The sequence below is a fragment of the Nelumbo nucifera genome, chromosome 3 (assembly GCF_055504915.1).
Source record: "Nelumbo nucifera cultivar China Antique chromosome 3, China Antique-T2T, whole genome shotgun sequence".
NCBI classification, from domain to species: Eukaryota; Viridiplantae; Streptophyta; class Magnoliopsida; order Proteales; family Nelumbonaceae; genus Nelumbo; species Nelumbo nucifera.
This window is the reverse complement of record NC_142651.1, coordinates 56,260,411-56,404,589: the sequence shown is the minus strand read 5'-3', so window position 1 is coordinate 56,404,589 and position 144,179 is coordinate 56,260,411. Positions and strand designations below refer to the sequence as shown.

Genomic DNA, 144,179 nt, shown 5'->3' with positions numbered 1-144,179 from the left:
AAAACAAAACACAAAGGCAAAAGGTTTGGAACAGTACTCCCGCCAATCTCTCTATTAAAGAGTCTTGCACGTGGGAATGACCTGAATGTGTTAGAGCTGACGTATTTTGTTATAATTGGCCCTACAGCCTGCTAAACAGCCAGAGGCGTTCAGCTAAATAAAACAAAAACAAACTGTTATGTTAGCACAAAATAAAGAAGGTAAATTGCTGAAATACCCTCTTAATTCTGACCATTGCTAAAACCTCCCTAGTAATTGTAATGACTTCTATCCAACTATACAATTGCAAGTAAACTCTAATTTATTAGAATCCTCTGGCACAAAAATATCCAAAATACTCGTGGAATTAAATACTAGAGGTGGATTATTACTTGCAGGATGTTGCGTGAGCCGAATTGTTTCTGGCAGAGATCGGGGCTCAGTTGCATAGTCATATGGATGAGTGGAGTCACACTTGATGAATTCCCTCCTCTATGGTGTTCCAAATTTTTGCGCCACTTGGGGAGGTTTTCCCTCCTGATGCCCATAAATAGTAACTAACTGAGTGGTGGCCAATTGGTACGGTAATTGGATAGTCGCAGCAGATATGTGGATTCGAGCCCCGCTATCACCACGGCTTTTCTTGCTATCTATGCTTACTCAATTATAATATGGGCATTTAATGAATGAATTTTGCCTATGGGGCTTAAAAACAAAAGAAGAATGAATGGATGAAAATGGGTAGTTGAGGGTGGGTTGGGTAGAGATTGAATGATAGCATTGATAAAGTAGGTGTCCGGCGGTAAATGGAAAGGGGAAAGCTATGAGAGTGATAAGCCTTGCATTGATTGTATGAGAGCTGTGGGAAGAGGTAGGTAAATGCCCTTTCGTGACTGGAATGGGTTGGGTCTAGTTCGGGATAGGTTGATTAGTTTCAATCATGGTTTAAAGTATCGGGCGTATTGTATCGTATCTTTTGAAAATGATACAGTTTGAAATGTCTGTTTCCAGGTGTTTCGGATCTCTAATTTTTTTTAATAATAAAAACAGGTAATAAGTTTTCCAAAAAAACCAAACTTTGAAAAAAAAAACAAAAAAAATAGAGTTTCGTCCATTTCTAAGTGCCGATACGATACGGCTGAAACTCGTATCGTATCGATACTTTAAACCTTGGTTCCAATTTGATTCGATAAAAGTATAAAACAGACCCAAAACCAAATCAATTATTAATCAGAATAATCTGGTCTGACCCAATTAAACCGGAACATGCTTGGCATATAATTCTTTATGATAATTATAACTAGGAACAATCATTTTTGATAATATAACCTTAATAATTGATAAAACAAGTGCTTTTAACCAAAATTATCTATGAAATATTAAAATTTTACCTTTTAGATATAACAAAAATTACAAGAAAATTAGGAGAACTTTATATATTATTAAGTTATTAACTACAACAGCAAGAACCGATATAACCAATTCAGTTATGTTGGACCGACCCGACCCATTAACATCTTTATTAATTAGATTCAATAACCCTAATTTTATAAATTTACAGTTACTATTAGAATACTGTAGACTTATTATTGAACAGTGTGAACATGACTTTATTTGCCATTGTCAACAATCCACACCAAAGACCATAAATAATTTTTGTTATTTCTTGACTTCTTGTGTGAAAATGATTTGTTGATGAATTGATGAAATGGGTGAAAAAATTTTCCTCAATGGAAACTGAAACTTCAGCAAGCAATTTATTGATCTTAGCACGCAACAACAAGAAAACTGATTATTATGTGGTATTAATTTTTCTGTTCAACGAGAAGCTGACTCAATGTGTTGAATACTTGTTTAGAATGTGATTTTAATGAATAGATGGATGGATAAGACATTTATTCAGAGATCATCAATGAATAAGATTGATCATGAAGTCAATAGTTTAAGAGGGAGTGCATATAATGACTGGGAAAATTCTACCTTGGGCATAGTGACATTTTGGTCTTTAAACTTTAAAATGCGACAATTTAGTACCCCAATTTTTGAAACATGACAATTTAGTACCTATTGCTAACTAATTGTTAACCAGCGGTTAAGTGGCATTTGAAAAAGACACAAGTGCCCTTCAAGTGTCATTTAATTTTCTTTATCAACTATTCAAACATTGATAAAAAATTAACAGTCCCAAATCTTTGCCTCTTCTATTCAAGAAAGTTGGGGTCACTAGAATGTCCATTCAAATGTGACCCTAACTTTCTTGAATAGAAGAGGCAAGGATTTGGGACTGTTAATTTTTTGTCAATATTTGGATGGTTGATAAAGAAAATTAGATGACACTCAAAAGGCATTTGTGTCTTTTTCAAATGTTACTTAACAGTTGGTTAACAGCTAGTTAATAATAAGTATTAAATTGTCACGTTTCGAAAATTCGGGTACTAAATTGTTGCATTTTAAACTTTGGAGACCAAAATGGCAATAGCCCAAAGTACAGGGTACTAATTGGAAATTTTCCCATAAATCAAGACAAATGGCACCCATAATTAGACTGTTATTGTAGCAATCAAACATCTACAAAATGATTCCTGAAAAAAAAGCCATAAAAACATGCTTTTAGAAAAGACACGTTTTTTGGCAAATGAAATGGATTCTATTGCAATATACAATCCCATGAAAAAGAAATGTTTTTGTTTTATTTGTTGAGTGAATTTACAAAGAGTTAAGAAAATACAAGAAGCCCTAAATCCATAAAAGAGAGTAGTAGAATCAACCAAAAAATTATCACGTATACACATTTGTCCCCATTTATCATTATTTTCTATAAAGCCTCATAGGTTTGGTTCAGGGTTTGTGTTGATCAGATTGGCTAGAATTGGAAATACCTCTTATCATGTTCCTTCTCAAAACATTCACCAAGATCTCATAGTAGATGGATTAATCTTAATTTGGCTGATAGCTTAAGCTAAACCTAACTAACCTATTTTATCTTGAGCTGTTTGCAACATTAATCCCTTTTCTTTACAATTAAAAATAGCTTCAGATTTCATATACTCAGTTTCCATTCATGTACAACATACATCTCTCTCTGAGACTGGATTCAGTCAAAGTAAAGTCCATTCGAACAGCCATCACTGTCTTGTATTGGGAATATCTCCCCATGAATAAAGCACAGAAGAAAAAATTTGAAAAAGTGAATCTTTCAATCTTTCGTGAAAAGAAAAAGGATAAAGTGTTCTAGAATTCTAAATTCTACTGAAGACCTACAACAATTGAAAATGTCAAGCATCCCCACTCTATACACTAATACCCGCCCATGTATTGGCATCAATTCTGAGCTGACACCTATCCCAACTGTACAGTGGGGCTAGGAATTCTGACACTGGACTGAACCGTCATTCTCCGAAAGAAAAAACTCTGAAAAGAAAAGGTTTGACCAAATCATAAAAGAGAAAGGCTGAAGACTTGTTACCAGATCTTTTTAATAGGCTTTGCCTTCACATCTTCTATCAAATTCCGCTCTACTACCCTCTCATCCTAAGAATCTAAGACCTGCTTTTTCCTGGTGAAGGAATATTAATCAGATTAAAAAAGAATCTTAACATTATCATCATTAGAATAGTTTTATTTAGTTCTTTGGTGCTAACTGTGTTATACTTTCTATTTTCACCCTTTATAAGGGTCATGGTTCATATTCTGATATACTAATTTGATCGTTTTGAAGAATTAAAGACTTCTATCTATTCCTCATATTACATTTAATTTAAACTTTTTGTTCTAACTTTGGGAAATATAAATGGAGAATTCATCAAATCAATGTGGTTTAATAATTATCCTTTAGACCTACTATCTTAATGTGAATGAAAACCCATGTCATTCAAAGAACATCTATCTATTTAGTCCTGTCACAGCGAAGAAGACCGTAGCTATCTGAGGTCTTGGGAGGGTTGAATTGGATTGGATTCTTCTAATCTTTCACATTGTTCACACGAAGTAATTACTGCTCTCATACTCAAATCCACATTAATTATATCACACTTGACAGCCCTGAGATTTTATCATTACACCAACTAATGGTCCTTAATCGCAATAAAAAAGACACATGAAAACAACATGAGATAAAACGTGTATTAATTATATTCTTAACTCTTCGCCAAAGCCAAATAAATATTGCTTCCTGTCAATGTTGTAGTTGATTAGTCACCATCATCTACCTCATCATCGTGGTCCTCATCTCAGCAGTAACAGTGGAAGATATTGTAGCTATTAGAGTACTGTTATGAGATTACAAGCTTAAAGATGTTATTAAACATGAGCAGGAACGGTAAGACTAAATACTTTCACTGAAACTTACCACCATTAAAGGATGATAGTGGAAACACAGTCGAGCTCTTTTGGTTCATCACCTCAGCTGATAATGCCATATGCCTCATTTCTAAGATGGTATTTGCCATTGCAGCGATTTTTGACAATTATGTTTCACCATATCATCAACTAAGGCCATGTTTGATTCATTACTCTGGACCTCATTCTTTTACTTATTGCTCATTATAGGTAAGAATGGGCAAAAATGAATAACATTAAAGTGTTTTGTGATAAAATTCTTGTCATGGGCCACATTCGTTTTAGAATTAAAAATCAAAACCATAGCACAAAAATTGAATAACCTGCAACATGAAAAATAATCATTCCCCATCTTGCTCATTTTCATTCTTTGAGGGAACTTTGTTTATAAAACTGCTGCCATAAATGTTTACTAGTAGGGGTGTCAATAGATGGGTTTTGGATGGATCCAATCCAATCCAAACCTTATAAAATCGGATTTGGATGGTCTGTTATAATTATTGGATTGGGCCAATTTAAAATAAATCGGTCCATATTCTTATCGGTTTGAACCAGAAAAGCACTTTTACGATAGCACTTTAACGAAAACAATTTTATAAAAGTAATTTTATGAAAAGTACTTTTATAAAAGTAATTTTACAAAAACACTTTTATGAAAGCACTTTTACAAAAGTACTTTTATGAAAGCACTTTGATAAAATTACTTTTACACGAACACAGTTTATAAAAGTAAAGTACTTTTGTGAAAGCACTTCTAGACAAAAGCACTTTTACGAAAGCACTTACTTTTACTAAGGTACTTTTACGAAAGTACTTTTACAAAAGCACTTTTATCAATGTATTTTTATGAAATCACTTTTACAAAAGTACTTTTATTCATTCACTTTGGAATGGATTGGACCTAATCTGATCCTTTTGCATTTTAATTGGACTAGAATGGATTATAGCAGGTGTGGTAGCTTTTTATATATTTTTTGGATTTCTCATGTTATTTTGGTGTTTAATTAAATTTGGATTGGATTGGACCCAATCCGGTCCATTTGCATTTTATTTGGATTGGATTGAACTTGGTTTGTATGGATATGGACTGGATTTGGTCCAGTCCATTTATAAATGGATCAATATTGGATTGGACCGGATTAGACCAAATATAATCCAATTGATAGTCCTATTTACTAGTGGACTATTGTGGAAACTCACCTCGATAGACATTGACTGACATCCATCTACTAGTAAACATCTAAGACAACAGTTTTGGAGACCTAGGCTAGCGGTTTATGAATTCCGTCACAATTTTTTTCTAAAGAATAAAAATGGGCAACATAGGACACTTGTCAGTCTAAAAAGAATTCAATTTATGGAAAAAAAGAGTTTGATTCATAGCAATATTTTCTCATTTTGCCTATTTTTACCCATTCTTGTCCATTTTATAATTTTATCTTGGGTAAGAATGAGAAAGAATGAGAATTGAACCAAGCATGGCCTAAACACCCTATGATGACATTATATTCCAAATTTGGAAGAGATAATGTTGCTCTTGTGTTTAAACTTTTATAGCATTTGTGTTGAAAGAAAATTTGGTACAATTAGGATGTGATAACTTAAAAGAGTTTTTCTTTTTCACCTTTCTGTGCGCCACATCAAAGGGGAGTCTAGATCTACTTACCATAACACATTGTTGGCCACGTTTACCTAGGTGCACATCTAGAATATCAGTGTTATAAAGTACATGAGATGTTTCCAATGTGTGGCAAGGTGAACATCACCACTTTGCCAGCAATGTTTGTAGTCAGTAGATCCAAACTTGTAGGGCATCGCTACATTGCCCCTTGATTATTGGAAATGTCAAAATAGTTTTTTTTTTCTCATTATTATCCCTTTGTAAAGCATGGGTAATGTGTTGGGCAAGGTTTAAAATTTCGATACGATACGCTTGATATGGGGTGTATCATATCGTATCTTTTAAATTTCAATACAAGATATGGTGGAAAATCGGTGGTATTGTCTTTTTCCTACCATATTGGACCTGTATCAAACCATATAGGGCTGTATCAGAGGTGTATTAGAGAGTGTATCGGGTGTATCGGTAGCATATCAATCGTCTTTCCCCTAAAATATGCCTTCTTTCACCTTTCCAAATGACTTTAAAACTCCAAACCTCACTCATAGAGTGCTACATATGCAAAAATATGCAAGAAACATGTGTAAATCATAATTTTTTTGAAGTTTTTTCATGTTTTGAAAAATATTACAAAAATAGGTACATTTTTTCAAATTTTCATAATGTCTTTTTTTTTTTCTTGAGTGCTTAAAAATATTTAAATCTATGTTGATCTACATTTCTTATGTTCATAATCGCTTTTTTATGTATTATGAGTAGATTTATGGAAATTTTATGAAGAGATTTGGGAAAAATATAAAATAACAAAAAAAATGAAAAACATATTTTATATCTACCTATAAAGACTTAGTATGTTTTAGATCTATGGATTATCTATCATATCCAGAGAGATATGCAATTTCTTTTTCAATATTTTTTTTTTATATTTTTAGAATTAAAATATAAATAATAATTAATTATATTTTATGATCTAATCACAAGGAATGAATATATTACAGATCTATGGATGATTTATCATATCCATGGAGCAATTGAAAATTTTTCTTTAATAATTATTTTTTTGAATATATTATAAAACATTTATTTATTTTTATTTTTTATAATTATTCAAAATAAAAAATAAATAGTAATTATTTAAATAAGAAATAATTATTAATTATATTTGCACTTAGAAGTTGTGTAAATGCATGTTTTATGGTTGGATAGGATAGTTGGGTTTTCCCATCCCTTAATAACTTAAGAATTATAATTTATAAATTATAATTAAGTATAGGGTTTTTAATGAAATTATAATTGATTACGATGTATTTCTTTATAAAACCATTAAAGTATATTAATTGAATGTATGTACACCTCATTGAGGTCTTATATTTAGTTTTATTGATGTATTTTTATGATTTATTGAAGTATTTATAGTGTTTCAATGTGTATCTATGAGTGTCTTAATTTTTCCCTGATACACGTATCCCGATACATCTCTTAAAAATTGCGTTCTTCATACACTTGGCATTTCTGATATTTTGAACCTTGGTGTTGGGTTATCATTTTTGCATAAATGGGCATCAATGCTTTCTAGGAAGTTACTTAACCAAGTAACTGTTTTTTGGGAAATACTTACCTAGGTAAGTGCATTTACCCATCTTCTTTATTTCCTAGGTAAATATAACAATAACCATTTTAGCCTTAAAAAGCCATTATTAAAAGGGGCAATTTTGTCCCATCCAAGTGTTGACAACTTTTCCCCAAGTGGAATTGTTACTTATCCACCTAGGAGATTGGGGTAAGTGATACCCAAGGAAAATAAATTTTCCATGAACACCACATAAATCTGAAAAAAGAACATGGGTATCTTGGTTAATGGGAACCAAAATCCCATTGACCAACTTCCCCCCTTCCCAAAATTGAAAAAGTCAATGGGCCCTAAGGGTAAAATAGGAAAAAAAAAGTTATGTTGAACTTGAGATTAAGTGCATTACAACATCCGTAGCAAACATCAAAGCATTATTGTTTCCAAATAAAGGATGCATCACTACAACGCAACATTTACGACTCTTATACCTCTACAATGGTGCACAAATACTACAAAGTTGTTCTATACAATAGAATTTTTCATATAATAAAGTTATCCACTATAGTTAGCTTCAAAATAAAATTTTAAAATGTTGAAATACCACACAATTTGAAGATCAAAATGGAAAAAGATCACCCAAAAAATCATAATATTATATGTTTTTTTAATTAGGGGCAAATTTTTTATGCAAAATTGGACAATAAATTACAATACCATTAAATGAGATGGAAAATACTAGAAGATGATATGGGCAAAGCTATCATCGAGAAATTAGGATTACTTGCAAGGTTTAAAGTATCAACATGGGCATGTAGCATGGGTGGTATAGCCCAATTTTGGTGCCTCTGCCTCATTGTATCAATAGAAAAGTTCAAGTGTCAATACATCCAACACACACATTTCAAAGGGCATGCTTCACTTTCTTCTTTTTTAAGTTTCTTGATCCAAAGATATGGTACGATATGGGGCATATTGTATTAGTACTTTGAACTAAGGCTCGGTTTGGAAGGAGTGAAAATAGAAATATGTTGAGCGCAAAACCTTATATTTTGTATTATTTTGTATGTATTTGTATTGTACATATTTGCATTTGCACTTTTCCCAAGGCTTATGTTGGGAAAATACAAATACAAATATATACACTATAAATACAAAGTTTTGCACTGTACATGTTTGTATTTGTACTCTTACAATTAATACAAAATACAAGGTTTTGCATTGTATATATTTGTTATATTTGTACTCTTCCCAAACTGAGCCTAATAAAATTAAGTCCAAAGCAATATTTTTGGATCAAATCTGACCTTATAAGTGGGATATTACAAAATATAAACACAGGTAAGCAATAAAATATCTTGTAAAACATTTGCTTGGAAGACTAGTACAAATTGGAAACTTGAATACAACTAGTAGGAATAGAAATTAATGAACCACCATAGTTTCAAAAATTTATTTTGAATTCAACTCTAATTTCCTCTTTACAAGAGGTTAGTGAAATCAAATATTTCACTACACTTTCAATTTGCTAGGATCTAAATCAATCCAATGTATAGTATGCACCCACGTGTTTCATCCAAAGGAAATGGAGAGCGACGATATCAAGATAAGATCGAATCATTAATGGAAAAGCATAAAGAAGAAGGCAACTTGGCAGTCAAGTCAGGTTCATCAGATAGGCGGACGAATTATCACTCTTGGCTGGACTCCTCGAGTAGGGTATTCCAAGACATGATGGATTGGGCTAGATTTGGTAGGTTGAGGGGGCTAGACTTGCTAAAATTGCTAATCCGTTGCCCCGGTCTTGTGTTTAAGGGAAGACCTCATCAGACTCACCACTTCTATAGGAACTGGCTCAAGCCACTAAACCCTATCCTGATTTGAATCGACCTCTCAGATCCTAACACGTATACAATTCAGGACAAAACCTTGACATTTTGGCGACTCCACTGGATAGGCCGGCTATAGTAGTGGAAATCATGCTCGAATTCAAGATAGAATGAGAAGTAGGTGACAAGGAGAGTATGCTTGATTAGATGGACTCTAATCTCTAGCAACATCCACAAGTGATCTATTCACTAACCTCAACAATAGCAAGAGCTGAGGCTTTTAATGACCCTTTTAGGTTGGTGTCATACCTTCTCCTTTAGTTTCTTATTAGTAAAGGTGAACCACCCATCTTCCATCTCATCTTCTGGGATAGATGACTCTTCCTAATAATCTAAATCATTAGTCATTAGTCATCAACTTATAAATAGTCGAGATGTTGAGACTCTTAGATCTTAGCATTTAGCATGTTAGGGTATGCATACACTATGGTCACTTCCTAATCAACACAAAATTGGATAGGAATTGCCCATCTAGGAGGGTCATTGTTGAAGAAGACATCATTAGGGATCGAATTGTCTTGCCCCAATCTCCATAACTTGAGGAGAAACCAAGAGTTTTGTTACAATTCTAACTTGCCCTTCAGAGGTGCAAAGTTTCTTGAGGTCAAGATATCCATTGTACTAGGAAAATGATGGAAAACCTATGAATGATTATAATGGAACTAGACCAAAAGACCTGAAAGTTACCATGGTGACATTAGTAATAGTGGAATTATCACCAAGGTCTAACTCAATCTTTTCTTATTCTATAAGATGAGGTATGTTGTCTTTCAAGACAAAACACTTTTCAATTGGATGACTAATCATCCAATGGTATTGATACTACTTGTGGCCGGTCAGATGTCCTTACTCTTCAAGTCACTTAGATGGTAGAAGATCAATCAACTTTGCTTAAAGTAGCTAGCTAAGCATATTTGGAACATCGGAGTTGGGGAATGGATACTCCTCTTCTAGTTCCTTCAGAGTTGGCCTAGATTTCTCTTGGCCCTAGTTTGCAAAAGATTTAACTTTAATCTTCATCTTCTTCTTCTTTTCATTAAAGATCTTAATTGATGCATAGTATTGTCATGACTTCCTTTCCCTTAGAGGAGGAGGAGGATGTCTTATAATTCTTCTTGGGTTTCTTCTTAGTAGGGATGGCGACAGAGCACGTTCGGGGAGGGTTTTGTAAATTCTAGACCCTACCCACCTCCGTAAACCTCCCAACCCATACCTGCCCCAATACCCATAGCAAGTTGGATTTTGAGAATCCGAACCCTCCCTGCATTCAAGGGTAGGGAGAGTTGGATTTAGAACCCGCATATAATTTCTTGTTATTTATAAGCAATAAATAAGTAAAATATTACAAACAAAACAAAAAAAATTCCAATTATTTGATCAAAACATTTAATAAACATATAAACCATCAATTATCCTTGAAATAAAATTCAAAACATTACTAAATTTAACACTTGATACATAAAGTTTATATGCTTTCCATCAATATGTAGGTTATGGAGGGTTGGGTTTAGCTTAATACCATACTCTACCCATACATATACAGGTTGTAGAATCCCAAAACCCGCCCCAACTGGGTAGTGTAGAAATTTCCATCCTTACTTCTTAGTTTCCTTCTTCTCGCGAGGATCACTTAGTTAAGGATTTTCATGATTGGCTATATGGATCTCCTAGTCATGAGCTTGAGTAGCTAGAGATTCAAAGGTGGTAGGCATGCTTCCTTTAAGGTTGTAGGGTAGCCCCTAGTGCATCTCATGGACGCACATGTCTATGGCAGAAGCTTGGCCAATTCATTCTTTGATTGAAGGATGAAGTTCCTCCACTACTTAATGTAATCGATGATGGGTCCATTACTTTGTAGTAGAGAGTTTCAGAAGTTCGACCATTTAACGTGTGTAGTAGAAGCTAATAAGGAATTCTCTCTCAAGTTGATCCTAACTATCAACGGAGCTCAACTGGACGTTGGTATACTAATTAAATGTTGTAGACTTGAGAGAGTGAACAAACTACACCATTTAGTCGTTGTAGGTTCCCATGTTGTTACAAGACTTGATTAAGTGGTCTATGTGCTGCTTCGGGTTGCCATTCTCGTCAAACTGCTAGAATTTGAGAGGTTGGTATCCAACTGGCATGTGCATCTCATCAATGCAATGAGTGTATGGTTTAGCATACAGTAGAGAAGTCTTTGAGATTCCTCTGTAATGAGCCCTTATGGTGTTGGCAATCATGTATTAGAGTTGTTGCACAGTTAGATAGGTGACAAAAACTTAAGTGGTGTCCTGCATCATGTTTTGTATGGTAGTATGACCCTACTCCTCTTGGTGCTGCATTCACTGCTCTTGGAGGTTGAGAGTCACTGGTGGAATGAATCTAGGAGGATGAAAAGGTCCTACTTGGCAGCTATGTATCTCCAGCTTGTTCATCAAGAAGGCAATCTAGATATCATTCTCAACATTGGAGTACTTGAGGTTGTTAATGGCTTTAACCATCTTCTGGGGTCATTCTTCCGTCATTGTGGCTTTTATAATCATAATTGGTGCAACACCACTAGAGGCTGAGTACAGTAGGAGTGGATATATGACAAAGAGGAGTGAGATTCCGTCCTTGACCCAGTGTTGGACTGATCATCTGATACAAAGTGCTCCTCTTCCCTCAAATAAAAGTGTGAAGGGTTGAAATAAAGCCTTGCTTTTGAAAAACAATCACCTTAGTCCTTTTCATGATTAGAAACTCCATTAGAGATGATAGTTGAACCTTTTTGGATTTTGCCATGGTGCATGTGATGGGTCGATTGTAGGTTGAACCAAAAACACCAGAGGATTTTTTGGAAGAAGTTGTAGTCTTTTTGATAGCCATTGAAAAAGTGCTACAGTTATTGACTCCAAAGATGAGAGGAAGCAAGGGTCCAATTAGGTGTGTCAGAAATTTGTCAACACAAATTTTGTGTATTTAATAACAAAAATATGGAGATAAATTATAAAAATGAAGAAAAATACAATGGGAAGAAACTCTCTTTATTTTTAATCGATGACATGAGCAACCTCTCATTAACAATAAAAAATGATGAAGATGAATGTCATTGGCATGTTTCTTGTGTTTTCAAGGTGTTAATGTAGATTTTCTTGATTTTGGTGCTTTTTAAGAATTGGTGTAGATTTTTTCACTCAAGGATTCACACTTGATTGATCAACTATGAAGAATGCTTCTCTAAAAAGGGCTTTCTCACAATGGTCTGATTTTCTTGTAAAATCTTGAATCCTATTGTGAAACACAGAACTAAAAAAATTGCTTTTTCTTCTTTCTTCTTTTGATCTTAAAGTAGAGTTGGAGTTTACAAGAGCTTATGGTTGCTTGCAATTCTTAAGTATTGGTATGAGATTGTGAGAATTCTCAAGTCTGTAAGTATGATTGCCCAAGAGTCTCTTTCTCCATAGGCAAGGCTATTTATAGCCTAGAGTTAGTTCTACCACCTTAGCCCACATTATTAACCAATCGCATGTAAGTGAGGTGTTGGGTTAAGATTAACTCCCATACATGCTACATTATGTAGGAGTTAGTGGTTTTGCCATAGGGACTATCCTATTACAATAGGACATGGACCTAATTGGATTTGATATATTATTACAATAGAACATGAACCTAATTGGACTTGGTACACTTCAATCATTGGGCCATGATCATGTTCATGTAAACTTGAGCCCTAGGTCCATGGAGGACCATATTTATTTGGAGGTTTCCATGTAAATTAAACCCATAACTTTGGCCAAGGCAATTTACATATTTACAAGGCTTAAACAATTCAAAAGGCAATGGAAAAATCCCCAATTATAATTTTGAATGTATGAACTAGCTCCTTTTATTCTTGAACTTCAAACACATCATTACCTCTTATCTCTCCCAATGGTACAAAGCTGCTTAGAACAAGGGAATATCAGTTCGTTGAATCTTCAAGAACAACATTTAAGGAGATTACCATGAAATTCATCCCATTTCCTAGTAGAATATCAGATGTGAAGTCCCTATCATTGAACTAATAGCAACTGTTATAATGCAAGGCACCGGGTTTGTTGCATAGGCTTGAGTGTTGCCATGACTTCCATCGCTAGTAGAATGACCCCCACATAGTGTGAATAAAGTAATCACCTTGGAAACCACATCTCCGCCTCACAATATCCTGCCCCACATTTCCCATAGCACATTCTGGTCATGTATTGGAAATATCTCCCGATGATAATATTAGAACCAATGATGTCATCCTCGGGAGATGCTCTTAATACACGGCGGGGATGTGCTGTGGGGCGGGACATTGTGGGGCGGAGATGTGAACTCAATCACCCTGAGATTAGCGCCCAGACACCATGAAACCAGTTCAGCTCCCCTTTTCCTTGGACCTCATAAATGTTGAAACAAATTATTACCTTCTAAACAATCAATTTATTTCTTTCAGCAAACCAATTCCATGGCTCTTAATTAATGAACAATGACAAATTCTCTTACTAGAAACCCCAAAAAAATCTAACTTGGGATTTGATTTAAAGAATAGGAAAATGGGTAGCTCAAATCTAAACATATAAAAAACAACAAAGTAGAAATAATGTATTATATATGATTGCTACTTATGAGTTAAATACTAAGGACCTGTGGAAAAACCATTCCACAAAGGCATGAACTCAGTTTTCTAGTTAGTCATTATTTCATGAAACCAGTTCAGCTCCCCTAGGAGAATCTGGATTTGCTCCTCACACAGCATGCCTCACACCAACTTCATAGCATTTACAGCCCTACTTTGGGAATATCTCTCATACTTGTATGTTGGCATTCATGGGGAGATATTCCCAATGCATGGCTGCAACATGCTGTGAGGCTGGTGTGAAGAGCGCTCTCGGAGGAACAAATCCAAATTCAGTCTAGGGATGCAAATGGAGAGAAAGGATTCCGCTAAGAATCAAACAAATGACATAGACGTACTGCATCCACATGTTTGTTGCAGAAAACCAAGTGATAAAGATATGATTGAATATTTATTTAAAAAAACAAAAAAAAATGATTAAATAACGAAATTAAGTAATGAATTTAAAAATTTATCAAAAACACAAAATTAATTATCATAGATTTAATAAGATTAGATAATAAGAATACAAATATAAATAATTGAAAAAACTTTAAATATTATTTAAATAATGAAAATTAGATTAAATAATTTAGAGGTATTGAAGCTTCCAAATAACAAATTTATCTAATAAGTTTTAAAAAAATATTTTTAATAGATATTATAAATAGAACAATAATTGTGATTATTAATGTACTAATAATAAAATCACTATTTCACTTATATCAATTAATAATTCTAGATACTAGCTTTCAGAAAAAATAACATTTATTAACAATAATTTTAAAATCCCTATCTATATTTATTATATATTTATATATACTAAAATTAATATTAATTCTATTTTTGTGATAAAAATATTTTCAATAATTGTTTATAAATCTATTTTTGTTTTGTTATTTAATAGAAAATTTTCAACAATTTTTGGAGATTAAACTATCATTGTTTAACTTGTTAAATTTAATTTATTGTATTTTTATTTTAAATTTATATTTAGTAATTATGTATTTCGTTATAATTTATAGATTAATATTTGTTAGAGGTCAAACTATTATTGGAGATTACTCTATTTATTGCCTAATTTAATATATTTTCAGTATTTTTTGTATCCTCGTAATTATTGTATTTATTATATTTTTGTTATAAATTTCTTTTCATCAATTGTGTATTTTCACTATAAATTTTCAATAATTATTGGGGATTAAACTATTGTTGTTTGTTAGAGATTAGACTACTTAACTAAAATTAGGAGAGTTCATGGGTCAGTTCGATTCGGATGCAGTTGTAGTTTGTTTGGCCAACCAATAGGGTTGTTCATAAGAAGGCACAACTTGACCAAACCGACTAACCCAAGTCGGCCGGGTTTTCATTAGCACGGGTCGGTTTCGCGTTGTTCAAATTCCTAAACCGATTATTCGGGTCGGTTTCGGTTTTCACACAAGAAAACCGAAACCGACCCAAACCGAACCGACTTAGTTCCTAGTTCAAACATGAAGTTCCAAAGCCCATTAGGCCACCTAGTTTTTGAATGGTTGCAAGAAACTTTGGATTAGTGAATAGTGATTAATGAACAACTTTTGTGATTAACTTTTCATTTAAATTTTATCATAGGAGATGGCTGAAATGATGTTCAATTTATGATTGTTTTTAAAATTAGCAAGATTTTATCACAGGGATGAACTTAGAACCAAAACCGACCCAACCCGACTCAAATCGACCAGGTCAGTTTTGCTTAACACTAGTCGGGTTGGTTGTAAAAACCGTAGTAAACCGACCCAACCTGACCTGTGAACAGCCCTACCAACTAAACTGACATGGTCGGGTTAGAGAGTTGGTCACTCAAAATTAACTAACCATTAGTGAAACCAGCCAACTCGAGTTGTATCGGTTTGGATTGGCTTTCGATTTGGTAGGTTAATTCAAAAGGTTTAAACTTAAAAAAATTAAATTTAAATTTACAATATAAAATATTTTGGACTAAGAAATATGAGAAATTGACCCAACTTGGTCAGGTTAGAAAATTGATAAACCTAAACCGACCGAAAATACAAAAAACCAACTAACTCGAGTTAAGTTGGATTGGTTTGGTTGGTTTCATCAAATTGATGAACAGCCGCCCTAACTGAAATTAATTATTGTAATTTTTGTATTTCAAAAAATTATTAAAAATAATATATAAAATATAAATAACTATTAATTATTTAAAAAGTTAAAGTATAAAACAATTGTCTAGTCTTATTTAGCTTTTCTTAACAAAACCTATACGTCAACCGGGTCCCCGCCAGTCATCACTTATTTTTAAGCACTTATTCAATAATCACTTTTTTTTAAAGAACAAATTTCTTAAACTACCCTTTATCTTTTAGCTAATTGACTAACTCTACTCTTACTCTTAGAGTAACCATAGTGGCATCGTCGTTAAGTGATAATAAAAAAAGAGAAGATATCTAAATAACCCTCCATTATTCTTAAAATTTTCAAAATAAAACCCAACCAAATCCACCACGTCACACACACTAACTACAACGTTCAATTCCTCACCTATCCTCTCCAACAGGCGGTGGCCATGACCATGAAGAGAATTACAGTCAACAATATACAAAGAGGATCACCAAAACCAGCAACGAAGCAAACATTGGTATCGGACATGAATCGGTATATGGCGTGCTTATGAGGAAGTACTGTGTGTACTTCTTTCTCTCGTTTTCAACCTGCCCTGCCTCCGTTCTCCCCTGTTCCACCGTCCACCAGCGACGGTTTGGACTGTCCTGTGTGTGTGGAGGAGATTCCGAAATTTCTACCTAGCGGTGGAAGATGATGTTTGGTGGCTCTCAAACATCACCAAAGGACATGAATCGTTTGTTTCCTTCGAGCTTCAAACATCCGGAAGAACTGCAGTCAAAGAGCAGGGAGGCCATGAACTCAGATCTCCATCTTCAACAGCAGCAGCAGCTGAGCTCAGGTCTGATGCGGTATCACTATGCTCCAAGCTCATTCTTTCCGAATTTCATCGACGGTAGTGGCGGTGGAATTGACGAATGATGCGAAGGTTTCCTCCATCATCGACCTTCAAGCCCGGAGGCAGAAAGCATGTTTGCGAGGTTCATGTCTTTAGAGGAGGAGGTGGAGGCGGTGCAACGGTGGTGAACCTGCTCTTCCTGATCCTCGGGAGATCGGAGAGAGACCTCCAGCGGTAGCCCCTTCTAGCGCAACTGTTAATCAGAGGAATTCTCAGTTCATGGCGCCAATGGAACGTGAGGGCGAGGTTGTTTGACAGCAGAATCGGTATTTCTCTGCTACTCAGATGATGTACCAGTCTCAGACTCTCAGATCCCGCTGCCTGTGCAATTACAGTTCAGCCCTCATATACTCATAGACAAACACCTTACCACCTGTGGTCAGGTGGTGTTATATATATACGGATTTTAACGGAATATTAACAGACATTAACGATAAAGATGGAGTTAATTAATTGTGGCTTAAGATAATAACTAATCGGTAAATACAAATTGTCCGTTAAATATAAGTGAGAATAGTTTAAAAAATTTTCCCTTTTCTAAAATAAGCAATCTCAAACTAAGCCGTAGTGTTAGGCATCTAAACCGGCGGTTCACATAGAAAATGGACCTGGTCGACCGCCCCAGCGTCCCTCTCGCCTCTTCCACAGACCACAGTCCAAGTGGACCATCCATTTTAGAGAGGAGAAGATAACAGAAACGAGATAATGGAGTTGGCGTTGCAATCATGGAGACTCGTCTCCTCGCTTTCCCCTGCTCTGTCTCTGCTCCACCGTGGCCACTGAGAAACCATAATCTCTCTCCACCCCGAAACCCTAATTTCTCGGTTCATCTTCCCTGCCGCTCTGCCAGGTATCGTCCTCGTCGAAGTAGTGACGGTAGTAAGTCGTACTGGGATTCAAACGCTGAGACGTTAAGAGAAGGATTCAGGTTCGAATTAGGAGGAGATTCGATCAGCGAAGACGACGCAGAAGATGAAGACGATGGTATTGGTTTCAGAAGGGGGGACAGACAACAACGCAAATGGTGGTCCGATGAGCAGTCATCATGGGATTCCGACGAGGGATCCGGGGTTTTCGAGGAAGCCATTGATAATGTCTGGATTCTAAAGGTAATTGGTGTAAAACCAGCTTAAAACTCAAAAGTTGTTTACTTTCTTTGTTATTGAGTTTTTGTATTTGTTTGGTAATCGCTTAATTAGTCTTGTCCTGCTCTAATACATGTTAAATCGAGCGTACTTGGTTTGCGTTTAGGTCGATGGAATGGACACCTAGCTCCATTTCTATTGGATGTAATTTATAGAAAATTAGCTTAATTCAATAACTATAGTTGCTTATTTGAGTGGTAAAGATATGGGGGCATTAGTAAACATGGTAACCATGACTTGAATGGGCAAACCCAGTTGAGAGGGATGCAATTAAAAAAGAAAAGAACTGAAGTGTTAATTGAAGACAAGAAAGCTGAGAGCAGAAAACTCTTGGCCATCCAACTGAAAAACATGAAGAGTATTATGACTGTATTTTTGAGATTCGAGGATGAGAATTCATCCAAATTTACTTTGTTTTGTTTAACTCTTTTGTTAATGAGTCTTAGCATTACAGGCGTGTCTGCAGTATTGGTTTGTATATATTGGAAAGTAATGAGAAAAATGGCAGCAATGGTAAACTAACAAGGTTCTAATGGCACAACATATCCACAACTGTAGGAATAAATATCAAATGATAATTAATGGGAAGATAGATAAACTTATCGATAATAACTGACTTACTGAGTTGCAGTAAGTGTTCGCACTCCTTAAAATCGATTTTGCCACCTCTCAGAGATTATCTGTTAATGTAGAATGTTTTCCGCAGTCAGCCTTTAGGATACAACAGCTCTTAGCCTTTGTGTTGCATGCACTTACAGCCCAAGCATCGAACCAGGATACTATGTATGTGCCTAAACACGATTTCAACGGAGAAACCCAGTACAGTAGAGCAGAAAAACGTGAAGAAGACAAAAGCTAGTAATTCACTGTTCCAAAAACTAATTGGAAGAGCGCCCCTTAAGAAAACATCTCCCACTTTTCTTGGGACTTCTCCCACATTTTGGAGAGTTTGGTGGTTACCAAAAAATGTCAGAAAGGAGGACTTTCTGAAAAGAATAAAAATATAAATATAAGACAAACCAAGTGCACAAAGCAATAGATAAATCCAAAAGGAGTTCGTTTCCTAGTCCATATGGGACTCAAGAGACTCCGCTAAACAAAAGAAAACAGAAAACAAGGAACATTTAATTTGAATCACAAAAACCACTAGAGTACCAACAGTATTCATCTAGAATGATATCATGGTCGTATGCAATTGCCAAATGAAGAAGAGACAAATACACACACACAGGGGTTTTGCAAAAGTTACCACTTGCTTTTGTCACATGCTTATGAGTGCTTGTATGTCTTTAAACCTTAAAGGTTCAGTGACATGCTTTGCTAAGCTGTTAAGGCAGAATTAGAATGCCCTTGGCCTTAAGTCAAATTTGCACTACATGGAAACTTTCCTTTTCCATTGTTTTCCTTTGCTAAACAAACCTTGAAATTGAATATTGGTTGGTTATATTGCCATAATTGGTGAAAAAAAATCTGTTAAACATGTCTGACACATATTCTTGGACTAATACAGGTCTTCAGTTCTTTTGGATGGATGCTTCCAGCCATTATATTATCGATGTTATTAGGTACAGGTCCTAAGGCTGTCCTCATGGCGTTAGTACTTCCACTTGGGCAGTCTGCAATTTCTCTTGCAATAGACAAATTTTGGGGTAGGAGACGTGAGAGCCCCATACCGAGGTCCAGGACCAAGAAGAAGCCATTTGCCAGGGCTCCAGGTGATGTTCGAATGAATGCTGAAGAAAAACAGGAGGACAAAGTTGGTGAGGCTGGTAACGGAAGGTGTGGATATCAGTCGTGGGTGACAGCAAATGATGGTTCAGTTAAGAAACGTGGTCAATACAGGTACAGCTTTGGTGGATGGGATGAGCTAGATAGACAAGGCAAGCCTGAAATGGGGCCCATAAGGATGCCATCACGAATGACAGGTGGTTCACCAAGGCCACAGGTGGAGAGAAAAGGCAAGTTGAGTAGGAGAGTGAGAAATAAAGATACACCCTTATTGATAAGGTTGCTTATTGCTTTTTTCCCATTCTTGGGTTCATGGACTAAGATATTATAGCAATTCCTGGTGTATTTGCTCAGTGTGTGGACATGGTTTATTGCAAAAACCTAGAAGTGAAGACATAATATTCCACAAAGAAACCATGCATATTCCCAAACTTTTTTCTTGATTGACAACGAGAGCCTCTGTTGAACCAATTGATCAAAAGTTAATAACCCAAATTCTAGATTTGTTACCTTTGTTGGTGCAAGACAGTTGGTGACACTGGAAGCCTGTGGTTGAATTTGGAGGGTGGGCCTTGTCACAATGGTTGGGTTGCTCCATTGTGACCTTGGGAGACCAGGGTTCAAATCTTGGAAATAGCCTCTCTGTATGTGCAGAAGTAACACTGTATACGTCTGCCCCTCCCCAGACCCTGCATTGGTGGGAACCTTGTGCAGTGGGCTGCCCTTTATAACTAAACCTTATATAACCCCTAGACCTTGTTCATAATTAATATTGGAAGAGGCCAGGGCACTGATATAATCTGATCAAACAGTTGAAAGACCCCAGGTGCAGCCAGAATACGTTCGCTGAGCATTGGGTAACAGAAGAATGAGCATAGCATAACACAAGAATTTATCAACTCAGCTTGGTGATGGCTTTGCAAAATCTGTTAACAACTTGTGAGAGTTCACTGGACACTATTGCAGGTCTGATACTTTCTTTAATACAAGAGGAATTGCATTTCTTGATTATAATAACTGTAACAATCAGATGGATTTGGTAGATGCTTTTCTCTGTTTTTTTTTTTGCCATATTTTATGCATTGTTTAAAGGGGTGATAGTTAATGTTTATTTTAACAAATCATTTTGAAGATCTCAAAGATGGCACAAATAAGTTGAACTCCTACCATCTGTTTTGGCCTGCATTGTGATCAAAATCCAGAACACAACTGCACAGAACATCTTATATAGAAAGCAATAGTTATTATTAATTTGAATGTGTTTACTTCAAACCTATTTAAAATTTAATACTATATAATCATATATATTATGTCCTCTTCCTGACATGTGCTTTCTGCTAGTATTAAAAAAAAAAAAAAAGATATTACATGTATAAGCTGTACATACACATGGGTTATTCTCCACCATCATGACTTCAGATCCTTGCCACAGTTTCTCCTACATATGGATGATGAACACCATTTTTCCCATTTATTTGGAAGAAGAGAAATAAAAGTTCTATATGTGACATAAAACATGGATGTGCAGTAGATTCAGTCCAAAGTACAGAATAGTGTGGCTCTTACCATCTGAATCTTGTTGTTGAGATGCTACCACGTTCATTTAGCCAAACATTTTAAAAGGCTTTAAGGTGAGGCTGAAAGGCATACACCTTGAGGAGGCAGGTTGGAGATAAACTGCATTGCCTTCATATCTTATATCATGAATGCAAGGCTTAGATCTCAGGTTGCAAGAGGTGCACATCTTTTGCTTCACACCTTTACTTCTAGGGGCATACACCCCGAAACAATAACTTTCTAAAAGTTAAAGGTAAATGTTAAAGTATTTATTGTATATTTCATAGCCACATGGACTGCATTTAAGGGAAATTTGTGGTTTCCTTTTCATGGCAATACAAAAGAAGTGGGAGAGATTCGATTAAAAACCACTAGAGTCAGCAAGGGTTTAATTGGAAATTTTATGTGCACGACTCTTTCAAATATTATTAGACAAACAACTCAAAGAACTATTCAACCTAAGCTTAAGCTGTTAGGTGAGATCCCTGAATATGGATTTATTCTCTAGCACACCCCTCTCAGGAAAACCCATGGGACTCGAAGCGTTGACAAGCACAGGTCCACCCATACCTTGTGCTGAAATTTAATTATTTTTTTCAATTAAATTAGTGACAATACTTCTCTAAATAATTTTCGAATTAAATTCTATGTTCAACTTTTTTATAGGGTTTTGGAATGTATTTGTGTAAGCCAATTATTGGTGAATTGTGTTTTGATTGGTGCCCTTACAAAGAAAACCTGTTCAACTAATTGACGCCCTTAGAAAGAAAATGTTTTGATTGATGAATTGTGTTTAATAAAAGCTGATTTTGAAGCTTGGCTGTAAAATTGATTGAGTTTCTTTGATCGTTGTTATATGAAATTAGCTTGTCAAGATTCTATCTTGAATCATACACTGATACACAGATTTGTTGGTATATAATCTTCACTTCCACTTTTTTTTTTTCTAAATATATAGAATATTTTGGAGTGTTTCAGTTATTATATTTAAATTTGAAGCAAACTGCCTCTATTTAGGGAAGATTACTTAAGCCTCGAATGTGTTTTCTAACAAATACTGAAATCTCCATTATTGTTTGACCTCCTCATAAACCTCCTTTCATGTTTCAAATAAATATGCAAACACACGCATTCCACTAATTGTGTTGAGGACTTGAGGGGAAAAATAGGGGTGTTCACAGTCCGGTTTGGTGTGGTTTGGAGAATATCTCAAACCAAACTAGTAAGTTATAGTTTGGGAAATCCTCAGATCAAACCAAACCATTTTGGCATAGAAACGAAACCAAAGCAAACCGTTTTATTACAGTTTGGTGCGGTTTTTAATACTGTTTGGAGACTTTGGAGTGGTATAGAACAAAAAAATAATAATTAACTGAAAGGGGCTAGGGCATCAAAGAGAAGAGAGAGAGAGAGAGAAATTCAATTATTAATTAAAAGTTAAAATTAAAATTAGAAGTCTTTAATCTTTAATCTTTATTATCATTTTATAAAATAAGTACTTTTATTATATATTTATAATTTAAAGCCTAAAATATTTGATATTTTATTTAATAAACCAAACCAAAATCGTAAACCATATTTTTCAAAACTTTGAAACCGAACCAAACTGTTTTTTATTACAGACCAAACCAACCGCAAATTTGGTTTGGTTCGATTTGGTTTTACAGTTTAAACCATACAATGAACACCCCCAGGGAAAACACTGATATAATGCTTTAGAGTTTTTAGATTCTCAAATTTGCCCATGAAAGACTTGATTGGATGAAGACTTATCAAATTATCCCACAAAAGTGGTTCACTTCGTTCAAGTGGGTTTTCTTCTTCACTTAGGCCAAGTTGGGGTTGAACTTCAACCTCAAAGTTATACTTACGCAATTTAGGCCATGTTTGGAGTGCTTATTTCAAAAAATAAGCATTTATTTCATATTAGCATTTGGTAGTCTTTTTCTCCGGTAAGCACTTAAATAAGCATTTGTGGCTATTTTGTCCTTCATTTTGTTTCAAATTTTCAAAATATACGCTTATGAAAGTACTTTTGTTAAATTACTTTTATAAAAACTTTTATGAAAGCACTTTTACAAAAGTACTTTTATGAAAGAACTTTTATAAAAGCACTTTTATGAAAAGTACTTTTATACAAGTACTTTTATAAAAGCATTTTTACAAAAGTACTTTTATGAAAGCACTTTTATAAAATTCAACTAGAGATAATTTTATAATTGGTATTTTAAAATTTAACTAGGGATAATTTTGAAAGAAAAAAATTGAATAAGTGCTTATTGTATAAGCACTTAAAAAGAAGCTAGAAGCTTGGGCTTAAAAAATAACCCCTTGTTTTTAAAATAAGCATTTATTTTGGGCTTATTTCCCAAACACTAATGAGTGTTTAATGGTGTGGTCTCGATCCAAATAAGCACTTTTTGAATAGACACTTATTTTTAACCACTCCCAAACATGGCCTTAAATGCATATTAAGGTGTTCACCATACATTAATTATTAAAGCAATACTTAGGAATATGGGGGTAAAGAATGAATGCAGATTGTCCTTTTTATCTGGATAAAATACGAAGGTGCTACACAAGGTAGCATGTCCCTAGGAATCACAAAAACAAATAAAACTAAGAGACCAAGGGATACACTCTACAACGACTGAACCTCCAACTAAAGCATTATGAGCTAACCAATCCGCTTGATTTGCTTCTCAATACGCATACCGAAAGTTGATGTTGGAATTGAGCAGGGAGCAAGTACTAAGACACACTGCGATGGTATTATTCTCTAGTCTTCACGGGGGGTCATAGTCTTTCTTAGGCAGCCAATGATGAGCTTTGAAACACCTTCAATAATGTTCGAGAAGTCCATGAAGTTGACAGCAATGTTGATCGCTTTCCATGTAGACCTGTTCATGGGTCGGGTTGGGTTGGTTCAGGCTGAGTTTTGTATATGTATCAACAGAATACATTCAGGCCCGAGCCCGAGCCCGGCTCTTATATAAAGCCCAAAGCTCAAGCCCTAGCTTCAATAAAAAAGTGTTTTATTTATACTAAAAAACTTCAAAACTCAAAAATAATAAACATCTCACTATTACTTGGAAAAAAAAAAGAGAAGAACAAAGAAAAAATATTATATATATATTAAATAAAATATATTTTTATTATTTAATATATAGTATCAAATCGGGGTTGGGCTTTTTTGAGAAAGCCCGAGCCCAGCCCAAGCTTGAGCCTACGGGCCTAAACTTATGACCAAGCCCGACTTAATAACGGGTCGACTGGGCCAGCCCATCGGGCTACCCAGCCCATGAACAGGTCTATTCCCCGGTAGCCTAAGCTTCAACAAGGCTGATAGACGTGATACTAGTACAATACGCTTTAAAATCAAGAATTGAGCCAAGATGGTTCCTAGCAATATACGCTATAGAACACCAGCCATCTGCATTGCAAGAGGCATCAAAATTGATTTTTATTGACCCGGGTTTGGGATTTATCCACTTAATAGACTTCCAAACTTTCGTAGTATCATTTTCATCATTCTCTAAAGAAGCATTCAAACTAGTTGCCCTTTTTGTGGAGAGCTAGAGAGAGATATCATATTTTGGCTAGATGTTTAGTTGCCCAACAGGTATGGGGACTATTAGATGATCTAATCTACAAACCATTAGACTGTGGGAGTTGGAACCTTATTGGATGGTGGGAAGAACAATCCATGAAAAAGTTGATAGTCAATTACAATAGTTTTGGGAGAAAATTACGGCAACGTTTTGGTTTCTATGGAAAAATCAAAATGAAAAGCCTTTTAAAAATAACTCTTACCAGTACATAAAAGCAAACAATTCGCTGACTCACCTAAGAGAAAACCATATGAAATAATTGAATTGGATTAGGTGGGTCCCTCAAATAGCATAAAAATAAATTTTGATGCCTCAGCAAAATCCAATGGAAGGCGCACGTTTGGATGTGTTGTGAGGGATGCGGAAGGTAGAGTTCTAAAGACAAACTGTGGCAAAATAGGTATTACAACTACTTCGATAGCTGAAATGTGGGCTGCCCCGGAAGCCCACAAGTTAGTTATGCACTTTCAAAACCAGCCCATCATCATCACTGAAGGAGACTCCCACCTAGTGATAAACATCCTCAAAGGAATCTCAAAGGTCCTGTGTCAATGTTCATCGCTTCTCAAGGAGCGCAAGAAGTTGGTTCAAAGTTATCTTCAGTTCTCTTGTATAGACACCCCCACAGAGAAGGCAGTGTAGCTGTAGATTAGCTGGTGTGAACATCCTAATTGGTTTGGGGGTCACTCCGTGGCTGAATTCTAATGGAGCCGCCACCCATCTATATGTAAAACATAGGAGTGATGGGCCTCCCATGTTCAAAATGCTAAAAAAATAAAATAAAATAAAGACTCCCATACCTAAAGTAGTTATTCTAGGAATCAAATGGGAGGAAGTGGGAAGGTATTAGGCACCCCAAGCCTCCTCCAAGTACATCCCTTTTGGAAATCCTAGAAGGAAGAAAAAATGATTGGGAGATCTCCTCCCAATCCATTTTTATTCCTTCCCTAGGCCTCCTACTAGTGGATGTTGCTAGGACTATTTCCAATTATTATCCTTTACAAGGGAATTCCTCACATGTGAAAGGCTTGAACAAAAACACAAAAAAGGGGAAATACTTCAAATCACACAAAAGAACATTAATCCAATGGAAACAAACCAACATTGAAAAGAAAAAACTAAGAAATAAGATATATAGATAGGATAGATAGATAGAGAGATAGAGAGAGAGAGAGAGAGGAACCACTTGATACCCAAGATAAGGGTCCTATAAGAATGAGAACCAATCAAATAAAACAGCATTGTTCTATGACATAAGCACAAAGGCAAAGTTAATTCGACCAATGTAAGGAGAATTACTAATGTTAATTGTTCAAATTAACTAACATAAGAAGTATGCATGTCAACTTGAAAATCACTTGAGTGAAAATTTAAAGGGGAAATACTTCAAATCACACAAAAGAACATTAATCCAATGGAAACAAACCAACATTGACAAGAAAAAGCTAAGAAATAAGATATATAGATAGGATAGATGGATAGATAGAGAGATAGAGAGAGAGAGAGAGAGGAACCACTTGATACCCAAGATAAGGGTCCTATAAGAATGAGAACCAATCAAATAAAACAACATTGTTCTATGACATAAGCACAAAAACAAAGTTAATTCGACCAATGTAAGGAGAATTACTAATGTTAATTGTTCAAATTAACTAACATAAGAAATATGCATGTCAACTTGAAAATCACTTGAGTGAAAATTTAAAGAGATGAAACTAATGAGACTAACTAAAAAAGAATCAATGGAAAGAACCAAACCTGTCAACGATTTTCAAGGAGCTCCCTACCACCAATCTAAAGCCAATTATTATCATCGGGATGATGATTGTCAGTTCTTACCAACTTCCCTTTACACTCAACTCACATGCAAATGGGGTGATAGTTACCCTTAAATGTTGCCTTCAATACCTGGCTTCGATGTTGAATTAGATGGGTCACCTCACATCGGAGAAGAGTAATGGTGGCCAAGGGCTTAGAACTGTTGACACTAATCAAGTATAGAACAACTTAATGGAATCACTTTGTTATAAGAATACTCATCGGTGAGGTTAGGAGTTGCATCCAATATCAATGGCAATTCTATGACTCTGTTCCAGTTGGAGAGTAGAAGATGGGCTTGGGTTAGCTGTAGAGCACCGCTACTAAATGCTCTATTTGATCGTAAAGGAAGAGCAGGGGTGGAATCCTCTCGATAGTGACAATGGAGAGTTGGTGAAAGAGGGAAAAAAGAGAATAGGTAGAAAAGACAGAAAGAAAGAGAAAATGAAGAAGGGCGAAGGATAGAGTAGTTTGGAAGAGGAAGTGACCATATGGGTGGAGGAGCTGGTGAAGAAGAAGAAATTGAAATAGGGTACTACGGAAGATAAGTATATGGCTAGGAAAGAAGAGAGAATAAACAAGGGAGATCGAGAGAGAGAATGTGAGATAAGGAAATGAGAGAGAGATGGCCGAAAGAGGGGATGCCGCCACTTCTATCTGGTGTTGAGAGGAAGGGGATAAACCGTGTATATCTTGAATCAAAAGGTTAGGTTTATATTTATAATGAGGAATAAGGGCATTTTCATAATTCTTGGGATATTTAGGGGTAGTTTCATAATTTTGGGTTTAAGAGGGAAAATTGAAATGTCCTTCGAATGATGGGGATTTTGGGTCAAAGAAAGATAGATGGAGATGAACTAGAAGTTGTATAAAGGTTCTTATATGCGAGCTAACGAAATTGATGGAAATGATAACTTTTTAGTATAGCGGGCAAACCAGGGTATTTTTTAGTGAGAATTGATAGGGCAAGGTTTTTGGGCATTTTGGACTGATTGGTTCAATAATGCTTGAATCAAGGAATTTTGAGGTATGAGCATTTTGGTTTGCGGGAAAGCCAAGAATAGAATCTTCATCCAATTGAGGGGTAAATGAGGGAAAGCCTAGATGAATTGGTAGGGGTTGATTGGTCCAAACATGCTTAGGTCAAGGAAATTTGAAGTACGAGCAATTTAACCAATGAAAAAACCTATAATGGAATTTCCTATGTTGGATGGGTAAATGGAAGAATTTTGAGTTGAAATTTTGTAGGATAGAACTCCCGAGTGTCCTGGATGAATTGGTAGGGCTTAATGACTTCAAATGTGTTCAAATTAGGGGAATTCAAGATACGGATAGTTTGAGCAATGAAAAGGCTCAGAATGAAATATTTCTTTGATGAATAGGAAGATGTAGGAATTTTGAGTTAAAATTTTGTAGAATGATATTTCTAAATGTCCTGGATGAATTGGTAGGGTTTGATCGGTTCAAATGTGTTTGGATTAAGGGGATTCAAGGTATGGGTGGTCCTACCGATGAAAAAGATGAAAATGAAATATTTGTTTGATGAATAGCTAGATGAAGGAATTTTGAGTTAAAAAATTATAGGATGGTATTTCTAAGTGTTCTAGATGAATTGGTAGTATTTGATCGATTTAAATGTGTTCAGATTAGGGGAATTCAGGGTACGAGTGGTCTAACCAATGAAAATGTTCATAATGGAATCTTTGTTTAATGAACATGTAGATGAAGGAATTTGAGTTGAAATTTTCTGGGATGGTGTTTCTAAGTGTCATAGATGAATTGGTAGGGTTTTGACATCTTCAAATATGTATGAGTTAAGGGAGTTTAAGGTACAGGTGGTCCGACCAATGAAAAGGCCTGGAATGAAATCTTTATTTAATGAATATGTAAATAGAGGAACTTTGAGTTGAAATTTTGTAGGATGGTGTTTCTAAGTGTTTTGAATGAATTGGCAGAGTTTTGATCAGTTCAAATGTATTCGAATTAGGGGAATTCGAGGTATGGATATTCCGACCAATAAGAAGACACGCAATGGAATGTTAATAAATGGGTAAATGGGGAATTTTGTGATGACATTTGTCATAGGGGTTGTAAGGGGTCCAAATAGGCAACAAATGGGGTTTGACAGTCTTGTGGGTGTCTTCATGTCAGAATTTGTGATTTAGTGGTTAGCGAGCAATGATAGTCATTTAATCAAAATCTTTCTTGATAGAAGGGTGAAATGGGTATTTTGGGTCTAGAAATTAGTGGATGATAGATCAAAATGTTTGGGAAGGTGATGGTAGGGTCTGGGTGCCTTAGGGTCGTATTGCGATGCAAATTTTAAATTTGGATAATTGTAGCTAATAAGAGAGCTTGGCTTGGAATGTTTTTTATACATGGGGTAAAATGGGAATTTTAAGGGATGAAATTTAATGGGTAGTTTATTTGGAGGTTTAAGAAGGCATTGGTAGGGTTTGGCTGTCTTGGGAGGTGTGTTGCGATGCAGATCTTAAATTTGGATAATTGTGTCTTATAAGAGGGGTTAATTTGAAATCTTTTATGTTTGGAACAAAATGGGTAATTTTCGGTCTAAGATTTGGTGGAAGGGTATCTTAGGATATTTGGAGTCTAATGGAAGTGTCTAATGGCTTTAGTAGTGTTGGAATTATAAGAATCTGGGCTACGAGTTTTTCGGCTAATGAAAGGACTTAGATTGGTATCTTGGTTTGATAGATGGGTAAATGGGGAAGTATTGGGCTGAAATTGGGAGGGTATGGTTGTATCAGGGTCATATGGCTCATAGGCTTTAGGCTCGGGAAGTGTCGTAGTGCCCAATTCTTCAAAATGGAATCTTTGATGGATGAGCAGTGAAATCAAGGAATTTATGGCTAAATTTTGGTGTAATTGGTTATTTAAAGGTTTTGCTTCATGTAATGGATATAACCGTGTGGGAGACGTGGTGATGTAGCACAATCGTAATTGTCGAAAGGGAATTATGGATTTTAAGGGCATTTGAGCTGAGATTTGGTTTCTTAGTCTTTTAATATGTTCTAAAGAGAATGATGGAGTCTGATTGGGTATTCAGAGCATAAGAAGTAGGTTGGAGAGGGAAGTGAGCAACAATCAAGTGCTGACAACTACCCATCTTTGTTGTGAGGTAGTGAGCTACAAAACAACAAAGACAAAAAGAAGCACAAGAAGAGTTTTGCGAGGGACTATGTGAAGAAAGCTCTAAAAGGTATTATTGATCAAAGGCTAACTTTATTATTGTGCACTTGCCTAGCTCCTATAGAATGATGTATCTATGAGGAATGAGACAAAAGCACACATGAGTACAAGAAAAACAGTTTGAAAACATGAGAAAGCTTGGGGGGCCCAAGTTTGTTTTCACTTGATGTATTATTATGTTTGAATGATTTATACAAGCAAGAGCTCGATAGGGTCGAGCCACCCTTTTGATGATGTAGGGCTTGATAGGGTCAAGTCACCCTTTTGTATGATGAAGAAAACTATATGTGCTAAAACAAACAAGGTCAAGTTGCCCTTTTGTATGATCAAGGAAATTATCTATGCTAAAAAAAGCATCAATATTGAATAAAATGTCTATGCTAAAAAGCTATTTGTTTCGGAAGAAACACAACAGAGTGCCCATTGGAACTTTGCTAAAATGATCAATAATATGTTGAGTGAAATATGTACTGAATGAAATTTAAGCTGAGTGACATCCGAGATAAATGAAATCTGTGTTAAGTACAATCTGAGCTGAATGAAATTTGTATTAAACAAAAATCTGTGTTAAGTAAAATCTGAACAAAATGAAATATGTGTTAAACAAAAAATTTGTGTGAAATGACTTTAATGCCTCAGGGGACTTTGATGCCACAAGGGACATTGATGCCTCAAGGGACTTTGGATGCCACCGAAACTTTGGATGCCATGAAGGACTTTAATGACTCAAGGAACTCTAGATGCCATGGGGGACTTTGGTAATTGATTGTGAAAATTTTGTTCAACAAAATTTTGTGTGAAGTAACTTTAATGCCATAGGGGACTTCGGGAAATGATTGATTGTACTAAAATTAAATATGTGCTATTTAAGTAAAATTGTCTAAGTGAAATATGAGTCAAATAAAACTTTTCTCGGCATGGCTAAGTGTCTAGGGAGAATTTGGAAAATGATTAATTGTGTTAAAAATAAATATGTGGTATTTGAGTGAAATTGTCTGGATGGTCTCAGGATGGTTGAGTGCCTAGGGGGACTTTATGGTTGAGTGCTTAGGGGGACTTTGGAATTTATGTTTGAACAAAACTTTTTCAGTGTGGTTGAGTGCCTATGGGAACTTTTTAAAATGATAGATTGTTCTGAAATTAAATCTATGTTATTTGAGTGAAATCGGAGTCAAATAAAACTTTAGAAAATGATCGATTGTGTTGAAATTAAATTTGTGTTATCTAAGTGAAATCTGAGTCAAATAAAATTTTTATCAACCTGACTAAGTGCCCAGGGGGATTTTGGAATCTATGCTTGAATAAAACTTTCTCAACGCAAGGGGACTTTGGAAATTGATAGATTATGCTAAATTTAAGTATGTGCTATTTGAATGAAATCTATGCTGAATGAAATTTGAGTTGAATATAACTTTTCTTAGTGTAACTAAGTGCCTAAGGGAACTTTGAAAAATCATGATGACCGAATCTTGGGTGATTGAAAACCTTCCTTTTGTAATCGTGATGAACGATTGAAAGTTTCCCTTTCGTGCTTAAAAAATGCAATGCATGCTTTAAGAGATTTTTTTCCTCCTTTTTTTCTTTTTTGGATTTTTTTTGTTTTTTTTTGTGTTGTTTTTTTTTTTTTTGCCTTTTTTATTATTTTTTTAGATTATGAAATTGCAATGAAGGTGGGTGTTTGATCTTCGGGTGGAACAAGAGCACAAATGGTGGAGGTGCCATTAATACCAACTCACGATGGAGTAGCTAAGTCTATTGAGGACATGTTTATCCTGGATGTGATACGAGTGACTAAATCCTTTCTGGAAGGCGACAATTAATCTTGAGAACTTTAGGGGTAAGTTTTTGAAATGTTAAACTGTTAACTTGGAGATCATTCAAGTCAAAGAGGGTTATCCCAGTTTTGGTGGATAGTATGATGGGGTCGATGAAAATGATGCTTTAGTGATGGGGCATACACTTGTTTGGGTTAAAAGGTGGGTAGGATTGATAGGAATCGTGCTTTGGTAAAGGGGTCTACCTTATTTTGCACTAATAAGCGGGTGGGTAGGATTGATAGGAATCGTGCTTTGGTAAAGGGGTCTACCTTATTTTGACAGAGTGATACCCTAGTTTAGGTTGATAAACTTACATGGTCGATAGAAATGGTCATGGGTTAAACCCAAGTAGGGGAATCAAAATTTTTGATGCACTTTTTTGACCAGGTTCATTCATTGTCATCTAAAAAGGTCTTTTTGGTACCGAATGCCAATTTTTCAAAAATCGAGGAGGAAATATTGAGTGAAAAAAAAAACATGGCTTTGGATGGGGTTTAGAAATGAAGGGTAAATAGGCCCAAAAATTGCTTAAGCATTGATAGCTAGGTCCTTACCGGAATATGCACTCTCAGCTCCTTTCGCTTTTATCTCTCTTCACAACCACAACAATGAATTGTACTCTCCATGTCTTTCATTAATACGCGTCACACTCTCAAACTAATCGGGGAGGATTTGAATTATGGAAAAATGTATATGGGGTAAGGTAGTTGAAAACAATGAGCAGATGTCATTAATGAGAGCTGATGAGACCATCATAGCTATTCCAGTTTTTTTTTTTTTTTGAATTGCTTATTCTTTTGATTCCTCTTTGATTAACTCTTTTTCTTCTGTGGGCTATATCCTAGTTTCCTTTATTAATCCCTCTTTTTTTTTTTGCTACTTCAATTGGACGGGTGCCCCAATTTTCAACACCTACTTTCTTGGAGGTGCTTGATAAAAGAAGGGTGATGTGGAAGGCTAAAAGGGGAGATAATGGAAATACTTTTCAATTATAGGGTGTGGAGTATTAGGTGAGGCAAATGGCCAAGGATGGCCTCCCTTCATTTCATTATTGATTGTATGATACATATAAATGGAACGTCTATTGAAAACGAAGCATGTTTAGTTGATGATAGATTATCCTTAGGACCTTTTTCTTTCTCTTCCTCCTTTTTTTTGAATTTTTGAATTATTTTCTCAATCATTGGAAAGTGCATCTTAAGGAATTTGGGTTGGGTTAATGAAGGAAATGTCTGATTTGATTGGCTCAATGGGTTGACTAGCGATAACAGAGATGATGGGGACAACTAAGAAATTGAATGGCCGAGGATGGCCTCTGATCCTTTCTTTGATCAATTGGCAAGGTACTAGTCTTTAATAATGCTTCAATTTGTGCTAGCTTAGAACAGATTTGTTTGTTAAGGGTGATATCGGTAGAGGTTTAGTGCTTTCGACGACAATTTCAGCACAACAAGATTACCCCCCCCCCCCATCATATCGAAAAAGATGTAAATCCATGATTAGTGGCAAACCTTTTGCACAGGCATACCCCTGAGATTTATCACAAGTTCACGGTCTAGCTAAGACTTCAATTGTACAACCATCCTAAAAGGAGGTAGACACTTTTTACTGTAGGGTCAGCATAGCCCAGTTATTTTATTGCTCCACCATAAATAAGTATTAAAGGAAAAGAGACACTATAATAAGAGAAAGCAACGAAGGGATCGCTTTCATTAATTCAAGAGAATGATACTATGGTTCGCATGAACAAAAAGGTAAGACAAAACATGCAATAACAACTAAAGGCCTTATTGATGAAGCTTGTTTGGCAAAAGAGGAGACAAGACTTAAGTGGGAAGGGATGACTTTGAGGACCACTTAACAAGTGGTTAACTTACCTAATGGACAGAGCGAAATGATTAGCTTAATGCTTTACTAAAGGTGAATTGAGCTACTTGAGGTTGATGCTATGTTGTTGGAAGCTTAGGTGAACTGGATTTATTCAAGTGGACTCTAAGGCATGGGAGGGTGGGCTAACTCGTATAGAGTTACTTCTAATTGGTTTAAGTTGGGTTTAGTTTAGAACGATGGGCCTAGACGGGTTGTTACAAAGTAAGTGGGTTAAATATATCTGGTTTGGGTCAGTCAGGTTTGTTCTAAAATGTTAGGTTTGTTCTAAAAGGTTCAGGTAATTGGATGCACTTGATTTTGGATTCTAGTTAGTTTGAGTAGGTTCTAAGGTGGGTTGAACTTATGCATGTGGAGTCGGCTATAATTGGTTTAGGAAAGTTGGGTTTGGTTTAGAATGGTAGATTTAAAGGGTAGGTCAAGTTGAGTTAAATGGGCCTCGTTTGGGTCAGTTTGGCTCATTCTAAGAGGTTCAAGCAAATTGGATGGATTTGATTTTGGGTTCTTGTTGGTTTGATTGGGTTGGTTCAGTTGAATTATAATGGGATTAATTCTATTTTAGATTTTTTGTTGTATATCAACGAAGAGAACCGAACCTGTCAATGATTTTCAAGGAGCTCCCTACCACCAATCTAAAGCCTGTTATTATCACCGGGATGATGATTGTTAGTTATTACTAACTTCCCTCAACAGTCAATACTTAACTCATGTGGAAATGGTGTGATGGTTATCCTTAAATGTAGCCTTCAAGACCTAGTTTCAATGTTGAATTCGATGGGTTGCTTCACGTTAGAGAAGAGCAGTGGTGGCCAAGGGCTTAGAACTGTTAACACTAGTTGAGCACAAAACAACTTAATGGAATCACTTTGTCAAAAGAATACTCAAGGGTGAGGTTAGGAGTTGCATTCGATATCAATGGTGATTCTACGACTCTGTTCTGGTTGGAGAGTGGAAGATGGGCTTGAGTTAGCTGTAGAGCACTACTACTAAATGCTCTGTTTGACTGCAAAGGAAGAGCAGTGGTTGAATCCTCTCGATAGTGACAGTGGGGAGTGAGTGAAAGAGGGAAAAAAGAGAAAAGGTAGAGAAGAAGGAAAAAAAAAGAGAAAAAGAGAAAATTAAGAAGGGCCAGGGAGAGTAGTTTGGAAAAGAAAGTGACCAAATGGGTGGTGGAGCTAGCGAAGAAGAAGGAACTGAAACAAGGTATTGTGGAACATGAGTATATGGCTAGGAAAGAAGAGAGAATGGAACCAAGGAGATCAAGAGAGAGAACGAGAGATAGGGAGAGGAGGAGAAGGAAATGAGAGAGAGATGGCTTGAAAGAGGAGATGCCACTACTTCTGTTCGGTGTCGAGAGGAAAGGGATAAATCGTGTATATCTTCAATAAGAAGCTTAGGTTTATATTTATAATGGGGTATAATGGCATTTTCATAATTTTTAGGATACTTAGGGATAGTATCATAATTTTGGGTTTAAGAGGGAAAATTGAAATGCCCATCGAATGGTGGGGACTTTGGGTCAAAGAAAGAAAGATGGATATGGACTTGAGGATGTATGAAGGTTCTGTGTATGTGAGCTAATGAGATTAATCGAAACGATATTTTGTGAAAATTGATAGGTAGTGCTTTTGGGCATTCTGGATCAATTGTTGGGGTCAGATTGGTCCAATGGTGCTCGGATCAAGGAGTTTGAAGTACGAGCATTTTGGCTCGCGGGAAAGCCCAGAATAGAATCTGCATTCGATGAAGGGGCAAATGAAGGAATTTTGAATTGAGATTTATTCTGGTCGGGTTTCTAACGGGCCTGGACGAATTGGAAAAGGTTTCATTGGTCGGGTTTCTGAGTGTCCTGGATGAATTGGCTGGTTTGATCGGTTCAAATGTGTTTGAATTAGGGGAATTCATAGTATGGGTAGTTTAACCAATGAAAAAGGCTTAGAATGAAATCTTTGTTTAATGAATACGAAGATAGAGGAATTTGAGTTAAAATTTTATAGGATGGTATTTCTGAGTGTCCTGGATGAATTGGATGGGATTGATAGGTTCAAATGTGTTTGAATTAGGGAAATTCAGGGTACAGGTGGTCCGACCAATGAAAAGGCTGAGAATGAAATCTTTGTTTGATGAAGAGGTAGATGGGGGAATTTTAAGTTAAAATTTTGTAGGATGGTATTTCTAAGTGTCTTGGATGAATTGGTAGTATTTGATCGGTTCAAATGTGTTCAAATTAGGGGAATTTTGGGTATAAGTGGTCCAACCATTGAAAATGCTAGGAATGGAATCTTTATTTAATGAACAGATAGATGGAGGAATTTGAGTTGAAGTTTTGTAGGATGATAAGTGCCCTGGATGGATTGGTAAGGTTTTGATTAGTTTAAATATGTTCAAATTAGGGGAATTTAGGGTATAGGTGATCTGATCAATGAAAAGGCTCGGAATGGAATATTTGTTTGATGAATAGGCAAGTAGAGGAAGGTTAGAGCTTCTTGCGTGGAATTATAACATTCAAATCGCAGGTTTGAGACTCCCAAGTCCACTCAAGATTCAATTTTTTGGGTTAGTTGGAGGCCGCCTGAAAATGGAGGGATCAAATTAAATTTTGATGCGTCAAGAAGAGAAGATGTTCGTTGTGCTCGTTTCAAGTTCTGTTTTTGTTTTCGTTAATCAACAAAAGGGGTACATTAATTTGCATATACGTTTAAAACATGAAGGGATGTGTTTGTTCAAGTCAAAGTACAAAGAAGATTTTAAGAATTTATCAGAAAACATGGGGGAAGTTGAAGTAATTTTTCCCTCCTATTTAAATTTCAATTTGTTACTTCAAATTTTGAATCAAGGTTGAAAATATCAATAATACATCCTATATCAAGCGTATATATCAATATACAAATGTATGGGACATTGCATGTGTGGAATTTTTTAGTGCTGTTTTAGACCTATTATTGTCACGTCTCCAACCAAGGTTAGGTACAAGACAACGCCACATGCTTACTATTATGTATGGCTTTACTTGTTCACAATCTAAATCCAAAGTTCTAAAATTAAACTTTAAATCAAAACAAATCATAAACTAAATGTAAAATCATATAATCTTTAATAACTTGAGTTCCATCAAATGTCTAAGGCCTTAGTGAAAACTCCTGTTACAAAAAAAAAAACATAATAAATATAAAATCTAACTAATAGAGTCTACTACAAATTCTAATGTAAAGAAATATGTACTAGCTAGCTCTCTCTCTCAAGCAATCCCATATAGTAGTTATTCTTCTTTTGCATCTGAAAAGGAAGAGAAATGAGAATAATGAGTACGAGTACAACCCTCAGTAAGTAGCATTTCATCTCTCTGGTTGGACCAAGCATGCAGAAGAAAAAATAATAATACTAATAGCAATAAATAATTCATAAAATTCCCATATTATCCATAAGATAAGTTTCAAACAACTTAATCCATCTTGGAGAAGAAAAAATCACATACTCAAAAAAAAATCAAACATTTTAGCAATTTACAAAATTATAAGAACAAGCTGGATGGAACACATGTCGTGGATTGGTGTTGATATATTCAAATTCAAATTCAGAGTCACATAGCAATTTCACAATAGTAGAGTACAACCACTTTCAGCCCAATGATAAGGGACCACATATATGGTGAGGGCCCAAATTCAAAATGGAGTAGTCCAAGATGTTGTTATATTCATCCCTAATGGTGGGGTCTAAAATGTAGTCAGATAATATTGAATATAAAAGATACATCAATCCACACAGGAGTCTCACAAAATAAATTTAACATAAGAATAAAAATATATTTGAATAAAGAATAACAAGTTAAAAAAAAAATCATTGATTCTTTTAAGGAATAACAAGGTGTCAAATATCGGTGTATCACAATAGTCAACAAAAAAATATATTTCATCTATATTCGGAATTCATAATATTCACATGCTTAGATCCCAATTCAAATAAACATAAATATACATACATATATATATATATATCAAGAGTTCATTTGTTAATTTAATTTATAATCGACAAAAGAAAGAAAAGAAAAAAAATGGAAAAAACATTTACTCAACACGCTATGTCCAAAATACCAATACAAGTGAGTCATAGAATATCCAAAATCCTATAAATCAATGAATAATTGTTACAACCAAATTCAAAACTTATATTGACACATTTGTGGTGTGTAAATTGAAAAATTATTGTATCAGTCTACCTAAACCTCTGGTAGTTTACTAGCTCAAGTTCTAAGACTCCCTGATTTCTAGGTTTTCTATGTTCATGGACCCAAATTTTTAGACTCATAACTTTCAGCTCAATTGTCCGTTTCACAAGTGTGATATATCGTCATGAAGGTCTCACAGCTCACTACAATTTAAGCATTACTCCTAGGCAAAGAGATCACCGAACAACCCCTTTCTGACAGCCTAAAATCGGTTGGTCACTAACAGTTTCTAGGACTCCCAAATTTAACAAATTTAGGATACCAACTTTAAAAATTCGTAACATTTAGTACACAAATCCAAATGAGGAATTCTAGATACCATTTCAAAGATCTCATCCAGAACTACAAATCCAAAATACACAAGGTTAGATTTGTTGGTTCCTAATGTCAAGAGATCTCTATTAAAACTACTTTTCTTTTTGGAGATTGGATGGAAAATGATCATCCGACAAAATCCTAAAGAGTGGTTTGGTGCAAAACATTACTAAGATAAATCCCCACCTTGATTCTCCAATGATGGATTGTCTTCACCTTCTATTATTCTGAAAAGAGAGGAGAGGGAAGAGTTTTTGCATTAGCTTAAGAAATTAGGTTTTCTTTTCTCTAAACATTTTCTTCTTTTTGCTAAATGGTCCCCCCTCAAAAGGAAATTTCAAGCAGCCCCCCCTCCTACAACTCACAACCCATTCTCCCATTAGTGGGCTTTTTTTTTGGTATTGTAATTATAGTGATCATAACCTCTGCCAAAAGTTAGCAGTAGTCATGATCACCGACATAGGTCAACAAAAAATCCGAAAATTATAAAAAAAATAGTTTTTTTACCATGTTCTAAATGATTTTCATTGTGGGAAGGAACTTTAAACTCATTGGTCGAAGAATAATTTATGTCAAAATGAATTTTTCAATTAATTTATTTTGTATATCTTAAATAGTTTTCATTGTAAGGAAAAAACTATAAGATGGATCTATCTGTGACCTATCAAACTCTTGATTTAACAACAATTTAATGCATCTTGTAATGATTTAAGCTCCTGGTACTATTGATTATAATGTATTAAACTATGCATTTCTTGTGTGCTTATACCCTATTTATAGTTATTTCAATTTTAAATTTAGCGATATTGATGTATTTATGGGATTTATAAGAGTTTTCCCACATACTCAAGTGTTTCTTTATTTTTCTACTATATCCAAGTGCATCATGATACTATATCCAATTCTTTTATATTTTGACTCTTAGTGGTGGTAATTTTCTAGCAAGTTGTAAGATATAAGATTTCATATTTATTTAACACATTTACTTAATAGTATTGCTTTTGGCAATCAGCCAGTAGTTGAGAGGGACAGAGGGTCATTCAGCAGAGTCCAGATCTCCTACCCACACAGAGTCTGCCCATGTTTACCCATATAACATTATAGTCACACATAGAGAACATCTCATCCTCTTAGCTGGTCAATGAGAAAGTTGACCAACTTTCCCATGTTCTTTTGCAATGACGTATGGGGCCCATGGAAATTAAACTTTCCCTAGGAAAATTTAAGGCTACTTACCTGGGAAAAACTTACCCACCTCAGAGGTGGGTAAGTTTACTTTCCCAAGTCGAAAATACAACCTCAGTTGAAAATACCCTTGCATTTTTAATAGTCAAAAATACCTTAGGGCAAAGCTTCTTCCCCAACGTCCTATTCAGGAAGAGTTGATCCGTAAGTCTTCTTCTCTTTTTGATTTTTGATCATAAAATTAGAATTAGAGATCCTCATCTTTTTCTCTGTGATTCAGGTTATGAATCTTGGGTTGTTTCGATGAACATAGAGGGTTTTCAACAGATCCGCCGCCCTTGAAGGTAAGTCATGAGTTGCCTTTGAATCAATCCCTGTTAATGAGGGCGGATTTGGCCCTCCAGTGAAATTATGACACCTGGCACCTCATGCCAACTAAGTGCAGCCTCTTGACAACTAGACAGCTCGAGCTAACAGGCAGCTCGTCACCTACACGCAGCTCGCCACTCACAGGCAGCTCACCACTTACAGGTAGATCGGCATAGGCAGCTCGCCACAAGTAGCTCACCACTTACAAGCAGCTTGCCACAGGCAGCTAGCCACTTACAAGCAGCTCGCCTCCTATTAGGCCACGAAGACCTACCTCAGGAAGAAGCACCTCAGCACATTACCGGCAGCTCGGTGAAAAGTAGCTTGGTAAAAAGTAGCTCGGTGCAAGGTAGCTCATTGCAGAGCAGCTTGGCGTATCACAGGAAGATTTCCTACCTGAAAATCGTACCTGCCAGATCTGGAGACTGCACCCACATCTCTGGCCAGGCAGTGTCGTGCCTGCCAACTCTGACAACGCCTCATGTCTGACAGGGCCGTACCCTGCAACGGTTACCTGCGCCCACCAGCTCAGCCCTGGCAAGTAACAGCTGCAGTAGAGAATAAGAGGCAGTTATGCCAGATCTGTCAGGACACCGCTATATAAGAGCTCCGACCCCCCAGAGGGGGAGGAGGATGAAAAATAGAGGTAACCCCTACTCTCTAGCTCTCTCATTTCTCTAATATCATCTTCAAGCTCTCTACTATCAGAGTGCTAACTTAGCCATCGGAGTGGCCCCGCCAGGTAAACACCCTCGGGTCCTCTGATTCAGTTCTCGCAGGTTCATCGGCTTCCGCTGTCTACAAAAAGGAGCAGATCATCTCATGCAGAGGGCAGTTGGGTTGCACTACACTAGGGAGCTCACCACTAGGGAGCTCGTCACCAAGTAGCTCACCAGTAGGGAGCTCGTCACCAAATAGCTCACCACCAGGGAGCTCGTCACCAAGTAGCTCACCACCAAGCAGTTCGCCACCAGGGAGCTCCATCATCCTCTGAGTCACAGGCCACCTGGGAGCAGGTCAAATGACGAGGTACTTAGCCAACAAATTGATACATCATGAAAAAATTGGTATGTGACCAGAAACGGTTACATCAATTGGCGCCATCTGTGGGAATCGCTACAAAAAGCTAAGTTCTCATCCTACAAAAAGCTAAGTCCTCTTCACCTAGAAAGCTAAGTCCTCACTTTTTAGAAACTGAAGCTCTCGCTTTATAGTTTCCATTTTTTTATGAACTCAAAGACTATGCAGGGAGCTAACAGACTAAGCAGCTCTACCAACTTTACTTTCAATTCAGATAAAACCTCGCCAGTCCTCTTCGTGAGGCCCCCCCTACAAAGATGAGCTCTTCGCGGCTTCCGCGGTAGTTGGCGGCCAACAGACTACATGGGCGCCCTTGCCGGTCGAACCTTCCAAGGCTCCCGCGTGAGTTGGTGACCTAAACTTAGTAGTGGGTGACCGGCATTATGAGGCTGATGCAGTGCAATCATAACTCTAAGGCACCCACCTGATCAGTTCGGCACCTCACAGGTAGCTCGGCACCCGGTCAGCCCGACACTACACAGGCAGATCGGCACCTCATAGGTAGCTCGACACCTGGTCAGCTCGGCACCTCACAGGTAGCTTGGCACCAGGTCAGCCCGACATTGCACAGGCAGCTTGGCACCTGGTCAGCTCGGCACCTCACAAGTAGCTCGGCACCCGGTCAGCTCGACACTGCACGGGCAGCTCGACACCTGGTCAGCTCGGCACCTCACAGGTAGCTCGGCACCTGGTTAGCCCGGCACCTCACAGGTAGCTCAGCACCCGGTCAGCCCGACGCCTCACAGGCATCTCAGCACCTGGTCAGCTCGGCACCCGGTCAGCCCGACACCTCACAGGTAGCTCAACACCTCACAGGCAGAGACCTTGGCACCGCATAAGTCTCAGTCGCCTCTTCGGCATGGGCAAAATCAAAAAGAGTGGACTACGAGTAGCTCCCAAAACCTACAGGCCACATTACTACTTAAGACCCAGTCGCCTCTTCTGCATGGGGAAAGTCAAGAAGAGTGGACTACAAGTCACTCCCATAGCCTACGAGCCACATTACTACTTAAGACCCAATCGCCTCTTCGGCATGGGCAAAGTCAAGAAGAGTGGACTATGAGTCGCTCCCAAAGCCTATGGGCCACATTACTGCTTAAGACCCAATCGCCTCTTCAGCATGGGCAAAGTCAAGAAGAGTGGACTACGAGTCGCTCCCAAAGCCCACGGGCCACATTACTGCTTAAAACCCAGTCGCTTCTTCAGCATGGGCAAAATCAGCAAAGGTGGACTATAAGTTGCCCCCAGAGACTAAGGGCTACAATACTGAACTGGCGGAGACCTCCTCACCTTACAGGCAGCTCCCAAAGCCTAAGAAATTGGATCAACACTTACTAGCTCGTCGACTTACGGGCCAAAAGGAGAAACCTACTCCCTTCGCCAAGTTATTCTCAGCATGGGAGTGGGGGGCAAATGATGAGGGTGGATTTGGCCCTCCAGTGAAATTCTAACACCTGGCACCTCATGCCAAATAAGTGCAGCCTCTTGACAACTAGACAGCTCGAGCTAGCTACAGGTAGCTCGTCACCTACAGGCAGCTCGCCACTCACAGGTAGCTCGCCACTTACAGGTAGCTCGGCATAGGTAGCTCGACATAGGCAGCTCGCCACAGGTAGCTTGCCACTTATAGGCAACTCGCCTCCTATTAGGCCACGAAGACCTGCCTCGGGTAGAAGCACTTCGGCACATTACCGGCAGCTCGGTGAAAAGTAGCTCGGTGCAAGGTAGCTCATTGCAGAGTAGCTCGGCATATCGCAGGAAGTTTTCCTACCTGACAACCGTACTTGCCAGATCTGGAGACTGCACCCACGTCTCTGGCCAGGTGACGTCGTGCCTGCCAACTCTGACAACGCCTCATGTCTGACAGGGTTGTACCCTACTACGGTTACCTGCGCCCACTAGCTCAGCCCTGGCAAGTAACGGCTGCGGTAGAGAATCAGAGGCGGTTACGCTAGATCTGTCAGGACACCGCTATATAAGAGCTCCGACCCCCCAGAGGAGGAGGAGGATGAAAAATGGAGGTAACCCCTACTCTCTAGCTCTCTCATTTCTCTAATATCATCTTCAAGCTCTCTACTATCAGAGTGCTAACTTGGCCATCGGAGTGGCCCCGCCGGGTAAACACCCCCGGGTCCTCTGATTCAGTTCTCGCAGGTTCATCGGCTCCCGCCATCTACAAAGAGGAGCAGATCATCTCATGCAGAGGGTAGTCGGGTTGCACTACACTAGGGAGCTCGTTACCAAGTAGCTCACCACCAAGGAGCTCGTCACCAAGTAGCTCATCACCAGGGAGCTCCATCATCCTCTGAGTCATAGGCCACCTGAGAACAGGTGAAATGACAAGGTACTTAGCAAAAAAAATGATACATCACGAAAAAATTGGTATGTAACCAGAAATGGTTACATCACCTGTCTTTTTCTCGATTTACTTCGAAGTTGGTTTATTCACATTGCTAGAAAATCTATGTTCATGTTTTTTACAAACTTGTTATGGTTTTTGCAACTTGCAACCGATCTAGAACATCCACCGTTTTGTTCGGTTGATTGTAGTCGAATATGCATTTGATTCCATAGTTGTAGATTTGTTCATGGTCAATGAGCCGCATTTGGGTATCTAGAATTCCAAATCCTATCCAACTACAGATCATTCAAATGGAGTTGCTCTATCAGATAATAAGTGTCTTGATTCCAGATGGGTTTTGAAGCAAAGGAAAAAAAAAATACATTCATGCTTAATTGAACACTTGTTTAAGATTGAAATCTGGATTAATCACTAATTAGGTCAGATTTTCTGTTTTGTTTAAACACGGGTTTTTAGTTTGCTGCTACATTGATCAAGCAAGATGAAATAAAAGCTGAAACAAATTAAAAAATAAAGTATGAAAATATTTCTACTCTCATACTTTTTGCACCAGTGCTGCAAACAAACCACAAACTGCCACACAATCTCGGCCCAGAGATGTGGTTTCAGATAGTTAGGTTGGCTGCAGCCTACAGAGAGTAGTGAAGCTGATCGGTAGGGCTTGCTAATCTGATCAGATAGTTTTTGTTCTTGAAACTTAATACCTGCTGGTGAGTGATGCTTAGTATGTGGGTTGAGATTTGTTTCATTTGCATCTTTGCTTTGTTGCCAAATTCATCTCTGTGCTGAGATTAGTATAGGGGTTGAAGTTCTGTGCTGAGATTAGTATGTGGGTTGCAGTTTTGTGCCGAGATTAGTATGTGGGTTGAAATTCATCTCTGTGCTGCCAACCCATCACTACCCACAGTGGATTTCCATTCTCTCCCCTCCCCCTCCCCTCTCTCTCTCTCTCTAAATTTTATAATACATTCTATATGAAATTGGAAATTAAAAATTTTGATACCCATAGAGTCGTTTGTATACATGTAAGTGATTGGGATGGTAATATAGGTAGTAAGGTAGATTCTGTTTATGAAGAAGTAAAAGAGTAGTTGAGCAAAATTCTGGGTATGGCTTTTTCTCTTCTCTTTTTACAGATATCCTTTTTTATAATTTCAGGCTTATTTTTATTTGACATAAACCAACTATATTGTTCTCTTGTATTTCTTTTTTATGTACCTTGAAGATGCCTAGCTACTGCTTAGAATTCCGCTTTTCAGTTGTTATTTCCAGCCTAGTTCAATGTGTTCTAGCTTCAGTTTGAGCTGCTCTGCATTTTACTTTAGAAATTTTGTAAGCATTTATGCATTTTTTTTTACTTTTTCATCATATATATTTCCAAACTAATTCAATTAGTTTGAATTTCTTTCCATCTTAAGTTCTTTTCATTCTAATAATTTCTTGCATGTCTAATTTGAAAAACATGCCTTGGTCATCAATATATTTTGTAGAGACATGCCTTGATCACCACTAAATAGGAATCAAAAGAAAAAGTTGGTTGCAATTGTTATTTCTATTCATTATGAAATGATGATGCAGTATGCTTATTTATGTATTTTGATTGTTATTATCATTGCAATCAGGAGGAGAAGGATGATGGTCTTGAAGGGATGGAAGATCCATCATATGGATGGCTGAACCATGTTGGAAGTTTGGGCGAAATTTCAAAAATTGCTTTATTCCCATCCGGGAATCCTTTTCCGAATTTAAAAAACTGCATTTTTAAGGTTTGTTCTTGTAACCAAACCGAACCAAATCTGAAACCAAGATTAGGGAGGGATATACCTGATACGGAATCCACGCAAAAAGTTTCTCCCAACGTAGGTGTTCACGCCCAAAGAATGCACCAAATCCTCCCTCCACTAAGGATGACACAACTTAGGATGAGGCAGGATCAACAGGGAGTTCTTCACTAAGAACTTGTGATTCTTCAGCAAGAATCAAATGAAGTAGTTAGCACAACTTCAAAATTGTTTCTTCCAGCAAGAAACAATATCAAGATTAAATCTTGATCAGATCCAAGAACTGGAGATCGAACAGGGTAGGGCAGCAAGAGCAGGAAGAAAAAGAACTGAAGGCAAGATCAGTCCAACTGACTTGTCTTCTCTCTGTGTTTTTTCTGGTGTCTTTTTCAGGTCTACCATGCTCTCTATTTATAACCTTAAAAAGACAATCTCCTAATCTGATTAGGAGTTTCTTGATCCAAATCTTTATTTGGATCTAGACTCTTTAAGTGAGAAGGATAATCCCTTATCTTATCTGCAGTTCAAAATCAGTTTATTCCTAATCAAATTAGGAGTTTCTTTATCCAAATCTTTATTTAGATCTGGACTCTTTAAGTGGATAAGAGTTATCCTCTTATCCTTATCTACTGATCCAAACCCAGATTTGCCCCTATTTAACTAATCCAATTAACCCAGTTCGAAATGGGCTTTTAGGCCCATTAAGCTTTTAGGCTCACTTCCTTCTAATGCTGACTAGCTTGACTCTCTTTGTATGCCGTGGGACCCTAACATTGATCTACACATCAGCCACATGGGCTCAGCCTAGCCTCTATTACAAGGCCTGGCCGAATTCATTACTGAATACAGTGAACCCCTGAGTCTATCACCATGGGCTCTTAATGGGTCCAACATTTACACTAAATGGTCCTTGGGTCCAACCATCTTATGAAGGCCCAAGGATTGTGGGCAGATGCAAGATTATCCCATCAGGTATAACCCTCAATGGTCTTACACTTAACCTCTCAGCCCTTAATGATCAAACACTGCCCGACAAGAGATGACATCTCCCTCGGCTGCAAGGTACAGTGCTACACTCTCCACTCACAAGGATCCCGGGAATTAAAACATTTTGCAAACATTTTGAAACCATAATATATATATATATATATATATATATATTGCAAAAACAAATTTCAATGGTTGAAATCAACTGTCGGCAGTTTAGGTTTCCATTAGAGAGAGTGCATCCCCGATCATTCACTTTGTCCAACAAAGGGGCTAATCCTGTCACTATGATCACCCACTCAGATGAATTCTCGGTCTGTCCCAACATACCCAGGTTTTGACCCCCTCTAAGGATCTCATTGATTAGCACATCAAAGACAGCCCAATCCAACACCTAATGCAGTATCATAATCGAGTCTAGGGGTTAGGTGTAACATTTCGGTTTTTCTCATCTATCTCCAAGGTCCAGGGCAATACTGGAATTTTGGTCCGGTTCAGGGTTTCAAGAAAACCCACACTGCATGTACCTCAGGTCTCACCCTAGTGGCTGAGACAAGCCACCCCGACCAATTTGGTAGTACACCAGTGTCAGCCTTGGCAGGATAAATCTCCCCAGATCTATCCAATAGCTGTGAAGATTTTAAACTAACACGAGTCTCATATGTGTCCAGTTTAAGGGTATTACACAGAAATAAACCACAATAACAAGAATCAAATATGTACTTTATTCATTTACAATAAATGTCATAATATACATCATGTTGATTGGAGCTAAGGGCATATACTGACTAACAGGTCTCTAGGATATTGAGTAGTTATGATGAAAAGGGGAATGGTAGGGAATCATGGGAGGAAAGGCTTGCAATTAGGTTTTCAGACATTAAGTCTATGGTCATGGAATCAGATCAATCATGTATATACCATATACGAATGGATAGGACTAGTTATCTAAGGCTATATGAGTTACTAAGGAGTGTAGTAAAATTAAGAGGTAGTAAACACGTGGGAGTGGAAGAAATGGTTGCATGCTTCCTAAACATTTTATCACCTGTTATCAAGATTAGGGAGCAAAAATGGCACTTTAGGAGGTCTGGGTCCACCTTAAGCAAGTACTTCAATATGGTCTTGAATGCAGTGTTATGCCTACATGAAATCCTTCTTAGAAAGCCTTAACCTGTGCCTACAGACTCAACTGATGAAAAATGGAAGTGGTTCAAGGTGTGCCCATTTTTTATTTATTTATTTTATTACAAATAACAAACCTTTAAATGTTAGAATTTTTAATTTTATCTCTCTTATTTTATTGTATAAGGTTGTTTAGGGGCTTTAGATGGAACATATATTAGGGTCCGAGTGTCTGAAAAGGATAAACTTAGATATAGAACGGGGAAGAATGAAATTGCAACAAATGTATTAAGTGTTTGCTCTCTATATATGCAGTTCATTTACATCTTACCTAGTTGGGAGAGATCTGCTCATGACACTAGAGTCCTTCGTGATGCCATTTCAAGGAGAAATAGCTTAAAAGTACCACAAGATAATAATTGAACCGTGAAAATTAGGACACTAAAGCAAAAATTCTAATATTGATGTTTAAGAAACTAATATGTATTGTCATATTTGTTTAGGTTATTATTACTTGTGTAATGCTGGGTACCCGAACAGTGAGGGATTCCCAACACCTTATAGGGGTCAAAGATATCACCTAAATGAGTGGAGGCAAGGGCACCAACCAAGCACTCCAGCTGAGATATTCAACATGAGGCATTCAACAGCTAGGAATGTAATTGAGAGGACATTTAGCCTCTTAAAATTAAGGTGGGCAATACTTAGGATCTCAACTTGGTATCCAATAAAGACTCAGTGTAGGATCATCAGTGCATGTTGCCTCTTACACAACTATATAAGGAAAAATATGTCAATCGACTCCATAGAATCAAAATCTGAAAATTTCTTAGCCACTGAAGGAGGTTCACAAAGTGCAATAGAGGTTGATGAACAAATCACAAGTCTAGAGAATAGCAGTGAATGGGCTGCACTCAGAGACAACTTGGCAAATCAGATGTGGCAACAATTTAGACATTAAACTTGAATTGTTTTTAACAATTTCTTATTTAGGCTATTGTATCAAATGTACTAGATCTTTATGTGTTGTTCAATCAAACTTGAATTGTTTGTAACAATTGTTCACTTATTTATGTTTGCATTCCTTGTATTTCTATTAATTGTTATTAGAAATAGATAATATATGAATTATTCGTAACAACTGTTTACTTATTTTTCTATGCCTTCATTCTATTTATCCATTACTTGTTATTAGAAATGATTGGAAAGGATAAGGAGAAGAAACAACCAAATAGGCAAAATAGAGTTTGGACAAAGGTAAAGGATGAAAAATTGGTTTGGGGCTTAATGATGTTGGCTCAAACTAGAATGTGGAGAGCAGATAATGGGACATTCAAGGCAGGGTATTTGGTACAATTAGAAAAGTACATGGAAGAAAATCCCCCTAGATGTAGATTAAAGGCAACACCTCATATAGAATCTCGGGTGAAGCATATGAAGAGACAATATGGGGCCATATGTGAGATGTTAGGCCCTAATTGTTCAGGATTTGGGTGGGATGACATCAAGAAATGCATTACATGTGAAGGAGTCTTCAATGGGTGGGTTAAGGTAATTGTAGATTATTCTATTTTATATTTTAGACAAATGTATACATCTATTTTACATGGCATCCAATTTATTAATATATTTTTATTTTGATAAATGTAGAGCCGTCCATATACCAAAGGATTAAGGAACAATCATTTTCCATTTCTCGATGAACTTTCTATCATCTTTGGAAGAGACAAAGCCATTTGGGAACATGCAGAAACCTCTTCTGATGCTGTAGAAGCTGTTGATAGGGAAGAACAATCAAATTACCAACCCATGGAAGATGAACCAATTAATGAAGGAGAAGCTCAACACGATGGGTTAGAGTTTTTTCAAGAGGATAACATGACTTCATAATCTGGTACACCTACCATCCACTCAACCTCCAATAGGTACCTCATCAATCTCTTGTCCACATAGAGCAAGTAAAAGGTCAAGGAGCTGTGTGGATGATAACCTGTTGGTTAAGGTGCTTTTGGAAAAGATAGATAGGGTTGAACAACGGTTTGTTGAATACAATGATAGGGTTACACAAGTAACATATGCGTTGAATGTGGATAAGGAGGGTAGGGGGATGAGAATGAAAGTATTTGAAGAAATAAGAAAGATCCTTGGTTTAAGTTCATATGAGATCATCAAAGTGAGTAAAAGGTTAACTAGTGACATGGGAGAGGCTGAATACTTTTTTAGCCTACCACTTGACTTTAGAACTGTATACATTTTCTCATACCTCCTCTCTAATTAGTAACTCAATAGAACAATAGTTATCTTTTTTTGTATTTTGATTATTAGAAAACATGTAGTTGATGAATAGAAAACAAAAACATACTATCTTTTTTTCTTCTTTTTTGTTTTAACATAGCAAGTTCTACTTATTGATGTGACAGGATGAACCTTTAGTTTGTTTTTAATTCAGATCTTTGTATGATTAGTGGTATTAAGAAAACCTCCAAAAAAGGTAATGTTGGCAATAGTGATTGGTTTGTGATTGATTGGATTCCTTTTGATGTGCCATGGACCTATTTTAGGTTTATAAAACAAAACCTCCACAAAAACATTCATTATTTGTTAAAAGAGTAATTTTGACAATAATATAATACTAAAAGAAAATAGATAAATTGATACTAAAAGAACACGGATAAATAAACTTTCAGGAAATACTTACCTGGGTCCTGCATAACTGAACTTACCCAGGTAAGCGTGATACCGCTAAACGAACGAGGCCTAAATGCAACAGCCTCACATGCAACTTACACTGTAAGCACCCGCCAATTCCTATTCCCTGTAGTACTTGACTAAGTGACTGTTATTATTGAGATCGATTGTACTGATATCTTTTATTTATTTATCAAAATTATCTAATATATTCTTCATCAAATATAATAAAAATTATAAGAAAACTAGTAACCTTTATATATTATTAATTCAATAATTGATTCGGAACAGCAAGAACGAGTCCTGACTCAATTATCAATGGGAGGTTTTTGTAGTTTATCCTTAAACTTTTTTTTATGAATTAAAATACAATAAAATGGATGCGGATTAAGCTCGTTCGATATACCTGTTTCCAGATCGGATTCGGATCCAAAGGTTTGATAAAATCGGATGAGATGCGGATATAGCTGGATTCGATCCGATTACAGCCCTAACCGCTCTCTATCAGATCCATTTAAAAAGGTGGCATCGAATGACCAGATAAATCAGACGGTTAAAATTATCGAATGGTGAGATTCTTGTGGGTCCAGAACCCAGTCATGCTATTTTTCTTTTCTCGTCTATATCTGGCCATCTGGGGACACAAAAAGTCATTCTGATCATCAATAATTTGAACAACAAAGCACGAGTACACAAGTGGGCTCCACGAGAAATGGACGCATTAACAAACACTATCAGACGATCTTAAACCACACAATTTTTTTTCATTCTCCCTTGAACCGTCCGATCAGAATACAAAAGGCAAATAATTCAGAGATTAAAGTAAAGTCGTGGCTGCTCTCGTCTGCGTTACCTTCTCGCTCTCGTCTCCGTGACCGTGTATATAGTGTGGGAGAGACGAACCCAAGAGCATCAGATAACAGCTGGTGCTTTCTGTTCAATCCGTTCATGGCGACCCAAGGTCAGGTCATCACCTGTAAAGGTACGTTCTCCATCTCTCTCTCTCCCCCTCTCTGTGATTGTGTTTGTTTCTCCATGGATACATAGATGGATAGATGATCGTTTCAGTTCTTCTTGATCTGTCGGTGGGTTTGATTGTTTTCTCATGGTTTTTGTACTGTTTTGGGGCAGCTGCGGTTGCATGGGAACCAAACAAACCGTTAGTGATCGAGGACGTACAGGTGGCTCCGCCTCAGGCCGGCGAAGTCCGATTGAAGATACTCTTCACTGCTCTCTGCCATACCGACGCTTATACTTGGAGTGGCAAGGTAGTTTACTTATTTCTTCTAATCCAATTGCCCGATATTTTTCAGTTTAGGATGAAAGCATTTTGGGTATCTTCTATTTATTACTATCAAATGATGTTCTGATTCGCATTTCTCTGGCTCTTTAGTATCGTCTGTTCTGTTATTCGAATGGGTGATTCCATCAGTGCTCATTTGTTCATGTCCAAGATGGTTCTTGGTTTCTAATCAAATTATATTGAAAAGTCAGTATTGGAATCGTTTTGGGATGTTGCTTCTTACTGGAAGTATCGTATGATCGTATCATGTATGGTTATTTACCGAGTATTCTGATAGATTTTATATTCGGTTCCATATCTCTAGTTGCAGAGAAATCCCATTGCATTAAAAAAAATCTTTCTATGAAACATGGAAAGGAACCAGATTCATGTTGCAAATAGGAGGGGAATTTCCAATAAATGGTACTTCCCTTGCCATCACCAATGTGTTCATAATGTTGAATTTTACAATTGTTTCTTGCTTCTCATTTCCGCTGCTGTTGAAAGCTCGCTTCCCTCATTTGCTTTGTACACTGTTCTGTGCTTTTGCTTGCTTATCTGGTATGAAGACTTTTATGGGTGCATCTGTGCTTGCGTAGCCATTTCCCTTATAACTGTTGATTTAAGCATTGTTAGTTCTTGTCAATTCTGTTATGATGAGTCTGTAATGATTTATTTGCTCTGCAGGACCCTGAGGGTCTCTTTCCTTGCATTCTTGGTCATGAGGCTGCAGGGTATGCTCTGTCTCAAGTAGCTGATTCACAGTAACTAATTATTTTCTGCAAGGAAATAATTCTGGTAAAAAATTTCCATGCAGGATTGTTGAAAGTGTTGGTGAAGGTGTGACTGAAGTTCAACCCGGGGACCATGTTATACCTTGTTACACTGCAGAATGCCGAGAATGCAAATTTTGCAAATCAGGGAAGACAAATCTCTGTAGCAAAGTGCGGGAAGCTACTGGAGTTGGAGTTATGTTGGGTGACCGTAAGAGTCGTTTTTCAATAAATGGGACCCCTATTTACCATTTCATGGGAACCTCGACATTTAGCCAGTACACAGTTGTACATGATGTGAGTGTTGCAAAAATTGATCCAAAAGCTCCTCTAGAAAAAGTATGCCTACTTGGTTGTGGTGTTACCACAGGTGAGTTATTTGTCTTTGTTGTCAATTGCAATATGTCAGAATTTTGATGATATTATATTAAGTGATGCATGCCTTTAATTGATGAAATTAATGAAGAATTAAATGCAAAATTAAGTTTATGGACAAATTCCTTAGAAACGAGGAGGTTTTAAAAAAGCAGGACTAAAACAGAACATACATTATGTAAATTTAATAATAATAAGAGTACAAATTAGAGTAAACTTAGGATTGGAGACCAAAAGATAACTCAATGTGACAAGAGATTGAGGAGGATGAGGATGTCACCCACAGAATTAGACAAGAAATGGATGTGTGCATCTGGGTCTTTATTTTATGTAAGGCATTTGGAGTCTTCTGTGGTGGCGAATACTGCTTAGGTTAAAAGGAAAATTCCATAAAACAGTTAAGAAGCATGTCCGAAAAATGAGTGTAGTAGAAATGCATATGCTAAGATGGATGAGTGGAAAGGAACTAAGGAGTAACTTCAATAGGTAATAAAATAAGAGAAAGTAGACTAAGATGGTTTGTCTCATGCATAGAAGATCATTGAAAGCACCCATACGAAGAATTGATTTGTTGCAAGTTGAAGGGGCTATAAGGGCTAGGGGCAGACCAAAAAAGACCTGGGTTGTAGTAAGAAATGATTTAAAGGTTCATAATTTAACAATGGACTTTGCTGATAAGGAAAGAGGGGTTCATTCCATCTTGGAGATGATTGATATCAGAGTGGTGCATTGGCCTAAGTCTTTGGAGCTGCTTAATGACTTCTCAAATGGCGATTTGTTAAGGAATTGGAAGGAAGTTTCAGGGTCTACTCCATCTACTTTTTCTTCTGTACATGTTTCGGTGCCTCCTCCTAGTGGGTTTAGTAGAAACCACTGTTTGTAAATCAAGATGACTTCCTTGTGAAGAGAGAAAAAGAAGATGAAGAGTTTTAGTAGTAGAGAAGAAAAGAGAGGAAAGGAAGAGTGGGATGTTAACAAGAATTGAATTAGTTCTGGCCGCCAACTCCTCATCATATTTTATACTTAAAAGAATGAAAGATTACAAGAATGCCCTTGGTAGGGCAGCTACTAAAGTAGCTGAACAGTCACAACTTAAAAAACAAAAGCTAATGGGCCTAAAGCCCAACAACTTCCTAACTTAACAACTTAAAATAAGAACAAAAACAACTGTGCCCAATAACTAGAAATTGGCCCAACTCAACACTCCCCCTCAAGTTGGGAGTAAATGTCACACATTCCCAACTTGCATAGATCATGCTCCAGCTTATTCCTTGCAACACCTTTTGTAAGAACATCAACAAGCTGCAGATCAGAAGCAATGTATGGTTGACAAACTTCCCCAGAAGTCACCCTTTCTTTGATGAAATGTCTATCCACTTCAATGTACTTAGTCCGGTCATGCTGGACTGGGTTATGGGCAATGTTAATTGCTGCCTAGTTATCACAGTACAACATCATAGGTTCTTCTGCCTGTACACCAATTTCTCTCAATAGGGAACGGATCTATAGAAGTCCTGAAACCCCATGTGCCATGGCCTTGTATTTAGCTTTAGCACTTGATCTTGCCACCATTGTCTGTTTCTTACTCTTCCACGAGACAAGGTTACCCCCAACAAGGGTGCATACTCCTGAAGTAGATCTCCTGTCACAAAGGCATCCTGCCTAATCTGCATCTGTATAAGCCTCTAGTTTCAACTGTCCATGATCAACAAACAATATGCCTCTACCCAGGTGTCCCTTCAGATAAACAAGAATCCTGTCAACAGCCTCCCAATGTTGGACTTGTGGAGCATGCATGTATTAACTTACCACATTTACTGTATAGGAAATGTCTGGTCTTGTCATACACAAGTATAGAAGCCGCTCCACAAGTCTCTGATATCTCCCAATGTCCTTTACTAGCTCACCTTTTGATGCATTAATTCTGTGATTCTGATCAATAGGAATACTGATTGCCTTTGTTCCAAGCTTCCCTGTTTCTTGAAGAAGATCCAAGACATACTTCCTCTGAGAGATAAAAATTCCATGTTTTGATCTTGCAACTTCAATGCCTAAGAAGTATCTAAGTTCTCCAAGATCCTTAATTTCAAATTCTTTGTGTAGATTCTTCTTCAAACAATCAATCTCACTTAGGTCATTTCTTGTGACAACAATATCATCCACATAAACAATTAGGATTGACACCAAGGATCCCCTTCGTTTCACAAATAAGGAATGACCGGATTGAATCTGAGTGTAGCCAAAAGCAACCAAGGCCTTCCTGAACTTGTCAAACCATGCTCTGGGTGATTGCTTCAAGCCATAAAGTGACTTCTTATGCCCGCGTACCTTTCCCATTTCAACATCACTGTAGAAGTTAGCAGGAAGATCCATATACACTTCCTCTTGCAGATACCTATTTAGGAAAGCATTCTTCATATCAAGTTGAAACAGGGGCCAAGAGTATGTGGCAACAAGAGAAAGAAGTAACCGAACAGAGGTCATCTTTGCAACAGGTGCAAAGGTCTCCAAGTAATAAATGTCATAGGTCTGTGTGTACCCTTTTGCAACAAGTCTGGCCTTGTACCTTTCTATACTTCCATCTGCCTTATATTTTACTATGTAAACCCATTTGCATCCAACAATCTCCTTGCTCTCTGGTAGGTCCAAAATCTTGCATGTCTGATTCTTAATTAAAGCTTTCACCTCTTCCTGTATAGCTATCTTCCACTCAGGTTTGGAGAGAGCCTCACTGACACCCTTGGGTATAGACACAGAGTCAAGAGAGGAAAGAAAATCACGATAGGAAGGAGAAAGTCCACTGTAGGACAAGTACTGTGAAATACAATGAGCAGTACACTTTCTCTTCCCTTTTCTAAGGGCAATAGGAAGGTCCAGGTTATCTGTAACGGGATTAGTAGAATCAATGGGAACTTAAACAGTAGAGGGATCAAGAGGAATACTTGAATCTTTGTCAGCTGAATCTGGAGTCTCCAAGGAACCGACAGGAAGTGATGTGAGTTCTGCTGCAGTGGAATCAACCTCCCTGTGAAGTCTTTGTCGTGAGTAACGCTGAGAAGCAGGACGTAAGGGAGGTGGTAAGGTAGGTGACACAGGAGGATCAGGCACAGGAGTGGACACAGGGACTGGAACTGGGAGAGGGATAGACTGCTCACTCACTTCCCCAAAACACTCACCCTGAGAAGGATTCTTTGAGAAGAAGTATGTGGACTTAAAAAAAGTGATATCCATAGTAACATACTGACTTCCAGAGACTGGATCATAGCAACGATACCCTTTTTGATTTTTTGCATATCCAAGGAAGACACACTTCTTTGCCTTCGAGTCAAGCTTCGAGCAGTGAGGACCAAGGATATGTGCAAAGCAGACACACCCAAACACCCTGAGAGGAATATGAAACATCTCCCCTTCAGGAAAAAGGAGACTGAATGGGGTGCTGAATCCAAGTATACGTGAAGGCACCTTGTTAATCAAATATACTGTAGTGAGAACTGCATCACCCCAAAATCGAACTGGAACTGTAGATGTGATCATCATGCTTCTTGCAATCCCAACAATGTGTCTGTTCTTCCTTTCTGCAACACCATTCTGCTGCGGACTGTAGGAACAGTTGCTCTGATGGACAATACCATATTTTGACAGATATGTAGCAAGGTGTTTTTCAAAATATTCCCTAGCATTGTCGGATATGAACACCTTTATTCGTGTTCCAAATTGTGTTAGCACCATCTGATGAAATTGCCTTACCAAGGATGGTACCTCATCTCGGGATCTCATCAAGTAAACCCAAGAATATCGAGAGTAATCATCCAGAAATTAGAGAAAATATTGGTAACCACCCATAAAAGGAACATGATAAGGTCTCCACACATCAGAATGAATAACATCAAAAGAAGAAGAACACCTTTTATTATTGGCTTTAAAGGAATGTCTACAATGCTTTCCAAGTTGACAACCTTCACACTCCAGACTTGACAAACTAACAGACTCAAACAGCTTTGGAAACAAAAGACTCAAAGAAGAAAAAGGCAAAGACCCAAATGATTATGCCAAAGCATAATCTGACCCACAGACCCTGACTCACTATCCCTACTGACATGATGACTTTGATGAGGAGGAAGCACATCCAGGAGGTAGATTCCATTCACTTCACGACCAATGATTTAAAAGGCGTGCCTAGGCGCATAGGCCAGGTGCATTTTTGGGTATGCGCCTCGCCCAGGTCCTATGCGCCCCTCTTTCAAAAGGCGCACGCCTGGTGTGCCTAGGCGTGCACCTGATGCGCCTTGCGCCTCAGCCCAGGCGTGCTCCGAGAACCCCCTATTTGCTTATGTTGTTCATTCATTCATTGCAATAAAATATCTTCTTAAAAGGCAATGAAAGTTGTAAAATCATTATTTTTTATGTGAGAAATAAGAATTTCAAACTCTAACATAAACTTGTTCGGGCTTGCCTTGAGGGGCGTGCTACAAAGGCAACTCATAGAATCAAGAATGCAATATGTTTTACATCACATTAACTATTTGAAGCAATGCAATTAAGGAAAAAAAGAAATTGTGGGTTTTACATGCTTGAAAATGCTTTATATGTTTGCTTTTATTTTTAATATTCATTTCAATACACTATACATGTTATGTTTATGTATTTTAATTTTAGGTAATAGGTTTTTTAAATCATTTATTTTAAAATTTAAGTTTATATTTTTATTAACATTATGTTTTAATATGTTTTAAATTTTTTGCATTTTTTTGGAATTTTTTTACCTTTCTTTTTTGTAATTTTGCGCCTTGCGCCTCAGGTGCAAATTGGCCCTTGCACTTTTTTTGCGCCTTGCGCTTTTAAAACACTGTTCATGACCACTCCCAATTGTCCTCTTTGAACCCAGATCCTGCAAGATACAATGACCCGGAGAAAAAATTACTGAACAGTTCAGGTTCTTAATCAAACTACTAACAAATAACAAATTAGTGCTCAATCTGGGAACATGAAGGACAGAGGGAAGGGAAATGGAATCACTAAGCTTGACAGACCCCTTCCTAGTAATGGGAACATGAGATCCATCAGCTGTGGAGACCCTGTCTCTATCAGAATAGAGCTGGTAAGAGGAAAAAATAGTGGAACTATGGGTCATGTGTTCTGAGGCTCCAGAGTCTATAACCCAAGGGGGTCCCTCCTTACCTGAAGTAGAAACATAATTTGCGGTGGCTGTACCCCGTTGGTTTAGAAACTGCCCATACCTCTCAAGTTCGGCCCTTACTGCAGTAACTGCAACAGACTCCAGCGCAGCTGTAGTAGGAGGGGTCGGAATGTCACCAGTGACTGCCATGTGAGCATTTCCCATCTTATTTTTGAGTCTATTCGGCACAAGATGTGGATGAAGCTTCCAACAAGTATCTCTTGTGTGTTTAGGCTTCTTACAATAGTCACAGATCAAATCTTTTTTGTCTTCCTTCTTGATTTCACTGCCACCCCGGTCTCCACCTTGTTTAGGTCTCACAATGCTAACCATGGCTGACTGATCAAACCAGAATTTTTCATCATCACATTTCTCCTGCTCTCCTCCTCTGACACAAAGGCATATGCCTGGGAGAGGGTAACACTGTCCTTGGAAAGAATGTGTTGTCTTGCAATATCATACTTAGGATTAAGGCCAGCAAGAAATTCAAACACCCTATACTTCTCTAGGTGTTTCTGGTAGGCAGTTGCATCCTTAGTGGTTTCCCAAGCAAATGTCTCTAAATGATCAATCTCCTGCCTCAGGGTTTTAAGGGCTGAAAAGTAAACTGCAATAGGTCTATCTCCCTGCCTTGTAGCAATAATCTGATTTCTCAATTGATAAGTCCTAGCAATATTCTCCCTCTGTGAATAGGTTTCTGCAACCCCATCCCATATTTCCTTAGTTGTATTTTCCCATAAAAAGTTTTTACTTATATGGGGCAACATGGAATTACACAGCCATGTCATCACCATATAGTTCTTCTGTACCCACCGGGAGTTGTTAGTTTCGGGTTTCACTTCTTCACCAGTGATATACCCTAACTTCCCACGAGCACTAATGGCCATCTTTGCAGATTGTGACCATTCTAAGTAATTCGAACCATCAAACTTAACTGTAATAATGGTCCCAGCCCCGAAAAGGTCTCCGATACCTCCTCCCACTGGTCTCATTTCACTCTTGGGCTTGTTTTCAACTCCGTGACCATCCATACTTCTCAAAAGGTGCAATGAAAATTACAGTAATATGCAAGAAGATCAGATGAAACACTTTTGGAACCAACGACACCTTTCTGGTGCCCTAGATGGTCCTTCCACAAAAGATTCCTTTTTTGTGGGATGGGAGAAGAGAGAGAAGGGGCAGCTGCTCTCTCCAGAAACCTCCAAATCAGGCAGGACTTGAACTGCCCTCTACAGAAAACTTTAAGGAACCCTAGACCAGCTACAGGGCAAAACAGATTCACCAAAAAATCCTAAAACTGGGCTTACCTGAGATCTTTGATCAGCCTCTTAAATCACTATGCAGTCGGTCTATCTAGGGCTGCATGAGAAAACAGCTCAAGGAACCTTCGGCCTTGCTCTGATACCAAGTAGAAATCACTGTTTGTAAATCAGGATGATTTCCTTGTGACGAGAAAGAAAAAGAAGATGAAGAGTTTCAGCAATAGAGAAGAAAAGAGAGGAAAGGAAGAGTGGGATGTTAACCAGAATTGAATTAGTTCTGGCCGCCAACCCCTTATTATATTTTATACTTAACTTAAAAGAATGAAAGATTACAAGAATGCCCTTAGTAGGGCAGCTACTAAAGTAGCTGAACAGTCACAACTTAAAAAACATAAGCTAATGGGCCTAAAGCCCAACAACTTCCTAACTTAACAACTTAAAATAAGAACAAAACCAACTGGTTCCGATAACTAGAAATCGGCCCAACTCAACAGGTTTATTAAGTTAAACTTTGACAGGAGTAATGTGGGGAACCCAGGGTCCTTGGGTATTGGGGTATTAAGGAATGGGTATGGGAATGTGATTGCTCTCTTCTCTAGCCCAATAGGTGAGGATGACTCTATTCGGCCTGAGATTTTGGCGGCTTTGGAAGGTGTACAAAGGGCCAAAGACTTGAGCATTAAGAAACTGGTTATAGAGGGGGATTCGAGGCAACTGGGTTCCGGCATTACAGCAATGAAAAGAGGAAATTTAAATGGTTGACTAGGGATATTGAAATCAAGCTGAATTGGATCAAAAGAAGTGCAAATTCTTTTGCGGTTAGCTAAGCAAGGGGTAAATTGGGATGCCTTGTTTTGGGCTCTTGTGTAATTTGTTTTGCATTTCCTTTGGTGGGGATTTAAGAGAGTTTATCTTCCAACATACCTCTTCTTATTTTTTAATGAAAGCTATTCTGTTATTGATAAAAAAAAAGGATATGTGATTGGGCAGAACAGAATGGCAAAACAAGATTCATGTAGCCAACCTGAAATAGTTGGGATAAGGCTTAGATGATGATGATGATGCATGTCTTTCCAATCCATTTTGATACCTGTGAAGCTTACAGGATTGTAGATTCAATACATGAAGCAATTTCACATTCAATGCAAAACAACTAGCATCTATGCTCATTCTACTTGGGAAATTTAGGCTGAAGAATTTTGTTTATGAAACTATTCAGACTTTATTAATATGTGAAAAAATAATGAGGTAAAAATTAAGTTTCTGCCTAGCACCTCTTATAGATCATTTAGGCTAGACCCCACTGCCTACCCACTTTCCTGTCCTTTTTACACATAGATCAGTCTTCATGGATACATTAAAATAATTTGTTTCCTGCACTCATTGTCTAGACAATGCATCAACCAAGCTGTTTGCTGATCTCTGCACCCTGATGAATGCCACTCTTAGTTGCCTAGCCACATGCTTCACATCCTGTATTATGTGTCTTTACTGTCAAGTTTCTTAACTTTTATTCAGGCAGAAGAAAATCCACTTGGAATGCTGCATAATTGGCTCTTGGACTTTGCCATTCTTCTTTCCTTTCATCATTTGAAGCATAATGGAAAGCTTTCCCATCTCTAGGTCTCGTGAATGAAATTATCCGTAAATATTTAAAAAAGATCTGGTGTTTTCTTTCATGTATAGGATAAGAATATAGCTTAAAAGTTCCATTCCCCTTGGAATCTGCTAATGAGCAACAGGACCTAGATACTAGGTGTTTCACATAAGCTTGAATATAATTTTTTCTACGTTCAGGTATATGCCATTGGATGAAGTCTCTAGTTACTGTAATCTGTTTTGCTTCTAACTTTATGATTGAGTGTAATAAATGCATGGAAATAACAACTATTCTTGTTATGATTTTATTTGATTGAGGTAGAGCACATTGGTTTTAAAAATCAGTATATTTCCAAATCCATTTTATGATGATTCATCTTCCCTGTGTAATCCAAAATAAATATATCTTTATTTTTAGGTCTTGGGGCAGTTTGGAACACAGCAAAGGTAGAACCAGGTTCCATTGTTGCTGTTTTTGGCCTGGGGACTGTTGGCCTTGCAGTAAGTTATCCGGAAACACCTCCTGACTGGTATCATGGTTCTGCACCGACTGCTGAAATTTCTCTAATAAGTTACATATGACTTAATAGGTCGCAGAGGGTGCAAAAGCTGCTGGTGCTTCACGAATAATAGGCATTGATATTGACAACAATAAATTTGATAGAGGTACATGTCATTTTTCACTCATACACATGTTTATTAGTAACCAATCAATATTTTTGAGGATCCAGAAGGAATTAGTGTACAATTTTGGGTGTCAACTGACAGCTAGTAAGAACTTATTCTAGAAAATTTCTATTTCTATTATGTAGATTCATTGTGTTCGTATTCATTAAATATTGAGGATATTCTAAGAGGCAGTACTTATATTTTGTCATTCCATCATCTGTTTTAACTGTTTAAAAAAATATAATACAACATTTTTGTTAAGCTTCTGTTATTTCTCAATATATATTAGTGAAAGAACTAAAAAAAGTTTAAGCCATTCTTTCCCTGGATTTAGAAAAGTTTTGCAATCTTTGTTGAGTCATTGGGACTTCACTTCATTTTGCTTCCTGAAATGTAAAGGGTAGATAATATATAATAAATCTCATGCTTAAGAAAGGTGTATATAAGGTCAGCACAAATTGTATGGCTGGTACTTTAGAAACAAGGGTTGGGCAGAGATCAGTGTCTTTTGGGCTCAATTGTAAGTTATATGTAAGGGGGGAGAGGTAGGAAAGATTGTCATTCTAAAAGGTGTATGTAAACTTTGCATATATTTTACTGTTTTTATTAATAAATCTGATGGTTACTTATAAAAAAGAGTTGTGTATAAAAAATACCAATAAAAAACAGAGCTGTGTATGAAAAAGAAGAAAATTAAGTACTGCACAGCTATAAGCTAATAGTGGTGTGAACAGATTGGGCTGAGAGGAACAAGAGGATTTTCCAAGGAAAGCACCATAAGTTTGATGAACTAATAAGATCTGCCATTGGAAGATTGAGGTCCTCGGCTGTGGCTACAAGGGGCCTTGCTTGTATCAGCTTGTTATTTCTAATAAAATTACCTTATCTTTTTCAAAAGAAAAGCCCATGTTTGGCTAGAAAATATCCATCTAAGAAAAGAGAATTGATCATCTGTTATGTTTACAATCACCTATGGTCTCTATTGGAAATTTGCATCCTTTGGAAATTGGCTGCTTTGGATTTTAGGGAAGGAAGTAGAATTCTGGACAGAACTGAAAGATTGGTGGATATAGAATGACTTAACATCTCCCAACACCAGAAAAAGGTGGAAAACAAGACATAAGTTCACTGCTCTCCAGATTTTATGCAGCTTCATTTTAGAGCCTAGAAGTGAACCCATAAGGTAGCACATTTTCTTTCTTCACAGGAGATTGATTATTTAAATTTATCCTGCTTCTGAAGCGGCTATTTTTATATACAAAAGGTTAGGATAGTTGGGTATGGGAACTCGAGTCCAGTGTTTTTGTAGGCTTTTACAGTTTCTGTTGTGCAAGCACTACTTGGACTTTTCTGTATGAAACTCATCTGGAAGTCTTTATTTTTTTTTCTTTGGAAAAGGTAAAGTAATATTTATTGAAACAAGAGATACACAAGGAAATCTGAGATCAGTCCCAGAAAGGCCAACTGACCAAATCAGCAGTTACACATTCCATCAAGAACTAGAAAGAAAAACAACAGACACAACAATTTCTGAATTCCTCAGACACTGACAGCCAAGAAATTAATTTGCCCACTGCTTTCTGGATTAGCTCTTTCAGACTTAAAGCCTTGTTACAGAAAATCCTTCTTTTCCTCTCAGCAGATGGACCATAAAACAGCACTAGGAATAGTCTTCCATACACTCTTCTTTTTCTTGTTCAACCCCTTAAGCTTCCAGCAACACAAAAGCTCCTTAACCGAACTTGGCATAACCCAACTTAAGTTCATAGAGCTGAAGAAATGATTCCACAACTGAGAAGAATACGGGCAGTGAATGCACAAATGATCAGTGGTTTCAGCAATGCTCCCACACAAGCTGCATGAAAGGTCCAAAATCTGAATGCTCCTTCTTACAAGGTTAGCTCTAGCCAGACATTTATTTAGAGCCATAGTCCAAACTAGGAAATTAGATTTAGTTGGGCTAATGGAATTCCACACCTGATGGCAAGGGAAATCAGAAAAACCCCTTCTACAGAGATTAGAAGCCAGAGACTTGACAGAGAAAACACCATCTGAATTCCACTTCCACTGCCACTTATCCTCTGAACTGAAATCCATCTCTTGATTCTGAAGAAAAGTCAACAGGTTCATTATCTCTTCCACCTCCTAGTCGAAAAGGTTCCTTCTAAAGGAAGGAGGCCAAAGAACTGAATCACCAGATACACTACAGCACTCGGCAACAGAAGCCTCTTGGTTAGAAGCACACTGGAAGAGGAGAGGAAAGGAATCAGCAAGGGGGCCATCCGAGCACCAAGAATTCTTCCAAAACTTGGTCCTATTACCATTGCCAACTTTAATTGAGATCCCAACAGCAAGAGCTGAGAAATTCTTCATTATCCCTTTCCACAAAGAGTTTCCCCAACTGGGAGGAGGGTCCCTAGTTCTCCAATTGCCCCATTCCACACCATATTTACAAGCAATGAGAGATCTCCACCAGGCATCATTTTCTGCCGCAAATCTCCAAATCCACTTGCAGAGAAGAGCAGAGTTAAAAGATTTCAACTTCCTTAAGCCTAACCCCCCTTCATCCTTTGGGAGGCAGACTTGATCCCAACTTACCAAGTGAACTTGATCCCAACTCATCTGGAAGTCTTCAATCTTGCGCATGATTAAGTCTTTTGGGTCAATCATGGGAAGTGGTTTGTAAGCTGCAAAGTATTGGGGGGAGGGTGGTAGGAATCGATCAGCACCCTTGAAGACTTTTTCTAGAAAGAGGAAGGCCTTACAACAGGTCCTGATATGGCATAGTGATGGTACTTTTGCCATTTTATAATTTTTCTGTAGGGTCCAATGATAGGGTATAATTTTTCTATTTATAGTTTGCTTATGTTTAAAATTTCAGTCATTGCATAAGTAGGATTAGAGTTATTAAGTCTTTCTTTGAATCGAAATAGGATATGACAACTTAGTTTGAGTCCTACGAGGATTATTGAGTCTAACAGTTTGACTTCTAGAATTATTATGAGTTTAGAGTCTATAAATATGTATGGACGTCTTACACAAAGGCAATGAAGTATATTGAGCTTTCTTCAGCTTATGCTAGCTATGGTGAGTGATTCCCATGCCCTAAAGTGATTCTAGGCACCCTGTAAGTGATTCTAGGTATTTTTTCTCTTCTTTCTCTCCATCTTTTCTCTCTTATTCCTTCAAGAAGCCATTACAGCTATATTGATAAAAAAAAAAGAAGCCATTACAGCTATCAACAGCCATAAAACTCTGATCAAGAAGACCATTCAACATTCTCTAAGGACTAGATTTGAGCAAAGAGTGAGAGAAGAATAACTCTAAACCATTGAGTGGAAATTGGCACTAGTGTCAGTGGCAAGCTATGAAAGATCTTTTATAAACCAAGCAGCACACTGGTTTTTATTATGGCATGCTTTGGTTATCTACCATGGAATGGTCAAGCATCTAAAATGTATCAAGGTATAAATTATTGATATGTATTGCATTGTATTGTGCATATCATATCAGTATCAATAGTCACAGATACAAGAAATACTGGGAGTTTTGGGGGGTTTTTATGTTAGATCTCATCCTCATTAGCCTATCTATGAATTAACGGGCTGAAAACAATTAAAAAAAAGGAACATAAGTATCCACAGATTAAACTGCACGGCACTCAATTTTTTTGATATTGTGTGTGTCGATATTTTAAATCTTGCAAAGCATCTAAACATTATCTTGTAATGTTGCACCTAAGACTCTTCACAGTAGACCGTTAGAAAGGGTTGTGCAATTATGAAGGATAACTGCAGCTGAAGCTACAGAAGGCTTGCAGTCTTGGGTCATGTGAGAGTATACTCGGGGACCTGTTGGTTTGGTTTCATCAGTGTGCTTTTTGTCTAAGTGATGCTGAGAATGCTAATTACCTATTTTGTAGTGTGCTTATTGCTTTCAGTAAGCTTCCATAACCATAGAGATACTATGTTCATCCTATGGAATTCATGGTGCTTACCCCATAGTGGAGGTGTTTAGTTGCTGAGATTTAAGGTCCATCAACGTTGGACATTATTTAAATTGGGAGTAATTCTCTCTGACACTATGTTCATCCTATGAAGGCAAGATTTTTCTTCTCTTCTTGGGGAGCAGGGTTGGAGGAGGGGAAGCTGGCCTGAATAAGCCTTCCATAGAGTCCGGGGGAATCCGCCTTCCATAAAAAAACAAAAGGGAAAAAGATATTCCCAAATTTTGGAGATTAGCAAGTGAAACATAGTCTATAGTTCTCTTTACAAAGGAGACTCGTGTTTGGCGAGAGACACCAATTAGGTCTTTTATTTCTAGAGGTTATCGTGAGTGTTGATTTTTGAATGAGTTACTCCTTTATGTGTTTCACTACTTTGAAATGGCTTTTATTGTTAGCTATTCCAGATGTCAATGGATATATGGGCGCTCATGTGTACTGTGTCAAACATGATGATAGGTAAGCCAGTCTTAATGGTACTAGCATTAAGCCATTAACCATCTTTTATGGCTGGTTTTGTGTCAATACCTGGGTGCTTGGAAGGAAACATTCATCCTTCCATGGAGTGAAATTGAACTCCCAGATTTTATCATACAGATCTGACATGGTCACAAGTCATTGTTGTTACTTGTTAGCAGAGACATTGGTGTGGTCTCCATTGTTGTTGGTGGGAAGAACAGGAAGAAGGTGTTTTGTTCAGGGGAAGAAGGGGGGGGGGCATTGGGTTTTTTCCCGTGAAGGTCAGCTGCATCTGAGCTTATGTGCCACGGTTCTATTGGTCAAGTACCATGACTTTGGCCATTAGAAAATTAAATGGTTCGGAGTTGTGGGTTGCTGGGGTATTCTCCAATATTGGGTCATTGATCATAGACTGTACAGCCCATGAGTACCATGAGCTGGCTTTGCAGGAATGGGTCCCTCTCTTGGGCTTCAACACATTATATGAGCACAAAACTATGGTTAAGGGGATTTGGCTATCTTGACTGCATTACATTCCCTTAAATCTTGGCTATATTGTGATTTTCTGTTTGTGGTGTAGCCTTTTGCTGAACCTGGACAAATTCTATTGAAAAGTATAAATTGCAAAACATCTTTTTGCCACTTTCTTCTTGATGATCAACTGAAATCATTTCTTGTCGTCGTATGATAGCACAATAACAACATTTCTATTTGACTTCATCTGATATAAAATATTTGTATTTTGTTGTTTTTTTATCATGTTTTGGACTTTTCAGCAAAGAATTTTGGAGTTACGGAATTTGTAAACCCCAAGGATCATCAGAAACCAATACAGCAGGTCATTATGGATCTCACTGATGGTGGTGTTGACTACAGTTTTGAGTGCATAGGCAATGTCTCTGTTATGAGGTCTGCACTGGAATGCTGTCATAAGGTGAGTTGGTATAATTGTCTAAAAGGCTCAAAATCTGACAGTGCTATTGGACATGAATTAACCAAAATTTAATGTATGGGCCAATAGAGGTGTACACTAGCCAAGATTTTTCTCCATTGTAGTATTGTGGTAGTTGATCTGCAGCATGGTTTTCCTGTTGCTGTTTATATTGGCTCTGGTAGAAAATAGATTAATCCTCAGCATGCACCTGATTGAGTTGCATACTCGCAGGGTTGGGGAACTTCAGTTATAGTGGGCGTTGCAGCAGCAGGTCAAGAGATATCCACTCGTCCTTTTCAGCTGGTCACTGGACGTGTTTGGAAGGGAACAGCCTTTGGTGGCTTCAAGAGTCGTACTCAAGTGCCTTGGCTTGTTGACAAGTACATGAAGAAGGTAATGAATTATCCCAAAGTTCCCATGTGTTGCACTCTGCTTGGTAACTTGCAGAATAATATACTCAAAATAAGCAGGTTCCTGCTTGTGTAACTGCTGTTTTTGATGCCATACCAATCCTAGTAAGAATACTTGTTAATTGGAACTTCCTAGGATTGATAAGAACCATGTTGATTCAATTTACTTTCATTATTTGTTTACCTAAACGGTTAAACCCTTCCATGTTACAGGAAATCAAGGTTGATGAGTACATCACACACACAATGACTCTTGGGGAGATCAACGAGGCTTTTGATCTGTTACACGAAGGGAGTTGCCTTCGCTGTGTGCTTGAGATGCATACATGAAGTGGTCCATTTTACTCGCCTGCATGTTATATACAATAGATTCACATGAACTTATGATCTTCTAGGTTCAAGCCTCATTTCCTAGCTGGATTCTTCCTCTTAGTTGCATCCTCACATCCTAGAGAAATCAATCTAGTGACTTGAAAAAAAGGTAGTAAATGGTTTATATGGACATGTCATGCTCAGGGAGTTATTTTTATTTCACTCCATCTCTGCTGGACTCATTTTATCAGCAAACTATCAGGGAGTTATTTTTATTTAATTTATTAATTGAAAGATTAGATGCATGCCTTGTTTTTTTATTTCCTGTAGATCTTTCATCACTTTGAATTTGATCTAATGAGCCAACCTGACGGTGGGTTGGAGCATGTTTCAACACCCATGGAGTCCCATCTTGTTGGTCAACACACACTTTGAGACCATCATGTTTCCACCAAAGCATGAAGCATGAAAAACCATAAATAGGTTTAGCCGACATAATCTTTTATTAGAGTGGTGACTTTGCCTGCAAGAGGTTTTCTTCCATGTTTGTTTGCATTTTGTTCATCATCACCTTAATACATAACGATTTTGTCATGTCATAGGAAAGGCTAGAGAATTCTTGCATGTATGACCCTCAGAGTTTCTAGAGAATTTTTGCATGTTTTATCAGGACAATTTTTCTCAAGATTACACCAAACATATGGAAATTATTCGTTTTGAGAAGATGGGACCCTTTTGCTAGAAATTATTCAAAGCACTCTCATTAACAACTCCTACCTTTAATAGCATTTGGGCTCTAAAATCTGAACTGGGATACAGAATTTACACCTGATTCAATTTTGCATCTATTTATTTGTAGTAACTTTGATTCGCACTTCGACCTGATATAAAAATTGTACTTTTTTTGTCTCATTTGCACTCACTGGCAGTGCAAAGTTTACCTCCCAAAAATTGATGCAAAAGTTTCACCAACATGCTCCCACGAAAATCAATCTGCTTCTTACCTCATTCCCAAACTAATAACCCTCTTACTACCTCCAAACTAGTATTTTCTGTCTTATTTCTCACAAACAAATAAAGCGAAGTCAATTCTGAAACAAAAGTAAACTAGAATTTATACTAAAAAACTAAACAAGAATTATACTCACCCTATTTGCAATCCCACGCATCACGCTAACACAAATGAAATTCAAATTACTTGAATCACTTCACTTGCTATATTTAAAACATATATATTTTTTGGTATTTGGTGCATAATTAAAACATCTATTTAACTCCTATATTTAAACTATTTAAATTCATTTCACTTGATAGAAATTATTTGACTTTGGTTAGAAACAAACCTAGGTCCCTTAGATGAAAGCTAACAAAGCCTGCTACATAAAATCTTAAATAACTTGTTAAAATTACGTGGCTTTTGAACTTCAACTGTTGAGACACCAACTTTCCCTTTCTCTTATTAGCCAAAAAAAAACTAAAAAAAAGGGACTTTATAATTGTTTACCAATATATAGATGCATATTTTAATTCTTTTACCATTTACGCATTTTTTTAATTGTTCCCCAATGGTTCACCATTTATATGAATTCGTAATATATGCCTTTAGTACATGTATATACCTTATTTATAGTCCTCTAAACCTTAGATTTAGTATCATGGATGTGTTTTTGGGATTTATATAAAATTCTCTTACATATGTACAAATTAATTTTTCCATTGTATCTATGCATTGAAATAATTCCATTTCTCTTTGGTTGAATGAAGATTTTTTCTCTTGATTACCAAAAAAAAAAAAAAAAAGACAGTGAAATAATCCCATTCAGGATGTTGTAGAGGACCACGGCCCTAGATATTGTTCCTAGATGGAGGCTGGGATGTAGAAGTGAAAGTGTACCATCAACGTCAAGGTTTTAAAAACCAACCCGGAAACGGAACCGCTCTAGTTATTGATTTCTGGGTCAATGGTTTGACTACCGGGACGAACAGTTTGGACAGTTTGCATTATTAAGGAAAACATTTTTACTATATGAGAAAGGAGAAGTGATTGTGGTTTTTGCCTGAGAAAGAAAAAAAGAAAGAAAGAAGAAAATAAAGAAACAAAGGAAACAAAGGAAGGAGAGGAAGGAAAAAAAGGAAAAGGAGAGAAAGGAAATGAAGGAAGGAGGGAAGGAGGGAAGAAGAAGAGGAGGATTCAACACTCACCGGTGATGATAATGGCGACGACAGCGAGGCAGCAACAACAAATGTAGATCTCAAATTTGAGATTTGAGAACAAAGATGTGATCTCTCTCTCTCTCTCTCTCTCTCTCTCTCTCTCTCTCTCTGCTACATTTGCAATCTAGTGATCTTAGATTTGGGATGTTTGTGTTTCAGTTTATCCCCTCTCTAATATCCTCTACAACTTTCTTAAACCATGAATCGATGTACGGGTCGAACAATTCGACAGTTCAACCACCCGGGTCAGCGGTTCCCTGACCAAGTCAACAATTTTTTACCCATGTATGGGTTAAGGGTGAAACGGAATTGGTTGCCTAGATGGTTTCTGAGCTGAACAGTCTGATCGTTGTCTAGGTCAACAACGGTTTGAAAACACTGATCAACGTTAGGCTATGGTAGGAGTGTTTTCCGGCTGAACTAGGTTTCTAAAAAATTCACTTTTTGAAAAGGTGTTTTTCTAGTGTTTGGTTTGTGACCAATTTCTGGTGCAAGGGATCAAGATGGCTTCTTGCAAATAGGAAAGGCTAAATGTAGTTTTTTTTACCACATTTTCAAATGGAATTTATTTTATCCTAAAAGAAATCTACCTAACTTTTGGCTTTCCCAGTGTGAAAGGTCGCATCCCAAACATAAAACCGGATTTGCTCCTCACAGAGTGTGTCTCACACCAACCTCACATCACAGCCTTGCATTGGGAACATCTTCTCATGAGTGACAAAATCAAGTATAGGAGATGTTCTTAGTGCACAGATGAAAGTGTTGTGAGGTTGGTGTGAGGCACACTCTGTGAGAAGCAAATCCAGATTCCCCAAACATGAGCATAGTTGCCCTTTTGGCCTAGGGATAAGGTGTGTGTTTGGTTTCATTGGCATTTATTAAAAAAGTGTTGCCACGTTTGCGTCAACTAGGCATAGGCGTTTATCGAGGGTTGAACCACTGTTTGGTTCACTCGTTTATTGATAAAATGGTAAGAAATTGAAACACATAGCGCACGGAGCTGTTGGGGGTAGTAAAAAATTATCGCGGACCATGAATTGTCGTCATTGTTCATGACATATAGAGAGACCTATTGCCATCGTTTTGTCTCCAGTAAGACTACCATCAACCCAAAATCTTATACTATTTTCGTTGTTGTTGGTATTCAGATTTTCTTATTGTTTTTGTAAATCTATTACCTTTACGCAAGTCTCCCCTGTGAACAATCCTTCTGGCTCTTCTTCTTGCTGTCAACAACCCTCAGTGTTTGTTGTCGTACCCAACTTAAAGGTGCGTTCTCCGATCGAAGGTTACCTACCAGTTGTGATTTTTTATTACATGTTGGAATTACACAGCGGAAATAACATAATCTGTACGTGCACAGAAACAGACAAAAGCAGATAGCAATAAAGAAAGAAAGAAGATAAACACCAGATTTACGTGGTTCGGCCAAATTGCCTACATCCACAAGCAGTAGCTTGGAGCTTCCTTCTCACTATAAATAGGAGAAAATACAAATGACCTCACAGGAATCATACCCGTACACACTCAATACACCCAACTCAATACTCCTTTCAACACACTGTATACACTATACACTGAAATGAAATGGAGAATGGAATGAGAAGTAACATAGGAGGGACCCCTATTTATACTTGAGATGAGGGGTATAATGGGCATTTATGAAAATTTTCTTCATGGCTAAGCGAACCATAACCGGTGGTTTGCAAATGGTGTGCCATCGATTAATTGGTGTGCCACCGAATAAATGGTGGGCTCAACTCGGTGGGCCACCCATTGCAAATTCGGTGACCCACCGATTGGCCCACCTTTTTGCTTTTCAACATTCTCCCACTTGAAGACAATTTTCATAGTGAAAAACCCTCTCGAGAATAGCTTCCGATCATCTATTACTATGTGGCTTCAAGTCCCAGAGAAGTTCTACACCAAATGAACTTCTCTCTCATCACCGACTTTGTCAGCATGTTAGCAACATTGTTGTTAGTATGGATCTTCTATAACGAGATCTGCCCATCTTCAACTACCTCATGAACAAAGTAGTGTAATGCATTAAAGATAGGATTTCTTGCTAAATATAATGCACTTTGACTGTCACAATGAATAGTCACCACTTCTTGCTTGATGTGGAATTCTTCAAACAACCTCTTTAGCCAAATACTTTCTTTGCATGCTTGTGTAGCTGACATATATTCTACTTTTGTTGTAGATAAGGCCACTATAGATTGCAATTTTGATTTGATTCCCAGCTCACTACACTATTAGCTAAAGAAAACACATAACCAATAGTTGATTTTTTATTATCGCGATCTCCTACATAGTTTGCATCCATATAACCAACTAGTTTTAAGATTTGACCACTATAACAAATGGAGATTTCAGAAGTACCATTCAAATAACGAAAGATTCTCTTCACCGTAGTCAAATGATCTCTTCCTAGATTTACCATAAACTTACTAACTGCTCCCACTGCTTGTGCAGTGTCTGGTCTAGTGCACACCATGGCAAACATAAGGCTCCCTACTACTGATGAATATGGTAGGTGTGAGACATCTTTATCTTCTCAGCTTCAGTGCTAGGTGAATGTTCCGAAGACAACTTGCAAGACATCTCTATCTTCTCAGCTTCAATGCTAGGTGATTGTTCCAAAGACAACTTGCAACCAACAGAAAATGAGATATTGACTGGTTTGGAATCTTGCATGTTGAAGCGTTGTAAGACCTTTTGAACACAACTCTTTTGAGTTATCTAGACTTTATTGTTCTTTCTGTCCCTATATACCGTCATCCCAAGAATCTGATTAACCACCCCCAGATCCTTCATTACCAAAGTATGTGTGGGCACAATGATTTGCTTCACATTTGCTAAAGCCCAAACTCATAATGAAGGATTCAAACCACTTATACCAATACTTTGGTGCCTGTTTTAGACCGTAAAGTGATTTGGTCAGCTGACAAACCAGATCCTTTTTGTCGTCATCGACAAAGCCTTCAGGTTGAGTCATATAAATCTCTTCTTCAAGATTACTATGCAAAAATGCAGTTTTAACATCTAACTACTCCAGCTCCAAGTCAAGTATTGCAACCATACTCAACAAAATACGAATAGTACTTAATCAAACAACAGGAGAAAATATTTTGTTTAAGTCGATACCTGATTTCTGAGCATATCCTTTTACAACTAGTTGAATTTTGTATCTTTCGATATTCCCGCTAGTGTCCTTCTTGAGTTTGTACACCCATCTACAACCAATGGCCTTTCGATTCTTAGGTAGTTTGACTAACTCCCAAGTTTTGTTTTTCTTCAGAACTTCCATTTCTTCCTCTATAGCCATTTGCCAATGACGAGCATTTGGACATTTGCATGCTTCGTGGCATGAATAAGGCTCGTGCTTTTCTATAATGCAAGCATAAGTTGTTACATAATCCTGAAGTTAGACATGAGGCTTTGTATTTCTCCTCAATTGGCCTTGATCACCGTGAGTTTCTCCTTCAAAATCTTTAACGTGCTCTTCAGGTACATCAACAGTTGTATCAATTTGTTGCTCTTGAATCTTTTAAAAAGATTCCACTTCAACTTTTTCTACTGTCTTAAAGCTTGATTCTATATTGAATCTTCATTGAAGACAACATCTCAACTAACAACAATCTTGTGGGCAGTAGGATCCTACAATCTATATCCCTTTGTACCTTCTACATAGCCAAGAAAAATACACTTTTTGGACATTGCCTCTAGTTTAGTCTTCTGCTTCTTAGGAGTCCAAACATAAGTATCACTACTAAAGGTATGTAGAAAAGAATAATCAACAAGGTTTCCTAACCATACCTCTTCTGGAATTTTGCAATCAAATGTCATAGTGGAAGAGCGATTTACTAGGTAGCATGTCGTATTGACTGCTTTTGCCCAAAAACACTGCTCCAGCCCAGCTGCACTCAACATGCTTCTAGCTCGATCCATAAGTGTACAGTTTATCTATTCAGCAAGAGTGTAACCCATTCCGAACATATAATCTAAAACCAGTCCAACCTACTACTTGAAGAGAGGCATTGGACCGTTCTCTGAAATGTCTCTCTATGTGGTCTCTGCTTACTCCCGACATATTGATCAACCACTCCATTCTCTCCTTTGCACTTCCTGCTTTATAGAATCCAATAATTATATGATGACAAGTACATACCAGTGGCTCCAAACTCCTATTTCGCATGTTGCTCCACAACTCGATTGCTTCTTGTACATTTCCCATGTCATAAAGTGCTAGGATAAGCGGAGTATAAGACGAGGTGGTCGGATGCATTCCCGTCCCCAGGATTTCATAGAAAAGGTCCATAGCCTCAACTACCTTCTTTTCTTTGCAAAGGCTCTCAATGAGAATGTTGTATGTTGTATGTCACCACATCGCGTTCAATTCCCTTCTTGGGCATTTCTTCGAATAGTTTATGCGTTTCATCCATTCTCCCATGTAAACAGAACCCAGCAATCATGGTGTTATAACTCACCGTGCTTTCTCCATACATCTCACTACGCAGCTTCTAGGCCATTTCTAAGTCACCCATCTTACAATAACCATCAATAAGTATATGGATTTGGAATGAACCCCTTCCTAATCATCTCGAACCAAAGCTTCCTCGCTTCACCAGTCAAGCCCATCTTACAGAGGCCATCTATCATCGTCGTGTACATAACCCTACCGGGAGCATACCTTCCCTCATTCGAACTTCCCTCCCAAAAATCCCACCTTCTCTCAGAATACTGTGGCTAGACCACCGGCCACCACAACAGCTGTGACTAGACCATCGATCACGTCTTCTCTTAAAGGGCGGTTCACTTAGTTGGACCGGAACTTAAATACAATCCAAAAACCCAAAAACCACCACTCCTTGGTTTGTTATTCGAATTTTCGACTCCCAAAGTGAAGCTTTCTCTCATTTGAACTTTCCTTCCCCTGTCTCCCTCTTTCATCCAAACCCTAACCCCTCAACCGACGAGTTACCAGACCACCGGCAGCAGGTGGTGCATTCAACCGGCGGCAATAGTAAACCCACGACCAGCAGTAAAGGTACTTCTTCTTCTTCTTCTTCACATTCAAACCAAAAGCCCTAGAAAGCTGTGATACATGGATGACTGCATATGCGTGTTGTACCATGTTAGACCCTTAAATTTTTTTGTTTAGATTTTGTTTTCTATGCCTTGTCCAGGTAACAGCTAGAAAACCATGCTTGAATTAAATAATCTGCACTACATGTTGATACTGGAAACAAGGACATTGTTTTTGACTTTTTTTTTTTTCTTGAATCTGAAAGCCTGAACATGTAAATGGATGTCTCATGCAATATGCTACTTCTATGCTTGTGCGTTTTTGCTTTTTTTTTTTTTCAATGTCGTTTGATTTTAGTATCCACACCTGCAAAATGCAATGAACCTTCTAACTTTTTTAGAGGAGTTTCATAGCTAAATATTTGTCACATTTATTCAGTTGTATTGAGTCTGTTGACAAATCTAGTCATGTAACCGATATCATCAGGCACCTTGTCACTAAGGTGCCTAGGCATTGGTTGCTTTATGAGAAACCACATCCCAAAGCAAAGAGCATCAATTCTTATGTTGATTAACAATCATTAGATCCCTCTTTTTTGTTATCCAATAAATCCTAAGCCAAGATCACATATTTTTTGTTCAATTTTCTTATCAGATACTGTCAAATAAAAATTGTTAATTAAAGATAATTTTTGCATCTGAAGAAAAAGGTCTTTACAGTTAAATAATTATAGACGATTATCTCTAAATAGGATACCTTCTCCATTCATGGGCACTTGAACCCCTGAAGAGAACAAAAGAACAATGCCCAGCTCAGAACTGAAGGGAAAGACTCAAATGAACCAAACCTATTCAGGACAGGGGAACAAGATGAAATCTCAGAATAAGGCTAAGGCTGCATTTGGCATTCCTTAGTTTAAGGACTTATCTCCTTTTTACTGTTAAAATGCCTCTATGAACACTGAGATCTTAACAAGAAAAATGAGATAAATCGTTAAAATAAGGAATGCCAAATGCAACCTAAAACATGGTGACAAATTGTTGTGAAATCAGCATTGCTGATGGGTTTGGCCATGGAATCTGATTTCATGGATTTTTTAATCAGTAACTCAGGGATTTATTGATAGTTATTATCATTATCTTGCCACATAAGGGATGCTTAATCCATTAAGTTAAAGTGGAAACCGACATGCTACTTCCTACTTATACATTGATTTATTTGTCTTGTTTATAATACATCGATTTGTCGGATTGCTTAGATTTTGTACTAATTGTTTGGTGGTTTTTTTATATTTTTTCCATATTACTGTGAATAATATGCCATTACCCAACTTTTTGTATTTATATGCATTATCCAAGCTTTTATTCTTTTGCATAATGCTGTGAATAATATGTATTGCCCGATTTTTTTTTGACTTTGTTGCATTCTTGGTGAATAATATGAAGAATCCAATTTTTATTACTTTTTTTTTTTGATATTTTTGCATACTATTATGAATAATTTGCCGTTACCTGATTTTTTGCATATTACTGTTGATTTTTAGAAAAATAATCAAAAAATTATCACTTGTTGATGGGAAAGTTAATTCGGATTTTGGTGCTTGAATTGTTGTTTTTTTTTAATTTTTATAATTTTTTGATATATTATTGGAATGCTATTTATGCTGGATGAATGGATTTATTCTAATTAATTTGTTAGAATGTTGTGTAGTAATGTTTTGTGTTGGTATTATCATTACTGCTTATTATTATTGTGTAGGTAATGGCCAGTAGTCAAGGGAAAAGTGGGGGAAGCTCCCGTGCTATGTGGACTCCCGACTTGCACAAAATTTGGGTAGATCTGTGTTTAAATCAAGTCTTGACAGGTCATAGGACCAATACTACCATAGATAGACAAGGCTGGTCGACTGTGATTCAGGAGTTTACTCGGATAACGGGAAAAAATTATTCCCAAAAACAAATGAAAAATCACTGGGATGTGGTTAAAAGTAAATGGAAGATATTCCATAAACTGTCTACATATGCCGGTTCAGGTTGGGACCCTAACCCTATAAATGAAACATTCACTGCTGAAGATGATTTTTGGAAAGATTATCTGAAGGTATGATAAACTTTGGCCTTTTATAAAATAAAAGTAGGCAATTTATTTTTAAGTAAAACCCTACATGATTATGTCATTATGTCATACAGATATATCCTGATGCAGCGCAGTTTAGGCACAAGGGTCTACCCCATGCGGCAAACTTGGACATCATATTTGGTGGTATGATTGCTCATGGTGACAACTGGTCATCAATAGACCTGTTCATGGGCCGGGTAGCCTGACGGCCCGGCCCGGCCCGGCCCACACCCCGGCCGAGCTTGGTCATATAATTAGGCCCGCGGGCCTGACCTCGGGCTTAACACAGTAAGCTTGACTGTGTTTCGGGCTGGGCTCGGGATTTGTCAAAAAAGCCCGGTCCGAGCCCGGCCCGGCCCGATTCAGTATTATATATTTTATATAATATATAAAATATTATATATTATATAAAATATATAAATAATATAATATTTATTAAAATATATATTTATAATTTAATATATATATATATTATTATTTTCTTTATAATTTCAATCTATCTCTCTCTTTATTCAGTTGCTTCAACATTAATAATAATAATAATATAGGCTAAATTTTGGGCTCGGGCTTCAGGCTTTTTATGAGGGCCGGGCTCGGGCCCAAATTGTAGGCCCGATGATCGGGTCGGGCTCGGACTTGAACCTTAAAAAAATTTGTTAATACACAGTAAAAGCCCGGCCGAACAGGTCTACTCCTCAAATGAGGGCGTACTACCAAAGGTGGTGCCTTTAACTCAGTCGTCTCTGAATGATGATCAGATGGATAATGAATTACTAAATGAAGCACAATCGGAGAGTGAGTTGGTATCAGATATGGAGACAGGATCGGAAATACTGATGAGGAAATGAATTGTATTCTATATGTTGCATATGCTGTAGGTGAGTATTATTATAATACTTTTCACAAGGAACCTAAACGCAACATGTCCAATCGAGATGCATTTTGCAAAAATGATAATAAACATATCTAGTATGTTGGACAATATGTTTTGGTTATTTTCACCATGTTTTGTTAGTTCTGTTATAAAAGTGCTGCTTGAAAGTAGTTTTATGAAAATTGCTTTCTGAAAGTACTTTTGTGAAATTATTCTTTAAAAGTACGTGTGGAAATCACTTCTTCAGAGTACCTCATTATGAAAGTACTTCTTGAAAGTAATTTGATCAAAGTACTTCTGTAAACTTGTATTTTTGGAAGTACCTTTATAAAATTGCTTCTTATGAAACTAATTCCATGAAAATATTTTTATAAAAGGCTTTTTGTAAAGTACCTTTTAAAAGCACTTTTTAAGAGTACTTTTGTAAAATGATTTTTTATAGTATTTATTTATTTATTATCATTAGTTATTAACTTATTATATATTATTATTGTTAGTATTTATTATTTATTAATAATATTATTATTTATTATTTATTATAATTAATATTAGTATTTTAAATTAGAGTTAATTACTTGTGTATACCCTGAGCTTTCAAAAATAACTTATACATACTTTTTGACCTTTCAAACGGTAATTCTAACCAATAAAATTTAAAGGACTGAATTGCCCTTAATTGTTTTTTAAAGTTTTCAAAACATACCATTCTCTTTATCTCCAAATGATTTTCGTATTTTGTTTTCCATGTTTTTTTTTATAAGAGACGCTTGTAGTCCTCTCGTCGTCTTAGAGTGCATCATCACCACATCTTTGATTCTCTTACTAGTTGAATGAAGGAACCGGAACCAGAACCCACCTTTCTTCTCGTCCGTAGCTTCTACAATACTGTTTTGGGGTAACAAAGGCCATCGATCTGCTGTACACGATCCCATTTCTTCCATTTGTTTCGTTTCTTCAACTTGGAAATATTATTTGTCATCTCTTCTCATTCTGTTCCTGATTAAGGGATTTTTGTGGCAAGTTCCAAACTCTGATTGAAATGAGATTGGCTTCTATCAAGGCAAACCCATGCCTACACCCTTCTAACACCTTTTTACAAGTACTTATGGCCTTATGTACATAGTACATCATACATTCATACATCACATGCAGGGATAAATTGATCTAATCAATTAATCATCTGTAGGCTCATTTGAAGCTCATTTGAAATCCATAATATTAACCATTAATATTATTTAGGTATATGGGCCGAATGTTCAGTTCATATAACTTTAAATGTTAAGTGGGTTTTTAGCAGTTTTAACTATTTAAAATCGGGCCTTTCTAGGTTGAGTCGAATTAATCATTTAATTAAATACCAATATTTAGGTCTATTAGTGGGAAAATTAGGGCTGACTTTCAGTCTTGATTAAACCTTAGATTCAGTCAAAACAGTTTGAATCAATCTTGGTTCGAATGGGTCTAGAGTTTGATCTTTAATTAAATCTTTAATTCAAACCTATGCCCATACCCTTCTAACACTTTTTTACAATCTTGCATTGGGAATATCTTCTCATCAAATAAAGCATACAAATGGAGAGATATTCCCAATGCAAGTTGCAAGGCAGTAAAGGCTGATTGAACAGGATAGGATATCCATCGTATAGATGCTCAAAGATTGCAGAATAAGGGGGTGGATTTCAAAAAAAAATTTCTCTTCCTTTAATTGGGAATCACATTCCCTATTTAGAAAATCATATTTTCAATTATCATTCTTGAACCATAAACTGAATCAGATCTGAATCAAAAGGAGTAGAAGGGAGGATGTACCTGATATGGAGAAACAGTATCTCCCAATGGTGGTGTTCACGCCCAAGGAAGGATCCAAAATTTGCTCCCATTGAAGATGGCGCAGTGTAGGATGGAGTAGAATCAGCAATGTTCTTCTCCAAGAACTCTGTCATTTGCAAGAATCAGTAGGATGGCACGTAAGCACAACTTCCTATCAATCATTTCTCAAAGAACTGATATCAAGATCGAATCTTTACTTCTCCCACAACTGGATATCGAACTGGCAAATAGGGTGGCAAGAACAGGGAGGTGGCAAGAAAGAATTCTGCAAGGTTGCTCAATTCTTTCTTTTCTGATTTCAGCACTAAAGAGAATCTGAATGTGTCTTGTCAAGGCTGCCGCCCCCTTCTTCCTTTTGTTAACCTAAAAGATCAAATCTTAATCCAATTAGAAATTGTTTATCCAAATCATATTTGGATAAGACCTCTCTTTAGGTGATAGGGATAAACCCTTATCTTATCTACAGATTAGATTAGCTTTCTCCTAATCTCATTAGGAGGTTTCTAAATCTGAATCACATTCAGATCTGAACTCTATGAGTGGATAGGGTCAAGACCCTATCCTATCTGTTAATCCATCTCAGAATTCGCCCCATTATTAACTAATAAAATACCCTAGTTCGAAATTATGTGCTCACTTAGGTTAACAAAAGGATTAATCTACACATCAGCTACATGGGTTCGGCTCAGCCTTTGTTACAAGGCCTGGTATAGTTCAAAGATTCAATTAATCATACACTGTATGTGCCTAGGGTCTCACCCTACCAGCTGAGACAGGCCACCCCAACCGACTTGGTGGCACCACAGTATTAGCCTTGTCAGGATAGATCTCCTCAGACCGACCCACTAGCTGTGAACATGTAAACTAACATGAGTCTCATTAAGTGTCCAGTTTAAGGGTATTGCACAGAAACATATCAAGGGAACATGAATCAAATATGCACTTTTATTCATTTACAATAAACTCATAAAGTACATTATTCTGATTGAAGTTAAGGGCATACAAAACTGTCTAACAGCTCTCACTTGCACTTAGGTCCAATCAGGTACAAGCCGAAGTCCTATGCTTTCTACGTGTTTCTCAAACACTTTCTGTGACAGTGGCTTAGTCAATGGGTCTGCCACATTTTCCGCTGATGCTACCTCTTAACATCAACCTCCGGTTGTCACACAACAGTGGAATGTGTGATGTGTTGAATTCCAAATTCAGGAATGAATATCTTCATTCATAAGGCAGCTTCACTTACGGCAAAGTGTTCGACTTGGGTTGTGGACTTTTAATTTGCTACTTAGGACCCCTGTTTTCTGATATTCAGGAAACAACACACGATTCCATCGTGAAAATATATCCAGATGTAGACTTTCTATCATTTGGATCTGACTGGAAATCGACATCTGTATATCATTGGATCTGTAGTGAGCTACCGTCAAATACTAGACAAAACTCTTTTGTCCTTCGAATGTATTTAAGTATGTTTTTCACAGCAGTCCAGTGCTCTTGTCTTGGGTTGGCCTGAAATTTGGTTACCACACTCACTGCCCGAGCAATGTCAGGACGAGTGCAAAGCATGGCATACATGATGCTCCTTACGGCAGAGGTATAGGAAACGCCTTTCATGTCATCAATCTCCTCAGAAGTCTTGGAGGCATCTTCTTGGAAGGCATAGGATTATGGCATACATAATCCTCTATGTTTTGACTATTTTGTCAATGTAAGCAGATTGAAATAATCCTATTATCCGTTTCGATCTATCTCTATAGAATCGAAGACCCAGTATATAGGAGGCTTCTCCAAGATCTTTCATGAAGAATTATTGTGAAAGCCATACTTTCACTGTAGTTAATATTCCTACATCATTCTCATTGGTTTTGTATGTCATCTACATACAAAACCAAGAACGTAACATTGTCACTACTGGTCTTCCTGTAAACACAGGGTTCATCCGGACTCTGTTCGAAGTCAAACGATTTGACAGCATAGTCAAAATGGATGTTCCAACTTCTAGAAGCTTGTTTAAGTCCATAAATGGATCTGTTAAGTTTACATACCATGTTTTCCTGACCTGCAGCAATGAAGCTTTGCGGCTACTGCATATAGATATCTTCAGTAAGATCTCCATTCAAGAATGCAGTTTTGACATCCATCTGCCAAATCTCATAATCATGGTAAGTTGCTACAACTAGTAGGATCCTAATGGATTTAAGCATGGCCACAGGCGAAAAGGTTTCCTCATAATCAATGCTCTCTTTCTGAGTGTACCCTTTCGCCACTAGACGAGCTTTGAAGGTCTCAACCCTACCATCGGGGCCTTTCTTCTTCTTGTAAATCTATTTGCAACCGATTGCTTTTACCCCGGAGGGTGGATCTACTAGAGTCCAGACTCCATTGGTCTCCATTGGGTCCATCTCTGCTCTCATGGCCTCCACTCACTTCTGAGAATCTATGTCCAACATAGTTTCCGCGTAAGTCACGGGATCTTCCTCACTAGTTAAAGTTTCCACCAGGTAACTATCATGGTCATAACCATAACAGACTGGTGGCCCGGATACCCGAGTGGATCTTCTAAGTTGGTCACTACCTGGAACTTGTGGGACATCTCCCACTGCTCCTAAGCTCTCCTCATCAAGAATAACTTCCTGACGATGGGATTCCAGGATGTAATCGGTTTCCAAGAATTGTGCATTTCAACTACAGAACACTTTCTGCTCACTTAGGTCATAGAATAGGTAACCTGTAGAACCTTTTGGATAGCCTACAAATAGGCAACAGCTGGTCTTGGATTCCAACTTGTCTGCACTCGTTCTTTTAACGTGTGTTGGATAACCCCAAATCTTCAAGTGTCTAACACTTGGTTTTTTTTCGGTCCAAAGTTCATATGGAGTATTCGGAACCGATTTGGTTGGAACCCAGTTCAGTACGTAAATCGCAGTCTCTAATGCATAACCCCAAAAGGATGTGGGTAACTCTGAGTGTATGAGAAGCGACCAGACCATATTCAATAAGGTCATATTCCTCCTCTCTGAAACACCGTTAAGTTGTGGTGTAGCAGGAGGAGCTAACTGTGATACTATCCCATTGTCCTTTAAGTAGTCCCTGAATTCGTCAGAGAGATACTCGCCACATCGATCTGATTGAAGGGCTTTAATTTCTCTCCCTAACTGTCTCTCGACCATTTTGTCTAAACTCTTTGAACTTTTCAAAAGATTTAGACTTGTGTCTCACACGTAACTATATCGTGAAAAATCATCTGTGAAGGTGATGAAATACACATGTTGGTTCCTTGTCCTAACACTAATGGGACCATATACATCAGTATGTATTAGGTCAAGTGTGTCTGTACATCTTTCAGGCTTACCGTTAAATGGCCGTTTTGTCATTTTGCCTTGTAGGCAAGGCTCATAGGTGGGAAGATCTTCTATAGTTAGAAAATCCAAATGATCATCCTTTACCAATCTTGTGATTCGGTCAACACCAATGTGGCCAAGTCGGTAATGGCACAGACACGTGTGATTAACTGTATCATGCGCTCTCTTCTTGGGGATTTCAGCCGACGTAGTTTCGGTTATGTTAGTTTCTAGAGAAGGATGTAGAACATAGAGACCGTTCTCCAATTCCTTGTATGCGATGAAACTGTTGTTTCTTTTAATAGTAATTGTATTACTAAAGAAGACAGAATAACCATCTGCACACAGTTTGGAAATAGAAATCAAATTTCTCCTTAAATTTTGTACATAAAGACAATCTCTCAGTACAATAGTTCATTCTCTAAAAAGTAACTCCACGGTTCTTATGGTCGCGGTTGCAACAGTTGCATTAGTCCCCATGTAGAGTGTGACTTCTCCTTCACTCAGCCTTCTGCTTACCTTGAACCCCTATAGTGAGTTACACGCATGAGTTGAAGCCTCGGAGTCAATATACCAAGACGCAAAAGCTACCAATAAATTGGTTTGTATAACACAAGTTTCGAAATTACGTTTCTTGGATTCCAGCGCAAAAGCTACCAATAAATTGGTTTCTATAACACAAGTTTCGAAATTACATTTCTTGGATTCCAGGTAGACAGGACAGTTCATTTTCTAGTGGCTGGTCTTCTTGCAAAAATGACAGGCATCTGATGCCTTGTCCTTCCTCTGTTTCTTGGGTTTGGCAGCCTTCTTCTGGGGCTTTCTCTTTGCCTTCTTTTTCTTGCCCCGTTTTCCAGTTTCAACAAGTATGGCAATAGGCTCATCATTTTTAATCAATTCTTCGGCCCTCTGCAACATATTGCTGAGTTGTTCATGTTGTAGTTCATGATGAATGGATTAAAGGATGGAGGCAGAGAGTTGAGAATAGCATCGATCTGTGTTACCAGATTCAGCCCGGATCCAAGAGCCTCCAGTTCGTTGATATAGCCCATCATCCGAAGACAATGGTTGTGATTTGTTGGCCCTTGGACATTTGCACGGTCATGAACTGTTTCAAGACCTTTTGCCGAGTAGAACGATTATACTCTTCGTACATTGTCTTCAAACTGTCTAGTACGTCCTTAGTTAGTTCGATCTGATCGAACTGCCTCTGAATTGGATTGTCTAAAGAGGCAATGATATAGCAGCGGGCAAGGGAGTTTTTCTCCTCCCATTCTTGGTATTCTCTTCTCCGGGCCTCGGAAGCCCTATCTCCCGGACGATCCGGGGTAGGATTCTTGGCTACCTTATTCAACTTTTCAAAGGTTAAGACCAACATAAGGTTCCTGTACCAGTCGGCATAGTTTTGGCCCTTCAACTTGTTGTCATCAAGTAGTTTTTGCAAATGATCCGTTTGTCATTTTCTAATAAAAGAGCAAACATCAGTCAATAACCTAATTTGATTCATGTTCATTTCATAGATATAGATTTTAATCTACGTTCCATTTCCATTTATTCATCTCTGAGATTTCCCTCATTTCTCAGTGACGGAGACTACGGGTTGTCTCTGGAAATTGGGAAATCACATAGGGTGCATGGAGCCAACTGTTTCATCTGCATAACCCCACTACCTTTCTGTGAATGATCATATCCACTCATCACATGAGCTTTCCCTTTGGCCTCTGTCAGACAAGGTTCAGAGCCGTTTTCAGGTAAACCTTTCTGTCTAGTGAGTGCTTACCCATCATGTTTGTGAACGCCAAGGTACCATGAGAGAGCTCCCATTTTCTGGTGAAGCCCCTCCCACATCGATCTATGATGCCTCTATCATCTTATAAAACACTCAGACAAGCTCAACAACAAATGGATAGCCCATTTTTTGGTGCGTTTCCTCATTACTAAAGGACTCATCCTCATGCTAATGATGGAAGGCCTTTAGAGAGTTCATCATATGAATCTCCCTATTACATGCACTCATATTAGCTGGAGGGAACAGTTAATTACGCCCTACTTCTAATTTTAGGTCAAACTAAAGTGGCTTCCACTGACTTTCATAAAGCCAGATTTCGGTGGGCCTAAATCGGGTAGGGTTCCGCACGTAACCTCTTGATGAGGTGTGGGGCTCACCACTGAGGGAGGTCATCCAATGACCAAAAGAGACACCATGGCAATGATGTGCATTCAGCCATGGTGTGCGCAAGAGCCACTGTCGATTGAGCATGGGCCAAACACTTATGGCCCATGTACGTAGCACAACACACATTCATACATCACATGTATGGATAAATTGATCTAATCAATTAATCATCTGTAGGCCCATTTGAAACCCATTTGAAATCCATAATATTAACCATTAATATTATTTAGGTATATGGGCCGAATGGTTCAACCTATATAGCTTTAAATGTTAAGTGGGCTTTTAGCAGTTTTAACTATTTTAAACCGGGCCTTTACAAGTTGGGTCGAATTAACCATTTAATTAAATATCAATCCTCAGGCCCATTAGTGGGAAAATTAGGACTGACTTTCAGCATTGATTAAACCCTAGATTCGGTCCAAACAGTTTGAACCAATCTTGGTTCTAATGGGTCTAGGGTTTGATCTTTAATTAAATCTTTTATTCAAACCTGTGCCCACACCCTTCTAACACCTTTTTACAATCTTGCATTGGGAGTATCTTCCATCAAATAAGGCATACAAATGGAGAGATATTCTCAATGCAAGTTGCAAGGCAGTAAAGGCTGATTGAACAGGCTTTTGAAGCGATAGGATATCCATCGTATGGACGCCCAAAGATTGCGGAATAAGGGGGCGAATTTCAAAAAAAAATCTCTCCCTTCAACTGGGAATCGCATTTCCTACTTAGAAAATCATATTTTCAAGGATAATTCTTGAACCATAAACTGAACCAGATCTGAACCAAAAGGAGTAGGAGGGAGGATGTACCTGATACGGAGAAACAGTATCTCCCAATGGTGGTGTTCACGCCCAAGGAAGGATCCAAAATTTGCTTCCACTGAAGATGGCGCAGTGTAGGATGGAGCAGAATCAGCAGTGTTCTTCTCCAAGAACTCTGTCCTTTGCAAGAATCAGTAGGATGGCACGTAAGCACAACTTCCTATCAATCATTTCTCAAAGAACTGATGCCAAGATCGAATCTTGACTTCTCCCACAACTGGATATCGAACTGGCAAATAGGGTGGCAAGAAAGAATTCTGCAAGGTTGCTCAATTCTTTCTTCTCTGATTTCAGCACTAAAGAGAATCTGAATGTGTGTCTTGTCAAGGCTGCCGCCCCCTTCTTCCTTTTGTTAACCTAAAAGATTAGTTCCTAATCCAATTAGGAGTTGTTTATCCAAATATGATTTGGATAAGACCTCTCTTTAGGTGATAGAGATAAACCCTTATCTTATCTGCAGATTAGATTAGCTTTCTCCTAATCTAATTAGGAGGTTTCTAGATCTGAATCGCATTCAGATCTGGACTCTATGAGTGGATAGGGTCAAGACCCTATTCTATCTACTAATCCATCTCAGAATTTGCCCTATTATTAACTAATAAAATAGCCCAGTTCGAAATGGGCTTTAGGCCCATTAAGCTTATGTGCTCACTTAACCTTCCCAACTGCTGCCCAGTTGGGCTTCCTTGTATAGCGTGGGACCTAAGCATTGATCTACACATCAGCCACATGGGTTCGGCCCAGCCTTTGTTACAAGGTCTGGCCGAATACACTGTTAAGGACAATGCACCCCCTGAAACTCATCTTATGGGCTCTATGGGCCCAACACTTACCCTAAGTGGTCCCTGGGCCAAACCACCTTGTAACACCCAGGGACTGTGGCAAGATTAGCCCATCAGGTATTATCCTCAATGGTCTTACACTTAACCTCTCAGCCCATAATGATTATACACTGCCCGAAAAGAGAGGACATCTCCCTTGGCTGCAAGGAACAGTGTTGCACTCTCTACTTATATGAATCCCGGGAATTAAAACCTTTTGCAAATCATTTCGAAACCATAACATATATATATATATATATATATATATATATACACACACACACACACACATATATATATATATATATATTTTGCAAAAACAAATCTCAACAATTGAAATCGGCTGCTGGCAGTCTTGGTTTCCATCAGTGAGAGTGCATTCCCGATCATTACCTTTGTTCGACAAAGGGGCTGATCTTGTCACTAAGATCACCCACTCGGATGAATTCTCAAACTGTCCCAACAAACCCAGGTTTTGACCCCCGCTAAGGATCTCACTGATTGGTACATCAAAGACAGCCCAACCTGACACCTAGTGCAATATCATAATCGAGTCTAGGGGTCGGGTGTAACTTTCCAGTTTTGCCCATCAATCTCTAAGGTCCAGGGCAATACTGAAAATCTGGTCCAGTTCAAAGATTCAATTAATCCTACACTGTATGTGCCTAGGGTCTCACCCTGGCAGCTGAGACAGGCCACCCCAATCGACTTTGTGGCACCACAGTGTCAGTCTTGTCAGGATAGATCTCCCTAGACCGACCCACTGGCTGTGAACATTCTAAACTAACACGAGTCTCATTAAGTGTCCAGTTTAAGGGTATTACACAGAAACATACCAAGGGAACATGAATCAAATATGTACTTTTATTCATTTACAATAAACTCATAAAGTACATTATTCTGATTGAAGCTAAGGGCATACAAAACTGTCTAACAGTTTTGCCCTGACTAAAGTTGAATTCCATTGTAGAAATATGAATCTTATCTAAATTAGTGGAATGCCTCGACACATAAATAGAATGCAGTACGAAAAGTGCATTTTCTAGGCTCATTTCGGAAGCAACACAAATGCAAATATATATTGCGTAAATACATATAAAATAATACAAAATATGTGATTTTGCACTAGATATTTGCATTTATACTCCTTCCAAACTCAGCCTTCATGACTCTAGCCGAAGCAACGAGAACGGGGTAGATTGGCCCACAAGAACATTGAAAGATCTGTTCCAGGTGTCACAACCATTAGGAAAAGTATCCCTCATCTGTTGTATCTATCCTACTATTTAAACCAACATTTTAAAAATCGATCTGGAAATAGAACCGTTTTAGCCAACGGTTTTTGGATTGATAGTCCGATTGTTCAGTTTGAACGGATGGTCTGTTCTGACAAACAAATTAAAAATAATTAAAAATAATAAAAAAATATAAAAATGGTCAAAAATCGTTGAACGGGTTAATGGTTCGAATGATCGGGTCAATGGGTTGTTGATATTTTCAATGACTTTTGGTCAAATATCGGGTTTGGGGTAAAACGGAACTAGTTGCCTGGACGGTTCTCTGGCCGAATGGTCCGACCGTCCGAGTCAATGGCGGTTCGAAAACCTTGATTTAAACTGAAAATAAAAGTCGTGATTTTTTTTTTTTGTTTTCTCAGTCAGCAACAGTAGCAATGGTGAGAGAGTCCTTTGAAGACTAAAATTTTGGGTTCTAGGTTCTAGTTTTATTCATAGAATATGGGGTAATGTTGGTATCAAGGTTTTTAAAACCGAACCGGACAACGAGCTAGTCAGGGGTTTGGTTCTTGGGTCGAATGGTCCAACTATTTGGACTGAATGGATGACCCATTCTGACAAAAAATAAAAAAATAATAAAAATGGCCAAAACCGTTAAATAGATCGAACAGTTCAACTGCCCAGGTTAATGATTTACTGACCAGATCAACAGTTTTTTGCGAAATAACGGTTCTGGGGTAAAACGGAACCGATCACCTAATCGGTTCCCAATTTTTTTGGTCTGACCATCCAGTCTAGTCCAATTTTGAAAACCATGGTTGGTATTATAAAAACAATTGAAATAAGTATTAACGGCTCTAAACAGTGCATTAACACTCGTCCTATTATGCGGGGCCAATCAAGAAGGCATGTGTAAGTTGTTTTTGAAAGGATATATATTAGTTTTTCAAATGTACAAGTTATATATAAGTAATTAATCCTTTAAATTATCATGTACTATTTATTATATATTTATTATTATTAGTTATAATATATTATTATTTTTTATTTAATAGTTTTTTATTGATATTATTATTATTATTATTATTTATTTGTTATTTATTATCATTATTTTTTTTGTGGTAATAGTTATATGTGTACCATGTGGGTCTACGTGTAGTTCCACATGCATTACATGTGGCCCATGTGTGTTTTGGGGGGTAGGGTAGTCATTTCTATGGAAATAATTTAATATAATGTTCAAAAACCAACAATTATATGATTTGTGAAGTAGGGGCTTAAATGTCATTTGTGAAAAAATAAGTACTTATTGGTAAAGTGGTTCATCAAACAGCCTAATTGCTGATTGGAAGCTTTTTCACAATCCAAGACTCTAATACACGCCTTGATGGGTCAGGCCAAGGCATACTATCACTAATGTAATGAACCAATTAATCTATGAAAAATATATATTAAGAAATACAAATTTTATAAATCTTACGAAGTTATTAAACATATAATTCCTAAAAGAAATACAAATTTTATATGTGTCAGTGTGGTTAACAGCGACGTGCGTTAACCACATTCAGTATTCTGCAACCTCATTCAGTATTCTCCTGAACCACTCAAATGAGCCCTGTTCACGGGTGACCCATTAGAAGTAGCCTCGTTTCGTGGCAAAAGGTTTCTTCTTGGATCCAGCTTCTACGGCACCTTCCTCAACGTCGTTCTGTTGCTTGATGTTGTTCAAAACGTCTTTAACTATACTGATCAGTGGTGTGGCTCCAATCCCCAGCCCAACAAGAAGCAGGACATCATATTCTTTGTAGTCCTCTGCCGGGGCTCCATATGGGCCATCGATCAACAGTCTGGGCAACCTGCTTGATTAACAGACATCATGTGAGTTTCAGAGTTGAAACTGAAAATTAAAGCATAGAGAACACTTATGGAGTACTGAAGAAAACTTTACCTCAGGGGGTTGGAGTCTGTTTTAATATCAGCTCGCAGAAGCCCACGCTGGTCTTCCGTTGGGGATTGAGACACCTGCACGTGTTTAAACATGAAAGATTATTAATTGCTTGGTAAAATACACACATACAGAGAGAGAGAGAGGAGTTAATCTACAATCGAACTGATCATGCATCATGTACCTGAGCAATATAACTTTGAGCTGTGATGTCCAGTCACCTAATGTGCGAATATGAATGCTCAGATAATCATCTCCGGGGGCTGTGTAATAGAGAAAGGATGCCTGAAGAAAGAACATAACAGAAACAAAGCATGATCATCAATAACAACTTCAACCAGCTGCAAAATTTTTATATGGTAAGCCAAACAGAATTTTGCTCAATTATGTGTGTACCATTACAAAGAAGAAACAACGAAACAGTTGACAAACATATATTGCCCACTTCTGTACTCAAATCTTGGGGTTTAGACATATGGAGTGCCAGCACATATGTACAAGGAATTAATGAATCTCCATGTAATATCTTGCAATTGATAATATTTTTGGATTTTAATCTCATAAGAGATTAAATCCTGATGGAGGGTGATTTAACCAGACCTCCTAACTAAGGGACACGTGGATATGACTCGACGTAAGTGACAGCTCAGCATGACAGTTTGGTCATAATTCAGCGTAATGAGCTCGTTGAAACCCTACTAGAATAGCTCGCTACAGCCCGCTACAGAACGGCTTGCTACAAGGCAGCTCGCTATTGGAGCTCGCTACGAAGGAATTCGTTACAAGGGAGCCCGCTACAAGGGAGCTCGCTATTGAGTAACCCGGAGTCTTCGGGAAACTTCTTATCCGATAGGACCATGCTTGTCAGTTTGCTCCCACGTCTCTTGTCTGGCGGCGCAGCCCCTGCCAACCCAGAGGACTGTGCCCACGTCTCACGTCAGGCGGTGTCGTGCACGCCAGCTCTGCATAACATCTCTCAAGTGACAGGACCGTACCCTGCGACGGATACCTGCGTCAATTAAATCAGCCTGACGAATAACAGCTGTAGCAGAGAATCAAATGCGGTTACACCCGATTTGACAGAGCATTAATATATAAGGGCTCCGACCCCCAAGGAAAAGGGTAATTGAATTTTTGGTAATCGAATAGTGCGCATCTCCACTCTTAGCTCGTTTTCCCTTAATTACTCTCTAAGCTTCTCACTGAGTTCTAACTTACGCATCGGAGTGTTCCCGCCGGGCGAGCTCCCCGGGAATCCTTCATCTTCTCCTTCTCAGGTGATGTCTGTTGCCAGCTAGGAGCAAGGCCCCTGCCAACTGGGAGTGACCAGATCGCGCTACATCATTTGGCGTCATCTGTGGGAACACTTCAAAAAGCCTTCCACCAAAACTTTGCAGATTTCAGTTCTCATGGCTTCCTCCAGCAACGGACGCAGTGTAGAAATGAACACCGCTAGGGAGCAACTCCATGTCCCAGCGGTGTGTATTGGACAGTTCACCGTCCCCCTCTCTACGGATGGAGTTCCCATTTTGAACGTGCCTCAAACAATGGCACCCATGAACGTTCCACTCCCTTTCACTGTTGGAAAAACCTTCATCGAACCCTCCCTTGTTCCTCCGGCGACCGCCCAAAACCAGCTTGAAGACCTGGTGCAATGCATGCGAGCTATGCAAGCTCAGATGCAACAAGTCCAACAATTCCAACTATATCAGCAACAAGTGTTGTACCAAGTACATAGTGATGTATGTGGGCCCTTGAATGTTAGGAGTCGTAACCAACACGTATACTTCATCACCTTCACCGATGATTATTCACGGTATGGTTACGTGCACCTAATGAGACACAAGTCTGAATCCTTTGAAAAGTTCAAGGAGTTTAGACAAGAGGTCGAGAAACTATTGGGGAGAGAAATTGAGACCCTTCGATCCGATCGAGGTGGCGAGTATCTCTCTGACGAATTTAGGGACTACCTAAAGGTCAATGGGATAGTATCGCAGTTAGCTCCCCCTACTACACCACAACTTAACAGTGTTTCAGAGAGGAGGAATAGGACCTTACTTGATATGGTCCGGTCACTTCTCACACACTCGGAGTTACCCACATCCTTTTGGGGATACGCATTAGAGACTGTGATTTACGTGCTGAATAGGGTTCCAACCAAATCGGTTCCGAGCACTCCATATGAACTTTGGAGCGGAAAGAAACAAAGTGTCAGACACTTGAAGATTTAGGGTTGTCCAGCACACGTTAAAAGAACGAGCCCGGACAAATTGGAATCTCGAACCAGGCATTTCCTATTTGTAGGCTACCCCAAAAGCTCTATGGGCTATCATCGTCAGGAAATTGTTCTTGATGAGGAGAGCTCAGGAGTAGTGGGAGATGTCCCACATGTTACAAGTAGTGACCAACCTAGAAGATCTACCTAGGTATCTAGACCACCAGTCCGTTATGGTATCTAGACCACCAGTCCGTTGGACATAGACTCCCTTAAGTGGGTAGATGCCATGAGAGCTGAGATGGACTCAATGGAGACCAATGGAGTCTGGACTCTAAAAGATTCGCTCCCTAGGGTAAAAGCAATTGGTTGCAAATTGATCTACAAGAGCAAAAAGGGCTCCGATGGGAGGGTTGAGACCTAAAAAGCTTGTCTGGTGGCGAAAGGGTACACTCAGAAAGATGCATGCTTAAATCCATTAGAATCCTGCTAGTTGTAGCAGCATACCATGACTATGAGGTTTGAAAAATGGATGTCAAAATTGCGTTCCTGAATGGTATGTAAATTAAATAGATCCATATATGGACTTAAGCAAGTTTCTAGGAGTTGGAACATCCGATTTGACTCTAGTGTCAAAACGTTTGACTTTGAGCAGAATCCGAATGAGCTTGTGTTTACAAGAAGACCAGTGGGGATAAGGTTACGTTCTTGGTTCTGTTGGACGATATCCTACTCATTGAGAATGATGTGGGAATGTTGACCTCAGTTAAAGTATGGCTTTTACAGCAATTCTCCATGAAAGATCTTGGAGAAGCGTCTTATATACTGGGTCTTCGACTCTATAGAGATAGATCGAAGCAAATAATAGGATTATCCCAATCTGCTTACATTGACAAAATCGTCAAAAGGTACAACATGAGAAACTCCAAGAAGGGAAACGTTCCTTTCAGGCATGGAGTTGCTCTCTCCAAGAAGATGTCTCCCAAGACGTTTGAGGATATCGAGGGCATGAAGAATGTTCCCTATGCCTCTGTTGTGGGGAGCATCATGTATGCCATGCTGTGCACTCGCCCCGATATTGCTCACGCGGTGAATATAGTAAGCAGATTTCAAACCAACACAGGGCAGGAGCATTGGACCGATGTGAAATGCATACTTAAGTACCTTCGAAGGACAAAATAGTTATGTCTAGTATTCGATGGTGCATCACGACAGATCCAAGGGTATACTGATGCCGATTTCCAATCGGATCCAGATGATAGAAAGTACATCTGGTTACCTATTCACGATAGGATCGTGTGTTGTTTGCTGGAAAAGCACCAAACAGGGGTCCACGGCGGATTCCACAACCGAAGCCGAATACATTGCCGCAAGTGAGGCTGCCAAGGAAGCCATGTGGGTGAAGAAGTTCATCCAAGAGTTGGGAGTAGTTCCATCCAGCACATCACCCATTCCGTTGTTGTGCGATAACAATGGGGCTATTGCTCAGGCCAAGGAGCCACGAGCCCACTCGAAGTCCAAGCACATCGAGAGTAAGTACTACGTACTGCGGGAGATTGTTGGTAGAGGGGATGTCCTGATTCAGAAGGTAGCTTCAGCAGAGAATGTTGTAGACCCATTGACTAAGCCACTCACACAAAAACTTTTTGAGAAACACGTGGAAAGTATGGGTCTTCGGCTTATTCCAGATTGGACCTAAGTGCAAGTGAGAGCTGTTAGACAGTTTTGTATGCCCTTAGCTCCAATCAGTTTGATGTACTTATGACATTTATTGTAAATGAATAAAGTACATATTTGATTCATGTTCCTGTGGTATGTTTTTGTATAATACCCTTAAATCGGACACTTACGATACTTGTGTTGGTTTAGAACGTTCACAGCCAGTGGGTCAGTCTGGGGAGAACTATCCGGACAAGGCTGACACTGATGTGCCGCCAAGTCGGTTGGGGTGGCCTGTCTCTGCCACCGGGGTGAGACCCGAGGTACACGCAGTGTAGGATTAATTGAATCTATGAACCGGACCAGATTTCCAGTATTGCCCTGGACCTTGGAGATTGATGGGCAAAACTGGAAAGTTACACCTAACCCCTAGACTCGATTATGATACTACACTAGGTGTCGGATTGGGCTGTCTTTGATATGCCAATCAGTGAGATCCTTAGCGGGGTCAAAACCTGGGTATGTTGGGACAGTCTGAGAATTCATCTGAGTGGGTAATCATAGTGACAGGATTAGTCCCTTTGTCGAACAAAGGTAATGATCGGGGATGCACTCTCTCTGGTGGAAACCAAGACTGTCGGCAACCGATTTCAATCGTTGAGATTTGTTTTGCAAAATATATTTTATGAGATATAAAAGTATATATAATATGGTTTCCAACCATTTGCAAAAGGGTTTTAATTCCCGGGATCCCTGTGAGAGGAGAGCACAACACTGTTCCTTGCAGCTGAGGGAGAGGTCCTCTCTTGTCGGGTAGTGTTTGATCATTACGAGCTGAGAGGTTAAGTGTAAGACCATTGAGGGTAATACCTGATGGGCTAATCTTGCATCTGCCCACAGTCCCTGGGTGTTACAAGGTGGCTTAGCCTAGGGACCACTTAGAGTAAGTGTTGGTCCCATAGAGCCCAAGTGATGGGTTTTAGGGTGTGCACTGTCCATAATAGTGTATTCGGCCAGGCCTTGTAACAAAGGTTGGGCTGAACCCTTGTGGTTGATGTGTAGATCAATGTTTGGGTCCCACGCCATACAAGGAAGCCCAACTGGGCAGCAGTTTGGAAGGCCAAGTGAGCACATAACTTTATTGGGCCTGAAGCCCATTTCGAACTGGGCTGATTTGATTAGTTAAATAAGGGGCGAATTCTGAGATTGGATTAGCAGATAGGATTGGGCCTTAACCCTATCCACTCAGAGAGTCCAGATCTAAATGTGATTTAGATCTGGAAACCTCCTAATGAGATTAGGAGAAGGCTGATCCAATCTGTAGATAAGATAAGGGATTACCCTTATCACTTAAAGGGAATTCTGATCCAAATATGATTTGGATCAGCAACTCCTGATAGGATTAGGAGCTGGTCCCTTTAAGGTTATAAAAGGAGGAGGGGGCGGCAACCTTTTGAGACACACTTCACATCCTGTCTTCAGAGCTGAAATTACAGAAGAGAGAATTCAGCTTCACTGCGCTAAGTCTCTCTTATCGCCTCCTTCCTGCCACCACCATATCTACCAGTTCGATCTCCTATTCTCAGTGGGAGTGATCAAGTTCAAATCTTGATATCAGTTCTTTGTGGAAGGACTGATTGGAAGTAGTGCTCATGTGCCATCCAGCAGATTCTTGTGAAGGATCTGGTTCTTTTGAAAAATGTTGTTGATTCTGCTCCATCTTGCACTGCATCATCTTCAGTCGGAGCAATTTTTTGGTTTCTTCCTTGGGCGTGAACACCTCCATTGGGAGATATTATTTCTCCATATCAGGTATATCCCTCTCCTACTGCTTTTATTCAGATCTGGTCCGGTTCTTGGTTCAAGATTGATCCTTGAAAAATATAATTTTAATTAAATAGGGAATATGATTCCCAGTAGGATGGAGAGAAATTTTTGAAATTCACCCATTCTATTCTGCAAGATTCGGGTGTCCATACGATGGATATCTCATCCCTTCACCCTCTATCCGCATCCATCACCAACAATTTGTCCCCCTCCCCGTGAAAACTATGCCCGACAATACTGAGGATAGCAACACCAATGCGGAGCCCACAAAAAAGCAGCGGAGACGTCGCCGAGCTCGCCGAGCTCGCCGAACTGCAACGCATAACCTGCCCAAGGTCAAGGGTAAGGAAGAGGTAAGCTCGGCGAAGTGAAAGCCACTCCGCTCCTCTCTGTACCATCCCCTCTGTCTCCTAAACTCTTGGTCGTCCCGATGCCCAAGGACTTCAAACTACCTCCCCTAGACAAATATAACAGATCGTTCAACCCGAATGACCATGTTGACGCCTTCCAATCACATATGCACTTGGCAAGGGCCAGTGAGTTCTGCATGTGCGTGGCTTTCTCCACCACTTTCAAAGGAGTGGCCCGCACATGGTACAGGAACCTCGCACTCGGATCAATAAAAAGCTGGGTGCAATTCGTGCAAGTCTTCACTTCTCATTTTGTCACCAACAAGCAGTGGCCAAGAACCCAAGAAAGCTTCCTTGGCATAGTCCAGAGGGAAGGAGAATCTATTCGGAGTTACATCAAGCGGTTCAACGATGCTTGTTTACAGATACCCGACATGGACCCTGCAGTTCGGCTTACATCGGCCCAGAGAGGCATCACGCACAAAGAATTCAAGTGGGATGTGGTGGTCAATCGGCCCAAGACTGTAATCGAGTTCCTCAAGCTCGTGGACCAGTTCATAGGGACGGAGGAGGAGATCGGCCAGAAAAATGAGAGTGTGCCTGAGAAAAGGAAAAGAGAAGCTGAGTCCTCAACCCATGGGGATAGAAAGAAGAAGAAAGACCTAGCTCAGGGGGCAAGGCCTAGAAAGCCATTCCGAGCTCCTCCAATAGAGAGGGCTGACTACACTCCCCTGAATGCGAAGCGGGCCGAGATCCTTATGGCGATCAAAGACACTCCGTATGTGGAGTGGCCACCCCGGCTGAAAGGGGACCCCAATGTAAGAAATAATAACTTGTATTGTAGTTTTCATAAAGATCACGGTCATAGTACCAAGAGTTGTAAGAACCTCCATGACGAGATAGAAGAGCTCATCCGTCGCGGATACCTAAGAAATTTTGTACAAAATAATAATAATAATAATAAAGTAAGTCGGTAGGGGGAGCAAGGTAGAGATGCTCCTAAATCCAGCTGTAGGCAAGTAGAGCAGCCTCAAAGGCAACCCCCCGAAGAGAGACCAGTTTGGGGCACCATACATGTGATCATCGGAGGTTCGATCGTCGCGGGCTGCAACTCGGACATCAGCTCAGGAAGTCAGAAGGGAGGAGCAGAACCCCTCGAAGCCGCCAAGGACTTTAGACTCGATCTTCTTTATTGAGGACGACGCACGCGGGGTCCACTACCCCCACGATGACGTGCTCGTCGTAAAGATAAGGATTAATGACTTTGAAGTCAAACGTGTGTCGTCGATTCTGGCAGCTCGACAGACATTCTTTTCAAGGCAGCATTCGACAAGCTTCAGCTCCAAGAGAGCGATCTCAAGACCGCAAGTACTTTCTTGGTAGGCTTCAGCGAAGAGGAAGTCAGGCCCTTGGGGAGAATCACAGTACCTATGGAAGTCGACACCTGGCCTAGCATAGTGCGGCTCAACCACGACTTCTTGGTGGTCGCAACTCCCTCCCCGTACAACACCATAATAGGTCGGCCCATCACCCATGCTCTTCGTGTAGTGGTCTCTACCTATTATTTGGTGATGAAGTTCCCCACGGACTTCGGAGTTGGGGTAGTGCAAGGTGATCAGCTCGAGTCTCGCAAGTGCTACATTGCCGCCCTCAAAGGGAAAACCAAGGTGGCCGACGACCTCGAGCTGGAACGACCTACGGAGCAATGTGAAGAGCAAGCTGCACCTACAGAAGAGACTGCCTCCATCCCAACTTCGACAGAGGACCTAGCTCGGACACTCCAAATCAGTGCTTCAATCGAGGAGCCTCTGCGATCCCAACTGGTAAGTTTTTTACTTAAAAATTTAGATGTTTTTACATGGTCTGTAGTAGAGATGCCCGGCATAGACCCAAGCATCATTACTCACAGGCTAAATATTGATCATGTAGTTAGACCCGTTAGACAAAAGAAATGCAACTTAGCCCCAGAGCGTTGGAGAGCAGTTGATGAGGAGGTCGGGAAGCTCCTCGTAGCCGACTTCATCAGAGAGGTCTAGTTTGTTATAGTTTCATAGAAGGTTTCTTCAGAGATTCTTCAACTTTGTTGGTTATAGATTTTCGCCCAAGGCTCTGTTGTATCCTGGGAATGAATTTGCCTGTAACCCAACAACAAACTCGGTGAAACTGAGTGGGGGAAAATAATGTTCTAAAGATAGTGTCTTCAGACGCGCCTTAGAGCTTCTCCTCCAAAGTTACAATGACCCCATTTTCCAACAATTTTAGAATGTTATTCTGCAATGGAGGCGGGAGCAAGCATGACTTCGATCAAGATGATGAACCAAGATCTTGTTCGACTAGACCAGTTCGGTGGAGCAAACTTCAGCCGGTGGCAAGACAAGAGGACTCACTTCTGTGCCGATGACACATATTGAATGCCTTATTAGACCGGCTCTACAACTTCTACAAGGAACTTACATCTTCAAAAGAAATCTAGAAGGCCCTGGATTTCAAATACAAGGTGCAAGAAACAGGTACAAATAACTATCTTATTGCAGAATAATTTGACTTCACCATGAACGACCATAAACCCATACTGGAGCAAGTTCATGAACTACATGTGATAGTCAACAAAATTCGATCCCTTGACATCATCCTTCCTGAATCTTTCTAAATGGGAGCAATCATTGCCAAACTTCCACCCTCTTGGAAGGACTATAGGAAGAAGCTTCTACACAAGGCTAAAAAACTTACCTTGAAGCAAATTCAGTAACACCTTCGTATTGAAGAAGAATCTCGGATTAGAGACAATAGGGATAAGACCTTGGCCAGTATTGCTGAACTCTAAGGTCAATTTTGTGGAAAATGGATCGAAGAAGACTAACCCTGCATTACAAGTAAAGAAGAATGATGGGAACTTCAAGAAAAGCAACAATAAGAAAGGATCATGCTATGTTTGTAGAAAGAAGGGGCATTATGCCCAAGTCTGTCGACATCGGAAAGGCGGAACCAAACCTACAAAAGTAGTAGAAGACAATCTAGTGGCCATGATTACTGAAGTCAACATGGCATAATCATCTTTAGGATGGTGGTTTGATTCAAGTGCCACAGTCCATCAAACATGTGCCAAAGTTGCTGGAATAAGCAACGTAGAGTTGAACTTCACCGCAAGAAAAACACTGACTCTCCTGAATGTTCTCCATGTTCCTAGCATTAAAAAGAATTTGGTCTTAGTAAATCTTGTCTGTAAAAGGGGATTCAAAGTTCTTTGAATCCGATAAATTAATCCTATCCAAAAGTGGGATGTTTGTTGGAAAGGGATCTGGTTGTAATGGTATGTTCAAATTAAGTATTAATGAAGAAAAAGTTTATGCTTATATTGTTGATTCTTTTTTATGGCATGATAGATTAACACACTTGAATTTTAAATCCATAAAGAACATGAGCAAACTTGGTATAATTACTTATAATAATGAATCAATTGAAAAATGTGAGATATGTATAAAATCTAAAATGGCTAAGAAACATTTCCCTATTGTTGAGAGAAATTCTCAACTTCTAGACTAATTCATTCTGACATCTGTAAACTCAATGGTGTATTAACTAGAGGAGGTAAGAGATACTTTATAACATTTATAGATGACTTTTCTAGGTACACTTATGTCTACCTTATGAAAACTAAGGATGAAACATTTGACATGTTTAAACTATACAATTCTAAAGTTGAAAATCAATTAGAAAAGAAAATTAAAATCCTTAGAAGTGATAGGGGTGTTGAATATTTTAAAAATGAGTTTAATTCTTTCTATGAAGAATTTGGAATAATACATTAGTGTTCTACTCCCTATACCCCTCAACAAAATGGCCTAGCCGAAAGGAAAAATAGAACACTTATAGAAATGATAAATTGTATGTTGTTAAAAGTTAATGCACCCTTAAACCTGTGGGGGGAAGCACTCCTAACAGCCTGCCATTTACATAACATAATTGTTTCTAGAGTTAATAACAAATGCCCATATGAATTATGGACAAAAATAAAGCCTAATTTAGCATATCTAAAAGTGTGGGGGTGCTTAGCATATTATAGAGTTCCAGATCCTAAAAGAACCAAATTAGAACTCAGAGCTAAGAGAAGTATGTTTGTTGGATATGCAAAACATAGAAAGGCCTATAAGCTTCTAGACTTAAAGTCCAACATAATAATTGAAATTAGAGATGTTGAAGTCTTTGAAAATAAATTGTGTTTTGAATTTACAAAAAATGAATCCATAGAAAATGATAAAGAATCTGAAAGAGAAACTCAAATCTCAATGACAAAAACAGAGAAACACTTAGGTTTAGATTTTATCTCTACTCAGTCAATTGTATTTTTGGTTGAGGCTGATAGAAAGAAGATTTTAAATAAGATACCTATTGTCCTAAATATTAAAAATGATCCAAAAACCTACAGTGAGGCCATGACCTCTAGAGATGTCACATTTTGGAAGGAAGCTATAAATGATGAAATTGATTCAATAATGTCAAATAACACATGAGTACTAGTAGACCTGCCTCTAGGATAAAAACCAATAAAATGTAAAAGGGTGTTTAGAAGAAAATACAACACTAATGGAACTGTACAAACTTTTAAGGCTAGATTGGTAGCCAAAGGATTTAGTCAAAAGGAAGGGATTGATTACTTTGACACCTATGCACCAGTGGCTAGAACAACTTCTATTAGAACACTCATAGCATTAGCATCCATTTATCACTTATCTGTTCAACAAATGGATGTTAAAACTGCTTTCTTAAATGGTGATTTAAATGAAGAGATTTATATGGAACAACCAGAAGGACTTGTTCTTCCTAGAAACGAGAAGAAAGCCTGTAAACTGGTTAAATCACTATATGGATTAAAACAAGCACCTAAACAGTGGCATGAGAAATTTGATTCTTGCATTCTAACTTTTGGTTGTAAACATAAAAGTGCTGATAGATGCATCTACTCAAAATTCACTGAAAATTATGGAATAATTATATGTCTTTATGTTGATGATATGCTTATTGTGGATACAAATATGGTTGGCATAAATGAAACTAAAAACTACTTATCCTCTGTCTTCAAGATGAAAGATTTAGAAGTAGATACCATCTTAACAATAAAAGTTAAAAAGCATAGTAGGGGTTATGCATTAAGCCAATCACATTATATTGAGAAATTACTCAGAAATTTAAGTGATTAGGGTTTAAAGAATATAGCACGCCATATGATTCTAGTATAAAGCTAGTAGAAAATACTAGTAGAGCAATTGCACAACTTGAGTATGCTAGTGCAGTAGAAAGTTTGATGTATGTTATGCTTTGTACTAGACCTGATATTGCATTTGTAGTAAGTAAACTTAGTCGGTTTATAAGTAGTCCCAGTGTAGACCACTGTAAGGCAATTGGGAGAGTTCTTAGGTATCTCAAGAGAACCTTGGAACTTGGCTTGTTTTACTGTGATTATCTAGTTGTACTGGAAGGGTACACTGATGCAAGTTGGATTACCGGTAATGGAGATAACAAGTCCACCTCTTGATGGATTTTTGTCCTTGGTAGATGTGCGATCTCTTGGTCATCCAAGAGACAAAATTGTATATCTCACTCGACCATGGAATCCGAATTCATAGCCTTAGCGGCTATTGGAAAAGAGGTTGAGTGGATTAGGAATTTATTATTGGATATAAAACTTTGGCCTAGTCCTATGCCTCCAATTTTTATTTACTGTGATAGTGATAAAACTTTGTCAAGAGCCTACAGTGGTACCTACAATGGTAAGTCCAGACATATAAGTCTGAGACATGAATTTGTTAAGCAACTGATTCAAGATGGAGTTATCACTATAACATATGTGAGGTCAAGTAAAAACTTGGTTGATCCTCTTACCAAGGGCTTGGCCAGAGAATTGGTAAAAATGACAACCAAAGATATGGAATTAAAACTCTTTACTTAGTCAGCTATAATGGTAACCCAACCTGAACTGAAAAACCATTAGTATTGGGTTTAATGGGTAACAACAAGTTACAACAATGTGACTGTTAGCATTGACATTGAGAAATTTCCCATCACAACATAAACAGTGCTATCCATTATGATGAGAGGTTGAGTTAAATTCTTAATGAAGTTCTGAAATGTGTCAAATAACGGAGAACATAGTGGAATTTCACCTATGTGAATATAGAAGTGGTGCCGCTTCTCATGAGAGTTTGGGTTTGCTCTCAAGATTGTTCATGAAACCAAGAAAGAAGAACATGGCCATAACAGTGTTGAGCAAAACTTGAAACTCTTGCAAAGACTGGACATTTTTGTGTGTACGAATGTCTTCAATTTGTCTTGAGAGTAATTGATTTAACGTCTTACAACCAATACTTTTGACAAGGCTTTAAGATATCTTTACTAACAAAATATTTAAGTTGATAAACACATTTTGTATGCATAATTATGTCATAGTAGTTTTGATTGAGAAAAAACTATGTAATTGATAAATCAATGTGGGGGATTGTTAGATTTTAATCTCATAAGAATTTAAATCCAATGGGTTTGATTGGTTAATTACATGAGAAATTGCACCTACACACTTGATTGAAAATTTAGATTTTCTCTTACAAAACCCAATTTCGAACTTGTCCCACATTGAAAAATTATAAGCTTTGTTTTCAGGTATTTTAATAGGAGTTGATTTACACTCCTTAGAAATAGTAGAGAGTATGGGGGTTTGATACCGCGCACTGTGTGCGTACGCGTGTGCGCGTGTGTGTGCAGCACAATGAGACGCTTTAGAGGTGCACATGATTCGATCAGGTGTGATCAAGAAGCATAATTCAAAGTTAACAGTCATTAACTGTTAACCACATTTTAAATAGTCACAATGTTTAAAATTGTGACTGTTGAAGCTACCTTTTCTTCATACCTCTTCATAAACTATTTAAGGAGCATGAATTAGATTTCAAAAACACACATTTTCGAAATCCACTTTCTCTCTCTTTCTTAGTTCGGTCTGCTACAGTCTCACAGAAGGCTTCTTCGAAGATTCTTCAACTTTACTGGTTGCAGATTCTCGCCCAAGACTCTATTATATCCTAAAAACAGATTTACCTATAACTCAATAGCAAACTCGATAAAACTGAATGAAGACAAATAATATCTAAAGATAGTGTTCATATGTACCTCGGAACTTCTCAAGTTCTCCTCCAAATACCTGAAGGCACGAATCAAGCGCTCGCATCAAACAGGTGGTGGGAGTTACCAGAAGCACTCAAACCAGAGGGATTTCGGAAGCCTAAGTATGTTCCTTCTTAACCAAGGCTGGGCTAATATGTATGCAATGATCATGGGCACCAGCATCGTGACCCCAAAAGCACCAAAATTACTATAGCATCCAAGAGATGTAGTCAACATCATCATGGTCCACTTGTGATCAAAGTAATGTCCAACCGCCCGTCAAATCATCAATCCATTTAACAATGAAATGATGTTCTTTGAGCACGTCCATACGTAATTAACCATTCAACCTATTTTCGGTTTCCCAAACCACTGCAACTAGTTGCTGAATACAGTAATGGGTGGTGCAAACTGTAATCCTGTTTCACATTTATATCGCACTCTTCTTCTCCTTCTTCAAACCCAAAAAGAAAGAAAGAAAAAAAGATTACAGAGATTCTAGCAATGCAAATGTGAAGAGGCTGACGTAGATGGAAACCCAGAGGACCAGCACCCAGACTCGCTTTCAGTTGTCCTCTAGGAAGTAGGCCGGCTTCCGGTAGTATCACTTGATGGGGTTGGGCTCTTTGGTCGGAACCAGCTTTTGGCTCAGTAATTGGCTGAAGTTGCGATTCTAGGTCATTCCTAGATTTGTCGACTGGTTGGGTGCTTACAGCAGCAGCATCTCCAAATTGTAGACCTATTAGACAGTCACATACAAACATCGTTAAAACAACCCAGAAGCTACGAACAGACTGTACAGATTTCTGTAGATTTTAAATCTACTTGCTTGCTTGAAGAAACCATTAACCAACCTCAATGTAACCTAGGTTATCAGGGTCGAACACTTTCTGCGAGTCGTTCATTTACCACTAAATCGTGTAGACGAGACAGAAGCCATACTAGAAGCCATGGAAGTCCCGGTTTTCAGAGGAAGTGGTGAGAGAAAGAGTGGAAAGATTGACAGAAAAGCCGTGAGTGAAAGAAGTGTGTCGAAGCAAGAGAGAGGAGTAGTGAGATGAAGTGGTCAGAGAGAGGAGAGAGAATATTGACACTTGTTTATTATGAACCAGTGGAGGGATATAGAATATTAACACTTGTTTCCCATGCAATATATTTTTTTTTATTAAAATTGTTTAAAGCAAATCCATACGTGTAACAATTTCATACGTGTGTGATAAAAGATTCTATTTGCTCAAACAATAGAGTGCCTCGAATACACCAATCGTATTAATATATATATATAAGATAAATAATTTTTGTAATATTGGCAATTTTTGGTAATTTAGATAAATCAATTTTTATAATTCTATTAATTTAAGTGAATCTAATAATTAATGAATACACCATTGGTTTGCTCTCATTACAACTTATTTGCAATTCAATTGGCTAAACAAAATCTTGGGTATAGAGAGTTTCATTTGATTAAAACTTTTTTCTCTTTTGGCAAACCGTTAAAGACCTATCATATCATCCATTTTAATCTAAAAACATTAAAATTATCAAATTATTTATATAAAAGTATATCAATGAATTAAAAATATGATACGATACGCCTATTTGGAATGTCATACGGTTCCTCTTACTTCGTTTTTTCTGACAATGCCCATGCTTGCACGGGGCCCGACTAGTTCCATATATAAAACTCGTGGCACATGCACTATAGTTGCAATCTGGTTTAAACAAAGGAAAGAAAATTTTGGTTTTAGGTGGCTGGGCCATAAGACACATTATTCAAATATAATATTATATATTATGGCTTTATTTATATCATAGAATATGATAATATAATATAGTAAATAAAATTTTAAAACATAATGCAATCTTCATAATTTTATATATTTATAGTTATAATCTAATATATTGTACATACAAAGGGGGGGGGGGTAAAATTATAAAATAAAAACTATAATATACGTGTTACAATATGATTTTGCAAGAATTTTCATGGCGCCATCCACTACTATAAAAAGCAAATAATTTGTGAGTTTAATGGAAGGTATTGCTTATTTTGAAATTGATGGATTGGAGTGATCATTTTCAGCCTGAAGCCGAAATTTCAAGTTTGGACCCAGATTTTGTGTTCAAGCCCACATCAAGCCCATAAATTTTTGAATTAGGTTTGGGCCCAACAGTAACTTGGCCCAGCCTAGGCCTGTATGGACACAGGCCCAAACTTATATTTCAGGCCCGAGATAGGCCAAGCCAGACCTAGGCCTGGGTTATAACCCTTTATCATTGGTTCTAAGCCCGAAATGGACCTGGACCAGCCTGGTCCATAATCACCCCACTGGTTGAAAGAGAGGAGAGGACAATGAATATGTCAATGGGAGAAAGCCTTTCTTGTAAATGGTTACATAACCGTTAAATAACCGATGAAGTGATTTCATAGCTATCCTAGAATACCAAATTTACATGAACTCTATTCACTCTTTTCATAATCTAGCCTTTCTCAATCTACACGTAGTTTCTAAGTTAGAGAGTCCAAAACAATCTAAGAAATTTCTAAAGTATACTTTCCTATCCAAAATAGAAACGGAGACTTTCATTTATAACTCAGGAGAACCTAGTTGGATTAATTAGTTTAAAAGCTCAAAAGCTTGGTATCTTCATTCTATATTTGCATTAGATATTTGGGTTTGTTTGGTTTCAGAAACTGTTTGTAGTGCTAGTTTGTTAGCCTGTGATCTTGCAGGTTGAATCGATCATGGCTGCGTCAGAATCTAGATTGCTCGATTACTGGGCGAAGTTCTTTCGGGGTGCACACATGGACACCTTCACTGTTATTGAGAGGGCAATCACGGTTGCTTCTTTCGATCGTTCTAATGAGTTTAAGAGGAACAAGGAGAGAATGATGGAGGAACTCTTCTCATATGGAACGAAGAATGGTAGTAGCAGTAGGTGTATCGGGTCTGATAGAATGCAGTTTGAAGTGGTAGCAGAGGGAGATTGAAGGAACAAGGTTGGTCCCACCAAGAAAAGCAAAGTGAGTAGCTGTTGAACCAAGGATGGCAGCCACGATCAACCAGTAGAGGTGGTTAAGCCGAAGAAGTTTGAAGGAGTGACAAGACTGAGGAGATTGCAGAGGTTTTGAGGATCAAAGTGGATGTTTACATTGGTCATCAGGATGAGAAGTTATTGTTGGTGAAATTAAAAAGACTTTAGGGAATAGAGATATTTTCCAGACTCTCAAGACAACCGAGATTGGAAAGACTGAATGAAGTAAGGAAGCAGACCAAATCCAAGAAAGTACGTAAAGTGGCACAAGCTCTCATTGAAGGGTGGAGAGCAACAGTTGATCAATGGTTGGAGCAAGAAAACAAAGCTTTATCATCAGTTGCTATTGGGAATTGGGGTCATGAAAAATTGAGGAGAAGCTCTGAGGCGTATCTAAAGAATGTTATTTGCTCTTTAGAATGTTATTTTTCCCTATTCAATTTATTCCCAAGATACAATTAAGCCTTGGGTGAGAAATTGCAATTAATAAAGTTGAAGAATCTCTAAAAAAACCTTCTATGAAACAATAGTAGTTTGTATTGAGAGAAATATCATTCAGAAGTGAATGAAAACTTGTGTGTGTAACTTGGCTTGGTTCACATCCTTTTATAGATCCTAGAGTCATCTTTGAGAAAGAATGTATTGGCTTGAAGAGGCTATCTGTACAATCACAATTTCAAACTTTGTGATTGTTCTCAGTTAGTTAACAGTTAGGACTGTTAATGTTTGAATAATGTACATTGACCACACTTGATTAAGTCATGATCGTTGGATGAACTTAAAATGTCAACAGTCATGGTTCAGCCTTCAAACCAAATGCACCCTTATGTGCAGATCAAAATCATATGCAACCTTATAAAATCCAATCGCAAGGTCTATGACTTGTGATTTTGCAAATCAAAGTTTATGAGTTGCATTTTTGCAAATCACAATGTCTATAATTTGTGATTTCACAAAATTCATAGTTAGTGACTTGCGATTTAACAAAATTGCAGCTTGCGATTAATGTGCCATCGCAAAACTTTTCATCCCACTAAAATATAGTTACCTCTTGCAAACCACGCAGGTGTCAGCAAAGTGCACCTCTAAACCTCATTGTGTCGCATGCACATGCGTATACGCATGGTAGCAAGTCTCTATATTCTCCTCTTATTAAGTTTAAGGAATGTAAACAAGCTTTTACTTAAATGCTCAAATCAGGTTCAATAATTTTTCAATGTGAAACAAGGCTTTAAGGAAGAGAAAACAAGTTAAAAACCAATTTTTTGTGGAATTTTAAAACAAATATTTTTTGTGAAATTTTAAAACAAGTTTTTTATGTAATTTATCAATCAAACACCCATTGGATTTTATTCTTCTAGTCTCTACCTAGGCTATTATGTCTTCAATGGAGGCCACATGGAGCAATGAACGTACAAAGGTGCAACAAGACTCTAGTGAGATTAGAGTCTTTGTTATTTCATCATTTTTACTGTAAAATGAAAAATGCTAAAAATATTGTAAAATAAAAATCATTTTTCATTACAAGAAGTATAGTAGCTCAAACAGTTTCTTTTTTCTTTTTCTCATATCGTATATAGTTCCAACAAATTGGCAATGTTAATGGGTTTTAATACATGAATCTTAACCAAAATAATCTGGTATTAAAAATAAAATGAAGAACAGAGGTTGAAGTTCAATTTCAGGAATGTTAAGGGGTTTTAATACATGTTAAACAGAAACTGCTTTTTAAGAAAATCTAAATGAATTCATTCTATATTTATTTAAGTATTTAATGAATAACAATAATTATTTGAGAGTAATTAAATCTATTTTATTCTGTGATGTATTATTTATAATTATAATAAGATTTTTAATTAATTATTAAATTTTTACTTCACTTTTATTATTTGTCTTATTGTATTATCTATTTTTTCTTATTAGTATTTAAGATATTTTTACTCATCTTATTTTAATATTTAAGTTTTAAATTAAATTGTTTTGAAAAAGAAATGCCACGTTACTATGAGAATGGGTAAATTAGTAATTACATCTTAATTTATTTTAGCTAAAAACCAAAGCATGGGCGTAAATAGGTGAACTGTCCAGAACATGCCTAGCCCAGAAACTGTCTCAACGGCCTATGTTAATGGGCAATATAGGCCCAAAGCCCGGTCCAGACCAGCCCATGACAAACCTTATCTGGTAAGTGGTAACCGATTTGCACCCCTTATTGCAAAATTGATACTGTTTTCCTCTTATCTTCATTCTCTTTAATTTGAACTTCTTAAAATAGGGAGTGCATTTTACATACTTTTTACTCCTAAACCAACAAACTTTCTTCCACATTAATTTTCTCACATATGAAGCAAGGACAAGCAAACCATAATTTGCACTTAGTGAATTTGTTGCACATCAAACACCCTTGAATTAAAATAGAAGAGAAAATTTGAACGCATGTATTTGTGTTTTCTTTCACTTTCTGTGCCAGTAAAGTTTGAACAGTTCCAAATTACTGGTTTGAGTGTTTGTTTCGAAACTAATTGACTTTGACTTGGAAGCTAGTACAAGCTCAGAGATCAATGCATCCCACTCGCCATGTAACCCAAGTATTGTTCTCTTTTGTGCAAGGAAAAGCCATTGCTTCCAGCAGTAAACTGTTGGCTGGCCTTTTCTTGGTGTTGGTGTATACTGTACCCGTGTGGATCTCAGATTATTCTTGACAGTTACTCTGTCGGTTATTTCTGTTAGATAAGTAAACGAGGGAAATTGGCGGAAAGGGGATAGAAAAACCCAACCCTCAAGTGCAAACACATCATAAACCACCTTGTATTGTATAAAAGGTTTAAATTATAAATAATACGAACCAATAAAGATGTATGAGATGGATTGATCTATAAAAACCCCCTTTTCTTATTATACTGACCAATCTCAAGCAGGTCCAAGTTATTTATGCTCATTCAAAGCTCAGGGAAAGAGTATAAATACAAATATGTACAGTGTGAATATATAAAAAATAATACAAAATATACTTTACATATTTGTATTTCCCTTCAAACTGAGCCTAATTCTTTTCTTTCAAGCTTGTTTCTTTTTCCATTCTCTCTCACCAAGGGGTCCAAGTCAGGTCATGTTGGTTCGAGTTGAGGTCAACCTTAACCCAACCCAATGTTCAAATTTCAAAATATTGTTATTTCCGATTGGTAAGTTTGGATATGAATACGAGATCACATCTCCGCCACACAAGGAGTCACCTCACAACGCCCCACAGCACATCCCAGTCGTGTATTGGGAACATCTTTCGATGATGATATCATCAGGACTGATACTATTATCGGGAGATGTTCCCAATACACGGCGGAGATGTGTTGTGGGACGAAGATGTGAACTCTATGAATACATATTGTGATACACTTTGGATATACATGGATATGTTGGAAAAGAATCATACATAGTAAATGCATATTTTAATGGTACATAATAAAGAAATATATTACAATCAATATAACAGGATACATGGATATCATACAACTTCATCAATACATCAATCAAGAGTCCAAGACACATACTATATAAATTTATACAAATTACTATATGCATGAAGCTATTATTCTGTTATTATTTGTTTACGCTAAATTATCAATTAATAATTATAGAAATATATAAGTATCCTAAAACACATTTTAAATTCATAAAAACGTGGAAGATCTGGATACAAACTATATTCAACTGTTGTATTATAACTACTAAATTAGTTACTTTCTATTTTTATTATCTTTATTTTTATGCATTAATAAATATCAACTTAACCTTAAATTCTCAAATATGCAAATTCATAAATTTTAGATCTATTAAAATTAATTAATATTTTAAAATATATATTAGGTCTATTAAAATTTCTAAGCACGTATCATATGCAAATTCATAAATTTTAGATCTATTAAAATTAATTAATATTTTAAAATATATATTAGGTCTATTAAAATTTCTAAGCACGTATCATATGCAAATTCATAAATTTTAAATAGTAAAATAGTTATTCAATTATTAGGGCCTGTTTGGTTCATGGGAATAGGGGTCTAGAATCGAAATCAGAATGGACCATTTCCGATTCCAACTGTTTGGTTGGATGGTATCGGAATCCCATTCTCATTCCTAGTGGAATGGCATTCCCCCATTTGAGAGAATGAAATATCATTCCAGTTGATTCTAATTCCCATTGTCATTGCTGTCTGAACCAAGCAGACTATGGAAATAGACTATTCTAATTCTGATTCCAACAGATTTCGATTTCAATTCTGATTCCAACTATGAACAAAACAAACCCTTAGCATTTTTATTTTCATAATTTTTTAAAAATTTAAAACCATTTTTTTTATATTAATGTGGATTAGTGGGTTTGATAGATATTTCATTTCATAAGATTTATAAAATGCTAATATTAATAATCACTCTTTTTAATTTTTCTAAATATTGATATAGTCCGATACGCCGGATGAGGCATATCGGACTTTAAAACAACATGCTTTATATACTTTTTGTTCAAACCTATTCAGGGCAGGGGGTCAGCATACATAAGGCCTGTCTACCCCCTAAAATTGGTTAAGCTCCTAAACACCTAGAATTTCACCTTATGTTATTTTACTTGTGGATTTTTTGCTCTAGAACATTGTAAAAAGGCCACTTTAGACCCAAAATTTGAAAATTGTCATTTTCACCCTCAAACTTTGATGAAAAGGCCACGTTAAACCTAAAAGGAATAGTGTCAGAGATGTCGTTGATGGTTCTATTAGACAAATAACAAAATAATAAGGCCTACTAATGTGGCATTGCTCAAACAAAAAAAAAAATCTTAAAAAATTATAGCCAGGTCCTACTTAAAATTCCTACTTGTTCACATGTAACCAAAAATAATCTAACTCTTTCACCTCTTCTTTTTATTATTTGTCTAATGGAACCATTGCCCGTTTTGGTTTTAACATGGTTTTTCCATCAAAGTTTGAGGATGAAATGAAAATGACCCTTTTCAAACTTTGGGGGTCTAAGTGGCGTTTTTATAAAGTTCAAAAGTTGTTAGAGCCAAAAATTCTTTTATTTATAGTGTGACATAATGATGGCCTAATGGCATATGATCATAACTCTAATTTATGTGATTTAGGTTCAAGTTATTGGCATTAATGATGGTAATTAATGAGCTTGATATTTGAATTTTAAGAAGACCATACTTAATGGGTTAAGGGTAATAACCGATATGTTAGAAAGTTGGAAAAATACAATTAATGATGCAATTAATGACACAATTTGAATATCAAAAATTGGATTTCAAAAAAAAATGTGGCTTACCAATTTGATATACCTTGTATTAGGTGTATCATGTTGATATTAAAACTTTGGTTGAACACCCAATTGGGTTGGCTTTGGATTGGCCTAGTATCTTGGCTTCATTTTGTCAAAATGTTTTTATTTCCTAGATTTAAAATGGGGAGATTATTGAGGTGTTTTAGTATTATTGTATGTACAAGAACAATTAAAGTTATGGTGCTTTAAGATTATCATATACATCACATGAAAAAAATTTTGCCTTTAAATATATAATTGTTGATAGAGATATACAAATACATATATATTCATGCATGCATACATACATACCTATATAATTTCTATACACACAAATATAAAGACAATGAGCTTGAGTTGGGATGGATTGTTCAGTCAAGTTCATATTTTTCAACCGTAACCCAATTAACTTTTATCCATCCCAACGCTTTTGGGTTGGATTCTAGCTAATCCAAACCGAGTTGCACCCCTACACTCACCAATCTTGATAACTCTCACTTTGAAGAACATTACTGTAAGGGCAAGTGCTAGCACTTATGCAAATAATAATAAATGGTAAAAGATGGAAAGATCAGGGATACTTACAGTTTGGTTAATCGAACTATGGGATATTTTTTAGAACTGAACTGATACTACTGGTTTTTGGAATATCGATAATCGGAACCGAACCGACTGATTTTCTATTTTGGTTAACCGTCAGTTTTTTATATTCGGTTAACCAACTTTTTGATTTGGTTTCAATCGGTTTTTTTTTTTTGTCGTTTTGATTTTTTGGTTTTTTGCTCACCCCAAGAAAGATATTTAAATTTTGAAAGACTTTTTACTACTACAAGCATCTTAACTTAGGGCCATTTGACATCTGTTGAAGATGCTGAACTAAAAAGCTTATAGTTTTTGTCTTAATGAATAGGTCAATGTATTCTTGAAAATTTTATTATTTAATTATTTTAATAATTAAAAGACAAAATAATAAGTTTTTCAGTTCAGCAATTTCAGCCATTATGTCTCTTAGGTGATTAGATTTAAAGAAAACCTCAGTTTACAAAAAAAAAAAAAAGGTTTTGGATTGAAGTACTAATGATTTGACACCAAACAAAATAGAATGGCTAAACAAGAAAAAAGGGTTTTGGATTGAAGTAGTTTGGCGTTCTTCGCTCAATGGTTTTAAGTTGGCAGAATTTTCAGGTGTAAGATGGGTCTGTTCAGAGCTTCTAATTTCAGAAAACGTCTACATACAGAAACCCTGCTGATATGGCAACATTATAATCAATAAATGCAAATGTTTACTAGATTATGCAAGGCCAGATGAACAGTATTCCAAGAGAATTGACTGATGGAGATTTCTCCAAATTGTGAATCGATTCTCCCCTCTCTGACTAATCTAAATTGATTCTCATCTACAATTAGATTTGGATTGGCCCAGTTGGTAATCGATTCTCTGCAGCTATTCTTATATTATTCTCTTTGACGGGTTCAAATTGGTCAAATTGCGAATTGATTCTTAGCAATTCTAAATCAGTCTGGCTCAGATTGAAAAATTTGTTCTTGGTGATTTCAAAAATCAAACCAAACCATTCGGAACACGCATTTGTAATGGTTTATGCGAATTCAATGACCATTCATCCATTCAATGTATCTACAATCTCTATATAAAGAATGAGTATTCAATGCCTTGGAATAATAAAGATTCCCCCTCTACTTTTTATTGTCTGTGTGTCCAGGAGGGGATACTGTTAAGGGGGTGTTTGGAACCATTGCGCTTCACATTCTGTTTCACCAGTAATCAAGAATGCCACCACCTGATTATGTAGTGTTTTTTAGAGAAATTACATAAAAAAAAAAAAAAACCCATCTGGTGGAGCTGCATGCTGGTTAGGCGCATAAAGTAATTGGCTTTATTTTTAAAATGTTTTTATTATGACAAAGGTATGACACATCAGAAAAGAAAAGATTAGCTAAATTTGATAACCATGTTTCAAAGATATGAGATTAGGAATGGCAACCGGACCCTCAATTCGGTTAAAAGTTGTCTTTCATCCACAATCCCCAATGGAGTCGGGTTCTCCATGGGGGCTCAAATTCTCAAATTTTTTATTAATAATATTTTTGAAAAATAAATTTACTTAAAGTAAAAGAATTTTAAAATATAAATAATATTTTAAATATATTTTGATATAAATAATATATATATATATTAATAATTGGAGTCGAGATAAGGAAAGGACTTCATTCCCCATCCTTGACCTTGACCTTGACCTTGACCTCGGGTCGGGGATCCCTATTAATCCCCATCCCCACCTTCTCAAAATAATCCCCATTCCCAACCTCATTGGATCGGGAACATGGTTTTCAAACCATCATTGGCCCAGGTGTTCAGACCGTTTGGCCCGGGAGCTATCCAGGCAACGGTTCCATTTTACCCCAAACCCAGTCCTTGGCCAAAAATCGTTGAATCAGTCAATGACCCGTTGACTCGGGCGGTCAAACCATCGAACCATTCGACCTATTCAACGGTTTTTGGTTGTTTTTTATTTTAATTATTTTTAAATTTTTTTTTGGAAAATGGGCCATCCATTCGGACCAGACGGTCGAACCATCGACTCAAAAACTATTGGCCAGAATGGTTCCAATTCGGGGTTGTTTTCTAAAACATTGATTAGGAAGTACCCAATGAGGATGAGAAAATTGCCATCCGGATTAGAACCCGGATTTGTTCCTCATACTAATCTCACAACACTTGCAACTGCACAATAAGAACATATCTACCCCGTACTTGTATATTGTTTTGTATTTTACTTTATTCTGCTTCATGTCTTAATTTACTTCATTTGTAACACAATCAAACAAAATAAGCTAAAATTTGAAAGAAAATAGGTCAGAATTTACATTCAAATCATTTGCACTGCCATAATTTTACATCAGTACAAATTTATTTGCATTGTAACCAAACACAGCCATAAGTACGGAAGATGTTCTAAATAGACAATGGAATGCGCATGTGAAATCGATGTTAGGTGCATGTGTGAGGAGCAGATCCGATCTCATTCTCAATGCACGGCTACAACGAACTTGGATTCAATAAGGGCAAAGCCCATTCGAGCAGCTTTTACTGCCTTGCATTGAGAATATTTCCGTTCTTATATACATTATTTAATGGGGAGATATTCTCAATGCAATGTTACAAAAGACTGTTAGAATGGTGTGGGATCTCGGCTGCAACATTGTGTGATGAGAAAATCCGAATTAGTGGGATCAATCTTTAACACCCCGTGCTCATATGGCCTACAATTTATCGCTGGCTTCATGGCATGGGACATTATTATGGGTCCCATAAATACATTTATCAAGTCCAGCTAATCTTTTTAAATTCATAGCAGCTCTCAACTTTTTCCAAATTTATCTACCAAAAGAAAATTCCAAATTTGAATGTGCCCCGTCACTCTAGTGACTCAAGAAACCCCCTCTCACATAAACACAAAGCGAAATAAACAATTGGGTAAAATACAAAACACCTTTTCTAAAGTAACAAAAACCTCTCTTGAATTTTTAAAGAATTTGACAAACTTCCCTTTCGTTATTGACCTGAACGGAAAACATTAGACCGATGCATCAATTTTTTTTAAATATCTATTTTACCCTTTTATAAATTAATATATATATATATATATATATATTTTTATTGAAATACCCCTATACGGCTATACGAAAATCGACAAAAAAAATTTCCCTGTAAACGCCTTAATCCTGCCACCTGTGACCAAAATGGTTGCTACCGGTTCACGAATCCGCTTTCGTAGCACCAAACCTGGCTTTCCTCCAATTTGTGAGGATGGGTGGGGTGGTTGGGATTCGTGGGCCCTTTATTACATACCAGTTAGTCGAGTTCAAGTTTTTCCCTCGCAAAGACAACATAGATTGCTTCAGTTGTCACAATGTTGGTCGGTATATGTTGCTATATTATGGTTCACTTTCAGACGAAAAAGGTAAAGGGGTGGTGGTGCAGTCTACCGTAGGAGGAATTTCAACTAGATTCCCATGTAGAGAGTAAACAGTATGAACTGTAATTATTTTGGATCAAGCTGCCCAAATGAAAAGTTCAAAACAGAAACCCATCCACAAATATTTATATTCTGCTCAAAACTCAAAAAGGAGGATTTTTTATCAATTTCATCCCTCATCCATAGCAAGTATTCCAAATCCGTTGAAACCCCTGTTTTTCACCCTTTTGAATTTCCATTGAATTAAACTTGGGGTTCCACTTCTACCTTTAACAGTGGCAAATAGAAAACAAGGAATTTGCACTTTTCCATTAAGTTAAATTCTCACTTTTCCACTTGGTTTATCCTAGACAATGGATAATCCCGATCAATGTGATGATGAGTTTATGAACTTGATGAGCTTTTTTTCTAGCTTTACGACAACTTTTTTTTCTACCATCCAGATAATGAATGTGGGTGTTTGTTTAAACGAAGCAGCAAGCAGGTAATGGATCATATACCACATCTGTAACGAATCAAATTGCAGAGAAAATCAGTTCGCTCCCTTACTCGTTTTCTCTAGAATACTGATTTTACTACTAGTCAGTTGAATCAGTTCTAGTGAAGAGGAATTTTTTATGGAAATGAGTTGGTCCTGATTTGATATACCAGACGAAGTGTAAAGTAGCCTTGGATATTTGAGCTGAAACATAGGAGGGGGAGAGAGACAGCGGCAGAGAGGTTTGTCAAAGAGCTGGGAGTGTCGCGTGGACACCGAGTATTAATATAAGGCCACAAGTGACGATTCCTACATAAGTTGCAGTCAACAATCACACTCCCTCAACTCCCAATCCCAAGTTTCAATCTTTTCTTCTTCAGTTCTTTTTATTCTTCTACTGTAGAAAATTGAGTTATTTATTCGTGGGTATAAGAGATTTGAATGAAACATGTGGTTCAGTGATTGTGGTTGTTAATGAACATGAGAAGAGGAATTCTGGTTCGAGAGAATTTTTGCTACCAAGAGGAAACCCAACTTATGGTGCTCAAGACATCTCTTTTCTTCGCCGTCGACGACTTCTCTGTTTACGATTCCAAATCCAAGCTTCTCTTTCATGCTGACTCTTACGGTCTTGATGTCTAAGGCAAAGACGAAGTCGGCAGTCGCACTTCCTCCAATTTGTGCTCAGTCTCCTGTCTCCGTCAGTCTGTCCCTAGCATTTGAATGTCCGTATATATATTGAAGCTTAACTTGTAAATCATGGGTTCATTGTGATAAATCCTTCTCGAGTGAAGCATAGGACCTACTGCCAACAGTGCCAAGGAAACAAAAGGGTAAAATGGGTATTTAAAAGAAATTTATTTTTTCGTCGAGGTCAGTGACAGACTGGAGGTTTCTGTCAAATTTTTTAGAAGTTTAAGGAGGTTTTTGTTCAATTGAAACAATAGGGGAGATTTTTATGATTGTTAAAAATTTTAGGGGAGATTTTTATATATTACCCAAAACAATGAATGGGGTAACATTTTTTTTCCAAAAATGGTTTACCAAATGCAATTAAATGTTTTTTAAGTCTTACAACATATTTCATTCATTCAAGGAATTCATAAGTTACAGAGAATTACCAATAAGGCTAATCGGAACTAGATACAATTTCTCAAGAACAAAATATATAAATGAATTAAGGAGAATAATAAAAAACTTCTACAATCAAATAAATGATAGGAGAAATTCTCAAAAAAGACTGCAAAGAATCAGTAATAATATGGTTGGAGTAAATCCGCAAAAGACGGCAGAGCCCCAAACATTATAACCGCTACCAAAAACCGTAACTGCCTTCCGTAAGTAAATGTTGTTTCCGTTTTTTCTTGGTGAAACGCATGGCGCCAAACACATACTAAGAATGCCATTTAAGGAACCAATCAAAGTTTTAAGTGAAACAAAAATCAACAACAAACCCAACATAAGCTTATTTGTTAAACAAAAAAAGAGCTAGAAGTGAGACATAGTCTTTGGAGCTCTAACCCATAAATCTAAAATGTCAAAAGTGAACAAAAGGAAGTAATTATTTTACAAAATCATTAATTTAAAAACCAGCCAAAATTCCAAAACATGTATCACAGTCAACTTTTTCACCACAATCATTTTTTTAAGAAAAAAAAAGGAAATTACAGAGAACAAAATACTGTTCTTCCTTATCCAATCCTCCAATTCCCACCCCAATCACGCTGATATTTTACAATATCTTAGAATTTTAACACCCCCAATCCCCAGAAAAGAAAAAAAAAAAAAAAGAGACAGAGAAAGAGAATAGAAGCTACTACCAGCAGTGAGATCACAGAGTTTGTGATTCAGTTCGATTGGTAATAGGAGTTCAGACTGGCATCAGTGTGATCACACAATTGGTGATGCACTCTGAGTGGTGCTGGGAGTGCTAGCGGGCTCTATTCTTCTCAGCATGAACCCTGCCGGCTTCTGCGACGAATCATCGTCGTGGTAGACGTATGCGAAGCCGCCGTGCCGGGTCATATCCATTCCGGCCATTTCATCCTCACCAGATATCCTCAGTAAATTCAATCTATGTAGCGCATAGAACAGAGGACCCATGGTGGCACTGACCCACCCAATGATCACCAAAATCTGAATAATGTGAGCTGCCAGGAGCGTTCCACCTCCGCCCATGAACAACCCATATGGCCTCCCCGCTGCGTAGACCTCCTCGACGTATGCCTTCCTTGCAAACAAGGCCGTGAATATGATCCCCCAAGCTCCACAGCCACCGTGCAACTGTGCCGCCTCAAGTGGGTCGTCGTATTTGTACTTGTCGGCGAGCCTGTTGCATCCAATCAAGACCCAAGCGGCGACGAACCCGCAAATGATAGCAGCCCACGGCTCCACCACTGAGCAGCCGGCGGTTATGGCCGCGAACCCACCAAGCAACCCGTTGCAGACGTCGGTAACGTTCCAGTGTCCCGCAAGCAACCTCTTCCCGAACAAAGTGGTCAGAGCAGCTGTGCAACCAGCCAAGGTCGTAGTTATTGCCGTCCGGCCAATGGCGCTCCACTGTCCATAGTAATTTCCCGTCGTATAGGGCTTTAATATGATCCCGAAGGAACCTGGATTAAATCCATACCAACCGAACCACAGCAGGAAGGTACCCAGCACGACCAACGACGCGCTGTGCCCACGCAAAGCCACAGATCGACCGGCGTGATCGAACCGTCCAATTCTAGGACCCTCGATGAGGGCACCCCACAGTCCAGCAATACCTCCCACCAAGTGAACGACGCCCGATCCAGCGAAATCGATGACCCCGGAACCGAACAGCAAATCGTTATCAGTCCTGAAGGCACTGGCCCATCCGTCGGGGGACCAGAACCAGTGAGAGACAATCGGGTAGACAAAACCCGTCAAGAAGGACGAGTAAATAAGGTAAGCGACGAATTGGGTTCGCTCCGCTATCGACCCACTGGTGATCCCAGCAGCGGCGATGGCGAAAGTCCACTGATACAAGAAGTTGCTGTAGTCGAACGACGGCGATGGGAACGCGTTCATACCAAAGAAGTGGCGGCCGATGAAGCCGTTCGAAGGGGTGCCGAAGGCGAAGGCAAACCCGAAGAGGTAATAAAACAGACCTCCGGCTGCAGCGTCGAGGACGTTAGTGAGCATTATGTTCATGGTGTTCTTGGCGCGAACGGAGCCGGCACAGAGCATGGCAAAGCCTAGTTGCATAGCGAAGACGAGGTAGGACGAGAAGAGGAGGTAAGTGTTGTCGACGGCCCGAGCGGTGTCTGTGAAACTAGTCGAGACAGCGGCAAACTGGCTGCAAATGTAATCAGCGGCGGCGGTTGCGTTGGGGGCGCCACCGAGTAGTGGACTGAGAGCGGAGGCCGAGCAAGTCAGAGTCGCCATGGTCAGACGTCCAGAGAGATTGAGAGAGAAGACAGAAGAAGAAGAAGAAGAAGAAAAAGAAGGAGTTGGTTTGTTGCTTTCGAAGCTTTTTAGACTTCATAGGCATTTGGGTTCCTCGGGAACCATTTTATAGAGCGAGACAAAAAATGAAACGGAGATTTGACTTCCTTCCTGAATTCGGAGTCTATCGTAATTTTGTTGCATGCTTAGGGATATTTTAGGTATTTTAGTAGGCAATGAAACAGGTGTTAGCCCTTGTTTGGTTTTGATTCCAAAGTTCTTTCGCATTTTCTAGTGAGGTGACAGCTTTTCTATTTTTTTATTTTTAATTTATGGTTATTACTCGGTGTTGACTGCGACCTTTTTGTTTGCGAGTAACGTCCACGAGATTGTGACGATTTGGGCTTGATGGCGATGTGGGCCCGTGGAGAACGGTGACATGGGGAATTGCGTATTGTAGATGGGTCCCACTTTTCTGTTAATGACCTCCGCACCTCTGCCAGGAGTTCATGCAGACGCGCGTAACTGCGAAACAGCGTAAGCATCTTTGATAGTTGCAAGTTGTATCGTGGCCTTTGCGTATTCCACCGTCATCATTAAATCCTTCCCTTTTTAACGGTTTTAATTTTAGGAAATTTTTCTTTTCAGAATACTTTTAAACTATGTTTAGTTCGAAGGAAAAGGTAAGAGAAAGGAAGGAAAAGACTGAGAAATCTTAACAACCCTTGTATTGATTTTCCTGTCTTTCCCTTCCTTTTTTTATTTTTTTTTTAAACCAAACATAGCCAAGAAAATTATGTAAACCTAACACGTTTTTTCTGATAAATACTTAAAAACTTCCTTATATTTTGAATTCTATTTAAAACATTTTCCTTATATTTCTAGTAAATATACAAATGCACGCTTTCGATAGATTATCTTGTAACAAAGATATGAATAGGGTAAATCGCTGAAACATCCCCTGGAATTTTTGGTTGTTGCTGAAGCCTCTCCTTAACTTTCTGACAAAGATGCAAATAGATCTCTTATGATAGAATCTTTTAAAGAGAGACATGAAAATGTCCAAAATACTTATATAATTATTTTTGACAAAAATGCTTATTTTCTAAAATTTCTATTCATATGAATCACTACCCCAAATCCTTCTAATCTCTCTTCTAAAATTGATTTATTTTTCAAATTTGCCCTTTGGCTCAGTTTGGAAAGAGTATAAATGCAAATATGTATAGTGCAAATACACACAAAATAGTTCAAAATACAAGGTTTTGCACTGTACATATTTGTATTTGTATTCTTTCCAAACTGAACTGATCAATCACTCAAAGGTAAAACTGCAACTTTAGTTCTCTTTGTTTTTATTGTTCATAAAGTTTGTATTATTTTTTTCTAGAAAAATTAAGTTTAATAGTAACTTCATGAGTATTTTGAATATTTTCACACCTTTTTTTAGAATATTCTACTCGAGGGGATCTACTTGCAAATGTATCCTGTGCACCTTTTGCACTGGAAGTTTTTTTTTTTTTTCTAAACACTTTTGAATAAGTACTTATTTTAAATAAATGCATTTGAGCATTTGGCATGACATTTTAAAAAGTCTTTTCCAAAAATGTAAATGAGCTTTGAGAAAATCTAAGATATGAGAAAGAGATGGTACGGACCAATCAAAGCACCCCATGAATTAAATTTTGATGAATGCCATCTGATTGACCACTTATTTTATGATATCGGTTGATTGGCTAAAAGTTTTTTTTGGTATCATATTTGAACCTTTTTAAAAAGGAATTTTGCGCTGTAAAATGTATATTTAAAAAAAAAAGGCTTATCTAAAACCTAATAAGCAATAAGTCAAAATTTTTGGCTTTTTTTTTTCTAACGAGGCTTTTTTTGTGTGTGAAAAGAAAACACTCTTTTAAGCTTTTTTTAACCAAATGTGGGCATTTTTTGTGCTTTTGGCTTATAATAACCGCTTGTTAGGGATTTCAAGGGCAAAACTGGAATTTTAAAAGTTTTAAAAACATTGCAGCAGCATATTGTATCAACCCAATTAACTTAACGGAAAGGGTTGTATTTACATATTTTTTGAAACAAAAAGGGATCTTTTTGAGAAAATTAAAATATAGGGGGCGGTTTAATAAATTCTTCCTAATAGTAGCAGCCAACAGGGAAAAGAAAAAGATTGCCTTTTCAACATCTCTTTCTTTTCCTTTCTCTTTATTTCTTCTTTTAGTTAGAAAGGCTTTCCAATTCTATAGAATCTATACGGCTTTATATAGGAAATTTAACCTCTTATCCACGGATTTTCTCAGAAAATATGGGAATTGCATTTATCACAAGAAATAGGAAAAAAGGTGCTACAAATAATTCTCCTAACTGATAACTTTTCTGCCTTTACTGAAATTTCTGTTTGGTTATCAAAAAATTGATAACTTCTGCCTTAAATGAAATGGCCTTCTTTTGCCAGGTAGGCAGAGGCTTCATGCTGAAGCTTGTGATGTCAATAACCAAAATTCCTTTTACCTTTTAGGTAGCCACCTAAGCAATCACATGGAAGATTCCTGGGTCATTTAGATCCCTTTGCCAACAATTCATCCATCTGTCCCATTCCTTGTTCGCCGATAGTCTTGACCGGTTATCAGATCGACCGGCCGGCCTCGTGGCCGTTAATTTGGAGTGTACAGGGGTTCACATGTCTTGCCAAGTCACCCTATTGCCATGTGCCAGAGTCTTGATCCAATTGCCGTATGTTCAAAGGCAAAAATCCATTTCTTAACCCTTATTTTATTATGAGATTCAGAAAGATTCAAGTTTATTCTTTACTAGGAAATGGAATCAGATTCTCTTTGTGCCAAAATTCCATTTCCTCCCTCCAATTCCACCTACCCAAACATGGGGTAGATATTTGTCAGACTTCAATGCCCAAAGCAGCAAGTAGAGCTAGCCTTCCTTCTTTAGAAGACTGGAACTTTCCCTTTTTTTTTCCTCAAGAATCTTTGAAATAAACTTTTGAGGAATCCAGCAATCCCACACAATTGTATCAGAGAATTAAATTTCTCAAGGAATCTCTCCTCTCCGTGTTACCTAATAAACATAAATTCTCCAAACAATACTGTCATGATTACATTTCTTAATTTGCAACTAGTAAGAATTTTAATTAAAAAATAATCTAATATTCTACACCATTGAAAACAAAAAACAAAAAATTGCTTTTAAACTAATGATGGATCATATAACAGCTAATTACATGCTCACACTGTGTTTTCTTAAACATCAAATTAAAAGAAAATTTAACAAAAATAGGTAAGTAAGGCATTGAATAGGACAAGAGGTGACTAACTGATTAATTTTAGTTAAAATAGAGAAAGGCAGTTAATATTCTACACCATTAAAAATCCCAAAAAAAAATCTTTTAAATTAATAATGGATCATATAATAGCTAATTACATAATCACACTGCCTTTCTTAATCATCAAATTAAGAGAAAATTTAACAAAAAGAGGTTAGTCAGGCATTGAAGAGGTGACTAACTGATTAATTTTTAGTTAAAATAAAGAAAATGACATTTATTAATTATATACTCACAGGTTAAACTTCATATACATCCTTTTCAGTCCATCAAAATAAGTAAATAAATTAATAAAAATTGATTTTAAAATTGTACTAAAGTGGTTTTCGACGCCGCTTTTGAAAATCGATAAATTAATAAAGCAAATTAAATTTATTAGTCATATATTTGATGCCGGTTTGGAAATTATATTTTAATTGATAGTCAAATCAGCTCATTACCAACCTAATTGCTTACCCTAATTAACCCCCTTCAACTAAATTTCCTCTTTTGAATTCTATTAAAAACTAGAATTACAGGACCCTGTTAGTGATGATGATTGTAGTTGTTGATGCTAGCATCACGCGGAGTAAGTTTGTGATTAAAATAGCTCTCCTATGATGCCAGCATTGCTCTTGTTTTGTATTTGGATCTTTATTCTATCTAGCCATTTGATAAAAAACAATTTTTTTTTCATGTGATCATTTGTTTAAAGTTAATGACTTAACTATCTTTACTTTTTAAGTGCACAAAACAAAATTAATCTGCTAAGTGTTTGGGTCTTTTGACTTTTTGGTGTTACTTTCTCTATAAAATAAGCACAATTTATTATCATCATCATCATTATTTTTATTATTATTATTATTATTATTATTATTATGGATGTTGCGCAATCCGGTCACTCCTAGCTGGCGCTCGCGTGGCTCCTGAGAGGTACCTGAGACGAGAGGAAAGAGGAAGAACTCCCGAGGGGTTTCCCAGCGAGAACGCTCCGATGCTTAAGTTAGTATTGTGTACAAGAAGCGAAAGGAGAACGAAGGCTAAGAGTGAGGATAACGCGTTACCACTATGTTCAAGAAGTCAGAGATTCAAGAAGAAGTTTTCCTTCTGCCCTGAGGGCTTTTATAGGGACACTCACATTAGGTCGGGCATAACCGCCACTGGGCTCCTGCCACAGCCGTTACCTGCTAGGGTTGCGCAGGTGGCCGGTGTGGTGTACGCTTCGCTCGGGCGAGTGACATGTCTCCAAAGTGGCAAGCACGCCTTTGCCTACCGAGAGACGTGGACACAGACTGTCAAAAGGATCGAGACTGCGCCGTCAGTAGAGGATATGGCGCAATCTGACCGGTACGGTCTGTTAGTCGGAAGCTTCCTAGAGGGCGCTAGTGCGGCTCGTTCGCGAGCTATCTCGTGGCAAGCTTGGAACACTCCAAGATTACCCTTAGTGAAATTGGTCCTCATAATGACTTGTCTGCTAGGGAACTCGGGCGAGCTAATAACTTTAGCTCGCGAGCTACAGTTGCCTCGGAGTATCTCTTCAAAGATAGCACGGGGGACCTAGAGTTCGCCTCGTGGCGGACTCTTCCCCTCGTGAGCTGTAACGTAGCGGACTGCTTCGTGGGCTCGTCACTTAGTCATTTCGGGCTTCAATGCTAGGTTGTCGCTTATGCCAAGTCGGCGTCTACGTGTCACCGTTTCATAGTTTGGGTCAAATCATCCTTCATCAGTAGCCCCCCACTCCTCGAGCTAAGAGTACCGCCTTAGCGCGGGGAGTTTATGAAGTGCAATGGACTAATTTGACCGAAATTCAAACTTGATTGACTATCCTCATTAAATGCATTTGCGGGAATCAAGAGATCTTCTGACTTCCTTGACTTTTCGGATTCCGAAAACGTGCTGAGATGGCCTTTAACTCCGAACGTCGTGCGGTTGCGACTACCTTAATTATGGAAGATGTGCCGCCAATCACCTTCGATTTTCAGAAAGCGTGCGGTCAGGGCGCCCGCGGACCGTTGGATCTGCTTTGGTCCGGGCCGTCAATTTGGAAGGGTGGAGATTTTAAATAGGGGGCCCCCTCGGGCCCTATTTTCTCCCACGCCATCTTGCTGTCTTTGGATTCTGAGGTCGCGCACTTCACCTAGTCTACCCGAGTTCCTCAGTCTGCTTCGTTTCCGTCTACTCTGGTGAGTCCCAATCGCTGTCAGCCATGTCTGGGTACCCATACCATACCTATCACAGGAGCGATAGTCAGGATGATGATGCTCCCTCGAGCTCGGGGGGAGCCTGAGAGTAGATCCCGGAGGCTCGGGAGGCCTCTGGTGACATGGCGTCTACTTCTAGGGGGAGGGAGCCTAATACCTTTGGCCCTTCCTTAATGACAACGGAGAGACTCAGGTCTCTGATCCGCTAGTTTCGCCTCCCTGAGGACCTGGTTTATAGCCTCCCTACTGGCAACTTCCCTTGGGAGCATGGTCCCAATGACATAATAATCTTTCAGGAACAACTCGAGGCTGTCTTGCGTCTCCCCCTGCACCCCTTGATAGTGAAGGTGTTAAATCACTTCAACGTCACCATTGACCAGCTTCATCCCAACGCCATTCGAAACATGGTTGGGACTATATCCCTGTGTTATGAGTACTGCCTTCCTTTGGACCTTGATATTTTTGTCTCTATCCTTTGCATAAAGAACGTTGCTCCTGGGATTCCTCCGGAGAGGCGCTTTTATTACCTCTCTCCCCATCGCGGCTATAAGCTCTTGTACGAGCTGCCGAATAAGATCCTCGCCTGGAAGCAGGATTACTTTGTGGTCCGTAACCCCGAGGGGTGGCCCTTCCCCACTGCTTGGAGGGGTGCCATCCAGGACCCCGGGGCCGAGCTGGACCCTGAAACTTGAAAAACGATGTTGTTCTGGGCGTCGGTAGGCTTCCTTTGCTCGGACTACTTGACCGAGGAGAAGCTCGTGCAGGCAGGCCTGAGCCGGGTAGGTCGGCCTTTTAGGTCGTGTAGTGCCTTGTGACAATATTGTGTACACTTGTATTTTGTTTCTTGTCGGACTAATATCTTGTGATCTTTTAGCAGCCATCATGTCTAGTGCCGATTCGCGCCGCCTTCTCTCAGGCAGCTAGAGACGCCATGCGAAGAGGACACGCCCCAACCAGACCCCTCCTTCGAGAAGTACTGAGTTCGGGTCTGCTGAGGCGGTTCTACCCTCTCCTCCGCCCGAGGTTCCGATGCCCCCACCTGAGGGGGCTAGCGGGATTAACCCTGGGGGAAACGAGCTCCCTCAGCTAGGGGAGGCTCCCTGTAATCCCCTTCAGCCCCGTCCTTACCCCTGGTTCCTAGTGGAAAACTGGGAAGGGGTAAATGATTATCTGGTGGCTCGCCGGAGGAGCCGAAAGGCGATCACTAATGACGAGATCGCTTAGTGGGGAAACATGGAGCCCGGGGATCTCTTCGCGTTCGCCTCTGCTCATTGCATGGTGGTAAGTGACCTTTTTCCCTTTTTTTTCTCTCTTGTTTTTCCCTTTTCCGCTGTCTTCTGGTCTTCTTTTCCGTCGGCAGGTGAATTCCGCCATCCATGCCATGGCTCTCCAGATGCGCATCCATCTCGTCGACGCCCTCGACCAGTGGGCTACCAACTAGGAGCTCCAAGGCGAGCTCGACCGGATCCGGGGTGAGCTCCATCACACCCGCAAGGGGAGCGAGTCTCAGGAGCTGCTCATCCACGACCAGAAGGCTTAAATCGCCCGGCTTTCTGAAGAGAGCACACGTTACAGGGAGGAATCGTCGAGGATGGCGGCGGAGAGGGAGCTCCTCAGGCAGCAGGTGCGGGACTTGGAGTCCACTCTTCTAAATCGGACTCGAAACTTTGATCAGATGGTGGAGGCTAAGCGAGAGAAAGCAGTCTGGGATTTTAAAGACTCCCAGGAATTTCAGGACCTCCAGGCAGAGTACGGTTCGGGTTCGTACCGCTCGGGCTTTAAGCTTTGTCGGTTGGCTGGTTCGGAAGAAGTTCTCCGGACTCAACCTCGACGGCATTACTATGAAGGGTCTGTCTCCTGAGATGGCGGACCAAGCGGAGGAAGAGAAGCCTGACTCTCCAGAGGATGAGGAGGCGGATCCTTGAGGCGGCGTTTCTCTGGGCTTCTTATGGCTTTCGGGTGCCGTAAACCCGGTCTTTCACAAGTCTTTTGGTTGGACGGTTGTGCCCTGTGATAATCAAACCTTTCCTGAGCTGTTTAGCTCGGTTATTGCACTTGTTATTTTTCTTTTCTTCTCTTTTTTTTGACAATGAAAGTTTTTTCCTTCTTCTGAGTATGATGAACTCCCTTTATCTTTGCTAAAGCGACCTCATCGTTTGAGCTATTAAAGCTACATGCCTGAAGTAGGACTCTTCGGTAGTTGCTATCCCGATTTGTCTTTAACGTTTAAGGCCTCTATGGCATACTGCGAAGTGATTACTATGTATGCCCGAACTATGCATTGGTTGGTTATTCCTCAGTTCAACCAACGTATTGAGACGAGCTATGCTTCGTAGGGTTTAAACCCGAGCTGCTTACGCCTTTGATATTTCATACCTTGCCTTCGCCACTGAAGTGGCTAGGTCTTTCTTCACGCCGAGGTCTTTGTTAGCTCGGTGTTTTGGCCCTTGGGCTGAAGGAGTGGCTCGTGGCCCACTCTCGGAGTCTGCCCATGCCATAGAGGCGATTGGGTCCTGTTGTGCCGAGGTCATATTAGCTTAGTATTCTGGCCCTTAGGCTTTGGGAGTGGCTCGTGGCCTACTCGATTCTTACAGATAATATTTCCTTAGGTTGACAACATTCCATGCTCGAGGTACTTGTTTCCCTTTGAGGGTCTCGAGCTCGTATGGTCCTTCCCCAAGCACTCGTTTCACTCGGTAAGGACCTTCCTAGTTGGACCCGAGCTTGCCAGCGTCGGGCTCAGGCACCATAACTTTACGAAGGGCCAGGTCACCAACGCGGAGGTTTCGCTTCTTGACCCTGGCGTTATAGTACCGAGCTACTCTCTGCTGGTAGGCTGTGGTCCTAATGCACGCGAGGTCCCTTACTTCATCGAGTATATCAAGGTTGGTACGTAGCTCATCTTCGTTTGTTTGATCACTGTATGTTTCTAGGCGCAACGTAGGTACTTCGATCTCTGCGGGGATCACTGCTTCGGTGCCATAGGTGAGATTGAAGGGTGTTTCTCCCGTGGCGGTCTTCTCCGTGGTCCGGTAGGCCCATAGGACACTAGGTAGTTCATCTGCCCACAATCCTTTAGCTCGGTCCAATCATGCCTTTAGTCCGCGGAGGATGGCTTTGTTCGTGACTTCTGCCTGACCGTTTGCTTGAGGGTGCGCGACTGAAGTAAAATTTTGTTGGATCCCCATGTCTCGGCACCAGTCTTGAAATTTGATGTCCTCGAATTGTTTGCCGTTGTTGAAGATCAATACCCGAGGTAATCCGAAGCGGCACACGATGTTCTTCCAAAAGAAGTTTTGGACATTTCGGGCTGTGATCGTCACGAGGGGCTCGGCTTCTACCCACTTGGTAAAATAGTCCACTGGCACTACTAAGAACTTCCTTCCACCCGTTGCTGGCGGGAATGGCCCGAGTAGATCGATGCCCCACTGTGCAAAGGGCCACAAACTGGTGAGATACTTGAGGTCGGCAGCGGGTTGAAGGTGGATATTGGCATGTCTCTGACATTTGTCGCATTTTCTAACGAGTTCAATGGCGTCTGCCTTCATTGTTGGCCAATAATACCCTTGTCGAAGCGCCTTCTAGGCAAGGGCCCTGCCCCTCATGAGTGTCGTGGAGTACGAGTTCGGCTTCGGTAGGCCGCAAGCAACGCAGATAGGGGAGCGTGTAGGATCTCCTGTACAGCTGCTCGTCTATCATGACGTATTTGGCTGTCTGGCACTGCACCCTTCTGGCCGCATTGCGTTCTGCGGGGAGGGTCCCATGTAGCAAGAAGCTCACGAACGGGTCAATCCAGCTCGGCTCTGCTTGAACGACGGGAGCGACCTCCTCTACCCCCCTGAGAATGCTAGGTCGAGACAGGTCCTCTATGGACACTGTTCTCATGGTGATGTCGCTAGTGCTAGCTAACTTGGACAGGGCGTCGGCCTCAGCGTTCTCCGACCTAGGGATCTGTTTGATGAAGTGTGACTAGAAGTCGAGCAGGGCCTCTCTAACCATGGTCAAGTAGGCAATCATGGTTGGCTCGCGAGCTTCATACTCGCCGGTGACCTGGTTAACCACAAGCTGGGAGTCGCTGCAATTAACAATGTGCTTTGCTTTTACTTCTCTGGCTAGGGCTAGTCCAACTATCAACGCCTCGTACTCTGTCTCATTGTTAGACGCCGCGAACTCGAAGCGTAGCGCGTATTCCAGTTTCGTGCCGCTTGGGCCGTGTAGAACTATTCTGGCTCTACTGCTCTGTTGGTTCGAGGAGCCATCTACGTATTCCAGCTCGCGATTGGCCGAGCTAGGAGAGATGCCACACTGGCTGCTACTTCACAGGGTTCAGACTCGATCGGCCTGGGAGCTTTGGGCTCATCCGAGCTGAGAGCCTCGTGCTCAACCGGCCTGGGAACTTCGGAGCTGGAAGTACATTCGACTATAAAATCTGCTAAGGCTTGGGCCTTAATGGCAGTTCGCGGCTTGTACTAGAGGTCGTACTCGCTGAGCTCAACGGCCCACTTCGTCAACCGACCAGAGACCTCGGGTTTAAGCAACACTTGCCTCAGAGGTTTGTCGGTGAGCATGATAATAGTATAAGCTTGGAAGTACGGGCGGAGCTTCCGAGCTGCGATTATCAGTGCATATGCTAGCTTTTCCATCTCCGGGTATCTCGTTTCTACTCCCTACAATACTTTATTGACATAATAGATGGGTCGTTGGACCCGATCTACTTCCTTTATTAGTACCGAACTGACCACTTCGTCGCTCGCCGAGAGGTACAGTTCTAAAACATCGCCCTCCTCGGGTCGGGTTAAGGTCGGCACACTAGCGAGGTATTTCTTGAGCTCATCGAACGCGAGCTGGCAGTCTTGGGTCCATTCGAACCCTTTGCTCTTAATTGCCTTAAAGAACGGCAGACAGCAGTCCGCCGATTTAGACATGAAGCGGCTCAGGGCAGCTATGCGGCCATTCAACCTCTGAACCTCCTTCAGCTTCCGGGGTGGTCTCATATCTATAATGGCCTTAATCTTATCCGAGTTGGCTTCGATGCCGTGCCGGTTAACGATGTATCCTAGGAACTTGCTCGAGGTCACACCGAACACACACTTGTTTGGGTTCAGTCTCATATTAAACTTACGCAGAATTTCAAAAACATAATGTAAATCTTGTATTAATTCATGTGAGAACTGAGTTTTGACGACCATGTCGTCTACATAGCATTCTACTTTTTTGCCGATCAACGGCGCAAACAACTTATTTACAAGCCTTTGAAAGGTTGCCCCTACGTTTTTCAACCCGAAGGGCATAACCTTGTAACAGTATAGGGCGAATTCCGTGATGAAGACAGTCTTTTCTTCGTCCGCCGGGTCCATCTTGATTTGGTTATAGCCCGAATAGGCATCCAAGAAACTTAGCAACTCGTGCCCTGAGGTTGCGTCCACCAGTCGGTCAATTTTAGGGAGTGGGAAGCAGTCTTTTGGGCAAGCCCGGTTCAGGTCGGTGTAATCGACGCACATGCGCCACTTGCCGTTGGCCTTCTTTACCAGGACAGGGTTGGCTACCCAACTCGGGTAGTGGACTTCTCTTATGAAGTCAGCTGCGAGGAGCTTTTCGACCTCCTCGTCAATCGCTTTCCACCGCTCTGGGGCTAGGTTGTGTTTCTTCTGTCTAACGGGCCTAACTACAGGATCAGTGTTCAGCTTGTAAGTTATGAGTTCAGGGTCTATGCCAAGCATCTCTGCCGCAGACCATGCAAAAATATCTAAATTTTGAAGTAAGAAACTTACCAGTTCCTGGACGGAAGCGCCGATTTGAAGTGTTCGAGCCAGGTCTGCTGCTGAGGTCGGAACTGCGACTGTTTCATTTGTTGGCGCGGCTTGTTCTTCACCTTGCTCCATAGGCCGCTCCAGCTCGAGGTCTTCGGCTACCTTGGTCTTTCCCTTCAGGGCGGCGACGTAGCACTTGCGGGATTCGAGTTGGTCGCCCTGCGCTACTCCCACACCGAAGTCGGTTGGGAACTTCATAGCCAAATGGTAAGTGGAGACCACCACCCGTAGGGCATGGGTGATCGGTCGACCGACTATGGAATTGTAGGGGAGGGGGTCGCAACCACCAAGAAGTCGTGCTTGAGTCTGACCACACAAGGCCACGTGTCGACTTCCACAGGTACTGTTATTTTCCCATGGGACCGGACTTCCTCTCCACTGAAGCCTACCAAAGGAGTGTCTGCGGGCTTGATGTTGCCTTTCTACAACTGGAGCTAGTCAAACGCAGCTTTAAAGAGGATGTCGGCCGAGCTGCTTGAGTCGACGAGTATGCGCCTGACCTCGAAGTCGTTGATTCTTAGCTTTATTACGAGTGCGTCGTCGTGGGGGTAGTGGACCCCTCGCACATCATCTTCTGTGAAGAAAATTGGCTCTTCCATCCTCGGTCGCTTTGGGGGGTTCTGCTCCTCCCAGGTGGCCTCGCGAAACGACGCCCGAGCTACTGCCGAAGTGCAACCCGCAACGAACCTCCCACTATCATGTGGATGGTCCCTCGGACTGGCCTCTCCCGGAGGTTGCCTCTGCAGTTGTTCGGCCGGCCTACTACTGGACTCGGGGGCATCCTTACCATGTTCCCCTTGCCGACCTGTTTTATTACTATTATTATTATTATTCTGTACAAAGTTTCTTAGATACTCGCGACGGATGATCTCCTCTATCTCATCGTGGAGGTTTTTACAACTCTTGGTACTGTGACAATGATCTTTGTAGAAGTTACAATACAGATTCTTATTTCTTTCATTGGGATTCCCCCTCATACGGGGTGGCCACTTCACGTACGGGGCGTCCTTGATCGCCATCAGGATTTCAGCCCTCTTCGCGTTCAGTGGGGTGTAATCGGCTCGGTCCGCTACAGGAGGTCAGAATAAATGACTTGGCCTTGCCCCCCGAGCTGTGTCCTTTTTCTTTCGGCTGTCCCCTTGACTGGAAAGCTCTCCTTCCCTCTTCCTTTTTTCAGGCGCGCCCTCGCCCTTTTGGTTGATCTCCTCTTCGGTAGCTATGAATCTGTCCGCAAGCTTCAGAAACTCGATTATGGTCGCTGGTTGGTTGACGACCATATGCCATTTAAACTCTTTATGTGTCACGCCCTTCTTAGCTGTTGCAAGGCATACGGCGGGGTCCAGGCGTGGTATCTGCATACAGGCATCGTTGAACCGCTTGATATAGCTTCAGATGGATTCTCCCTCTCTCTGTACTATGCTAAGGAGACTTTCTTCAGTTCGCGGACACTGCTTGCTAGTAACGAAGTGGGATGTGAAAGTTTGTGCAAACTGCGCCTAACTTCTTATCGACTTGGGTGCCAAGTTCCGGTACCACGTACGGGCTACTCCCCTAAAAGTAGTGGAGAAGGCCACGCACATGCACGACTCACTAGCTCGCGCCAGGTGCATCTGTGACTGAAAGGCATATACGTGATCATTTGGGTCAAACGACCCGCCATACTTGTCAAGAGGGGGGAGCTTGAAGTTTTTGGGCATCGGGACTGCCAGGAGTTCGGAAGACAGGGGGGATGGAACCGAGAGGAGGGGAGCTTTGACTTCGGCCGAGCTTACCTCTTCTTTGCCCATGAGCTCGGGCAAATCGCGGGTGACAAATCGGTGAGCTCGGCGGCGGTGTCTCTGCTTCTTGGTGGGCTCGGCGTTCGTGTTGCTCACCTCTGCACTGTCCGGGATGGTTTGTGCAGGAAGTAGCCCAGCTTGCTGGTGATGGCTACGGACAGAGGGGTTTCAAACTTCGACTGCCGAGGTGACGTAGACCTGGCGAGCTGGGGTCCTCCCAACCTGTCCACCCGCGGTGAGATCGGGGTAGCCGGTCTCTCTCACCTGCTGCGGAGGGAGGCCTGGCTTTTTGGGAGGTTTTAGGGGACCTCTCCTTGGCCAGAGGGGCGCTCGTCCTGGCGGCGAGACTTAGCTTGCTGCGAGGCTGGGTGCCGAGGCGGGATTTGTGGCTACTGGAGTTGAGGTTGAGGCAGCTGGGGAAACTGCTGTTGATACTGATACTGGGAGACCTGGTGTAGTACGTGTTGTTGATAGAGCTGAATTTGCTGGAACTGTTGCATTTGGGCCTGCATGGCCCGCATGCACTGCATCAAGTCGTCCAGTTGGTTTGGGCTGGCCGCTGGGGGCACGACCGAAGGTTCGGTGAACGTCGCTCCGACTGTAGCAGGGAGTTGGGCGACGATAGGTGCCACTGTGAGAGGCACACGCAAGCTGGGGATTTCGTCCGCAGAGAGGGAGACGGTGAACTGTCCGATACAGACAATAAGAAGCTGGGGTTGTTCCCTGGAGTTGTCCATTTCCATGCTTCGTCCGACGTTGCTAGAGGAAGCCATGAGCATTGGATTGTTTCGAGGAAGATAAGAACTGAGAAGGTTTAGAGAGAAAGGCCTTTTGAAGCGTTTCCCACAGACGGTGCCAAATGATGTTGCGCAATTCAGTCACTCCTAGCTGGCGCTCGCGTGGCTCCTGAGAGGTACCTGAGACGAGAGGAAAGAGGAAGAACTCTCGAGGGGTTTCCTGGCGGGAACGCTCCGATGCTTAAGTTAGTATTGTGTGCAAGAAGCGAAAGGAGAACGAAGGCTAAGAGTGAGGATAACGCGTTACCACTATGTTCAAGAAGTCAGAGATTCAAGAAGAAGTTTCCCTTCTGCCCTGAGGGCTTTTATAGGGACACTCACATTAGGTCGGGCATAACCGCCACTGGGCTCCTGCCACAACCGTTACCTGCTAGGGTTGCGCAAGTGGCCGGTGTGGTGTACGCTTCGCCCGGGTGAGTAACACGTCTCCAAAGTGGTAGGCACGCCTTTGCCTACCGAGAGACGTGGACGCAGACTGTCGAAAGGATCGAGACTGCGCCGTTAGTAGAGGATATGGCACAGTCTGACCGGTACAGTCTGTCAGTCGGAAGCTTCCTGGATGGCGCTAGTGCGGCTCGTTCGCGAGCTATCTCGTGGCGAGCTTGGAACACTCCAGGATTACCCTTAGTGAAATTGGTCCTCGAAATGACTTGTCTGCTAGGGAGCTCGGGCGAGCTAATAACTTTAGCTCGCGAGCTACAGTTGCCTCGGAGTATCTCTTCAAAGATAGCACGGGGGACCTGGAGTTCGCCTCGCGGCGGACTCTTCCCCTCGTGAGCTGTAACGTAGCGGGCTACTTCGTGGGCCCGTCACTTAGTCGCTCCGGGCTTCCACGCTAGGCTGTCACTTATGCCAAGTTGGCGTCTACGTGTCACCGTTTCATAGGTTGGGTCAAATCATCCTTCATCAATTATTATTATTATTATTATTATTATTATTATTATTATATGATGATGATGTAAGATAAGCATACTTTAAATTGATTATTAATTTATTATTTTTAGCTTCTAGGACCATTTATGGAAAGATTGATGATCTCATATAGACACAAATTAACAAAAAAGAGCAAGTAAAAGACAGAGGGTGAAGGGACCCAAAAGCTAGGTTTTCATGCCTCATTCCTCTCTCCTTTATGAATAATTTAGAGGACAATCTCACATCATTCTTAGCTACATGAGGCTATCATACACTTGGCAACTTGTGAATGTACTTGGAAAGGTGGGCCTCACTCATGGTCCCAGTCACATTCACCACATCTTCCTATTTCTTTATTATTTAATGGAGTGAGTACTAAATCAATTAGGGATGGCAATTTTCCCCGTAAAACCGGGGCCCCACCCCAAACAAGGTGGGTTTTCCTTGACCCTAAATAAGGATGGGGTGGGGACGGGGAAAATAATTTTTCTTCCAACCGGGTTTGGGGCGGGGGCGGGTTTTGTATATAATTCCCCGAACCCACCTCGAACTTGAAGGTAAATTAGTAAAATATATCTAGGTTTAATATTGATATTTAAAATATCTCTAAGTTTTCCCTAAATTTTTAAAATCCTAGGATCCCATAATTTTATTTTTGAATTATGCCTAAAGTATTATAATTCAATTCTAAAATACCCCCAAATTCCTATATCCTATGTATAAATTATTCATAAAATATATATTTTTTAAGTAATTACCTTGGAGCGGGGAAAATTCGGGGATTCCCCGTCCTCGATGGGGAATGGATGCCCCGTCCTGCCATTTGGGACAGGGCAGGTATGGGGCAAGGTATCATGACTTCGGGGTGGGGACGGGGAGGGGGTGCCCCGCCCAAACCCGCCCTGTTTCCATTCCTAGAATCAATTGATTAAAACCGTTTATTGGGTTCATTTCAGCCCATTATGTTCCGGGCTATATTTGAACCAAAGTTGGCAAGCTGTAAATGGACTTAGAGAGGTGGGCCTCACTGGGTCCCAGTCACTTCCACCCCATATTAATTGAGAAATTGTCCAAAATTTACCATGAGTTTTCAACATTTCTCTTAAACTCACCACAACTTTTCAAAATGTCTAAAACTCGCCATGTTAGTAAGTCTTTATTTTTCAAATCTCACATTCCGTTAGTGCACTGTTAATGCTTCTTAACAGAGGTGTCCATGTCAGCATAAATAACAATTTTCATGACCAAATTACCCTTGAACTGTGAGTTAGAGAAAATGGTACTTTTCAGTTTTCAATTTTCTTGTTTTTTTGTATTTTTTGTGTTTTGTTATAATTTCCAATGTTTTTTATAATTTCTGTTTTTTTCTGTTTTTTTATTTTCCTGTATTTTTGTTATTTATTTACAATTTCTGTGTTTTTTTATAATTTTTGGTGTTTTTTCTACAATTTTTATTTTCTGATTTTGTTTTTCAATTTCTATAGTTTTTATCATTTGAAAAAAAAAATTAATTTTGTTTGTAATTTCTATAATTTTTTATATTTTTGTAATTTCTATGTTTTTATGAATTTTATATTTGAAAATATTTTTTTGAACTTTTCCTTTTTTCTTGTCTAAATGTTAAAATGGTAATATATTAACACCCGTTAATTTATTTGTATATATTTTATATTTTTCTATGAAAGTTAAAATGGTAATATATTAACACCTGTTAGTCTATTTAACATCAAGTTAGTGACATAGTGAGTTTTAGATATTTTAAAAAGATATGATAAGTTTAAGAGAAATGTTGAATACTCATGACGAATTTTAGATAATTTCCTTACAAGATTGTTTAATAGGATGTGTTGTAAATCAACTGATTATAACCGTTTGTTGGGTCATTTCCAGCCCTTGACGGGCTGGGCTAAATTTAAATCACCGAAAGCCCATAGTAAGGCTCTCAAAGGTAAAAGGTTGTATTTCCTGAAAAAAATACTTAATCATCTTAATCCCTCTAATAATAAAATTATGAAATAAAATAAATCTATAACGACCTATTCTGGTGTCTATTATCATCATATTTGAAATATTTTAAACCCTTGATTTTAATAATGAAGTTAGTTAAGTGATTATTAGCTCTAATTTCATTATTTTAATTCGAATATTTATTTTATTATTTTTACAATTGGAATCTTCCGTGGATACTCGACCATGTGGAATGCTAACTATTTTATTGAAAAAGCAAGTAAATTTGGAGAAGCAGCTTCTGAGCCATATAGATCAAAGCTTGAATTTATTTATTTATTAAATATTTATGTTTTTTTTGTAGAGCTGAGAAATAAATATATTTGATATTTGTGGGGGACCACGACTGTGGGCCGTCCTTGTAGGGGTGTAAATACCGGAACATATTTGACCCACACAAAATTAAGCATGGCTTTTGGCATTCAAATGGGCCATTGACAATGCAAACCTTTGTTGCCAAACAACCCCTAAATCTATACAAGTCACCGAAATTATACTTGGTGAGTTGATTGCTTATAGAGAGCTGAGTTTGATGAATAGTTATAATATTTCATTTGAGAGATTCTGAAGCTAAAGAACACATTAAGAGATTCCTTCAGTATTAGATTCATTTCAACAAGTCAACCTGTTTGCTTCTTAGGAAAGGCTGGTTTGTTTTCATATTATCATATATGATAAGCCATCTGGGTCTTCCTTCAAGGGATTGTCTGGTCCATGGCCGTAGGAAGGAAGGTTTGTGATATTAACTTAATACAGTCAAAACATGCTAATCTGTCTCAATTTCTTTTCTTTTGTATCAGGGCAAATTTGGTGATTCTATTTTATAGAATCTGAATTTGAGATGCAATTAGTGGTACAAACAATTCCAGGATTCATTTTCTTGGTGGGGACACTTTTAGGCTTCATTGAATTTTGTTCCAACCGGTGACCACATCAACATGGCCTCTCAATCAATCCAGTCAGAAGTGTGATGTCACAACTCTTTAAAAAAAAAATCCACCAACACCCAAAGCAACTTGTTTTCCTCCCTTCAACTGCTCCAAATAATGCTTATTTAGTATACATTATAATGCCTGTTTTGAGATGAACATTCTAGACTCTACTCAACCCGACCCGCCTGTTTGAACCCATATAGCTCACCCAATTGGGTTCAGTTTCCAGAGGTTGAATTGAATGGTTTCTGATTGACCCATTTTGGAGTGCCCACTTTGCAATTGACCAGAGATATCTTTTTGTATTGGTAAGACCAATTAACATCCGTATAACGTAATTCATGGGACAAAGCAGCAGACAAAGTATATACAGGACAGCTAATGAGACAAATAGTATATTTCTAGAACACAAATCAAGGTTATCCCAGGCCCAGCCAATATTAAGCTTATAAAAGTTGGGCTTCAGTTACTTTGGTACACAGATTCGCTCAACAAACCTTAGAGCAATTGAGTTCCCATTTGAACACACATTTATGGGCCCCATATTACAAGGGTTTCCCCTTCCCCTTCGAAACAATATGGGCCTAAAAACTGGGCCGATTCCCAAGTCTGAACTACCCACTACACCAAGCACAAGAAGGGAGGTTCTTTTAACAGTGTAGGCCACTCTCCCTTGTAAACAAAGTTAAAACTTTTCTTAGTGAAGAAGGGTTAATTGTCTGTCTTCTGAATCAGTTCTAACTTGATAAATACTATACATAAAAAATACATAAAATACGTAAAAATCCAAATACATTAATTGCCGTAGAAATTAAGGTTGTATTTGATTTGAAGGAAAAAAGTAGGAAAAGGAAAGGAAAGGTAGGGAATCTTTTACAAACCTTGTATGGGTTTTCCTACCTTTTCTTTTCTTTCATTTTCCCACCTTTTTTCTCAAACCAAACATAACCTAAAAGAAAAAAAAAGTAATTAAAAAGAAAAAAGCAAGACCATATTCTTGTTACTGATTATCAAAGCAATGGATTTTTGTTAGTACTTTTCCACATATGCATTGGGGAAGAGTGGAATTTGAAGTTAGGGAAAGTAAATCAGCTTTTATTTATTATTTACAACATTTTTTTTTCTTTTTTCTTTCTTTATTTTGTGGAAGGGTTATTACCATGTTACCTAGTACAATATGTATCTTTTAGTTTTGAGTCATCTCTCTCTCTCATTTAATTTATTTCTTGTTGTTTCTTAGCCACAGAAATGCACAAGGAATTCATACTTTAAATAGTAGAAGATAAGAAATACTTTCCCATCCCATTTCTCAATGACGTTCAGCTTTTTTGTAGTTTCTCTTGGCATTCTTTATACGTCTCCTGTTTGCCGCATTCTGTGAAAATTTTAAGGACCACACACGCTTACCCTCCGTCACCTCTGCCATCAATTCCTCTGGCTAGAATTCTAAATTCCACTAAAATCTTGGTTTACTCTGTCTGAAGCCTTTGGTTAGATGAATAATAGTTTGTTAGAACATTATAATAAGCCTCTGATTAAAATCTTGTATCAATCGCCACCGTGGTGACTCGACTCTGTGGGGAAATTTATCATATACATGTACTGCATGCATGTCATCATCAATAAGTTGTACTTATTATATATATTATTTCTTTAATATTTAATGGCAACCACTAGGCCTCTTTGTTAACCCTAGGTATATGGTTATAAAATCTATGTAAATAATATAAAGTATGTTGGATAAGGAGGTCAAGTGTTAATTAAATATTATATTGGGCAGCAAACGATATCCATTTATCCGGATTCAAATCCGAATCCAATGGATGCTTTGTAGTTGGACTTAAGACTTGGATCAAACTGGATGGTTTTTTAAAAGAAGAATTTTTTAAGAAGGGTAAAATACAAAAACCTCCTTTCAAGGTTTTTTGACAATCATAAAAAACTTTCTTATAGTTTAATTTCTCTCCCGAATTTTTGAAAAATTTGACAAAAACCTCCCTTCTGTCACCTTTCCAGATAAAAAACATTAGATTGATGCATCAGTTTTTTCCAAATATCCATTCTACCCTTTTATAAATTATTTTACATACAAAGTTACTGAAAAAATCTTGTTTTAACTCGACAAAAACATTATAAGATGACTGTAAAAGGAGGTTTTTGTCAAGTTAAAACATGATTATTTCAGTAATTTTGTATGTAAAATAATTTATAAAAGGGTAGAATGGGTATTTGGAAAAAGACTGATTTATGAGTTTAACATTTTCCGTCTTGAGAGGTGACGGAAGAGAGGTTTTTGTCAAGTTTTTCAAAAGTTCCGAGAAGGTATTTGATAAAATGAAAGTATAGGGGAGGTTTTTATGATTGCTAGAAACTTCAAGGAAGGATTTTGCATTTTACCCTATTAATAATTAAAAGGAGGGGGAGCATGAAGATTGAGACCTTAACTTTGAAACAAAAACTAGAGCTAGCGCTTGATCAAAGGAAAAGTTAAAAACAAAAGAATAAGTATAACTTAAGAATAACAGGAATTGTAACCTTTGTTTATTTTAAAGACCTATAAACATTTCCTAAATAAGGCATCTCCTGGATTTTCTTGGATTTAGAATTCTTTTTCTTCTTATTACCTTCCACCATCACCCAATCTTGATTTGAGCCATTTGTCTTCGTGAAATAACAGTTTTAATTGGGTTAATTGGTAAAACCATGACATTTTCAAGATTCTTGTTTTTAGTCCAACTTGAGTCTTAATCCTAATATTGGATCCATGATAATATATATGTATGTATGTAAAAATGGTTTGAATGTCTATGTTTATTTAAGAGTTAGAACTTAGAAGGTTCAAGTATAGAAGTTATTTTCTAGTAATTTTGTTCATGAAAATGTCAAGGTTGTTTTAAGTTGATTTAAACACATTTGATCATTTTTAGTGCAATTTATTATTGATTATAATATTCTAATCAGAGTCAATATGAAATCCAGTAGATAGGATTTGATTTGAATCTGAATATTAACGGATCAAATTTGGATCTAGCCTCTAGGTATATCCAATTTGGTCTAATCTATTTGAAACCCTATACCTGTTGGATCCATGGGATGAGATAATAGCAATGGGTGCCCAATTACTAAGGGAGTGCTTAAGTTAAAAATAAGTGCTTATTAAATACATGGTTAAAAACAAGTGCTTATTCAAATAAGCACTTATTTGTATTTGGCACCCAATATTTTCAAGTGCTTATTTTTAAAATAAGCACTTATTTTATATTGGGTGTTTGGTAGTCTTTTTCTCTAACAAGCACTTAAATGAGCATTTGTGACTATTTTGTCTTTCATTTTTTTTTTCAAATTTTCAAAATATACCCTTTGAAAGCACTTTTGTTAAAGTACTTTTATAAAAGCACATTTACAAAAGCACTTTTACAAAAAGTACTTTTATAAAAACACTGTGAAAGTACTTTTATGAAAGCACTTTTACGAAAGCACTTTTATGAAAGCACTTTTAAGAAAATACCCTTACAAAAGTACTTTCATAAAAGTTCTTTCATAAAAGTACTTTTGTAAAAGTGCTTTTATAAAAGTACTTCCATAAAAGTGCTTTCATAAAAATGCTTTTATACAAATTTTTTCATAAAAATACTTTCTTAAAAGTTCATTCATAAAAAGTACTTTTATAAATTTCAACTAGGGATAATTTTGAAAGAAAAAAATTGAATAAGTACTTATACAATAAACACTTAAAAAAAGCTGAAAATTTGGACTTAACAAATAAACCCTTATTTTTAAAATAAATACTTATTTCAGGCTTATTTCCCAAATACCAATAAGTGTTTAATGGCCTAAATACTCATCTCGGGTTATCAGATTAAACAATAGACCCAATACGTTATAATGAGGCCGTATTAAAATACAAAGTATTTTAATCCAACCACAGCAGAATATTAAAATACAAAGTTTTGGAAAGAGTACAAATACAAATATATACAATAAAAAAACATATAAAATAATAAAAAATACAAAGTTTTGCACTTTACGTATTTGTATCTATACTTCTAAACTGAGCCTAAGAAATTGCCAAATGTTAAAAGTTACAGTGCAACAGATTGAAGCTTTGATGAACAACGGGACAACCTCGTCTGTTCTCTGCTCAGAATTCCATCCTTGTGAATGTGCATGTGTGCCGACTGCAGAGTATTAAGTGTGAATTGAGAATCTCCATGTTGAATTCAGCAACCATCTCTTTAAAATAAGGATGCATGCTTCACACAGAACCCACAGGAAGAATCTCGGAATAATTACATGTACTTTCAAAAGAAAAAATAAATAATAACAAAACGCGATTCTATCGCCACCCCAATTGACAAATAGAGGAGAGAACTGGAACAATTTAAAATGCAATTTGTGGGTCTCACAGACCTGTGGCTTAATAAAGGTGCAACGCTGGGAGTTCAAATCAGCCCCCCACAACGTCCCACACCACATTATGTACAGGGAACATTTCCCGATGATGATATTATCATTTCTGATATTATCATCGGAAAATGTTTTTAATACACGGTAGGAATGTATTGTAGGACATTATAAGGGACAATCTTGTAGGAGCTGATTTGATCTCGCAACGCTGGTGCAAGAATATTGAGAAGTGATAGAATAGGTGAAGCTTACTCTACAGCCATGGTCTCTTCACCCAAAAGGTAAAACTGTTTCCCACAGATTCTTCCAATAATCCTCGGAGAAACTTTGAGTACAAACTGTTTGGTCCTTTTCTATGGGCAATTGGGTAGCTTTGATTGATTCAAATTCCGCTTTTTGAATCCCAACTACCCAAACCCATCACTGATCCCATATCAAAAGATACTCAGTTCTGGCCTTGAAGAAGACATGATTGAGATTGAGATGGAGATTCAAAAATCAAAAGTCAAAAACGTAAGCATCTTGAGCAAACATGGCTTAATTGCTTTGACCCACCAGAAACCATAAACTAATCAACCGTACCTGTATCTCGAGGCATGTCTTCTCGAGAGCCCAGAGATTCTACAAATAGAAATTCAGATTCACGTTGCATGTGGGGAACCAATGAGCAAACGACGATATGAGAAGCAGAATCAAGCCATTAATTAACACAGTTTAAATTTCAAAAGCAATAGAAAATGAAGTTTAACCTTAAACAAACGTTGCTCAACTGTTAACAGCGCGGCCGTTCGAGCAAGTTGCGGTCTCTCCTCCTTCTCTTGTCGATTCAGTGATGTTAGCATGAAAAGTCAGAGCTCAGGAGAGAGCCTTCAACCATTGCAACCAATAAACAAACAGTTCTTACAAAACAAGAAAGCTCAGTCTAGAACAGATTAATACACATAAACTGAGCCTGAGTTGTAATGGTTGATATGTATCCACGTTTTACCGACTTGTCAATTCATTCTAGAACAGAAATTTATTACAGAATAACTAGTCAAATACACTAAACTGCAGATGTGGGATTTCATTTAACCTCACTTGAGATGAATTCCTTACATGTAGAAGCTTGAAACTTTTGAGCTGAGGCAAGTAAAATACCATGGACATGATAGAGAGAGATGAAGTGAGAGAACAAATTACCTCTAATTCCAACAGAAATCATGTCTAGGTAGTTTTGCAGAGAAACAAGCTCCTGGAAATCCAGGGATAACACAATCTGATTGCCAGTGTTTTCTTTATCTATCTACTTTGACCCATTGAGGGAAACCTTATAATTGTTTGTAGCAAATATGAAAGTATGCAGTTTTATAAAGTGAAAGTTATCTGTAACAAGAATACAAACCATCAAGATTAAAAAGTATCAGACTGGCTTGCTTAGGTGAGGTGATCTAAATTTGCCCACTTCCCATGGGACCTAGGGGGTTATTGAGCATATTTTCCTAAACATCTCGGTCTTTTCCTAGATTAAAGAAAACAACCAACTAATATTTCATCACCAACAAAACAAAGATGTAAAATAATATTTCATCAATATTATCTAAATACAACCAAATAAATCAAACAACTAATAATATAAAAACACCATCAATCTTTATTACTCACAACTTCTAATAAATCAAGCATATATATATATATATATATATACATGGTTTTTAAAATCGAACCGGACCGGATCGGAAAAACCAGGAATTGGTTATTTGTCGGTTTTGTTTTTCCCAAAATTGTTAATTTTGGTCAGCAAACCATTGAATCAGGCGGTTAATTGTTTGAACTGTTTTGACCTTTTTTTTTTTGAATTTTTTTATTTTCTTTTTACTTTTCTGTCAGAACAGACGGAGTGTTTGGCTTAATGTAAAACTCACACTCCTGGTTGGTTTTCAGTGTAAAACTCACACTAGGGGTGTTCATATGGAACTTAGGGGTATATACAGTTCGTGAACACATTTTCCAAACTAAATCGAAACTTTCATTTAAGCTGTGTTGGTTTTCAATGTAAATACGGACCAATGTAAAACTCACACTCCTGGTTTATATTTGTCGGGTTTTGAATGTAGTTTTACATCAAAAATCAATGTAAAGACTATTGATAAAATCAATGTAAATATTTATATTGATAATCATACATTTTCACTTTACAAGGATTCACTCATTTAAACCGGTTGGTGTTAAACTTCATCAATATACTTTTACATCAATAAATATTTACACTGAAAACAAACAGAGCCTTAGGAAAATATATGAATCTAACCAAACTGAATTAATTGTTAACCAATTTGATTGATTGATTTTTTATTGTAATCTTCATACAAACTAATTCTCCTTTCCCTAAATTAAAGAAAACAACCAACTAATATTTTATCACTAACAAAACAAAGATCTAAACTAACATCTCAACAATATTTATCTATGTACAATCAAATAAACCAAACAACTAATACATACATACGCACGGGTTTTTTTTCCTAGGTTAAGTGATGCTGGGATTTTTCTATTCGGATTGTGGATTTGGATTTGGATTTTCGATTCGAGTTTTTGGATCTCCATGAACACTCCTAATGGAATTTTCAATACATTTGTAATATGAATATTTGGGGCAAGGCCTAGGGGTGAGCATTCGGTTTATTTGGTTAAAAACCAAATCAAATAAACCAAAATAATAAAATGAAAATCGAAATTGAAATCGATTTTCAATAAAACCGAAATAACCAAACCGAATTTTCAATTCAGTTTTCGGTTATTTCGGTTAAAAACCAAATTTATTTATTATATATATAACATTATATATTATAACCTATAACATATATTATTATAATATATATTATGAAATTTAATTTCATTATAATACATTATATAATATATTGATATATAAATATATAGAATGTTATATATTAAATATTATTATATATTATATATTATATAATGAATTTTAGCTATTTCAGCTTTTTCGGTTAAC

The 144,179-nt window shown here is 38.4% G+C and overlaps 3 protein-coding genes and 3 long non-coding RNA genes across 8 annotated transcripts; 3 read left to right on the top strand and 3 right to left on the bottom strand.

Moving 5' to 3' along the window:
* Nucleotides 1-16,445: 16,445 nt before the first annotated feature.
* On the bottom strand, nt 16,446-23,540 carry LOC148801235 (uncharacterized). The gene is made up of 3 exons (XR_016084542.1): nt 21,459-23,540; nt 18,786-19,150; nt 16,446-17,340 (listed from the first exon to the last, which is right to left on the bottom strand). It is a non-coding gene; the product is annotated as an uncharacterized LOC148801235 (long non-coding RNA).
* On the top strand, nt 17,603-20,999 carry LOC104602101 (uncharacterized). The gene is made up of 2 exons (XM_010265665.3): nt 17,603-18,128; nt 19,675-20,999. Exons 1-2 carry the CDS (start codon nt 17,745-17,747, stop codon nt 20,221-20,223), a joined length of 933 nt encoding a protein of 310 aa, XP_010263967.1. The 5' UTR covers nt 17,603-17,744; the 3' UTR covers nt 20,224-20,999.
* Nucleotides 23,541-50,730: 27,190 nt separating the features above from the next.
* LOC104602100 (alcohol dehydrogenase class-3-like) lies at nt 50,731-67,483 on the top strand. The gene is made up of 9 exons (XM_010265664.3): nt 50,731-50,891; nt 51,041-51,177; nt 51,879-51,925; nt 52,009-52,334; nt 60,795-60,877; nt 60,967-61,042; nt 66,284-66,441; nt 66,673-66,834; nt 67,065-67,483. The coding sequence occupies exons 1-9, from the start codon at nt 50,858-50,860 to the stop codon at nt 67,179-67,181; spliced, it is 1,140 nt and encodes a 379-aa protein (XP_010263966.1). The 5' UTR covers nt 50,731-50,857; the 3' UTR covers nt 67,182-67,483.
* Nucleotides 67,484-76,368: 8,885 nt separating this feature from the next.
* LOC104602099 (uncharacterized) lies at nt 76,369-77,455 on the top strand. Its single transcript, XR_736024.3, has 3 exons — nt 76,369-76,509; nt 76,599-76,671; nt 77,286-77,455. It is a non-coding gene; the product is annotated as an uncharacterized LOC104602099 (long non-coding RNA).
* An 11,688-nt stretch (nt 77,456-89,143) lies between these two features.
* On the bottom strand, nt 89,144-103,823 carry LOC148801234 (uncharacterized). Of its 3 annotated transcripts, XR_016083509.1 has the most exons (6): nt 103,634-103,822; nt 102,786-103,518; nt 102,529-102,697; nt 89,758-89,858; nt 89,577-89,650; nt 89,146-89,484 (listed from the first exon to the last, which is right to left on the bottom strand). It is a non-coding gene; the product is annotated as an uncharacterized LOC148801234 (long non-coding RNA). The 3 variants fall into 3 exon arrangements; XR_016083508.1 differs by having other exon boundaries at nt 89,144-89,484; nt 102,529-103,518; nt 103,634-103,823; XR_016083510.1 differs by lacking the exon at nt 102,529-102,697 and having other exon boundaries at nt 89,150-89,484; nt 103,634-103,819.
* Nucleotides 103,824-117,217: 13,394 nt separating this feature from the next.
* Nucleotides 117,218-119,127, bottom strand: LOC104602098 (ammonium transporter 1 member 1-like). Its single transcript, XM_010265662.2, has one exon. It carries the CDS (start codon nt 119,013-119,015, stop codon nt 117,498-117,500), a length of 1,518 nt encoding a protein of 505 aa, XP_010263964.1. The 5' UTR covers nt 119,016-119,127; the 3' UTR covers nt 117,218-117,497.
* Nucleotides 119,128-144,179: the final 25,052 nt, after the last annotated feature.

Excerpts from the sequence above, each read along its gene's own strand:
- LOC104602101 (XM_010265665.3), top strand. The coding sequence starts at position 17,745 with ATGGAGACTCGTCTCCTCGCTTTCCCCTGCTCTGTCTCTGCTCCACCG. Across the intron at positions 18,129-19,674 it reads ATAATGTCTGGATTCTAAAG|GTCTTCAGTTCTTTTGGATG; the intron begins GTAATTGGTGTA and ends GGACTAATACAG.
- LOC104602100 (XM_010265664.3), top strand. The coding sequence starts at position 50,858 with ATGGCGACCCAAGGTCAGGTCATCACCTGTAAAG. Across the intron at positions 50,892-51,040 it reads TCAGGTCATCACCTGTAAAG|CTGCGGTTGCATGGGAACCA; the intron begins GTACGTTCTCCA and ends GTTTTGGGGCAG. Across the intron at positions 51,178-51,878 it reads CTTATACTTGGAGTGGCAAG|GACCCTGAGGGTCTCTTTCC; the intron begins GTAGTTTACTTA and ends TTTGCTCTGCAG.
- LOC104602098 (XM_010265662.2), bottom strand. The coding sequence starts at position 119,015 with ATGGCGACTCTGACTTGCTCGGCCTCCGCTCTCAGTCCACTACTCGGT.